Source organism: Sciurus carolinensis, chromosome 8, assembly GCF_902686445.1.
Source record: "Sciurus carolinensis chromosome 8, mSciCar1.2, whole genome shotgun sequence".
In the NCBI taxonomy this organism is placed as follows: Eukaryota; Metazoa; Chordata; class Mammalia; order Rodentia; family Sciuridae; genus Sciurus; species Sciurus carolinensis.
In genome coordinates this window covers 17182446-17320367 of record NC_062220.1, presented here as the reverse complement: position 1 = coordinate 17320367, position 137922 = coordinate 17182446, and the positions used below count along the sequence as shown (strand labels likewise).

General features: G+C 44.8%; 1 protein-coding gene across 2 annotated transcripts; it reads right to left on the bottom strand.

Moving 5' to 3' along the window:
* Window positions 1-24833: 24833 nt before the first annotated feature.
* On the bottom strand, window positions 24834-133578 carry Creb3l2 (cAMP responsive element binding protein 3 like 2). 2 transcript variants are annotated; one of them, XM_047561868.1, is made up of 12 exons: window positions 133102-133578; window positions 70380-70596; window positions 56176-56351; window positions 54711-54798; window positions 50935-51119; window positions 48973-49119; window positions 48125-48183; window positions 47015-47083; window positions 34055-34154; window positions 33654-33780; window positions 32105-32321; window positions 24834-30086 (listed from the first exon to the last, which is right to left on the bottom strand). In XM_047561868.1, the coding sequence occupies exons 1-12, from the start codon at window positions 133201-133203 to the stop codon at window positions 30011-30013; spliced, it is 1563 nt and encodes a 520-aa protein (XP_047417824.1). In that variant the 5' UTR covers window positions 133204-133578; the 3' UTR covers window positions 24834-30010. The 2 variants fall into 2 exon arrangements, with proteins under 2 accessions (XP_047417824.1, XP_047417825.1); XM_047561869.1 differs by lacking the exon at window positions 133102-133578 and adding an exon at window positions 101961-102036.
* Between the last annotated feature and the right edge of the window lie 4344 nt (window positions 133579-137922).

Below are 137922 nucleotides of genomic sequence, written 5' to 3'. Positions count from 1 at the left end.
CAAAAAGAGGCCACCAGACGGTGCCATGTCCCCAGCATCTGAGTCAGGACTCTTAGAGCTATTCCAGACCGTTCATGGAAAGACTTCGTGAGGTCAGGGAGTCCTAGTCCAGGTGCACTGGGAGGGCTGGTTAAATGTCCTCAAAGGGTTTTTGCTGTGCTGGCCCCCACATCCTGTTCTCCCCGCTTTGTGGCGTCATAGAGGGGTTTTGCTATAACTGAAAAGTTGGGGATCCATATATGGCAGAATCTGGCAGCCCCCAAGAACTCTCTAACCTGGCAGCAATTTAAAGGGACTGGAATTGAACAGATCACCTATTTTCTTTTGGGGCCCAGTTGCCACTGTCCCTGAGTCAGATAGAAACCAAGGTACAGGACTTTTTCTTGACAGATCTGGGCTTTCTTCTTTGCAACTTTGTAACCAGCCTCATACAGGAGAGTGAGAGCCGCTGGGTCCTTTCATGCAGTCCTCTCTGGTTGTTCCGGCCAACAATAGGTCATCTACATGTTGGAGCAGTGGGCACCCCACATTGTCTTGCAAGAAAGGCTTTTAAGTCAGAGGTCAGCACTGTCTCAAAGATGGTTGGTGAGTTCTTGAAACCTTGTGGTAGCCTAGTCCGGGTCAATTGGTCATTTTTCCCGTTGGAGTCTTCCCATTCGAAGGCAAAGAGGGGCTGACTCTGTGGTGCCAGGTGAATGCAGAAGAAGGCATCTTTAAGGTCCAGGCATGTGAAATAGGCTGCCTCCGCTGGGAGAAGACTTAGGAGAGTATATGGATTGGGGACCCTAGGATGTAAGGTGACTGGCTTGATTTATTGCACATAAATATTGGACCAACCAGTAATCCTCAGTTCCTGGTTTCTGAACAAGCGAAAGAGGTGTACTCCACAGTGATTGGCAAGGCCTTGGCAGACTATTGCAAAAGTCTGCACAAATGTTTTTGAATTCCAGGTTGTGCCTTATGAGGAATATTATATTGTCTCTGGTATACCAGTGTGGCTCCTGGTTTTAATTCCACCACTACTGGGGGAATGTTTTGGGCTAGTCCAGGTGGATTGTCCTCTGCCCATACTCCTGGTACTTGAAAAGGGAGCTCTGGTCCCTGCTGTGGTTTACTAGGCCAGAGAGGCGCCACTCTTCTTCCCAGGGACTTGTGAGGGTTAAAATCCTTGCTTCAGCTTTTCCCAATGAAAAGCCTGCCTGGCCTCTTGCATCAAAAGTTACCCAGGCCTGGAGCTTTTCCAGCAGGTCCCGACCCACCAGTGGGCAATCTGGCATGTGCAGGACTCATGGACCACTTCATGGCCTGCTAAATTACAATGCCAGGGCAACAGGAAAGGATGACCAGCTTTGTTGCTTGCGGCCTCCACGATTGTGGTCTGTTTCTTTGAAAGTGGGCCCATAGGTCGGGTCACCACTGAATAGTGAGCTCCAGTGTCCACCATAAAGTACAGTTTGGGCCCCTATAAGCATTCGGACCATAGGCTCCTGGGGGCCCAAAGGGATGGATCCCAGTCTGTCCGGGTCTTCACCCTAATTTCTCATGGCTGCCAGTTCCACAAAATCTCTCTCAGGGGCATCAGAGGGATGTCTGTGGTGTTGAGCATCATGGCGGACCCATTTGTAGGGCTGATATCACCTCTGAATGACTTGGCCTCTCTTACCCTGGTAAGGAGTAGCTGCAGCCCAGTTGTCTTCCTTCAACTGGGGCATTCCTTCTTCCAGGGGCCAGCTAGATGGCAGCAGGCACGTTGGTTTGATCTCAGCCTAGTCCACGGGTGAGGTGGTCCTTCCAGCCAGATCTTCCTCCAACCTTGTGTTTGGCCCCGATGTTGATGTTAGTTTTGTTTTGGTTTTTTCTGGTGGGACTCCCTTGGGGTGACTCCTGCAGTAAGGGCAACTGCAGGGAGACACATCTTCTTTATCTTTCAGTCTGTTCTCATTGACCTCTTGGTCTTGATTGATGGACACTGTGGTGTCAGTTCACTGGCATTCTTCCCAGCAAAACCCTCTAGTTTTTGTAGTTTTCGGTGAATGTCACCCTTGGCCTGTCCCACAAAGGCTGCCTTGACCATCGCTGGTTGTCTGATGCCTCAGGAGCAAAGGGAGTGAGGCGTCAGAGGACTCGCACAGTCGTTCACAGAACTGGCTGGGGCTCTCGTCCGGCTTTCGGAGCACTTCTGATATCCTGCTCATGTTCAGGGCTTTCCCTCCCCCCCTTTTGGCCTCCTATGAGGGCTTCTTGATCTCCCTTTATCTTTCGGAGGTCTTCTTCTTTGTCGGTGTCCCACCCAGGGTCTGTGTCAGGGAATTGGACCTGGGCATAGGCTTGGGTGTTGCCTTGTACATCTGAAGCATGTTCCTCTAGCCATTTTAGAGCTGCTCGGGTCACCCGTCTGCACTCCTCCATATTGAATAGAGTTAGAAGGAGCTGGCGGAAGTTCACCCAGGTAGGCTGGTAGGCCTGGATAATGGATTGCATCAAATCAATCATGGCCTGGGGCCTCTCCATGGAGGAGGGAGTATGATCTTTCTAACTTAAGAGATCAGTGGAGGTGAAAGGCTAACACACAAAAATGCATTGTGCCCCTCAGACATTTTCTTCCCAGTCAACATAGGCAGGTCCTCTAGTTTCTCATAGGGGCATCTGGAGAGCTCTCATCTGGGGTGTGGCTCTGGTCTTGAGACAGGTTCCCATCTTGATCTCTGGGAGTGGAGGAGGAGTGTTTTGTCCTGGGGAAGCCTCTGGTCCTGAGGACATCATGGAGGAGCTGGTGTTGACGGGCCATCATCTGTTGTCTCTGGGGACAAGGGAACTGAGGTGACAGCCTGTTGTCTCAGTGGTCTTGACAGAGTCCAGTAGATATCACGTAAGATGGTGGGTTTGCTTCTGGCTCACTGGGCAAAACTGGTTCCTTTTCTGTCTTTTCTTTCTCAGGTTTTCTCTGTAGCTGCCCTTTGTTGAACTTAGAGGCTGCAATGGTCCAAGCTAACATCGACTTGGACTGTCCCTCTAAACAGGCTTTCAACCAAGGAGGCTGTTTCTGTACTGTCTCTTACCAGCAAAAGATGTAAGGGAACTGATCTGGGTGTCCAACAACTATTAAAAAGACCTCAGCAATGATTCTCTCATCTAAAGACCCTTCTGGTGGTCAACCCACACCTCAGGTTGCCATTCTAAATCACAGAGAGTATGCAACCTTTGTGGAGTGAGTTTCACCCAATAGTCTGCCTTAAAACCTTTTTAAAAATTTCTCAACATACATTCCAAGGGGTTCAAGACTCGCTTGTCCATCTCTAGCCATTCCCCTTAGAGAGACTTAGGGTCCTCTTAGCCTTGTGGGTCAGTATCAATCCCTGACCTGGAGTGTCCACCTACATGTTGGTTGGTGGACTTCTGCACAAACTGTATGAGGCACCATGGAACGATGGATTGGGACTCCGCACTAGTCGGGGGCGGAACCCTTCCCTTGTCCGTCTCCTGAACACACTTTCACACAGACATGGTCAAAGCAAAATTTCTATGTCACCCAAATCCCAAAAATCCCACAAATTCCAAACCAAAAAAGGGAGTCATAGTTTTCCCTCTGCCCCCTGACCCCAAACAGAGAATACTTGGGTGACTCCTCAAGTTCTTTTCAGCTCCAACTCCTTTAGAGGTGACTCAGGACCCTCAGAGGTTGATCAAGTCTTTCTTCTACCTGCTTGGGCCTCTTTAAGGAAGTCAGGTGGGCTACCCACTAATGGATCTGGGTCCTACCTGTTCAGTTGGGTGGTGTTCCAAGTTCCCTAGTCCTGATTCATGCTCCTTGTGGGTTCTGTTGTGCTCTAGGGTGGTAGCTCCAGGTGCTGGGTGAGTCATTCCTCCTTCAGGCGAAGAATTGCCTGTGTTGGGTGGTAAGGGGAATCTTGTCTCCAACCCTCCAAGGAAAACCTGACCCCAGAAAAAAGCTCCTCAGTCCCATCTGGGTTGCCAAATGATGTAGGACAGATGAAGCTGAACACCAAGGAATTAGCAGGAAGCAGATTTATCGGCTGCAGCTGATCCAGAGTGGGACTTTTGCCTAAATCAATTCTTCCTTCTGAACACAAGTCCAGAAATTTTTAGAACTTTATATCCTGTATGCAAGGGGTGGGTGGTTCTTGGAGGCTCACAATTTTCAGAAGTCTATATTAAAGTAGGATTTTTTTTCTTTGAGTTCACAGAGAGTGCCTCTTGTCTAATTTTTTTGATTATTCAGATATTTTGACACACTTAACCACAAAAGCAGAAGTAACATTGTGAAGCCCATGGTCAAATTTAGTTATTACAAGACAGAGTAACAGGAAAATAGGGAGTCTAACTACATTTGAACTCTTTTGAAGAAATACTTGTTGATAATCTAAGAACAATTATGTTGAGGGTCTCTGGAGAAGATTTTTGGTGGAGGAGGGGGTACCACTACAGGATCATCAAGTTCCAACAGAATACACACTGTATCGAAGTACACTAATCTTCACCAAAGAACTTTCAGAGAAACTATATTATGGAATACATTTGGAAATATTTTCAACAATTTATAACAACCTGGTATTCTTGAATACTTTGTTAAAAGAAAACTGTGCCCTAAAAAAGCCTTTCACATAAAAATGGAAGAGAGCCCAATTCCAACAGACACAAGTTTCAACATAGGAATACAAGAAAAATGAAGAAACAAGGTAGCATGACATCACCTAAGGTTCATAATTCATAACTGACTCCAAAGATATTGAAGTAAATAAAGTACTAGATACAGAATACAAAAGAATGATTACAAAAAAGAAAAATCAATGAACTCCAAGAGAATAACAAGGAAAGAACTGAATCAAATAAGGCAGTGGGTTCAGAATATTAGCGATAAGGAGAGAGATATTGAAAAAAGAAAATTCTAGAAAGAAAAGGGACCATAAATCAAATTAAAAAAATCTGTTGAAGTGTCATCAATAAAGTAGACCAAATTAAACATTGGAAATAAAATGATGGGATTAATAGGCATCTGTACGTAATGACATCCACACTGATATAAATGATCTCAACTCTCCAATTAAAAGACATAAACTGGCAGATTGGATTAAAAATAAGACCCACCTATATATTGTTGGCAAGAGATTCATTTTACAGGCAAAGACAGTCATAGACTGAAAGTGAAAGAATGGAAAATGATGTTCCATGCAAATGGAACCCAAAAGGAAGCAGGAGTAGCTACTTTTGTATCCAACAAGGTCAATTGCAATTCAAAATTAATCACAAGAGATAAAGATCATTTGATATTGGAAAAAGGAAACAATTCAACAAGATGATAAAATGATAAATATTTATGCCCCAAATTTTGGTGCACCTAATTACATAAAACAAACATTACTTGGCATAAAAGCTTAGACCCCAATACAATAATACTGGGTGATTTCAACACACCTGTCTCACCAATGCATAGTTCATGCAGACATAAAATCAGTAAAAGAAATTCAGGGAGGAATTAAAAAATTCTTAAAATCAAATGAGAGAAGAGACACAACATATTACAATCTCTGAGACTCTGTGAAAGTATTTCCAAGAGGAAATTTTATAGCTATGAATGCCTACATATAAAGATCCCAAATAAGCAACATAATGATGCATTTGAAAGCCCTAGAAAAACAAGAACAAACCAATTCCAAAACCAGTAGAAGAAAGGAAATAATTAAAATCAGAGCCAAAATTAATTAGATAATTTAAAAATATGAGAGATCAATGAAACAAAGCATTGATTCTTTGAAAAGATAAATAAGATTGATAAAACCTTAGAAAACTAACCAAAAGAAAAAAGACCCAAATTAATAAAATTAGAGATGAAAAAGAAATTATCACACAGACATCACAAGAATCCAGAGAATCATTAGGGACTATTTTAAAAACTTGTACTCCAATAAATTGGAAAGTCTAGACAAAATTGATAAATTACTAAACATATATTTACTACCCATATTGAACCAAGAGGATATAGAAAAACTAAACTGATTAATAACCAAGAGGTTAAAGCAGTAATAAAAAGTCTTCCAACATAGAAAAGCCCAGGACCAGATAGAGTCTTACCTGAATTCTACCAGACCTTTAAAGAAGAACTAATGCAGCTGGACATTGTGGCACATGCCTGTAACACCAACAACTTGGGAAGCTGAGATAGGAGGATCACAAGTTGAAGGTCAACTTCAGCAACTTAGTGATATCATAAAGGGCTGGGGATATAGCTCAGTGGTATCTAGCACCACAATATCATACATGCATGTACACACACACACACACACACACACACACACAAACTACTGCAAATACTCTCAAATTACTCCATAGAATAAAAGGATGGGGGAGCACACTTCCAAATTCATTCTGTGAAGCTAGTATCACCCTGATAGCTACACCAGATAGGGACACATAAAAGAAAGAAAACTATAGACCAATATCCCAGATGATCCCTAATGTACACAAATGAAAAAAATCCTTAAAATATTAGCCAATCCTATTCAACAACACATTAAAAAAGCTGTACATCATGATCAAGAGTATTTCATTCCAGGGATGCAAGGATGTTTCAACATAGACAAATCAATAAATATAATTCACATTTATTAGAATCAAGGACAAAACCACATAATCATCTTAATGCAAGAAAATACTTAGAAAAATTCAACACACATTTATGATAAAAACATTGAAGAAATTAGGGATAGAAGAACTTACTTCAACAATTTAAAGGTTATATATGGCGAACCCAAAGCTAACATCATAGTGAATGCAGAAAATCAAAGTATTTCCTCTTGAATCAGGAATGAAAGAAGAGTGTCCACTATTACCACTCCTATTCAGCATAGTATTTTTGAAATTTTAACTACAGTAATTAGGCAAAAGAATAAAAAGGTATACAGACAGGGGGAAAAAAGTCAAATTATCACATTTTTCAGGTAATATGATCCCACACTTAGAATATCCACAAAGCTCTGCCAGAAGATTTCCAGAATTAATGAAAAAAAATTCAGCAAAGTTACAGAATACAAAATAAACACACAAAAAATCAATAGCTTTTCTATACTCCAATAGTGAATCCACTGGGGATAAAAATCAGGGAAACAATTCCATTCACAATAGCCTCCAAAAAAAAAAAAAAAAAGAGAGAGAGAGAGACAGAGAGAGAGAGAGAGAGAGAGAGAGAGAGAAAGAAAAGAAAGAAATCTAACCAAGGAGATGAAAGAGCTCTACAATGAAAATAAAAAAGCACTGAAGAAATAAAAAGAATTGAAGATCTAGAAAAGGGAAAGATCTCCCCTGTTCATGGATAGGCATTATTAATATTTTTTAAATGGCCATATTACCAAAACCAATCTACAGATTCAATGTAATCCCCATCATAATACATTCTTCACAGAATCTGAAAAAGTCCTAAAATTCAAGTGGGAGAATAGATCAAGTGGGAGAATAGAAGACCCAGAATATATAGAACAATTCTAGAACAAAAAGAAATCTTGTCTCCAAGATAATAATACCCATTTTAAATTTTACTAAAGAGCTATAACAATAAAAAATGGCAAGGTACTATCATAAAAACACAAAGGCCAATGGAATAGGATAAAAGGCAGAGACAAACTCACACAAATATTGTCATCTGATCTTTGACAAAGGTGCCAAAAACAAGTTAGAGAAAAGACAGACTTTTTAACAAATGGTGCTGGAAAAACTTGATACCCATAAGTGGAAGAGTAAAACTAGATCCCTATCTCTCATCCTGCACAAAAAGTCAACTCAAAATAGACCAAAGAAATATGAATTAGACCAGAAACTTTGCAAATGCTAGAAGAAATCCTAGGGTCAACACTCCAACACATAAGCACAGGCCATGATTTCCTCAATAGGACTCCTAAAGCTTAAGAAATAATATCAAGAATTAGTAGATGGAATAGTAAGTAATAAAAAAGCTTCTGCACAGCAAAGGAACAAGAGCATGAAGAGAGAACCTATAGAATGGGATAAAATCTCTGCCAGTTACTATTCATGGATTAATATCCAGAATATATATTCAAAAATCTCATTACCAAAAAACCAAATAACCCAGTTGATAAGCCAGCAAATGAACTAACCAAATACTTCTTTAAAAGATGATATGCAAATGAACAACAAATACATGAAAAAATGTTCAACATATATAGTAATCAGGGAAATGCAAATAAAGGCTACACTAAGATTTCATCTCACTCCTGTTAGAATGGCAATTATCAAGAATGCAAGTAATAATAAATGCCAGTGAGGATATGAGGGAAAAGGAACACTTAAACACTGTTGATGAGATTGTTAATTAGAACAACTACCATGGAAACCAGTAAAGAGTTTCCCCAGAAGACTGAATGGAAGTGCTATATAACCCAGCTATACCAGTTTGGTGTTTATCCAAAAGGATTAAAGTCAGAATACTAGAGTGGCACATGCATATACATGTTTATAGCAATGCAATTCACAATAGCCAAGTTATAGAACCAGCTTAATCATCAACAGATGAGTGGAAAAGGAAAAAGTGTTATATGGAGTTTTATTCAGCCATAAAGAATGAAATTGTGTCATTTGTAGAAAATGGATGGAACTCAAGAATTACGTTAAGTAATGTCAGACCTAGAAAGTCAATGGTCATGTGTTTTCTCTCATACACTGTAGCTAAGAGAAAAAAGTAGGGGATCTCATGAAAATGGTAGAGGTATCACCAGAATAGAGAAAGGGGACTGGGGGATAGGAGGTACTGGGGAATGAAATTGACCAAATTACATTATGGACATGTGTGAGTAAGTCACAATGAATCCTACTACAATGTATGACTACAACGCATCAGTAAAAAATTAAATTAAAAAAGAAGAGGATGGTACGGGGAATGAGATTAATCAAAATGTGCTAAGTGCCTTTATGGATATGGCATAATGAATCCCACTATTATGTACAATTGCAGTGAACCAATAAAATAAACAAGCAAATTAATAAAAATAAAGTTGAGGTGTCACATTTCCTAATTTCAAAACTTATTGCAAAGCTATGGTAATCAAAACAGTGAGGTACTTGCAAAGACTGTTATAGATCAGGAAAATATTTCTGAGAAATAAACCATCGAATACAGAGTCAAATAATTTTTGGCAAGAGTGCCAAGACCATTCAGCTGGGGAAAGGCTAGTCCCTTCAACAAATGATGTTAGGAAAAGGAATATCTATATGCAAATATTTTTACCCTTATCTTCCACCACATAAAAAAATGAAGTCAAAAATAGAACAAAGACCTAACTTAACATGTAAAACTGTAATACACTTAGAAGGAAACCTAGGGGGAAAGCATCATATCATTGGACTTTTCAAATATTTCCTGGATATGATACCAAAGCATAGGTAACAAAGGTAAAAGTAGATAAATATAAAACTTCTGTCCATTAGAGAACACAACCAACCCAGTGAAAAGGCAACCTGTGGAAGGGGAGGAAATATTTGCAAATCATATGTCTGATAAGGAGTTAATATCCTGAATATATAATTAATTCCTATAACTCAACAACAAACCAAAAAATATTGATTTTTTTTTTTTAAATTCAGCAGTTGAACCCAGGAATTCTTTACCACTGAGCAACATTTTCCCACTCCTTTTATTTTGAGACAGGGTCTCACTAAATTGCCCAGGCTGTTCTCCAACTTGTAATCCTCCTGCCTCTGCCTCCAGAGCTGCTGGAATTACAGGCGTGCTCTACCATGCTCGGCTTAACTAACCTGATTTTAAACATGGGCAAAGAATTTGAATGACTATTTCTCTGAAGATAACATATAAATGGCCAGCAAGCAAATGAGAAGATGCTCAGCATCACTACTCACTAGAGAAACACAAATCAAAGCCACAGTGAGGTATCATTCACATCCATTAAGAATAGATACTATCAAAAATAAAACAAAACTAGAAAATAGCAAGTGTTGACAAATGGGAGGGAAAGGGAAATGTTAGTGCATTGTTGGTGGGAATGTAAAATGCTATAGACACAGGCTAACAGTGTGGCAGCTACTCAAAAGTCTACACAGAATATATTATCCAGCATTTCTACTTGTGTGTGTGTATCAAGAGAATTAGAAGCAAGATCTCAAATAGATATTTACACACCCATCTTACAGCAGCAGTGTTCATAATAGTCAAGAGGTAGAAGCATTTCAGGTGGATGAATGGATAAGCAAAGTGTGCTTTTTTTTTTTTTCATACAAAGGAATATTACTCAACTTTCAAAAGGAAGGAAATTCTTCTACATATAATGACATGGATGAACCTTGGGGATATTATGCTAAGTTAAGTTAATCAGTCACCAGAGACAAATGCTGTATGATTCCACTTGTGTGAGGTATCTAAAGTTGTCAAATTCATACTAACACAAAGTGAAGTAGTGGTTGTCAGAGGCTGGGGGGAGGAAGAAACAGGAAGTTGTTGTTTAAGGGATACAGAGTTTCAGTTTTGCAAGAGGAAAATGTTCTGGAGATTGGTTGTAGAACAATGTGAATGCACTGGACACGACTGAACCATATAATTAGGTGTGATTAAGAAGGTATATTTTATGTTACACATTCTTAGCACAATAATTTTTTTAAAGAATACTTACAGTGTGAAACCTCAGAATCAGAGGTAAAAAAATAAAATACACGTTCTGGGAAATTATGAAAATGAATTATTTCTGAGATCACAAATTACTGAAATCCATATCTGACTTATCTAGGACCATGAGCAAAGAGAGTATATCCTCTGAGAAGATGAGTCCGAATGACCAGAAGCCAAGTAAGGCAATAGCAAGACCAGGGAAGAATAATTTCCTGATGGTCTTCTAAGCTGCGATGCCAATCCCGGCACCAGATTCCACTGGAGCTTGCTCGTCCTTCATTAATCAAAGATAATGCAGAATTACAGGGTAGCGTTACTTGCCAAAGAGTTTTCCATTTTCTGCCTCTCTGAGATGATGCTGATTGGAGAGACAGAATTCCCTGAGGACAAATGCCTATACTCTCAGGACCAGAGTTTGCTTGCCGTGAAAACTGAGTGCTTAGCAGTCTGCTCTTGTTATTATCATTCACAGTCCCTCTGGTGAGTCCAGTGCCTTCAGCAACACGCCTCCAGGCCAAGCCACCATTAGGGAGCCAGGCAGAACATCTGCATTTTCCCTTTGTTTTCCAGCAACTGGTCTCTAATTGGATTGTGGTAATTTAACTGCCTAGTCCACCGTAGCTTCTGCCGTCCAAGGGACTTGAAGCTAGAACCTATTGCATTTGTTCAAACCATTCCATTCATAGTTTATACCACAGTTTCTCAATCTTCACTCATACACTGAACTCTTCTAAAGGAGAAAGGGGACCAGCCTCTTGGGAGACTGAGGCAGGAGGATCACAAGAGCAAGTTTGGTCCCAGCAATTTAAAGAGGCCCTCAGCAACTTGGTGAGACCCCGTCTCAAAAAAAAAAAATTAAAAGGGCTGGGGATGTGGTTCAGTGGTGAAGTGCCCCTGGGTTTAATCCCCAGTACTGAAAGAAATACAAGGGGGAAAGAAAAAGGAGGAAGGGATTCTTAAAAACCCTAACAAATTTATTTAAATTCTTTCAATTATAATTTTAATTTAATATGTTTTTATAAAAACAAGTCATAAGTCCTTGTATCAGCTATACAACAATGAAACCTCAATAATTCTCAAATAGAAAAGTACATAACCTATATATTCAAAATCACAGCCTTAATGTTGTACAGCAGATAATGTCCCCACGTCGAATTAGTACTTTCCACAAGCATTTGGTCCTATTTGTTGTTGAGCAATTTCTTTGGTGCTGGGTGCTGTGATAACAGGCAGTTAGTTGTCTGGTTGCATTTCTAGACTACAATGAGAGTGAACCCTTCGCTCACAAGGCCTGCAGAGATCCATTTGGCCCATGCTTAGCACAAAGGCACAATTTACATAATAATTTTATCTTTATTCTTTGCTCATTAGCTCACCATCACAAAATAGTGCTTTTTGGAGATCAATGGGACTCTAGAAAACACAGAGCAGTTATTTTCAAAAGGATATGCCAACTGAGCAGACTACCCATAATACTAATACTAATTTTTAAATGACCACCACAGAAATGAAAACAAAAAAATTTAATATTGGAAAGAAATAACAGAAACTCCAGTTTCTTGGGATCAGTTGAGAAACACTACACCAAACCTCCCTTGGCAGTTACTTAATATTGAAGTAAAGTATTTCATTGTTACCTATTTATTTCTTCCAGTTGGTGTTAGTTTCCCAATAGCAGTAAGCCCATGAATCTATTGCTTCCCCTACAGCTCCTAATAAAGCCATGCCCATTATCACAAATTATCTGACCAACTGTTTGGCTTCAGAGTTTGCTAAACTGAATTATTGATTAAGCCTCCCTGAGTTTTTACTGCTTTGGAGTTCATTCCAGTCAGTTCCCTGGGTTAGAGAAGGTTTTATTACTAATTGCGGGAAAAAGGTTCATTCCACACCAGGGCCATTTTGTTTGGCCGACTCTCACCACTTACACGCAAGACTGGAACACCTGAACTCTCACACTGCCTGACTTTCATTCAGCTGGAGCCCTGAGCTGGAAAGGGGGAACTGTATTTAAAACAAAACAAGGACAGAACAGCTTATTCAAGATGGCCATAGGAAAGGGCCTGTCTCAGAAGGAGTCAGTAGTGGAAAGGATGCTGAATTGGAAAACCAGAGGCCGGGTTGCTCTACCTTTATCACTATGTGTTTGTGTGGCCTCAGGCAAGACTTCTAACATCCCTAATATGTAGTTCTCTTATTTATTAAGGTCAAGGGCTGAAAACAGAGATTCTCTAAGATTCTTTCATGCTCCAAGAATCTAATAAATATGAACAAGGTGGAAACTGGACATTGGAGGTAAACTATCTATTTAACATATACTCTGTTGTCCTGTAAGAGTCCTGAAAGATTTGTGACCTTATTACTTACTTGATCCATTTTTCTCTGTCCGTTCCACGCCTTTTCTCTGTCTCCCTGATCCTTCTCTCACTCTTCCCTCTCCCCTCCAGATGGGGACGACCATCAAGGAACAGGAAGGTAGGCGCAATGGCATAAGGAGTACTTCCAAAGGTTGTAAGCACAGAACTTCTGAAAGATACATACAAGGTGTTCCCGTTCTCTCAGGAATAGATATGGATCCCTTTGACAATTTTCCATCTCAGAAAGTAATTTCATGAGTGCATTTGCCAATCTGAATGTTGAACTATTTCCAAAAGATCTCTTCATCAAAGCTAATGGATAACTATTGTCTAGTAGTCAAGAGTTCACCGATGTGCTTCCTGCTCCATTACTTAATAAACATTAAATAACAACAACAGAAATTATACTATTAAAACCACTCTGAGTGAATTCTTTGAGGTAAAAGGAAGTAGTAGGAAGGAAGAGAAGACATTATGCAGAAAATATAACCCATCTGAAAACAGATGTTCTTGTTCCCCACGGCCATGATGTTGCCAAGTGGACTTCATATTTTGCTGTGGATCTGTGAATTCTGACTGTTTTTAGAGGGTTACTCTGACAGTTGCTGAGGTGGAAGCTTCTCTCTACTTGTAAGGACATTTAATCACATGGAACACAGTGGCTCTGCTGTGCTGGTTAAATTGCTTATTTTTTAAAAGAAGACATGGAGATATTTAGGAGAGTTCAGAAGCAAATAAAGATTACTAAAAAATTAAAATTGGGAAAATGAAAGGAATTAGATATGTTTGTTGAGTTTGTAAAGGAAAAAGCTAATGGTTGACTTAATTGCCATCTTATGGGAATGTCAGATTTGTCAGAGCATATTTTCTGCATTTCCCTAATACGTCTTTAAATTCAGAATTTTTGATTCCAGCAACTCTAATTTGTTCTTTAAGCAAATATCCTGGAAAGCCTTCATTATGTTTTTATTAACATTTTCTTCAGTTCCTCCATTAGCTGTGCTTCCAAAGAAAGCACCTAATCTGATTATTCAGCCTGAGTTCCCTTTTCCAAACATCCCTGTCTCCTCAAATGGCTAGTGATGTTTCGGCTGTTTGTCACAACCAGTGTGGTATCCTTAGCATTGGTGCCGTCAGACCTTGGGTCTCATCACATAGAAGTGTCCGGTCAAGAGGTGAAGGTAAGGTGGGTGTCCGTTCCCCCTCCATCAGGCCAGCAGCAAAAAGTCTCGTCAAGAGGCCAGAAGTCTACATTCCTCAGGTGCTGAGTTCCTGCTGGAGTAAGCACAAGCAGGCCTCTCTTCCGGGCGGGCACTTTTTCATCCCCTGCTCCAAAAATATTTACTGGCTCATCCAGACGGATGCTCAAGGAACCTAAGCAGATAATGGTGTTGGTCCTGTGGCACTGACCAGAGGCAGGCCTCTCTTGCAGCTTGCGTCCTTTCTGGAGTGAATATCTAGGCTGTTCACTGGGTTGCTGGTTTCGGGGATTGTCCCCTATGGATGCCCACCAAGTGCCAATATCTGGCCACCATTTCTTTAGTGTTTGAGTTGCCTGTGCAAAAGATTGATTTGTGAGTCTGAAACATGTGCACAGCTTAAACTACCCCAAGTCCCTCAGTGGCAGTAGTTTCACCAAAAGCTTAAGAAAATTTAGAATGAATATTATAACTGGTTTTGAGGGATTCTTGGAACCTGTAATTACTTCATTGGTTTCTCTCCCTCTGTTCCACCCACAGTCTCACTCATTTTTGTTTCCTGAGGTGTATCTTGTGCCATTTAACCTACCTATTCAACTAATCATTTTTCTATGCAAAAAATAGAAAACAAACAAAAATGAAATTTAAAAAATACCACAAATCCTCTCTCCCACTTTTACCTGTCTATTCTTTTGTATGTGTATAGCCTTTAGCTGCATTAGGAATGTTTATGTTTCAAAATGTAAGTGTCTCAATGGAAGCATGTAATAAGTACTGATGCCTGAAATTTACCAACCATTCAGACTGTCTTACAATGGGGCCTAAGCATTAGTGTTTTGGGAAACACTTCCTAAATAATCTGATTCATAGCCAGTTTTGAGAACCATTGATAGGGAAGCTTGCTGGTTTCTTCTGGGCATAGTGCTCTGGGCACTTGCCCCAGAGTGTTGGTACCTAATAAAGTAGGTGGCTTCCCAAGGCCTTTGCAGTATAAACAATGGGTAAAATAATAGTTTACAGAGAAAGATTTCTCCGGGACCAGTAGGGTCATTATTGAGTTTTGTGATACCTGTGTAAACTCATCAGAAGTTTTACATTACAGATGTAGTTCTACTCCATGAGAAATATACACTTAGAAATCTTGCAAACATGATACTAACATATATGTAGTGAATACTATATGTCAGTTATTTCTTTACTACATACATAAACTCACTCTAAACTCACAAGGTAGGTATCACTTTTATTCCCATTTTACATATAAAGGAACTGAAGTCGAGAGGTTAAGAGAAATTTCTGGAACAACAAAGATAGCATTGCAGAATCAGGATTTTGAACACTGTTTGGCTCCAATATCTGTAACCTAAATACTCAACCATACTAGTCTAGTTTTAGAGATTTCCACTGTAAAACCATTTAATTCATTTATGATTCTTATCAAAAACTAAATATGTTTTCTTTTCTTTCTCCATCTCTGGGTTCTAATCTTGATTTTTTAAGATGTAGTTGTCTCTCTTAATGAAGGAAATACCTAGGATTATAGGACACTAGGGATATAAAAGGTCTTATAAATTCACAAGTGTTGCCACTTCACTTATGGAAGCGTTTCCAATTTAAAAGTTCTCTTCTTGATTACGTCTAATCTGCTGTGTCACTGGTTACATTCTCTGGAAGCAGATGCTGAAACTGAGTCTTGGGTATAGGCTGATAATTAAGAATCCAAAATTAGAAAAGTAAAGATGAAGAAACAGGACTAGACAGAGAAATCAGATGAAATAGAGTCCTAAGAAAGCCTTCACCAATTCAGCAGGAAGCCCTGAAGTAAATATTTCCTATCAGAATTGTCCTGAACTGAGAAGGACCAATCAGGGTCTTTAAATCCCCTCAAAGCTTAGCTACTGGATGGTGACTGATGCAGTGATTTTGGGAAAGGCAACTGTGGCTTCTGAGCAGTGAACAGCTGAAGGTTGTTTGTTGACCATACTCCTTACACTTGGATAGATTTGAAGTGATTGCCAAAAAAATAAAGGCAAATAGGAGAGTTAAAATATGTTACAGAAAGCATGAGGTCTGGGATAAGAGTACTCAGAGCTCCCTGTGAGTTAGTTGAGGGAAAGGGCAACAGGCAATATTTGAAAAGATAAAAGGGGAATAATTTCCAAAATCAGCAAAATGAACCAATCCTTAAATAAAGGAAACCCAAAGAATATCAAGTGAGGTTAGTGAACATATCATTGAGCGTGTCATTAGCCAAAGAAAGTAGGCAGCAGAAAAAAGCCAGAATACCCTCAGATAATCAAGTAGTAGAAAAACGGATTTTTCAATGAGAAAATCAGGACCCTGAAGACAGTGATATCAAAACAAACTGTCAACCTAAAATTATATACCCAGCAAAACTACACCCTAAGAATTATAATAAAATGCAATCATAAATAAATTAAAGCTTCGTGGGTTTTATTTTGCTTGTTTGTTTTCCAGTGCTGAGAATCAACCCCTGGGTCTTGCACATGCCAGGCAAGCACTCCACCAGTAAGCTCCATCTGCAACCTGACAAATCAAAGCCTGGAACAAGATCTCCCAGTTAACCCTTTCCCTGTATAACACTCAGTGGGTATTTTAAAAATTGTTATGCAGCCTCCAGAGCTGCAATTCCTTCTTTTCCTGCAAGTTTGACATTTTTCACGCCTTACCACCTTTTGAAATGTGTGAGACAGTCAGTCAGCTGAGAAAGCTGTAACATTTTTCTGACCCTGGGTAATACCATAAATTTCCTTGCCTTTCAGTTCCACAACAATGCTGTTCCCTATGCATGTCACAGATCAGCTGTCGTCTCATAAATTCACAAACTTAGCTGCTTTTCTATCTTTTCTATCATTCACTATGGATGTTACTTTAACAATTTTCTGGAGTGGCCTCACATACAGACTGGCATTTCCTCTTCCTTTTTTTCTGCATGCACTGCATTCTTGATTCACTAGCAGTGAACTCAGGGCCAATAGTACTGTAATTCATGTTAAAATTGTTTTAAAATTTTTGTCAAAAGTTCTAACTCTTAATTGTTAATAATGTCTATTTGTTTGGACTTGCAGAGCTACTTACTTGACCCTTGCCTGTGCCAAAACTCAAGACCCTCTAGAGCAATGCAAAAGGCATCTCAGACCAAAGAAGGCTAAGCATCCAAGGGAAATGAAGTTTGAGCAGGAAAGAGACCTGCCCGCTCGCTGCCGGTCCTTGGTGTCAGCCCAAAATGGTAGCATAGGTTTACACTCCACCAGCCTTATGTGTGTCTGTTTCCCAGTATGTGCACCAGTACTTGTTTTTATTGGATGTTAATTTTTCTAGTTTGATGGGAATAAAATGACACCTTGTGGTTGTTACTGTTTGCAATACAAGGCACTCTTTTTATTCTTTTGAAACATATGACTTTTTAAAAACTCTTTAATGCATGTTTAACTTAAACACCTAAAATGAATATACTTACCCTCCTCCAGAACAACAGAAGGACTTCAGAATGCCCTAATTTTGAGCATCTTTTCTATTTTGTGCAATTTCATCCAATATTTTAGCTGTAGAGTTGATCCTCATTATTCAGAGATACCTGATTTACTATCTCACCTAGGCATTAACATTTATTTGCAACAATTGAAAACCCCAGAATGAGTCTACGATGAGATGAGAGAAAGTGTTGAGTCACCTTGGAGATTCTCTGAGCAGGTAACTAAAGCCCAGCTAAAGCTATCAGAGACAAAAGTAGGCAGGAGGGCGGCACAGGACCAGAGCAGAGGATGAGGTAACTACCTGCTAATGACCCTCCTGCCCACTGATTCCAGAACACCAGCACACAATTCATTCCCACTCTGGTATTTTTGCTTTTATTCTGTGAAATTCCATTCCACCCTTTCCCATTTCATTTTGCTTCTCTTTTTAAAACTGTTGGTCAAAACATATTACTTGATTTTTCCACCCTTTGATTCTGTGTGAAAAATACTAATGGTAAAAGAATATCCACTTACCCAGACACACAAATAGAAGACAACAAGTCACTGTACATCATTAATGCACTTTGATGCATGCGAATGGGAATGGATAGCACTTTCCACTCAGATCTTCAAGGAAAGCTGGTAGTATAAAAAAGAGGGGGTAAAACAACCAGGAAACAAAATTAGAATAAAGCAGGAACCAGAAAATTTTAAAATAGTATCATTAACAAAAGATATTACTTCTAAAAGCACAGAATGCAATGAGCAAGATAAAAAATTATAGAACTTTGACATTTAAAAAATGAGGTGCAAAATTTTAGTGGAAAAAGTGGAAATTAAAGTAGAAGAAATTTATGTATGATCTATCAAAATGTATAAATGCATTCTACTGTCATGTACAATTAGAACAAATAAAAAATAGGAGACAAAAAGATAGATGAAAAAAATCAATAAAAATCATTTAAAAATTAAGAGTTGAATTCAGCAATTACAAAAATTAAGGTGAGGAATTTTATCAAACAAGCTATTCAAAACTATTCTCAGTACTTAAGGACGTGATTGTTCAGAAGAAAAGATCTAATACATTAAACAAAAAGATCATCATTTGGGGACAATAGATACAGAAAAAGAAGGAATCGGTGAGGAGTGAGACGGGGTGTAACTCAGTGGTGGAGATTTGCCTAGAGTGCATGAGATCCGGGGTTCAATCCTCAGCACCACCGAAAAAAAATCCGAAATGAAAATAACATTGGATGTTTCAACAACAGCACTGGAAGCTAGAAAACAGTAGAAAAATTCCTTAAAAATCCTGAGGGAAAATTTTTCCCAGGTGATTTTCTCAGCTTGGTAAAAATGTAGAATCTGATATGATGTGACTTGCAAGAATCAAGTAACTTACCCCAATGAACTTTTTGTAGGCTCACTAGAGAGTGAGCGCCAAGTAAAGATGGGAATAAACCAAGGAAAAAGAAACTTGTGATCCAGAACATAGAACTTTCAAGAGAGTAAAATGGGAAAGGGTTTTCCTAGTACCACAGAGAAGAGCAGTCCTGAGATGAGCTGTAAACAGAAGAAAAGAGGAAAGGAATTGAAGCAGGTAAAAAAGGAGTGTATTAAAAAAAAGACAGGTTAGTCTGTTCATTTGAATATTGAGAACATAATATTCATAGGCATTAACACTGATAAAACAGCTGGCATATATTTAGGGTATTGTCTACAATAATATTAAAAATGTGTACATATAATATTTCTACATATAAAATATTATATGTATATACCCCCCACACAGAGATGAATCAAATAATAAAATGAGGTGATAACTAATCCCAGGAAGAAGGAACTTGTAAAAGGAAATAGTTGGAAATGGAGAATATCATGCTAAGTGAAATTCACCAAACTCAAAAGTCAAATGTTTTCTCTCACATGTGGAAGCTAGAGTAAAATAAAAGAAGGGGGGAGAAAAGATAAGATTATATAAGGAACCAGTCAAATATAAATTAATAGACCAGCGAGTAGAGGAAGGAGAAGGGGAGAGGGGAGGGAAAGGAGGAGGGGGAGGGAAAAGGCGGGTCATGAACTGAAATAGACTTCCATGCATGTATGAGTTTGTTGGAATGAACCCAACTACTAAGTATAACCACAAAGTTCTAATAAAAAAATTTTTATAAAAGTTAGGAACTCTAGCCGGGCATGGTGGTGCACAACTATAACCCCAGCCACTTGGGAGGTTGAGACAGGAAGATCTTGAGTTCAAAGCCAGCCTCAGCAACAGCGAGGCGCTAAGCAACTCAGTGAGACCCTGTCTCTAAATAAAATGCAAAATAGGGCTGGGGATGTGGCTCAGAGGGCAAGTGCCCCTGAGTTCAATCCCCAGTACCCCCAAAAAATTAAAAAAAAAAAAAGTTTTTTAAAAAAAGGAAGGAACTCTAATCCTGAAGTAATATATGACTCAGCAGAAAACAACATCTAATATAAACACTCTGATAGGAAAATGAGGAGACATATGTGTATTAGTCAGTTTTACTGTTGTGACTACAATTCCTGACAAGAACAATTTTAGAGGAGGAAAAGTTTATTTCGGGACTCACAGTTTCAGAGGTTTTAGTCCACGGACATCAGGCTCCATTCCTAGGGCTCAAGGTGAGGCTCAATGAACATCATGGTGGAATAATGTGGTGGAAGGAAGCAGCTTACATGGTGATCAGGAGGGAAAGAGGGAGAGGAGAGGCGGAGGTGGAGGTGGAGAGGGAGAGAGAGAGGTCTCCACTTGCCTGATACAAACATATACCCCAAAGTCACACCCCAATGCCCACCTCCTCCGGTCGCACCCCACCTGCCTTCAATTGCCTGTCAGTTAATCCCTATCAGGGGATTAATTCACTGATTGGGTCGAGGTTCTTGTAATCCAATCGTTTCTCCTCTGAACCTTCTGGCCTTGTCTCATGCAGGAGCTTTTGGGGGACACCTCACATCCAAACAGTAACTGTGCATTAGAGATTTTTAAATTCTTACACATCATGAGGAGCGAACGGTAGATTTCAAAATCGATTACCAAGTGTTAGCAGCATAAGCACATTATTCAGACTATAAACATGAGAAGAAATGGAAATTGTTTACTTCCAAGATGTAGAACCTGTTGATGGATGGAGCGAGAACAATGTGCCACCTCATTTCAATAAAAGCTTATTAGTACTCTAAGTCTTCAAAGCTATGCACAGTACCATTGCAATAATGTTTTTATTTTAATCGTATGGCAGGGAAATTTCACCAGTGGCTTGAGCAGCACTCTCCCGAGCTCCTCGCCCTCCCGGGCTGGCTGTGCTCTCCCCTCCCTGACTGACTTTGTGCTGCGCCCTCCTAGCTCACAGAGTCCCACCTCATGGGGTTATTTTTGTGATGTTGCAAATACCACCTCGACTGTATTTTCTTTCCTGCATCCATTTTGTTTAAACTACCAAGAACCATGACACAAAACTGTGAAACAAGAGCATATAAACTGCTCAGGTGACTGAGACAAGAAGGAAAACGCTGTGGGGACTGAGGGCACCTTTTCCGTCTCAGCCACCTCTCAGTGTAAGTGGCTCTACGCTTACAACGTGTCTTTTCAGGGAAGTTTTTGGTTGGGGTTTGGTGGTTTGTTTTCCCTTTGAACCAGCTGAGGCGTGTGGAAGGTGCCCGGCATGCATCAGGAAATGAACCCCCCATCTGGCTTTCAGGGGTTCTGGGGAGGGCATCGGTTATGAACACGCTGGCAGCCGGATGCCCAGATACTTTTGATTTAAGAAACATTCAACATTTTGAAACAGACTTCTCTTAACAGCACAACAGCCTCTCTGGCAGCTCTCGTGGTATTCCTCAGTGGATATTTTTGTCCCTCCATCTAAAAACAACAGCAGAGAGGGAGGAGGAGAACACATGCCCTCCTTGTGGGGCCAGAAGGCTGCTTTCAAACTGCCAGGAGATCTAGCCACAGTTGTGCCCACTGGGAGTCGACATCAACTCGTGCCCCCTGCCTGTGCCCATCCAGTGGTGAGGGACCAAGTGCAATCCCCCTCTCCAATGGTGACGTGCACTATTGCTGGAAACCACTTCCTTCTTTTCCCCTGTTTTTCAAGAGAGATGACTTTGGGAGTGTCCCCAGTCCTGGACTAAAACTAAGAATACTGAGAAAGAAGTGCCTGGCAGGGGCATCTGGCAAAGCACCTTCGCTTCGTGGATATATGCAATTCCACTGAAGGCTCACCAGACGAGGACAGCCAGTATCCCCTGCCCAGGTGAAATGGTACCAGGATGGACAGCAGGGCAGCTAGTTTGTGGTTCTTCCCTGCACTCACTCACCACGCCACCAAATGTAGAGATGGACATGTCTCTGTGGGCCCTATTTCCTGCACTGAGCATCAGGGACAATGATAATGGCTCCATCCTCCTTTTGATGACCAGCCAGTGCATCAAGGGACATGATAAAGGGCTCCGTGTAGAGCACCAAGTCTTATGCAAATGGAATCATTCAGATGTTTCTACTACATTCTTTTTTAGATTAATGAAGATTTATCTCTGAGAGCAGCAAGAACAGACTCTGGATGACACACATTTTTGGTATCGTGAAAAGAGTGTCAATTGATGTACAGATGTCTTCACAGCTCACAGTCTGACTGCCTCCCTGCTCCAGACTCTATTTCCTGTCCCTTGGTGAAACTAACCACCCTCTGCACCTCCTAGTCCACCACCAATACTATAGCGTTTCCTTTCTTGTAACCCCCAAAGAGTCAGCCACCAGTCCAATCTGGAAACTGTGAATCCAGGGGACAGAAGGCCCAGGGAAGTAACAGAATGAGTGAACCAGCCTAGGTGTGGGCAAATGTGGCCTCCCAGAGATGAGCTACATGTCAAAGGGACCAGTACTACTCAGTTCCTGAAGTTGCTGTCACTCAAGAGAAGATGGAAATTTGGAATCATATTTTTTTAAATATTTAAATGTTAAAATGTTAACCAATAATTTTTAAAATGTTTGAAACAGCCCAGGATCATATCAGAAACACCTGTGCATGAGCTGAGGCTTTGCAACCTCTGATGTAAGTTAACTCCTATATTTCTATGAATAAAAATCCTTAAGCTCCAGCTATCTCCTATATCCAGGCAGCATAGGATATAGTTAGGATTACAGACTTAGAGTCAGAGAAGACTGGGACTCACACCTTTTGTTTGCACCTAGTTTGCTATATAAACTTGGGTGGGCTTATTACTTGTTCTGAACCAGTTTTCTCAGTTGTGAAAGGGGGCAAGATATTATACAAAACCACCTGGTTTAGAACAGTGTCTCCTTTCCCCAAAGTCAGCAAGTTAATGGTACAACGAGCCATAGTGTCCATAAGAGGCCATAAGTGTCCACTCCTGAGTCCCACTTAGATCTCACACCCTCCATGCCAGTGTTTCCCTGCCTCTATTGCCTCAATTGCTGAGAAGTCAGGCATGATTTATGCTGGAACCTAAGCACAGGACTAGGAATTTAGACACCTGGTTTTTCCTCCCAGCAACAAGCTCACAACGCCCCATAGGTCTCACTTTTCTTCTCTGGAACAGAAGTGACAACCAGGGTGAAATGAGACAATAAATGTGTGTTATACAACCTAAGTCACAGTCGGTCCCTGTGGGAAGACCAGATGCCCAGCAGTCTGGGATCAGTCTCTAATTTGATATATTAATGCCCAAGGACTGTGTTTTAGAATGTAGGTTTTATTGTTGTTCAGGTTTGAGGAGGCCAACAGATTGGGAGACAACTTCCATTACAAAGAGAACTTGTTACTCATGGTTTCCAAGATGAGGGGCAGGTCACCTTACAGAGGGCCACATGCAGGTGTTCCAGGGTCAGCCAGCAAGCAGATGGAGAGAGGGCAAAATGTGGGCAAAACCTTTATTGTGGTTTATCCAGGAACAAGCAAGGCAAGGTAAGCAGGTTTAGGATTGGCTAATTTGAAGTTTCAGCAAGGTCTGGGATGTAGGGACAGTGTCCAGTTGTGTTGGTACCTGGCCCTGGGGTGATTAGAACAGAGTACAGTGGCCCAGAGTGTCAGAGCTGTGTAAGAGCCCATAAAGGAGGTGGTTGGGGCGTGGCCTCTGAGTGGTTGGTTTGTGGATGAAAGGCCTGCTCACAGGCCAGGAACCGGGAGCAAAGGGCAGACCCTCCAGGACCAGGAAGGCCCTAGATGTTACAGCATTAGAAATACAGTAGGTAGGAAGGCATGATTAACATAATGTTCCTAAATCCATGTTTATTCCCGTCACACAAAACCGGGTAGATAGCATGTCTGCAAGGGGGTTCCATAATAGGTCCTTCTGCAGGGAAATACCACATGTGTAGGAATAGAAAAGAAGGTCAAGTTGCTTAGAGGGAAAGGTCATGGGGGATTAATGCACCCCCAAGACCAAAGCAGGCTAGGAATGCTGCTAAGGGGAGGGGGATTCTTTTTTTTCCCCCAGGTGGACATGTTGCATAGCTATGGACTTTAGCATCCTGAGACTTTCTGAGACTAAATGAAGCCCCACCTTCTCTGAGTGGAGAAAATTACATTTGGATCCAGAGAGTGCCATGGAATGAAGATTATTCTGCTTGAATGTGTTGACCTTTATCAACTATTTCATCAGAGTTTCTGGAGCATAACATGTGTTAGGCCTCCTCCTCAACTGCTCACGTGAGGAAGGAGCATTCCTTTCTGGCTCTCAGGCATCCAGAGACCAGGAAAGCAAAGTTAAAGGCAGAGACCTTTGAAATCTAGTTAGGGAATAGTTGGAGGAGGCAACGCAAATAGCAGTCGGGCTATGTGAAATCTCTGGAGAAAACGGTTTCTCTTCCTGTCACTGACTGAAAAATCAATTAAGTTTCTGGCCTGGGATTTGGCACCACATCATATATGAATTGCTAGTTTGAGCTGCTTCTTTCACTTCAACTAGATAATCAGGAGAGAAGGGTTAGGTATACATACATAAGTCTGTGCTTTGGAAAAAGGCAAAATGCTTTTAAAACCATGTTACCAGGATTTTAAAAGACTGGACGACATTTTACTATTTAAGAAAAATATTTATTTGCAAGAAATGGAAATACAAATGCATTACAATTTCAATTTATTTTTTTCCAAACTAAATACAAGTACAAAGCTTTTTTTTTTTTTTTTTTTTTTTTTTGGTATTTACTTAGCTATGATAGAGAATAAAAGACCATAAAAACAAGGCAATAGGACAGATAATAGACTCACAATGTGCTCAGACTTAAACACTGCTGATCTATATAACCTGTTACAAAAGAGAGGCAAGCCCGCTGTCAGAAGACATTAAAGCTTACTGGTGATTACAGCCCAGGGTCTGCTCACCATTGTTTAAAAGGGTCACTCACAGTTTGCCAGAGAGTGCTGGTGTTTTCCATAGACTCATAAAGCACTTTATCTAAAAGAGGTTTTCTAAGCAGCGTAGACCACGGTGCAAAAAGTTCACGTTTCCACTCAGCTGGTGAGCGAGGGATGAGAGCAGAGAAAGAGAGCTGAGCCCCTGGGTTCCCTTTTCCCAGATGCAAAGGCTGCTAGCTGGAACTCACAGAAGATGGGATGAAAAGACAGCAGACAGACATCTGCAGCACACTCTGCAGGAGAGGAAGAGCTGAGCAGGCACCACAGGGCCACCACACTGGCAGAAACTCTTCCCTGCCAGGGAGCTTCAAACGTTGACACCATCCTCAGAAAGGAATCTGCTCAACCTGTTCTATCTCACTCAGTTCTCTCCCCACCACATGGTAACTAGTCGCCCTTGTTTTCTGTATCTATAAGACTTAAACTTTATTTAGCACAGCATCCAACACCTCAGCAAATACCCAAGAAATATTATTTCCCTTTCTTATGGAAACCACACAAAAACAAAACATTCGTGAATTCTATGTTGCCCAAAATAACAAAACACATAGGTTTTTTTGTTTTTTTCCCCTCTAAGTTCGGACCCTCTGGCCACAGAAGCATGGAACCTTAATCCTCAGGTGGACCAGGTTCCTCTCAGAAAATGCACTCAGAAAATGCTCTGCTGTGAGGATTTATAATACCTTTCATCTTGGCTGTCCATTTATTTTGATGTGATTGCACCTCTACAAAATGGATTTTCCTAATGGATATAACCCTCTTTCTTTTTCCTGATGTGCAAACCTAAAAATAGTGGCTTTCTTTTAGGAAACCATTTTTGAGCTTTTGGAATAAGTTCTTTTTCCCACATTCAATCTTAAAAGTCTGTATATAACATCTCCCAGGGACAAGGGATTCCTCAGTCATCCTGGATTCATACATAAGGCACATTTAAGGCACAAGTAAGTATCAAATATAAGGGTGGAATGTGTGTGCACGCACACGTTTGTGTGTCTCGGCGGGTGGGGTTGGGGGAGAAAGAGAGACACCTCACACTTGCGTCTTTTGAATAGCTACAAATTAAATGAAGTTTTCTCAGTCTCTCTTATACTTCAACATTCCCTGGGGCCTCAGGCAGCACTCTCCCTTAGTAAAACAGAAGTCTCAGGGGTAACTGAATGGATGAATGATCTGAAATCCGTCTCTGGCTCCTTCACAGCCCGGCCTCTCCCCTGTCCTCCCAGGCAGGCTCAGCCTATGACATGTGCTAATTGTCTCCGCTGAAAACCTTCAAATGGGAGGACCCTCACTCTGGGACTCTCCTATGGTGAATGGCTTCCCAGATCCTGCCAGTCCTGCAGACAGGGATACCAAGGTCTCTAATCCAGGTTTCTCAAAGATTAGGTTCAACGGAAGCAAACTAGTAATCTGTGGTCGACACAGCAGGTAGCCAAAAGCCTTCTCTCCCACTTCCATGTCCCCATTTTGTCAGGGATGAACATTCCTCATTTGGGGATGGGAGGTCTCCATTTCTGGGCCGCGCTCACACGTACACCTCAGATGACGTGTGTTCAGAGGAGTTGGCCCGCAGAGGCCTCTATTCTGATCTTCTGCTTTTGCTAGCTCTCTGAACAGGAGAGGGAGGGAACATGACATGCTGAAAAAGTATTTTAATAAAGTACATGTGACAAAAATACTGGACACTCAGTGCCAGAACAGAGAAGAGTCAATTCAACACTCCTACTCTACAGGTACATAAGGCTCAGACCATCTTCTGACATCCAACCTGAACCTAGAGATTAAGAGGAATAAAAAAAAAAAAATCTGGATTTCTAAATAAGTTGAACTGGAAGTTGCTCTCCCAGTCTACCAATTAGGTCTCCAAATCAGAACTATATTAACCAAAAGGTTATCTAATTTTGCCTGCACTGATGTCATATCCCACCCCCACCTCCTGCTGACATGGAGCAACTCGGTTGAGCTGTCAGACTTTACAGAAGGCTCTTTCTGAGAGTGAGACTCCAGAGTCCTAACACTTCCCAGAAATTCTTCTCGAAGCTGGCGCTGAGCTCCTCATTTGCAGCGTCCATTTCTAAGTGTAAAGTTGAGAGCTGTGGAAAGAAGCATATGGAGTGGCAGGAGCCCTGGATCACTCGCGTCTCATCCAGTGAGAAATCACCTGCTCTCTGAGTCTTTGCAGGATATCACCTTCACTAGTGTCATCAAAGGACGAGGGAAAACCTATTTACATGATGGAAAATCCAATAAGATTTATTGTTATGGTTTCTGGTTGCTCTATGGTCGCAGATTTGTCAAAACTTAAGTTCACGTGCCAATGTCTGCCACTGTGTGCAATCTTCGGAGCTAACCAGGAATCACCCACTGATTTACGGGCCTGCTTGCTTGCTGTGGAAAACAAATCCACTGATATTCTGGGCTCAATCCTTGAATAGGACACGTTAAGTATTTGGAACCACCATTTCATCCTCCCGAAGGGCCCACCTAGTTTAGTTCCCTTTATTCACTCAAGCCAACCGTGGAGGACAGGTTTTCTCAAATGAGCAGCAAAGCTGGTTCTTTGAAGCCTCATTAAGAGGCTATTTGGAGGGGCTGGGGAGCAGAAGGCCCTGGGTTCGATCCCCAGCACCAAAAAAAAAAGAGGCCATTTGAGCTCTCTGGTTGATGTTCCCTGTTCTGGAAGGATAGTTTTCCACAGAAAAAGTCCTGCTGTTTGAAGACAGCAATGTCCAGCAAAGATAGGTAGGGAGAAAATAAAATTCTCAAAGCACTAAAGACATGGGCTACAAGTTTCCTTCCTTTTCTAGCTTCTGTTGGGAAGAGTGGGGTTTTCCACCCTGGCTACACCCAGGCACCTTAAAACCCCATCTGGTTCAGCCTCAGCACATAGATGGGCTGGTCCATGATCCTACTTCTGCCTGTACGTTTGAGTACCTTCCTTTCTTAGCACCTATTAGAGTTAATTCTGTGATTTTGCTGTTAGGGCCCCATAAGTGGCCCCATGTGTGATAAGTACCTGGCATTTTAAAGAAAGGGATCGTATATGTTGTGGCTCATGGTTACCTAGCCAAGCCCAGAACGATCAAAAATAGCCTGAGAAAGCAGAAGCAGAAGTCACCAGCTCCCCTCCTCCTCACAGTCCAGATGCGTGAACCAATGGCCATGTAAGGGACAGCAAGCACCCTACAGACAGCAGGGCCACCATGCAGCTCTGACACACTGTGAAGTAAGCCTGGCCACCTCCCATCAGAAACCTCCCCTCACAGCAGGGAGAGGGTTCACTCCCCATGGTGACCCTAACTGGACCCAGGCAGACAAAGCAGGGAGCTGCTTAGGGACCAGGACAGCAAATGCTAATGCTAATGATGCCAAATCCTGCATCTGATATGTAATGGAAGGCCCAGTGGGCATAATCCCTCTTAGGTACAGGCTCCAGTGACCATGTCAATAATGAGAGAGAGAGAGAGAGAGAGAGAGAGAGAGAGAGAGAAAGAAAGCCAGAGCTAAAGGCCCTCAACTGCTACTAAAAATAAAGTACGAAATGTAAGCACATTTTCTGCACAAAATCACAAACTGGAGGTGCGGAGAACATCAAAACACTTAAAGGGAGTCTTCTACTTTGTATGATAGAAAGGCAATTTCCATTTCTTATTTGTATGAAAGAGGAAAGATTTTTTTTTTAAACTACAAAAGTTACTTTTAATCATTAAAAAAAAATAATAAAAGTGGGTTGGGGGTTAGGTTGTATCTCTTTGGGTGAGCTGCAAGTAGCCAAACCTGACCGTAAAAGGTAAGAATGTGCACACCAGACTCCGTCCACCCCACCCTCAGCTGAGGCGGCTAAGGGAGGGCCCAGTGGAAGTGAGGAGAGGGGGCAGCAGGTGTGGAGGACAGCGGCAGGGTCCTCAGAAACGCCTGCTGGGGGACAGGGCTTCCCTTCTCAGTTATGGGAACTGGAGACAGCATCTGGCCACAGGGCCACATTCCTTCTGAGTTCGTCCAACAGGGGGACACACATTTAAGGAGATTTCTCCATAGTAATTATTTTACAGACCTCCAATTTAAAAAAATGAGGGAGGAAATAAAACATCATATGGAAAATGTGGCTCCAGAGCCCTCCTAGGTCTGAAGGCCAACAGAAGACATTGCTAGCTTAGAGGGAGGCCCTGAATCTCTTCAGCATGGTCGCCCATGGGAAGCCTCGGCAAGCTAATAAATACTATTTACAAACGGGGAGGAGAAGCCGGGAAGGCAGAACTATGGGGGTGGGAGAGAGGCTGTGGGGGGTCCTACAAGCAACAGGGTGGGCAGGTTTGCCTGGAGGAGAAAAGCCTGATGTCTCAGGCATTGCACTTGCGGCCTGAGAATATGACGGGGAGCCCTAGTCTGCCTGCACCAGTGTGGGGGCAGTCCAGCAGGGCCCCAGAGGGCAGAGTGGAGACAGGGGTACTGGCAGGATGCCCTGGTGCTCCCAGGGTTGACGGGGCTTTCACACTGAAGCCCGGGTGTGAGCGAGGGAGCCCAAGAGTCAGTGCTTTCCAAATCCCAACAGGCCTCGTGCTAGAGTCTGGGGTCTCGACTGAATGAGTCACCTCTTCTTTAGAGAGGGGTCACGCCTCACAGGGGAGAGTCAGGCAGTATCTTTTTGGCACTATAGGTGGAAACAAGCCTGCTTGTCCCACCCCCACCCCACCCCTAAAGCAATTTCCTATGGCAGTAAGAGAAATGGAGGGAGAGATGCCAGCCCCCGCGGTGCTCGGGAGCAGCAGAGCATGCAGACGAAAACTCAGGCTGGTCTCCCGTCCCGAGCCATTAACGCCTGTCCACATCTCCACCAAGATCCAGCGGCCCAGAGGAGAACCTTATGCAAAGGTGGACTTGGGGTGTAGAAGCAGGGTTAGGGGAAGCGGGTGGGGTGAGGGTGGAGACGGCCTCATTAGAAGGTGGTGTTCACTCTTCTGTCGAGTTCTACGACTTTTAGTGTTTCGTTCCCCTCCAGTTTGGTGCTGACCCTGTGAAGGGAGAAAAAGGTAAAAATGTATTAGCCACCTCCTTAAGCTACAAATGTCATGCTTCAGAGTGTCACATGATCACTCTATGACGGTGACCCTATGGGCCCGCCCACCCATGCATCTTGTCGTTTTTCAATCCATAGTTACTTTTCTGCTCTCAAAGTCCCCTGCTACCAGCCTATCCACTTGTGCACATTCCTACCTTTATTCCCATCCAAGAGCAGGCAACCCAGCCCAGAGGATAAGCATGGTGGCTCCATACTGATTATTATAAATTGCTGTGTTTACTAAGGATGCTTAGCCCCATGCTATATTTTGGGAAGGAGAAAATATAAGGATAAAGGCTAATACCTGGTCTTGAAGAGCTAATAATCCAGATAAGGATTTTTTAAAGTTCATTAATTTGAAATAATACTAAAACAGAAAATAAATACATTATCAAACTGTGTAACAACCTACAAGTCTCCAGGCATTCTGGGAGATACGACATAGCACATGGAATTTGAATGGGGCTTTCAAAAGCTTTTAAAGAGGAGAGAAGGCTTGATGTCTTCTCTTTTGGTGTCATGAGCCAAAAAAGCCAGTAGCTACATCCAACAGAGCTTTAGGGTGGCTCTGGATTTTCTCTATAATGGGAATAAAAATAATGCATCACCTCTTGGGGTAAAGGGACTTATGTGACCTCACCCTTGTAAAGTGCTCAACCCATTAAGCATGAGTAAATGTTAAATGTACATGTTTAGTGATACATACAAAAGTATATGTAGGGGCTAGGGCTGGGGCTCAGTGGTAGAGCACTTGCCTCACATGTGTGAGGCACTGGGTTCAATTCTCAGCATTGCATATAATTGAATAAAAGGTCCATCAACAACCAAAAAAAAAAAAAAATATATATATATATATATATAAAAGTATATGATATGTAGCATGAACCTTCCTATACAGGGTCAAGGGAAGAAGGCTGAAGAATGTAAAATGGAATCTTTCTCCCTGACAGCCTCAGTCTTGGGAAGCCCAGGAGCAGAGCTCAGCTCCATCACCACCATGCTATCCAGGCGTGCTAATCGGCACACCCAGGTACCGACCTCCCCCAGGAACAATACCTGTGGTCCTATCAGCCTTTATGTTTCCAAAAGGATGTTTTCCCCATAACTATCTAAGAGAAACAACTCATGGAGAATTGAAGCCCATCACAGGGTATTTACAATATGGGAGCATATACATGTACAGGGCCTCTCAAACACTTATTTTTAATATAAATACACAATTATAAGTTTATATAAGTTGAACATCCCTAAACCAAAAATCCAAATTGTGAAATGCTCCAAGATCCAAAACTTCCAGTGCCAACATGATGCCACAAGAGGAAAATTCTGCTTCTGACCTCGTGTGAGGGTTGTAGTCAAAATGCAGGCAGCACCACGAATATTGTATAAAAGTGACTCTTGGGTACGTGTGTATGGTGTGCATGCAACACAGATGAACCCGTTTAGTCTCGGGTTCCATCCCCACGATATCTCATGAAGCACATGCAAATATATTCCAAAATTAAAAAATTCTCAATTCAAAGCACATCTGGCCCCAAGCACTTCAGGTAAAGCATACTCAATCCATAGTTATAGTTAATACATTTGAATTGACATCTAAACCGTAAATGTGTACTGATATACAACATAACATTTATTTTCCCTCTGGTTGGAAAGAAGCTAGAGAACCTGCCTGAGGGATCTGCATCACTGCTGTTATGTGGCTTTGAGGGGACGAGGAAGGGAGTGAGGGTGGGGATACAGACCCTCCCTGACTCTTTGGTGCCACCACTACCTGTTGCCAACTGTTGGTGGGGATTTTGGGGGGCTCCACTAGGCCTCTTCCCTGCTCAGGGAAGCCGCTGCCGAGAGGCAGACTCTCCTCAGTGCCAGGTCTGAGAGCTGAGGAATCAGATGAGTCTCTGGGGGAGTCCCTAGCCCTGAGCCAGCTTGCTCACCCAGACCCCATCCCCAGCACACCACAGGACTCACAGGTGCTGTTGTAGCTCCAACAGCACTGACTTCTCCAGGCTGGTCTCATTCGAGATAATGAAATGGGGAAGATCCACATCTGGCAGGGACTCCAGCCCTGACGCCCTGAGCAGGGAGGAGCCTCTGTCCCAGTTCCCAAGCTCCCCAGCTGAGGCTGGACTGGATGGTTCCTCCAGGGGAGAATGTTCCTCATAGATCAGTAGGTTCCTGGATCTCACTGAGGACAGAGGAAAACAATAAGGTGTTAGGGAAAAAAAAACCCACAGGAGTCCTACACATCTCCCTGCTCCCAATGCCCAGGGCCAGTGGCAGATGATAATTGATGTGTTCTTCTTGTCCAAGACTTGGGAGATGCCAACTGGATTTGGCTTTCTATAAAGGCTTCAGGGTTTCTGAGTTTGTGCAATGAAAAATTATACCAATTATACAGTGCTGGAAGAACAACAGAAAACATATACAAAGCCACTACCACCTCCACTGCTTTGAAAATAAAATTCCCCTCCTTACCCACCCATAACTATCCAGGGAAAACCTTCACGCAAGTGGGAGTCAAATACTTGGAGATGTCCAAGCTCAGTTAAAACGCACAGTGTCCCCAGTGAGTAGGTCTTGTAGGGAGGGAAGATACAAAGGCATTTTCATTGAAATATGGGGAGAAGATACAAAGCTAAAGCCATAAACCAGAGACTGCAGACAATATCCTTTGTTTTATAGGACAGCCACATAGCTAGATGGCTCTGTAGCAATTTTCCTCGACACAGAGACTATGCTCCCATTAGTTCCAAAATGTAAAGAAATATCCCTTAGGGAAAACAAACTTCCCAATAGGCCACCGTAACTGTCTGGCTGGAAGGCTCGCACTGGCAGAGATACGACTGTCTGGTGAAATATTTTAACATGACAAAATTGTCCCTATTCCAAACTCGGTACCTTCTAACTCCATGCTTGTTTTTACTAGCACAGGTGTGCACTCATGTATGTGTTTCTGACTGATTACCCCTTTATCTCCCACATACTGAAAAGAGGTCATTGGTTTACCCTCCTCTTATCTGACACCTGAGCTCCACATTCTCTAAATCTTGGGCATAATGCTCAGAAAAACAGACGGATTCTTGAACTTCACTTTAAAACTCTTACTATGGTAACATATAATTTCACTCAATGAAGGTAGAATCACAGGTGCTCTCTTAAAATGTCAGAGAAAGCTTAGTTTGCCCCCTCTCAAAATCCACATCCTACTCCCTCGTCAGAACTCAAAAAAGAGGACGCTAGAACACATCAAGGAACACAGTCTGGAGCAGCATTTTGCAAGCTGCACTTTGCCAAGCTCCAGAGAATTCCCAGTACTGCCTCGGCCCCATGGGTGAGGGGCACAAGGGAAGTCAGCACTCTGAGCCCCAGAGCCCCCCATGTGCTAATGGAGAAGTCCCGTTTTTAGCACCTCTTTTTAAAAGTTGGACTTTACGTAAGGTTCCTTTCAGCAAGCTGAGAAACCCAGTTCCACAGAAGCAAAACAAGATACTCCCCAAGAGGCTGAGTGCTGTCTTACCGATGGAGGCCGTGTATGGCTCTGGCATTGAATGCTGGCTGGGCAGCGCCATCTTGGTGGCAGAAGGATAGGGCCCATAACCCTGAAAGAGGCTGCCAAATGCAACAGCAAAGCACAACACAACGACCTGGAAGGGGAGGAGAGAACACAGGAGCTGTAGAGTCCAGACTGCAGAGTGAACCTGTCGACCTGCAACGCCCGGGGCAGAAGGAAGACGGACTCCCGTCCTTCAGAGGCTGTCTGCCACGTCACGCTGCTGTAATGACATGCAGAGAACATCCTTGGAGCAGGCTCCAAGGTCTCTTCAGCTGCACAGCACTTGGCCTTGACAAGGTGGAGACACTGGGGACAGGGCCCTGGGCCAGGGGGCAGTTCCTGCACTGTCCTTTTGGGAGACTCACCATGAGGCAGGTGCCAGTCTGCGTGCCGGCTAACTTGCAGGTCCGAGAAACCTTGCCCATCACCAGGGTCTGAAGCTTCTGGAGTTGCTGAAGGAGAGTTCTGTCAATGGCAACAAACAAAAGCCAGGAAGGGACGTGAGAGATGAGAGATGATTTCTGGTGACCCCTCTGCCGGGCTTCCAGGGAAGTTGTGCGGCCTTGGGTCTATATTTAAACAGAGTTCTAAGGGAGGGACGCCAGTACCTGCTGGCACCACTGCCCCAGAACTTGCTGGAGCTCAGAACCAGCCTGGACACCTTAACCACGGGTTCTGTTCTGAATAAGAGAAAGACCTCACATGATCCCTGCTAGGCTGTGACTTGCTTGCCAGACACTGAGAACAAAGGTAAGTGACACTCTGGTTGGGTGGTCACTATGGTCTCAATGTTTGTCGCCCCACCACCCCGATCCACTGCAAAATAATTCATGGCATGTTAAGAGTGGAGCCCTCGAATGGGATTACTGCCTTTATAAGGGATGAAAAGACCAGCCTTCTTCCCTTCCACCACATGTGGACACAACTAGAAGGCAGCTTCTAGGAACCAGGAAGCCCGTCCTCACCAGACACCAAGTCTGCCAGCACCCTGATCCTGGGTTTCCAGCCTCCAGAGCTGTGAGCAATAAATATCTGCTGTTTATAAGCCACTCAGCTTACAGGGTTTCTATGGCAGCCTCAACGGACTAGCCTGGTGGTAATCACGAGAACCCTCTTAACCGAGAGGAAAGAAACGCGATGAGAACGTAAGAAAGGGGCCGAGCAAAGAGAGGAAGAGGACCAGCAGAGGAAAGCAGAAGGGCTGGCCCGAGGCGGCGGCTGGGACTTGAAATGGCAACAGTGTCACTGAGCAGCAGGCGTTCGGAAGGCACCCTGAAGGAGAGAGGAGGAGGAAAACCAGGAAGGGCTCTGCTGAAGGTCAGGGAGGCAGACAGCCGTTGCACCTCAGGCCTGAAGTCAGTTCTCAAAGCTCCACACCAGGAAATGAAGCCAAAACACTGAAGAGCAGAGCAGCCTGCTCGGCCAGACCTCAGGCTCCGAGCCCGGGAGCGGGGAAACCAGCCTCCAATACACACTATCTCTTCTTCCCCGGAAAGACAGAAGAGGGAAGAGAAATTAAGGTGGACCACTGTGCATTCCCGCAACGAGGTCTGGGGATAAGAGAGCAGTCTGTGCTCCATACCGAGTGACATCAGGACACAGAAAGAGCAGATGCTGAAACCCTGCAAATCCTGAACGTGACAGGCACAGACAGGCATCTGACGGCACACCCTTCTGAATTGAGTATCTGCATGAATTCTGCATGAGCGTGTGAAGAGCGGAAGCCCCTCCTCGCCCCCATCTTTCCCCAAGTCGATGCACATGGCAAAGTGGAAAAGATTCTATATGCAGATGTGTTTTCTTGAGTCTGAAGATTTTCAGTAAATTCGGGCAGTGATGTAATGCTGGAGACACACAGGTTCACTGGAAACATCAGCAGGCCACTTGTTTGCAGAATTCTGGGATTTCATAGCCAACTTGCTTCTCACCTCGGTCTATCAACTGAAGAGCTTTCAAGTGGTGGAAATACAGGCAGTGTTGTCCACAGTCTGCCTTCTCCTCTGGCAGATAGCGATGAAGCAAATTCCCCCAAATTAAGCAAATCCAGGGCAGGATTGGCCATAAGAATGGTTTTGCTTCAGCAAGTTAAATGGATAAGAATGGGGGGAAGAATTTGAGCAGTATGTGTATCTGAAGCTTTCTGAACTCAAAAAGCCCCACGTGATCCCACATGCGCATTACAAAGCACAAGTAATGAGTGATTTTAATAAGCAAAGCAAAATCATTCATTCCATTAAGTGATATCGTTAATTTAAATTCTATTTAATGTGGAGGCCTTTTTTGAACTTAACTGTACATTTGTACATTTTTTGTTTCTGGTTATATAAAAGTATGATCACACATAGTCTAGACCTGATTTATGTTTACATATATTCTTTAAAAGCATTCTGTATGTTGAGAAATTCTGATGGCATAATTACTTTAAATTGCACTTAGAAGGGTTGGAGACATAGGCAGATGGTAGAGTGCTTCCCTATCACATGCAAGGCTCTGGGTTGATCCCCAAGAGTGCAAAAAATGAATAAAAAACAAACAAATTCCACTTGGAGAAAAAGTTTGCAACTAAGTGATCCTTCGATGCAGCATCTTTTTTCTCTCATCAAACCTTTTCTCTCTTCTCGCAGGCCTTCCCCAGAATACCTCCCTTGTGGCCATCGGCACAGCTGCCTTTCAAAGCCAAGAGCTGAGCAATCCACTGCCCAGCCACTTCCTCAGTGAGCACTCACTCTCACAGAGCTGAGACTCTGCTGGTGGCGGCATGTGCTGGATTGACTGCCACCTGTAAGGCCAGCCCCAAAGTCCCTGTTAGGTTCTCCTGGCTGGTGTTTCTGGAAATTTGCGGGCAGCATACAGGTGAGCCCTCAGACAAGACCGCAAGGCACAAACCCTTTTCTCTTGGATGATGGCCACCTTCCATGATACCGATTCATAAGGTCTTGGCTGCCTGCAAAGCATCCCCTGCCTCTGTGGTCTTGAGTGATGCCTGCCACTTTCGCTGGGCACCTCGACTGTGCCCTGGGCACTCCTGCTGCCCTCTGTGCTGGTGGCATGCTGAGGCTTAGTGGAGCTCTGTGCAGGAATGGGTGAGCTCTCTCCTGGTCTTCTGTGACTTGGACCTTTCCAGATGGCAACAGAGCCCCGATACTTTTACTCCAAAATCTTAAGGTGTTTTGAAAGTGAAACCACCGTTTCTATTTTTCGCCAACAGTACCTGTTGACTGGCAAGCACCCCATGCTTCCTCTCTGCCTGTCCCCTGCTCCTTGCCTGATCTTGAGAGTATGAACTACTAAAAAATGAATCCCACACAATGCTCTGAATCAGTCCTCCCTTCTGATTTTGGGTTGAGAAGAGTCTCCTAGGATACACCCTGGTCCTTTCTAAAGCAGGCAGAACCACCTAAAGCCACTGATAGATAGCTGAGGCTCAAGGTGGCCCCACCCAGTGACAGGTGCAAAATGCTACAAGTGTGAAAGAAGAGCCATCTAAGTCTGGCTGGAGGACGCGGAAAAGTGCCGTGCTTACCAACTGTAGGGCCCTTCACTTGGTATTCACAGTGCATCCGTTCCAAACTCAAAGATGATTATCTGCTGAATCCACTGCAGATGAAAATGGTTGTTCAATGATGCCTGATTTCTAACAGTTTATAACCCAGCTCTTCAAGATGAGCAAACATGCTGCTTAAAATGCATATTTTTATAGTCTGGAATTTTGGTGGAAGGCCACAGTGGTGGCTTCTGTGCCGTGTGCTGCTGCTTCTCCTGCTCGGCTGGGTGAAGGTGGGTAAAAATAAACTTCAAGGCTATCCTCAGAGAGTCTGACGGTGGAAATGACCGCGTGACGAAGTTTCCGTCAATCAGCAGCCCTGACGCTTTTCACCAGAGTAAAATGGATTAACTCATCCAACCCACACAGCTAAATAGGTTCCTAGGATCCAATAAACTTTGGGAAATTCATGTACATTCATACCAAATCAAAAAACCACATTGATTTTCATCATAAGAAAATAACAGTGATTGAGTTCTAGGTGTTGCTTATAGCTCATACTGAAATACCAAGTAGTTGTCTTAAAGTCATATAAGTGAGTGGAAGACTAAGGTGTTGAGAACTATCTGACTCCACTGCTTGTGTACTTTCTAGTAGGTACAGCACAGTGCCCTCATCAATCACCTAATTACAACATACTGCTTAGTTAAGTAGACTTTTCTTAAATTCAGTCACAGTAACATCATATTGTCAATAGTCCAAGGAAGAGATTCATACACCATTAGATATGAAAACGTTATTAAAAAGGACCAAGCCACACAGCAGGGAGAGCCATAGTAAAACCCAGGCCAACGGCAATGAGATGCACATTAGCAAAATTCCAGTGATAACAACACAAATAAAAAACATAAAGGTAAATAAACATTTTGAGGTAAATCATTAGATATAACCAGAGATAAAATGCAGGTGATAGATAAAAAAAAAAAAAAACAAAAAAAAAAACAACAAACTAAGGTATTCCTCACCTTGCTTGAAGTCCCAGGAAGTTAAGGCTTTATTTAGACAAATGGAAAAGATAAGACTTGTCCCTTTATCAGAAACCCGAAAAGTAGATGCCGTGGCTTTAGGATAGCTGAACAGTACGTCCAGAGCAGAAGAGGAAGACTGAAGGGACGCAGAGCAGAGCACGGACCTCAGGACTACGGGCAGAGCTACAGGGGGCGCCACTCAAGTCACACAGTCCTGGGATCGCACAGCCAATCAAAGGTAAGTTCCTTGACCACATCAGCTAATGGACAGCAGGAGAGTCGCCCCTCCTGGGGCGCTCTGGGGTTGCAGAACCCCTTTGAAAAGCACTTGCTGTCTCTATTCATGGGTGACAGATGAAGGAAGTCCTTTTCACGGGAAAGCCTGTGTGACCTTATAACCCATGCTGGCTGGTACTTTCTCTGGGGCCACCGAGACAGATGTCACTGCCTGCCACCCTGCTTACCAAACAGCTGGGTGGAGAAAAGGCAGCCTTCAGATGGAATGGAAAAATCATTTTAACAGTAAGGCTATAAAAAGTCACCCGTAGGACAGACCCGATGGTGCCTTCAAAGCTCAATATAAAGTTCCCCTTTCTTATTGTATTTTAAATCATCAGTGATCATGGCTAATTATGGCTTAATGAATTCTTGGGCTTCTGGGAGCAAGGTCTTAATTTAGAGAAAGGAATACTCTTAGCATACATTTATCTGGGCCAACAGATTTTTCATAACGTGTTACATTGGAGTGTCCAACACTTGATTGAAAATGTGGATTTTGTCCTACGGTGAGATGTAAAAATAAACTTAGTGGCTATCCTCATATAGTTCCTTCCAAAAGAGCAGTCAGAGGCAGCTGCCAGCCTTGCCCAAAATAAAGCATCACCCTGTATTTTGTGAGGCATATCAGAGGAAATTGGGCAAAACATTCAAAAGCACCCAAGAGTGCGAGACGCAATCTTATAACAACTAGGAAACATATCAACAGCTTCATATGTTACCTTTGTATTTAGTTTAATTTTGTTCCCTTCTATTTTCTTTATTTACAAGAGAGCAAAAGACAGTGAGAATAATCATACAGTTATTGCAGGTGGGACTTTGAACGCTCAGGTACCTAACTTTCCACGGGAGTCAGAAACCAGAACCCGGGAAGAAGAATAAACTGGTAGTTCCCAATAATTTGTTGTGTGGGAGCTTCAACCTGGCCCTCCCTGTAGACATACTTTCCATCAATCTTGTAACACATTTTACTTAGAAATGGAACTCAATGGGCAGTGGTGTGTGTGCACATATAAGTGTATCTAACCCACTCTCTGGGTTAATCAGCCTCCTTCAGAGATGAAAAAACTGTCACATCCTTATGGGAGTACCTAGAACAGTAATTTCCAAATTCCTAATTATGAACTATTATTGAGTTGCAAAATTAATTGGATTGTGGCTGGTGTGTCTTTTTAATGAAATGGAACTAAACAGAATACACAATATCAAAGGACATTATAGGGAATAAGTAAGTACTAATTGGTGAAAAATACACATTAGTTAACTGTGTGATATATGTTTATATTAGTTATATGTGTGTGTATATATATATATATACATATATATATATATAAAACATTAGTTGCCTAAATGATGAGTGTGTTTATTCATATGGTGTGACTGGTACATTATTTATATGAAATGAAATGTACAATGATTACATAATCAAAAAATTCTGTCACTTATCTAGTGTACGCACACATACACAAAACGTAATGGTGAATCTCAGGTGGCCTCATGATGGGATGAAGCATCTGTGTTCTTCTGATGCAAAATCCCACCAGAATCCCTTCCCACCCTGGCTCAGCCCCTCATGGAGAGTTAGTGTCCAGGAAGTTCAAGGGCTAGAAAGGACTGCCCAGAAGCTGAAACATCCCTACCACAGGTGAGGAGGAGGAAGGATGCGATGTTAGCAATTCTACATACTCCATGAAGACGTTTAAGGAGAATCATGAGCTAGCTCAAAAATCTCCGAACCCTAAGTGCCACATAAACAAAAGACAATTATATAAGCTAAAACTCCCAAACTTTGAGTTAATACCTATCTGTTTAACCATCTCTGGCTTAAATTTTGAGGGGTGTTCATGGGATTCTGGCCAAAATCAAAAAGGAAAAAGAAAAAAAAAGAATATGAAATGTCTCTTTTTTTCTTTCTGAGTGATTTCTACATTACAGGAAGTTTGTTTTTTTTGTAGGAATCAGACAGCATTTCTGAATTACTCTATTACCTACTGGCCCAGGAACACAGAAAAATGAACTCTAGAATATCTCCTGGTTGGTGGAATTTCTACCTTTAGCACTAAATTACAATAAGATGCCCCTCTAATCCCTCTGGAGAACTAGGTTTAGTCCCCATCAGCTCTGAAGTTTGAAATATTTCCAATCGAGAAGAAACATAATACTCTTCACACAACGAGAACTTGGAGACAATGGGGAAATGAAAAGTGAATTAGACCAAGATAAAAGTCCACAGAAAAATAACTAGGGTCATTCATCTGCCCTCGTGGCTTCTCTGTGAATGGCAGGGAGCTACATCAATCTAAACGAAGTACAGAGAACTCACAAACAGGAGGCCACAACAGCTTGGAGGGAGAAATATATGCGACTAGTGCAAAGGGATACAGCTGTGCAGACCAAACCAACCAGGAAGGCCAGAGAGCAGTCAGAGTCCACAGACTTGGACTCTGGAAGGACCTTTGCCAGGAACCACAGAGGTCTTGCAGAGTAAGAAGAGAAGTGCTGGAGAGAAGACCTCTAGCTAAGAGGAAGGTCAAAGAAAATTAAGAAATTCTTATTTCTGATCACAATAGAGGTGGCTGGCAAGACAGGCATGCTCCTGCCTTCTGAGGAGTCTGGGGAAAGAGAAGAGCAGAAGCCACAGGCCACACCTCCTGAGGTTTCTGCTCACCCAGCTCCAAGTCAGGTGGATGCTCCCGGAGGCCTCCTCAGCACCTGCTGCTTGCAGCTCCCTCCCGGGCTAAGGCTCGAGTTAGAAATCTTGGACTCCCCAAGGTTCCTCCCCGTAGGGTTGCTGGGATGCACAGGCCACCAGAGGTGGCAGCCCCGCTCCCCTTCTCTTCCCATCCCTGGTTCTACCCTCTACCACAGGGGACAGGCGGTCCTCTCTAGAGACGATGTGTGATGTCCAGAAGAGGCGTCGTGAGGAGCACGGAGCTGTTCTGCTGGGGATGACTAGACCAAGGGCCCTGTCTTTTATATGGGCCACTTCTGAAGAATGATTATCAAGCTGGTAACCTGGAGAGATGAAGTCATGTGTCCCCTGGGCAAAAATGCAGGCTTATTTAGTCCTCACTATAAAAGCAGTGGGTTCTCCAAGTTCAGGCCACAAACCCACTGAGAGCACAGCACCGACCTAGCTCTCTCCTGGAACTTGAGGGCAAGGAGAACTGAGGCAAATTCCCTGGTGCTCACATTGCCTCCTGTGCCGGGGGACACAGCTCTTTGTCTTGGACCCAGAAATCTCATGTCTTCTACAAGTAAGGTCAAATTGAATCCCGGACCTGACACGCTGGGAAGGATTTCATGCATGTACCTCCTCAAGTTCAAACTCCATGCACAGCCTTCACAAAGAACTGTTTACAACCACCCCATTGGCCTCAGGGTCTGCATGGACTTGTGCTCTAAGTCTGCTCTTTGAAGGACAAACAAGGTGATTTAGAGTACAAGTCCACACAGATTCGGAAATGAGCGAAGGCCTTTGGTCAGAGAATTCTAGGATCCAGGCACCAGGGCATGGTCTAAAAGGGGCAGGGCAGAGTTCTGGCAGACACAGCCCTTTGTCTAGCTAACTACTCATCCCATGGAGAAGGAGTGGGTGGAGGACAGCCAGAGGTGCCTTCTAACACACCGGATCCAACGCAAGGGCTCTCCTGTCCAGATCTGAAGTCCGTCCTATCCTGTGTCAAGAAAGAGGGGTGCAGCAGCAGGAGAAAACAGGGCAAGGGCCTGGTTAAAAGTTAAGAAGTTGAGTCCCGTACCCCATTCCACCTCCAAATGTTTAGATGACATTAACTCCAGCCTCTCCTCTTATAAAATGATGAGCAGTTAAATAAGATGATCTCTAAAGTGTATTTCTAAGCCCCTATGATTCCAAAAGTTACAGCCAGAGGAGAGGGACGGTAGCTCACAGCCCCATCGAAGGATAAGAATTAACCAAGTCCAGCTGGAGCAAACTGAGCCACACACCTAAGACTGACGTGCTGGGTGGGAAACGTGTGTTGCTTATGTGGAAGGAAGGGATGTAAGGAGAAGGGACAGTGTGTCTCAAGAATGAGAGAAGGTGGGGCTGTTCGGAGAGCTCGTAGAGAGAACAAGGGCAAGTCAGGAAAGCAGAGAGGATTCTCCAGCAGACACACATGGGCACCACCTGGACTCCGGCAAGTGAAAATGTATTTTCTGATGAGCTCAGGCAGAAGAGCCCTTGGGAAACTGTCTCACTTCCATCTCACATATTTCTTGATGGTGTGCAATTAGTGGATCGTCTCAGCAAAGGAAGTGAGGAGGTGCTTCCACACCCTGTTGGCTCTGCCCGAGAGGCTCCAAGAGAAGAGTGAAGAGGGTGTCCTCCTCTTTAGCTGGCCCTACCCCCTTTCAGTGTCCTGAGCTCAGATGAAAGGGAATGTCCCCTAGAAACCAACCGCATGCTAGGAGGTTGCTGCTTAGTCCGGTATAAACAAAAAGATTCACAAATGATCTATAATCCAAGCATGAACAGGCCCTGTAGCCTAAAACCAGGAAAATGTAACCAGGAATCCTTTCCCTTCACTTTGGTCAAGGATGGGATAAATGTGCACGTGCCTTTCCTGCCATGCCATGCCATGTGAAGTGATGGCACCAGGGCCTCCTGTTCCCTTCTGGTGACCTGGGACTCTGTCCACATAGTGCAGTTATTTCTACCTCTGTCCTGCAGCCTCCAGAAGATAATAATAAAGCCAGAAGCACAACAGGAGCACAAGCACAGCTGTGTTCACTCAGCCCAGCCGGGCTTAGGTCAAGCATGGGTCGCTCACACGGTGTGACCTGACTAAGTCTTCCCTTAGTGTATGCCTCCAAATGGCAGCTCCCTGCAGCAGGCTTGGGGCAAGGCATGGCCAGTAGTCATCCTGGCCAACGCGGCGTCCTCTGAGCAAGGGGAGGCCTCAGGCGGGAATTGAGAGCGGTGGGACCGTAGGCCCCTGGCCCTGCTTCAACACCAGCTCTGCTCTTGTTTATTTGCCTCTCAAGAAGAAATACATTAAAAACCACTGGCTTAGAAATCATGGCCCTAGGCGCTCCCTGATAAAAGTACCTGCGAGAGGATTCTGAGGAGGAACCAACTGTCAGCCACAACCACACAAAAGGGCTGCCCACCAGGAGCAGAGCTGAAGAGGGAGAAAAGCGAGGAGGACACACAGGGCCACTGGTGGAACTGCAGCCCCCAGCCGTCAAGGACACAGGGACGCATGTTCCCAGACACAGAAGGACAAATGCTGCAAGGTATCACTTCAGTGTGGGATGTTCTCTAGAAAGTCAAACGCAGAAAAAGGAGAATGGTGGGGTTATGGCAAGGGGCCGGGGGTTGGGGAGGGGGTGCTGGTCACAGTGCACACACTTCCATTTACAGGACGGGCAAGTTCTGGGGACCTGATGTCTAGCAGGCGCCTGCAGTGTGACCCTGCATGTGTTCACAGGGTAGACCTTCAGCATCTGCACAGAAGAAAGGCAGAGAGAGAGAGAGAAGAAAGAGAAAGGAAGAGAGAAAAGAGAACAAAAAGAAAAAAAGAATAGAAAAGTAGTAACTGAGGCAATGAGTGTGCTAATTCACTGGACTGGTCATTTCTCAACGCACACACACATCAACCCAGGACACCACACACTTTAAAAATAGAGAATTGTATCTGTCAATTGTACCTCAGGAAAGCTAAAAATGAACAAAACCACAAAGAAACTTTCCTTCTTTAATGAGTGGCCTATGCTGGCCGTGGTCACATTCACATATGAGAATCTCATGACAGAGGCTCAAATAAGGATTCTGTAGAAACATACTGATAGAAAACTATGTCCAGTGCATTTCTGTTCAATGAAAACAGTTTCCAATAAAGGGATGTACACAGTAAAAATACACACACATAAAATATCCCTGAATGTAATGATGTAAATTAAAGGGCTGGAATTTTTATAAAAATATATTTTCAAAATTCTTTTGCAATGAGCATATACTCTATGTATATCTTCTTCTAAGTTTAAAAAACAAGAGGGACTACATTTAAGTAAAAAGTGTCTACATAGCCAAAGAAACAATTGACAAGATGTAGCAGCCTATGGTTTGGTAGAAAACATTCACAAACCCTGTAAAACATTAGGGATAATGTCCAAAATATATATAAGGAACTCACAGAACTCAACAGAAAAGGGGTGACCCAAGTTAAAGGAGGTCAAAGGGTCTGAAAGACATTTTGAGGGGTACTGGGGAATACAGCCAGGGGTGATTAACAACTGAGACACATCCCCAGCCCTTTTTGGAAAAGAAAAATTTTCTTATTTTTTTGAGACATGTTCTCACCAAGTTGCTTAGGGCTTCACTAGGTTTCTGAGGCTGGCTTTGAACTTGTGATCCTTCTGCCTCAGCCTCCCATGCCACTGGGATTAAAGGTCTGACTCTCAAAGACATTTTTTAGGTAAGACATAAAAATAGCCAACAGGTCCTTGAAAAGGTGCTTGACATCACTAGGCATCAGAGAAATGTAAATTGATGCCACAAGATGTCACCTCACACCTCTCAGGATGACAAATGTCAAAAAGACAAGATAAAACACTGGTTGACAAGAGGTAAGAGAAAAGGGAACCCTGTGCACTGTTGATGAGAACAGAAACCGGTATAACCATTACTGAAAATGTGACTAATGTTACCCAAAGAGGAATATGACCAGGCAATGCCACCGCGGTACAAACCCGAAGGAAACAAAGTCAGCACCTCGTAGAGGTGTCTGCGCCCTGGTGGTCATTAGTGATGAAAAGCTGTACTTTAGACAAGTACTCTGCTAACAACTGAAGAAAGGATTGAATTTTACAGAACTATTTCCAAACCCCTAATAGAGACAATTACTAGAAATTATTAATAAGCAGAAAAGTGGCTATTATGTACCCCCTTATGGAAGAATGAGAAGAAACTATGAAGAATCTGCACCAAAACTAAAAACAAAACCAAGTACGGTCTATAGTGAACATAGGACACTGAGGCAGTGGAGACAACTGGATGACAGACTCAGGTCTTTACTATAAAACAGGCAAAGTAGGCAGAACCTTTAGATGAAAGATAAAACGGTATGTAATAGGCATATCAACCAGTTTGAATATATGGACCTTACCTGGATATCTGATTTAAACCAACAAGCAAAAATAAAAATGTTTGAGACAATCAAAGAATAAATAAATACTCAAGACACAGCATCCTCAGCCTGGAGAGAGAAAGAGAGACCCTTCCCCTGGCCAGGTGGCCTTTAGGTTGTTCTTCACAGGAACCCATGTGGGCTCAGCCCAGCCCTGCTACACCTCTGCTGCCTCCGTGTGGCCACAGAAAGGCATGGCACCAGAGCGCCTAAAGAAGATGAGCTTCCAAAGTCAACTTCGATAGATTTCTCTTCTCCTTCACTCAATGGCCAGAATCTGTCCCACTTGTGAACAAGCATGCATATGAACACACACTCTGGATGAAACTATCGCACAGCCAGTTTCTTCCCCCTATCCCTAAGCCCCCTGCATAGGACCCAGAGTTAAATCTCAATGTGCTCCTCCCACACTGAGGGGCCAGAGCCAGACTCTGGGTGCAAATGCAGGTCCAGCACCAGTGTTGCATGTCGCCTGACCTTCCTGACTATCAGTCACCTCCCCTGCTTAATGAAGACAGTAACAGCACCATCTCCTCAAAGGGCTGGGTGCTTACAAGAGTGCCTGACACAAGTGCTGAAAAGAATTTATTAACTCAGTCCCATAGTTAGCTTTTATAAATGGGTTTGAGATGTAATTCATGGATTGATTTTTTAAAACTAATTTTTTTCTTTTTCTTCTTCTTTTTATTTTTGGTACCAGGAATTGAACTCAGGGGCACTCAACCACTGAGTCACGTCCCCAGCCCTATTTTATATTGTATTTAGAGACAGGGTCTCACTGAGTTGCTTAGCGCCTCACTTTTGCTGAGGCTGGTTTTGAACTTGTGATCCTCCTGCCTCGGCCTCCTGAGCTGCTCGGTGAGTTTTAAAAATTAATTTTAAAAAACATAATTTTCTGTCTTTTAAAAAACTAATAAATACCACAAGTTACTAAAATCAGTGGCCAGTGCCTTCCTGCCTAACCCTCAAGTTTGGTGTCATTTTCTGGAGAATTAGACCTATGGACTTTATTTTCTCCAAGTCTCTAACTAATGGTTCTTGTCAGGACCAGCCTCCTACCCAGTGATTTTTAGGACAAGGAAAGAAGGTGTGTGTGTGTGTGTGTGTGTGTGTGTGTGTGTGTGTGTGTGTGTGTGTGTGTGTGTGTGTGTATGCACGCATGTGCCTGTGTGCACGTGTGCATGGGAGTACACATGCGTGTGCAGGTTTGTGTGCATGTCTGAGTGAGTACGTGTGTAGCAGGAATGGGCGGGTCGAGTGGGCTGTCCTGCGCGTCCTGGCCACGCCCCTGTTCGGTGGGCTCTCCTCCACTTCCCGTCCCGGATTCTGCTAGCTCCTCGCCACCTTCTGCCCAGCAGCTCCATCAGTCCTCACTCGGGTGACACTTACCTATTGGTGTTCTCCAGAACCTCCACCTTCTTCCGAAGCTCCAGGTTCTCAGTTGAACAAGACTCCACTCTACAGGGGAGAGAAAGAAGAAAATCAGTTGTTTTTTGCAAACACTCGGCCAGGAGCTTGGGTGAAGGTGAGTGGGATCAGAAAAAGAAGAGGGGGATCCGCTACTCCAGGGAGGTGAGGGAAAGAGCTGAGGCAGCTGGAGAGGGTGGAGACAAAGAGAAATGGAGGGAGCGGAGGAAGACGGGCCTCAGTCCCAGGAGGGGGACGACACCCTGCCTCCTCACCCGCCTCCCTCACCCTCACACCTCTCCTCTGTTCTATAGGGATCTGGGGCCACTGGCTCTTCTTCTGGCCAGAAGGACAGATGAAACCATGGGGCTTGGGTCAGGGAAAGGAAGGGAAGAACCGGGTCTAGGAATCTGGGCGCTGGAGCCTACCCCCCTAAAAGGGGCAGTGAAGAAATTCTCATGGGTATCTTGACCCTGAATACCCTTAGAAAACATGGAATGGAATGGAATGGGACCACTTAATGCTGAATGGCTAACACCTAATTCAGGTGATAGGTGATAACTTTCAGTAGAAACTTCTAGAACCCACCACTCATCTCCAGAGGCACAGGAAACTCATCTCCAGGTCTAGGGTCCCCTTCATATCTTAAAAGTGGCATTAGCTTGTCAGCTAGAGGACATTTTCTAGGGCTAATAAAAGTTGAATTTAATTCACACTTTTCTAAAGCCCTCCTGATATTCTAGACTTTTCAGAAGAAGAAAAGGTGGTTTCAAGTGACAAAAAACCAGTGAACTATGGCATGGATTACAGAGTCTCCTCTGGGGAGATCCAGGAAGAGCAGGAAGGAGGCGTCTGAGGAAGGACTCAGGGGTGCTCAGCTGGAAACCTTGGCGTGGATCCAATGCCTGTGCAGACTGAGCACTTTTCACTTCTTGCTGTCACTATAAACATCCCTCCAACAACCACTAGGTGGCAGGCCAGACACAGCCGACAGACCAGCGGCACCAAGGCAGCTGGCCTCCCAGAGACGAGGCGCTCACCCTTCACTGTGCCTATTGCTCAATAAACACATCCAGCTGTCCACAGGCTTACTTTTTCTCCAGGCTGTCCATATATTCTTTCTTCTTTCTCCTACTTTCCTGGGCAGAAATCTGAGAAAGAGAGGGGAGAGAGGATGAATTTCCAGCTCTAACTGAACCATTGGTGCATGAATGGAAGACAGGAGGTGTGAGCAGGGACATCAGCAAGGCCCTCTTTCCCTGGAGGCCACCTGCCATGCCTCACCTGCACTCACCTCCTGAGCAGCTCACCTGCTGGCCACCTCTGTCCCCCTGGATGAAGGCAATGCCCACCTCTCTCGCTCCTGCCTTCTTCCTTCCTCCCGCCTCCCTCCTGCTCTGCCTCTGCCTTGTCACCCTAGGCCTCCAGCGCTGGTCACCAGCCGTGCTCAGGCCCAGAGGGCCTAAGACTGGGTGCACGCTGAGCCCAGACAGAGACCAAACCACACAAAATTCTTTATCACAAACCTCTATGAAGAAAAAAGTAAGTATAAACCCCAGGGAATTTGTATTCATTTATTTATAAATGACATGTGATATAAATGATAACTGGTATGATTGTCTACTGGGGGAAAATACAGCATAAGCCATAAAAGTGAAATTTAGAAGGCTGAGATTTTTAAAAATAAAATTGCACGGAAGTTTTAATATCTTCTCCCGCTCCTGAATGAGCTGCCGAGTAGCAAGGGACGCGCGTATGGGGCTGGGAGTCCTCGGCCCAGAGCAGACAGAGAGGGATAGAGGAAGATGGGGCGGCGTGGATGCACTCCCGTCTCCGGGAAGGCTGACCTGGGTCCCCACAGTGGTGCAGGCCAGCACTGGCCCTGGGCAAGGGGAAGGGCCTGCGGTTTCTGGTCACTCTTTCTGCTCTGAAGGGCTCACCTTGTTCTTGATCTTCCTCCGGATCTTCTTCAGGGCCTTCTCCTCTGATTTGGTTAGGGGCAGTTTGGTGGGGATGGGGTAGCCCTCCGCCATCAGGGTCCTCTTCTCCTCCTCGGTCAGGACCAGGGGACCTGATCCCTGCAGCTTCTGTGCAGACAAGGAGCAGGAAAGGTCAAGAAGAAAGCCAGGCACGCTGAGGGGCGAGGAGGAAAGGACCCGTGAGCTCTGGGTGGGAGGCGGGTCTGCAGGGTGGAGACACGGGTGGAGAAGAGAGGCTGTGTGCGTGCTTTAGCCACGGGCAATACTGCAAGGCGAGGATGAAATGCCTCCACCTGCTGTTTCCCAGGAAGTGGGCCAGTAGTCAACACATGGGAAGTAAAAGCACAGAATTTATTTCCCTAGTCCCTGGGGACTTCCTGGCCTCAGGGTGAGGACAGATTCATTTTATGCGAGAGTTTTGTTGATCTCCTCTGAAAACATCATTTGTCACATGCTCTCTACACACCCGGCTGCTTCTGACCTCCACTTACAGCAAGGGACTGGAGGTCCCAGAGGCCTGCCTGCAGGCACTCTCCACGGTGCCTGGCCTCCACGGTGCCTGGCCTCCACAGTGTCTGGCCTCCACAGTCCTGACTCCATCAGCAAAGAGGGTGCAACTGCAGTGATCTCACTTAACCCAGAACAGAACGGCACATGGACATTAGTGACAGTCTCCCACAGAATGGCACGTGGACATTAGTGGCAGTCTCCCAGGCACAGTCGCTGCAGACGCAGCCTCTAAGCGGCTATGATCAAGGCTGTGAGACTGAGCTGACACCCAGGAAAGGAGGAAGCCATCACACGCTGAGCTATAATAGTAACTGCAGGTGTATTAACACTTGGGAGAAGGAGACACATGTCTAGGTGACAAGGGGAAGCTCAGGGTGAGAGAGGAGACTTGAGGTGAGCCTCCTGAAGGAAGGGGGATGGTCTCCATAAGAGAAAGAAGGGCACTCCAAGTAAGAGGTGCGTTCTGCAAAGTAAGCGAGGAGCCTCCTGCAGGCAAGGGTCAGGAGTTCAGGAAGCAGTGAAGGCCTGACACCTAACGTCCAGCAGCGGTGGCAGGGCCTCGTGCCTACAGGGGGTACCAGGGAAACTGCGTGGCTGCTGGGCGAGCACGTGGCCTGGGGGCTTCCTCCACAAACATGCAGAACGTACTGCTGTGGAGGACCCCCGACCGCTGTCTACGGGGAGCCTGTCCAGGTATCCAGGGTGGCACTCGATGCCGGAGGGGAGGGTCCGCTGCAGCGGTGACACATACAAACGTGACTGTGCATCAGAACCTTCAGGAGAACACGAACCCCCATTTTCAAAATTATGCTATTGGACAGGTGGTTCGCAAAGACATTTTAAATGTTTCACTCTGTCTAAATTTGCTAGTCAAGATATTATAAAGTTTAGAAAGTTGACTATGATTTTTAAAACTTCATAGAAATCAACTCACTCTCTAGAAAAATGAAATGTTAATTATTCTTCCTTTTTATATGGAAAACTGTCCTTATATATGTGAGACATGAATGATGATTCAGGATTTCTAACCTCAGTAAATATCTGTGGTATAAGTTTGAAGATAAAAGAATAAGATTTTTATTCCTCATGCTTACAGCTCTGTAACAAAAACGCATGAACTAAAAACTGGAACTGTGCCCTGTGCCCATAGAAAGAAAAAGAAGTGTCACAGCAAGGTGAGATGTCTGGGCAGTTTTTAAAAAATGTTCTTTAAGGTTATTATCACCTTGCTTTACAGCCAGTTATAAGCCAAAATAAACCTCTTTTCTTTGTAACTTTCCCAGTCTTGGGTATTTTGTTATAGCAACCCCAAACTGACTAAGACAATTAGCCACTGAACAGAAACTTTATTACAAGAGAAAAAATCAAACTGAAAGTTTCATGTCTACCCAGAAAGGCCCACCAAATACTTACATGTGGAGCTGTGAGAAGAGGGGAACTGGAAAGCGCAGAGGGGGCCCGGGGCATGGCCCTGGCAGGACTGTGGGTCTGAGGCAGGCCGAAGGGGTGCAGGCATGGGTTGGGGCTCAAGCTGCCCTCTGAGTCACTGCTGTGGCTGCTGGGAGGGGTCGGCGGTAAGTGAAGGTGGTCCACGGAGGCTGGAGGAAAGGAAGCGCATTTCATCTCCCAGAACAGCAGCAGAGCAGGCCCGGGGGTTTCGAGCACACTACATCCATGCACCTGCTGGAACTCGGGACGAGGACTCGCCCTGAGCCGACCTGGAGGCATCTCCCAGGTACGTTCAGATGAGCACAGTGTGTCCAGTGCCCGCCTTTTGTACGACCAAGGAGAGAAGACAGACGCATTTGCTTGCATTGGCACAAAGAAACAAACACTGGCAGGATCTACAAGGTGGCCGGGCGGCAGGAGAAATTAGGGTAGTTGGTGACAGGGCTGACAGGACCCTCCACTGTACCCTTTCTAGATGATTTACACAGTTCAATTTGTACACCGTGCTAAGGCGTCATGTGCTTTAAATGAAAGTATTTCCTAAGAACCAGCAATACCTGGGGACCCTCAGGGGTGCTTACAGAAGAACTCACTTGTTTCTGGAGAGCTGCGCGTGGTGGGGCCCACAGGAAGATGCGAGGCATTCAGAAAACACTAAATCCATTCTTAGAAAAATGAGCAGGCTCAGGAAAACAGTCGGGGGTGCAGGGGCACCGTCTCCCCCAAAGCCCTTCCTCAGGGGGTGCACCCACTCCCCAGGGTCACGGAGCCTTCATGGTGTCAGGTAACCCCTCCAAGCCGGCTGGCAAGCACCCCGGCCCGCCTCCCTCTTTTTCAGAATGGCAGATATTTCTGTTGTGCCAGCCACTGTTCCTGGGCCAAGCGAGATCACCCCCGCGAGCCCTTCACCCCAAGCCGCCCCTAGGCCCCAGACAATGCAGCCCTCAGTGCAGAAGCTCGGGACTGGGCATGGAGCCTGGTGCTTTGCACACACCTGGGCTTGCTCAGCGGGGCGGGGGTGCTGCTGAGGCCGGGCAAGGCCTTGGCCCTTCAGCTCCTCTTTCTGTCTTCAAATGCTGACTGCCAGGCACCGGGACAAGAGGGCCTTTCTGAGCCACAACTACTGACCTAAGGAAATCGGCCCCACCCAGAGCTGCCCTGGAGATGACAAGCAGCAACCAGATTGCTGGCTGTCCGACCCGAAGACCTGAATACCCGAGGTCACAGTAGGTGATGCTCCTCTCAGCCACCCCTCCTCCCCACAGGCCCAGCAGCTTCTCTCTCCCTCCCTCCCTCCCTCCCCCTCTCTCTCTCTCATTCTCTCTCTAACATCCTGCAGGGGTGCCTAAGTGCTTCTTTTATTCATTTTTCTCTTCCAAACTCTTACTCAAAGCTCTCTGGGCATTTTTTTTTTTTTTTTTTTTTTTTTTTGTGGTGCTGGGGATTGAACCCAGGGACTTGTGCATGCAAGGCAAGCACTCTACCAACTGAGCTATCTCCCCAGCCCTCTCTGGGCATTTTATTGTCTGTGGGTACTCTTAAAACTAAAGAATATTCTAAAATAATCCTACACACTCTATTCCCCACAAGCCTGCTAAAACCTTCTGGCTGCTGGGGGGACAGGTGTGTGCCTAAACATGCATGTGCCTACCTAGAAAGCAGGAGTCCTGGGCTGGAGAGATAGTTCAGTCGGTAGAGTGCTTGCCTCGTAAGCACAAGGCCCTGGGTTCGATCCCCAGCACCGCAAAAAAAAAAAAAAAAAGAAAGCAGGAGTCCTATGAATGCTCACCGAAGTTTTCCCAGTGACCACTGTGGCACTTTGTGCTTAAAAAAGAGAAAAAGAAAGACAGGAAACAGGCTAAGCTATCGGAGGCTCCACACTGTACTATTACATTCCCAAGAGCAACGCCTTCCCTCTCGCTTGGCATAGGACAAATTATTTGAATGGTTTTCTCCTTTCAAGCTAGGGTACCCCACAAAAGACAGAAACAGGATAACAGGAAGAGCCAGTGAAGGGAACTTGCATCTCATCTTTCCCACCCATGGAGAGCTGCTGATCTGGCTGCAGGTGCCTCCGTATCCAATTTCTAAATACCATTTGAAATGCCGCTCTTGGGTTACTGAAAGAGACGGGACAGCAAGCGACTTTGCCTAGAGACTGTGATGCATTCAAGGATATTGAATTTCCTTATCTCTCTACCCAGGATAATGAGGAAGGGCTGCTCTTTACTTGGGTCTTGAAATATCTCTCCTCCAGTGACCCTGCATTCTCAAGCCACTATGGGATCCATTGTTCCAGTTACGACGCTCTCTGAACCATACTACAACACAAATTAAAGGAGCACAGTAATAACCGGTGCCATAAAAACGGAAGGAATTACTTTAAAACTGCATATAAAGTGGAAAGGCATTGGTGTGTATCCCTCAGTGCCAAAGAGGAATGTCTCAATGTAGATTCTAGTCAATGCTCTTTAAATATTTTAACCCTTTCTTTCTGAGAGTGGAGGTAAAGAAAGGGTCAATGCTGATTTTCAGGGGTCACAATCCAAATCCTGAGCTGATCCCTGTTGGAATGAAGCAGATGATGTGTCCGCAAGAGCGACTCACAGGTAACGTCCGCGCATTTATATACTGCAGTGCAAACATAGTTGCTATGACCACTGCATCTACTGATCTCCTGTTTGTCACCCACAGGATGAACCGTATTTTTAAACACATATTGATCAAATTACATTATGTGCACTGTCAAATACATCACAAAGAACCCTGTTAGTATTTATCACTACTAGGCACTAATAAAATAAAATAAAATAAAAATATTAAAAAGGGAGGTGAGAGCATGAATAGCAGCATGGAACTGAGATGAGAGGGATCTGCACAAGATGACACAGTGTACCCAGGCTTCATGAGGCACAGAGGCTGGCATCCAGGATCCCAGCTACGGGCTTTGTAGGAGAACCAAGAGGACAGGGAAGAAAGGAAGGAGCAAGCCCAGCAACCTCAAGGATGACTTTGCTCGGCTCTACACAGACGGCCAGGAGGGGTGTGCTGCTGGAGGCCACAAACACCCTGAGGAGGACGTGGCGCCCTGCAATTGCCATCATCTGAAGTCAACATTTAAGACCAGCACGCTGTGCCGAGTGTGGTGCCACAGGCCTGCAGGATCACAGCTTCAAGGCAGCCTCAGCAACTGAGCAAGGCCCTAAGCAACTCAGTGAGACCCTGTCTCAAAATAAAATATAAAAAAGGGCTGGGGATGTGGCTCCGCGGTTAAGCGCACCTGGGTTCAATCCCAGGTACCAAATAACAAAACAAAACCTGCATTGTCCAGACTGCTAGGTTATGAATTCACTTTAAAGAGGGTGGAAATGAGTTGTTTTGGCTAAGCAATTCCCGTGTGGACTGCTGTGCCTTTGGGGGCCACAGAAAGTTCACACCAAGAGGGCACAGGACAGCGGGTCGGATCACCTGCACCCATGTCTATGCGGTATTTGAAAACTCATCCTGGCTTGGAGTCAAAGAGAAGCTAACACTTGGCTGGAAATTAGGCATGTGCCTTTAGGGGAAAGGAATATTTAGCTTTCAAAATATTTATGTGGAATCAAGACTCCAAAAAGGGAGCTATTCCACAAAGCAAGTGTTGACCCTGGTGCCAACTATCCAGAGCTCTTGCTTGGTCCCCACTCCTCTTCAGACTGTGCGAACACAGGGGACTGAAGGACGCAGGGCAAGGGACACACCTTCTTTAGGAGAGAAGTTCAGGAACTGATCCACTTCATGAGGCTCCAGCTTAATCTTGGGAATAACCGTCTGGCACGAGGAATCAACCTGGAGGAAGAATTTCAAACACGATTTTTAAGAACAAATGCCAGTCTTGAAGAACCAGAGGAGACTAGCGATCTGTCCTCTGTGTCCTCCTGGGCCCGGCTGCGTCTCTGGAGCACAGCAGGGCGTGGCTGCCTCTCTGACAGTCCTCATCTCAGCCTCCTCACCACCAAACCTGGCATTACAGCCCAAGGGACTCTTAGAACTCAAATAGGAAAAGTCCCAGGCTCAGGAGCAGGACATCTTTTTATTACGTTTTTGGGTAACCTAAAGGCATTTTATCATGAAATATTCTGGTAAATTTTTAAAGGGCCACAGACTTCCTGTTTGTCCCACAGCAGAGACTATGCGTCAAGCCCCGTCCTACCTCCCCGTGCTTCCCAATGCCCGATGACATCTAACTGCAAAATACCCAGCAGGGAAAAGAGAAGAGTTATTTGGCTCATCCTCAGTGAACAGGGCAATGATCCTGAGCAATGTTATACTTAAATCAACTGAACAAAAATCCTCATCAACGAGGAAACTCATGTGCATCTCAGGAGCCCAGCCTGGCAGAGGCTCAGGTAGCTACCAAGGAAAGGACCCTAGACAGCAGCTGCACAGGGCTCTGTCTGCAGGCCTCCTTGATTCTGCATTACCTTTCCAGGACAGGTAGACGCTAATCCCTGCTCACAGGATGTCTGGCTTAATGAATGCTAAGGGAGTCATTGCTTAATGTAGAACTTAGGAAAGTCAAGACTGGCTCCAATATCTGTAAGAAGATGCACGAACATGACGCTGTGCATCATGGGACACTGGAAACACCCAAGGAGAAGGCAGAGTAGAGTTGAACTCTGCTTGCTGCAGACCTGGACTCAAGCAAGGAAAATCCTCCTGATTTCTTACACTTGCCAGGCATAACACAACATGATCAGTAGGTAGATTTCTGAAGTGGGTAAGGGCAACTCAGCACTGTACTTGGGAAGCAAGCTATTGTGCAGGACCTGGCATTCCCAATAGCCAAGGCACTGTCAGGTGCAGGTTAGACCATCCTCTTAACCTCTTCCATTTCACTGACTTCAAAGTCAATGCCATGGGGACTTTCATTTACTTATTTACTTTCATGGCTCTTCATCTATTCTTTTATTTTATCATAGCAACCAAAGAAAACAATGAAATCTGCTTTAGTATTAATTTTTGTGGACAATGCCTTTAAAGGCTGTGATGTAATCAATGCTTGACACCAAATCAACATATTCTTGACACTTTGCTGCATACGTACATATATACACAGTGGTATACCCTTAAATCTATATAGCCAGTAGAATAAGTGCCTTATTAGAGAAGGAAGATCTGTATCTTTTGATCCAACTTATTTATATGTAAGAAAATTGAATATACCCCAGTATTCATTTCCAGAGGGGGTTCCTCCTTTTTGAAAGGGGTGGAAATGGCTGTGATGGTCAGAGTGACAGAGGGAACAAGTCCTGGGGGCGGCTCCTCCGTAATCGGCTCGGTCTTGATGGTTGTTGAAGGCAAGTCTGTGGACAAGTACCACTTCTCACTTTCCACCTCCTCTGTGGGAAAAGGACAAGCAACACGGACCATGTTAGAACATCAGGTATGAGCAAAACCACAACCCTCCTGGCAGCCGAAGCTCCAGTTGGGGATAAGAAGAGGGGATGAGAGCGGAAAACTGGGTGGAGGGATGAATGGCAAAGCAAGACTCTGGCCTTGTCCAAGCCCACCCTGTGAATCTGCCTGGAGAAACTCCGGAAGGATCACATAGAAAAGAAAGAAACCTGGCTCCTGGGCAGGGGCAGCAAGGAAGAGGGCAGGTCAGGGACCCGGTCAGGGGGAGGGATTTTCAGTGTTGAACGAGTTACATTTTCTTGTTTTCAAACCAAGAGAATGTGCTATCTATTAAAAAATGAATACAGAAGCACAGCTAAAAATAAGGAAAAAGGAGGCAAATGGTTGGCACCCGAGGTCTCAGGCCGCAGACCGAGTTCTCCCCGGGGGCAGTCACTTGTTGGTTTCCTTTCTTCCTTCCCACTCCCCAGTCTGTCTCCTTCTGCTCTCCCTGTGGTTCTGCACAGGCCTTCGATCTAACTCAACCCCCTGAAATTTTGCTTGGTTCTTAAAGGAACTTCAGAGTTTGCAACAAACACCTCCCCTTTGCTGAAATGGACCTAGTACTAGCAGGCCTGGGTCTTGTCTTGTTACAGAGGCCATCGGGGTTATGGTCAGGCGTGGGGACAAGACAGAGGACACAGAGCACCTCAGCCGCACGTTCTCCTGGAAGCCTAAGCACCATGGAATCATGGCAGGGGGGGACCTCAGCACAGAACTGGAAAAACGGGGAGGGGCCCGGAAAGGAAGGCCAGGGAGGCTGAGAACAGGCGCAGAACAAGAAAAAGGAAGCCAGGGCTTCCCAAAGGCCGCGTCCCTCAGGACACCACCCGTACGAAAAGAAGGCGTAAAGAAAGGGAAGCTAAGGGTCTGCTTCATGGAAGGGTTTAGACACACGACCCACGTGCTTAGTGACCCACTGCTGTTTGGGGGACAGAGTTGTTCACATTATGAAACTGGAGTCCTGGCTGCAGTTTTCCTGTGGAAAGGCGCCTGAAAGTCATTGCTAGGGCTGGAGGGACGGTGGAGGCAGCAGCCGAGAGCCGCAGCTCACAGTGATTAAAATCGTACTGCACAGCAATCCCTCCAATCCCAGAAGTCAGGTTCACATTCACACTGTGGCCTTTCGCCCCCAGAGCAAGGGCTCTATGCTGCCGAGTGCTGTGGTGCCTGGGGTGCTTCCGTCATCCGTAGGGTGTGGGCGACATCCTGGCGAAGGAGCGGGCAGGAGAGGACAAAGGGCCTTTTGATGGCCGCAGAGGAAGGAGACCACACTGTACTGCACACAGAACTCTGCTCGCCGGATAGGATCCCAGCTCGGCTTGGAGAAGCAGCTAGATCATGGGCCAAAGGAAGCCCAATCCTTTTCCCGAAAGAACCTGGGAACTAGAAGACTGTGCTGCAAGAAGACACACTTGGGTAGAGATGGGGAAGGACTGGAGGGGGAACAGGTCACACTTTCTGCACTCAGCAGTGAGACACTGAGGCCTCTGCCTCCTGAAATCAACACTCAAAGTCCATCCAAACTGAGCAATGCTGGTGTGTGGCAGAGGCCAGAAGAGAGACAGCAAATGAAAAACAGCCTTGGTGCAAACTGAAAAGAACAAGGAGGAAGCATCCCTGAGAAGCCATCCCATGCCATTACCAGGGAACCGTGAGAGAAGGCCAAGGAAGGTGACTGCGGCCAACTTAAGTCACCAGGTAAACAGAAGGCGAAAATAAATGCAAAAGAGTAAATGCAAAATTGTAAGACAAAGTGAAGACAGGTGAGGAAGTCAGTTATTCCAATCCAGGGAAGCCATTCTCAAAGTGTGCACGTGGCCATAAACTAAGCCGGGACAGTTTATGTCTTAATGCTCAGTGTCCTATAGCCCTATTTAAAAACATAAACATAATCGTTGCTCTTTCAGGAAGTAGAGACTGCAGAGTGAGCAGCACACCTGAACTGCAGAAGGAAACCTCTTCTCTCAAAGGGAACGGAGCTCCTCCAAGTGAGGAGACCGAGGAAGCCGCCTCCACTTTCCTGACCTTTTCTGAGGACAAACAATTGGTGTTTGCTTCATGGTTTCACTACAATCTTGATACTTTCAGAGTTAGAAGTTTAAGGCCACTAATAGAGTTCAAGGATATCATTTTATAGAAAAGGAAACTGACATTCAAGTCCTGATCACACTGCAAATTAGTGGCACAGCCCAGATTGCTGTGTTTGGCCAGTATTCTCTCCATTATTCAACATGTGGGTAAAGGTGCATGCATACATACGCTTGTAGAATCCTTGCTTATAATCACAAAGCACTGGAAATAACCAGAACACTACAGAACAAGGGAAAGGTTAAGTCAATTATGATGCATCTGTTCAATGGAATATTCATTCAGACATTAATATTGCATTTAAAAAGCCTTGTTAATATCCGAAGAAAGGTTTATAATGTAATATTACAGGGGGGAAATTCTGGGTATAATAATATACTATTAATGAAGAAACCAAAAGGAAATACCCCAAAATACTAAACACACATCTGGCTGATCATTCAGAACTCATGCTACTTTCTTCTTACAAGTTATGCATTTCTAAACTGCCTGTGACAGGAAACTGCGACCCCCAGTGATCACACGTGGGCATGGCCCCGCCTGCCTGCTCTGCTGCTTGGAGGAAGCCTGCGAAGCTCAAGGGGCCCTTGACAGACCCTTGACTTACACAAATTGATGGCCACCTTAATATATGTAAAGAAGTTGCATTATTGGCTCCAAGTCTTCATTTTCTCTCTCTCTTTTTTCCATGTCTTTGGCCATGTGACGTCACTTAGTCAATTGCACATTAATTCTAAACACAGTAGATCCCTGAAATATGCTGTTAAGACTGCACTTCTATTTTTGATGTTTTACCACCACTAGTAAAAGGATGTGCCAGGAAAATCTACTGATTCCAGGAGAAAGATAATAGACACATAGATGAGAGCTATCTCCACAGGAGCTTGGCCAAGAGCAGCCAACTCCTTGCTGGCCTCAGAGATGAGAATCTAGCTGAACCTAGCTGTCACTCAGTTGACCCCCACAAATATTAGCCAACCCCCTGCAAGGAACAGACATGTGAGCTACAATAATGAAATGGCTTTTCTTAAAGTACTAGGGTTTGTGATGGCTTGTTAGCTGAAGCAATATGGCTGAATGTTTGAACAAAAATTAAATCTATTACATCACAGTGTATTACAAAATAGCTGCACTGATATCCCAAACAGTTCCTCTAAATCATTAACTGTGAATCATATCAATAGATTCTTGTAGATTGGCTGATTAGACTTACCAGTTACATCATAAAAAAAGGGATTTCAGAGTCAGAAAGAGAGCAGAAAGTAGGTGGTAAGAACAGCATTCCAGTTTTGTTGAAATTAAAGAAGAGTTTTCATTCTGAACCACCCGGTGTAGGTTTATCCTCTGTCCCCAACAGAAATAAGTATCAAATCAGAGAAAACAAAATGACAAATATAACCTTGAGAGAGGGGGTTAACAAAGGACAGAGCGAAGGAGGCATAGGAACAATGACTTCCCCATATGACCTTATTTTTGTAGTTTAATTTTATTGGCAAAAACATCAGTAGGGCCGCCAAGGCTTAGAACTAGAATTATCCTTGGTTATTTGAGTAGTTGGCTAAATCATAAAAGCAAGAGTCAGTAGACACACTATATTCCATAATTTCCAAGTCCTGAAGTTCAGATACTAGTGGTAAAAAGGTTTTTTCTGAATTGTTTTGACACACATTTAAGCATCATTTCAGATGGAAAACGCCCCAGCATAGTAGCGCATCCTATGGAGTACGAGAAAACAGCGCTGTATCATCCGGTTTGTTCCAGCAGCTTCCTATCAAAGGTCAAACTCAAATGGCACATCTCTTCAGCATCGTCCTGGGCTTTCAGCAAGGAAGTGGAAACAAGCCACCGTCTACAGTGGGGAACGAGGCCTTAGCATCAGGGACGAGACAGCAGCCACCAGCAAGGGGGCTGGACGCCAAGACTCCCAAAGCAGCAAGTGGGAAGGAAGCTAAAAAAAGGCAGGAACTCAAAGGCAACACAACAGTAACAAAATGTGGATCCTCAATCATTTCCACATTCTCTGCCAAGAAAAGTGCTCCGAATGGGCTCTGATTCCTGCAAAACCAACCAAGAGAAGAAATCCTGAATTGAGAACTGGCAGTGTCTTTATAAACACACACACACACACACACAACATGTCAAAATAGAATGGTCAGTCATTCTTAAAATGAGAAATCATGGAAGGCAAATACCATTTATATGATGAAAATGCGAATATAATCCATTTATGATTTATATAACACCTGTAAAGCAAAGAGGAAATTTCATAAATTAAATTTGCATGTCCCATCGAAATCCTTCAACTGCTTTGTTTGCCCTTTGAATATTTCAAAGGAGCTGACAAATCCTGACCAATTTTTCACACAAAAATATCTTTAAAAAAAAATAGGTTCTAGAAGTTTAGGGAGGGAAGTTAGGACTTCAGTATAAAATATCAATTATATTAAAACTAGCGGCCATTCTGTGTAAGTTAGGGGCCCATAGGCCCAGGGTCCCCTTCTTGAGCACCTTGACCCTGAAATCACTTTGAGCTTGAATGTTGTGAAGAAGTATTGATACTAATAAAGCTACTGGACATTTACAGTAATTAGGTATTTACTATGTGCTGGAAATCATTCTAAGTGCTTCGCGGATACTAATTAATCTAGTCCTAAGAGTAATTATGTGGGGATAAGTACCACCATTACCCGCATCTTACAGACAAGAAAAGAGACTAAATCCAATGTTTCTGGAGGAATCCTAGTTTAAGATCACCCAATAATAGCTGAAATATGCTGAGTGCTTATTATATGGCAGGCACCCATCACAACCTGTGTGATCAGCACAGTTTCTCTCAGGCATCTTCCTCCTCCCATGTTCTTTCTGTGCTGTGGCTGCAGAAGCTCTTTCCCTGGCTCTTGTTATTCTGATTATGGCCTTTGGTAAATTATGTATTTAATTATGCAATGAGCCACACAAAGGCAATAACAATAATAGGTTATATTTATTCAGTGCTTACAAATTGCCAGGCACCGTTCTAAATGCTCAGGAAGTATTGACTCACTTAGTCCCTACAATAATGTTATGAGGTAAGTATTATTATTATTCCTATTTTAAAGATCAGGAAAAAAAGACATAAAAGTTAAGTAATTCATCCTACATAACAGTATTAGTTAAGTGGCAGAGCCCAGATTCAAATCAATTTGACTCTAGAGATCAAGACTGCACTTAGGGTTCTGCATTTAGCATCTCAGGTTCTCCTCTGGAAAATGTGTCTAGACTGAAAACAAAATAAGTACCTGTAGGACAAGTGATTGATTTCAAAAGATTTATTTAGCACACACATAAACACGAAATGCCCACGTTTTTATTTTTCTTCACTTAAGTTAGAGCTCTCATTCAGGAATAACCAAAGTATTTTCAATTGTTAGAGAACTGGGAAGCATTGCTTTCTTTTACTGCTGTAGCTTTTCAATGGCTAGGCAAAGAGTCATTTCCCTTTCTTTCTTTTTAATAAAGAAAGCACCATTATCTTTTTTGCCTGTGTTCCCACCCAAGCACAGCGTGGTTCTTCCTTCAGCCTATCCATAGATGACAAACATACTTCCCTTTCCCACCTGAGTGTACCCCTTCCAAGATGACTCAGACTGATGCTCCTGTCACAGCTGAATGTGATGAAGATACCGCTATTCACCTCATCTCTGTGACTTATGCTCAGGTCCCACTTCCTGGGAACACGTCAACATCCAGATCCCTCTAACACTGCAAAGCAGAACCTAAGTGTCCTATGACTCACTCCTACCCCCTTTTCCCAACATACTCAACCTCGGGCTAATCCTGCTGCCAGCTTGTCTAATCATCTCAAAATCCATGCTTTCTTTGCCACCAATGTGACAGACTTCTCATTGGACAAGATCTGCGTGCGCCCCCCCTGCTTCACGTCAGCAACCACAAGCCATTATACTCCTCTTCTTATCTCCAAACGCCACCAGCCTGCTCTGCTTAGGTCCTGCTTTCCCTCACGTAGTGAGCAATCCCAAGTCCCTGCCCTCCTCCAGCTGTCCCATTTACCCCATGTGACTTCACACCAGCGCCATCTGCTCACCTTTAGCTCACAGATGACTATTTTCATGCCCATCTGTGAAATCAGCTCCATCAATTTAGGGTATCCATACTAAGTTGGCCCACCCTGTCATTCCTGGTCCCTGCAAGCCCTAGACACCCAAACAGACTCACCTGAAGGGAGATGGTTACTATTTATGTTCCTGGCCCATTCTCTGTAAACCTGGGACAATTCTGAATCCAGTTTTTTTGATCCATCATGAAAGAAGCCACCTAGATTTAGGTGTGATGCAGCTATGGTATTAGATTATTTCTCTGTTAGCCTATTTGAATGCTAATATCTGTTGATAATTAACATGTATTTTAACTTGGTTCTAATATCATCTTGGAGGACAGGGAAATGCCTAATTCTCTCTGAATGGCCCTAGTCCAGCACTGTGTTTTTTTCTTTAGGAAGAACACTGAAATCAAAAAACAAAGAAAATGCATGTCTAGTGCTACAATCTGTATCTTAAATGGTCCCCAAAGGCCCAAGTGCTACAGGACTGGTCCCCAGCTTGACACGATCAGGAGGTAGTGGAAACATTAAGAGGTGGGGCCAGTGGGAGACTTTGGGTCCCTGGGGTGTGCCACTGAAGGGGACCTCAGGAGCTGTCTCCTCCTCTTTCTGGCCATCAGGTGAGCAGTTCTGTCCCATCACGTGCTTCTGCCTCACCACAGGCCCAAAGCAATGGAGCCAACTGATCATGACTAACAACTCCAAAACTGTGAACCAAAATAAAACTTTTCTTTGTATAAACTGACTATCTCAGGTATTTGGTCAGTCACAGGAAAGCTGAGCAAAATGTCTAGTATCTCAATTTAATTACAAAGGAACACCACTAAAATCCAGTACTAGAAACAATATCCTCCATGTTGTGAAATGCAAGACTTGGCCATTCAAATATAAGTTTTCATTTTTCAAAGCACACACTCAAAAAAAAATTCACAAACATTTTACTGGATTAGATACTGCTTATCTCTTGTGAACTTCTCACTTCTTTTTTCCTTTTGATTTTCATTTTTTTCATTAAAACACAAAGGCCTCTTGGCATCTGGTTAACAATCCCAGCTATAAGAAGTGGGTGGCTGGCGGGAGGCCATTTCTGTGGTGGATGTGAGGAAGGGTGAGCCTACATCCCTAGACTTGCTTTCTGTGATGGCTGAGCCCATGAAGTTCTTAGCTCTAGTGTTTCAGAGAAATCTACCATCCAAATCACCCCTGAAACAGATAAGTCCTAGGGAACCTTGGACCAGCGTTTCTTAATATTTTTGTTTTGCTTTGTTTTGGTTTTTTTTTGAGTCTCGGACTCTTCTGAGAATCTAAAAAAAAAAAAAAGTTAGAAAGGCTCTCATCAAAAAGTCAACAAATGTAGACAGCCCAAGCTTTTGTCTCATCTAAAGAATGCACAGTTCATCTGAGATCCACGCTATGGCTCAGGTCTGGAATGTCCCCCCAAAACCTCATGTGTTGGAAGCCTGGTCCCTGGTGCATCAAGGATCAGAGGTGTAGGGGGTTTTAAGTAACAACTGGATTGTGGGAGGTGCAACTTCATCAGTGGATTAATCCATCTGAATGATTAATAATGCAAATGGACAGCCGGGTGGTAACTGGGAAAGTGGGCATGGCTGGAGGAAGTGGGCCGTGGGAGCGTGCCCTTGAGGACTACACCTTGCTCTACTCTTCTCTCAGGCTCTCTGCTTCCCAGCGGCCACGAACCGAGAAGCTCTTCTGGGCCACACCACGATGTTACAGACTTGGAGCTGGCACATGATGGACCAAATTCTCTGAAACCATGAACTAAAACTTTTCCTTCTCTAAGTTGTTCTTGTCAGGCATATTTATCACACACTAAAGGGGACTGATGCAGTCCATGACAGAATGGTAGGAGAAAAGTGTCTACATTTTCCCTATATGATTGCCTTGGGGCTCAGGCAAGGAAGGGGGAAGAGAAAGTAAAGATAGGAGGAAGAGGGCAGAGAAGGAAGAGGGGGAAAGGAAGCATTGTGGTGGAAGGCAGCGAGGAGAGAGGAATGGAAGGAAGAGGAAGGAAAAAGGAAAACTAACAAACTAAGCCTTTGCTACCTGTGTACCATATCAGAAGCAAATACAGAATTGTATTTAAGTAAAATCAGACAGAGATCTAAATCACAGGCTTTCCCATTTACAACGAAAAACTTGCTCACTGTATCACTAGAGGCAAGCACTCCTAGTTTTTTGCTCAGGCTATTATCAAGAAATCAAGAATATTAGACCCAATGCAAACAGCTAGCCCTCAACACTGCATATTTATATGTTACTTAGATAGCAACTGCACTACTCCGTCAGGGTGATCACCTGCTTTGACAGAGAAGGACCCTCATACCCCACACCCTCTGGCTTAAGTTATAGTTGTATGAATCATGTAATTCTGCTCCCAAACATTTGCCCATCCTCAAAACCCACAAAAGTCATTGAAGCTTAAACCTGGACAAGGCTAAGCTGGGGAGTTCCCCCTGCAACCAGTCAATTGCCTAATTTTGAATTCATACTTATCAACCACTTACTAGTCATATTTCTTATCTTTTACTTAAAAATGCCTTTTCTAGTATCAGAAATAGCAACTGCTTAGAGAAAACATTGGTACTTCAACAAAAATCAACTGTAGACAAGAAATTCTGAAAAATCTATCTAACGTCCCCTGCCTGCGCTCAACAAATGACCAACACAGTCTGTTGCAGCACAGAATCTATAAACAGAAGGTGCAAATGGTGTATGCTTGGATTTCATGATAAGAAGGCTTCCTGGAAAACGTCCACTGACTATTCATCCCCATTCTAAGCCATTAGCATAGGTGGAACCCATGATTCCTTTATGTTGCATTTAAATTGATTAGAAGAAAAATGAAAAACCAATTAGCGACATCATGAAAGAGAAAGGAACCCTGAACTTGTGGAATTCTGCTTCTTTTCAGTCATTTCACTAGGGATCTTACTGCAAAAGAACAGTGTCCTAGCCCTCTGCTCTCCATCTGCTTCCCTCCAACCACTGCCATGGGACTAAGTCTGGGCAGTGTTCCAAGGTCCAAGTGAAATTTTGCCCCTTGCAACTTTTCCTGTAATCTTCAATGAGTGTGCTCTCCCTGCGGGAACTCACACAGATTAATTTCCTCTTGGGACATTGCTCCATTCTGTCTGATAAGGTGGTTGGATAACACGGCACTTTCACAAGACTCTGAGCTTCTCATAGGCAGACCTAGGTTTCACTGTTGTGTCCCACAAGTATCTAGAACAGTGCTGGACACAGTAGGCATTCAACCAACAAGTGTGGAACTGAAGGGCAGAGTTAGTCTGCCATGTTTGTGGAGACCGCTTCCAACCCTCATTGGCAAGGCTGCTGGATGGCTGACTCCCCCTCAGTTACTGTCCTAACACAATATGGGTACCAACATATTCTCATCACATTCTGACACAGGACCTTTGCACTTGTTGCTTCCTCTGTCTAAAGCTCTGTGTGAGACATGCACCTTGTTCCTTCCCTCTTCTGCAGATCTCTGCTCAAAAGTCCCCTTCAATGTAAGGTCTTCCCTGCCTATCCTAATTCAAATTGCAACTCTTTCCTCCCCAACTTCCTATCCCTTTTTCTGATTTAGCTTTCTGTGTATCAGTAACTATAGTGCACAAGGTAGGTACTTAAAAATAGCTATGGAGTTGATCTAAAAATGAACATAAAGCATTTATAAAATACTTCTATCTGGCACGATGCAAGGTGCCAGAGACATGAAATTGTCCTTGACCTCAGTCAGCTCAAAATATGGAAGAGAACTGATAACTACATGGACAACTAAAATTAAAGAACAAATGTAATCATCTCTATTCAAAGAAAGCTTTATGGAAATATGGTGAGAAGGGGCCACTTCTAGGTGGGAGAGTGACTGAGTCTTGAGAGGAGGGAGACTGACCAGTGGGGTTGAGCAGAAGGTGGAAGAAGGCCACAGAGTGCAAGAGTGTAATAAAGGTATGCAGTGGAAAAGTTAAGGCTAGGGTCATGTGGACAGGGAGCAGGACACCAGGTGGGAAAGGGTGATGGATCAGACCACAGAGGCTCTCGAAAGCCACATGACGAGGTCAGCTTCATCCTAGAGAACAATGGGGAGCTGTTTCAAGATTTGAGGGAAAAATAGAAACAAAAATGAATATCTAACAAACTTTGTGAAATATTTTACATCTTCATTCCACAGAACATCCTGGACTATTGACTAATGACTCTTTAAGGAAACATTTCTATTTATATTGGTCCTAAGGAATCAGCTCCAGCTGGTCTGCAGTTAGTCACTGTCCTCTAGAAGAGTATACTCTAAGGTAAATTCACTGTCTCTAACTGACAAAAAGAATGATCCAATGAAAACAGAGTAATCCACTAGTAAGTTGAACAGCTCAGTAACCACTAGAGTTCTCTGTAGAACACAGGCTGGTAAAGTCTGAAATGCTCTACAAAGCCTTCCTGAACACCCAAGGTCCCCTTGTCCTCTTGCAGCTTGTTTTAGTCATCTTTTGCAGTCACTATGACCAAAATACCTAACAAGAACAACTTAGAGAATGAAAAGTTAATTTGGCTCATGATTATCAGAGGTCTCAGTCCACAGATGGCCGACTCCACTGCCGTGGGCCTGAGGTAAGGCAGTGTCATGGGGGACAGGCATGGCAGAGGGAAGCTGCTCTCCTCATGGAGCCAGGAAGTGGGAGTGGGGTGCAGGGAAGATGAACCACCCCACCCAGCGATCCACCTTCTCCAGTCACAACCTATCGGCCCACAGTTAGCACCCAGTCAGTCCATTCGAACAAGGATGATAAGTAACAGCTCTTGCTATCATTTCACCTCTGAACATTCCTGCACTAACAGAGGAGATTTGGGGGGACACCTCACATCTAAACCATAACGTGGCTCTTGGTTTTAAATAATCACAATGGCAACATCAGGTGAGAACACAATCCTTCCTATCAGTCGGGTCCTGGGCTAGGCATTGAAGTATGTCACACAATCCTCACAAGAAGACAGAAAGGAGTCATTATTGTTCTGGTCTTATACATAAAGAAACGGTGGCTTGGAAAGATAAGTAATCTGCCCACCACTAGTTAGTTGAGAAGTTGATTAGAAACCAGGCGTGACTACAGAGCACATAACATTGAACACCACTGCTGGCACATGCTTAACATCTGTACACACTGTTTATACCTTGCTACTCTCCCCACTTGATAAACTGTGTGAGAGCAAAGAATAATTTTTTTTCTGTGTATGTCCTCCAGGGTCTTATATCTGAACTTAAGAACTTCTTGGTGAATGAATGGCAACAATGTAAGGCACTGATAACAAGGGGTCAGAGTTCAGGCAGGAAAGAAAGTCACTTCCCAGACTTCATTGTGAGGAGAGGTGTGGTAGTCACCTGCCAAGATGGCACCAGGGATTCTCACCTCCTGGTAGCCACATACTTGTACACAATGAATCAGCCCTGCCCTTTGTGACCAACGGAACAACTTCTCTAGCGAAGTTAGAAAAGGCACTGCAATGGATACCTCACTCTTGGGGAAGTCAGCCACCATGTGGTGGCATCTAAACAGCCTTATGAAGAGACCCACACAAAGAGCAACCAATTCACTACCACTGACTCGCCAGTTGTGTGAATGAGCAAACCATCCTGGAAGCAGACCTCTACCTGGGGAAAGTTTTTTAGTTGACTGTAGCCTTAGTCTGCCTTTGATTTAAGCCTCATTAAAGATCCTGAACCAAAAACACAGGCAAGCCACTCCTGAGTACTTACCCACAGAAACCATGAGAAGTAATAAATGATTGTTATTGTCCTAAGCCATTAATTTTGGGGATATTTGTTACACGGCAATAGGTAACCAAGATAAGAGAGTGGGAATGAATTCCCCAAAGAAGCAGAACTGGAAATGGAGGCATCAAAGGAAGTGTAGAATAATGTAGGCAAAGCAGTGAAGAAAACATGGGGGAAACTTAAGCAAAGGCAGGTACAACTGTTATAAAAAGCCATCTCCACAGAGAACCTAAGGATTGGAAGAAATTGTAATGGTCATATAGTCCACTCATCAAAAGCTAACATCCACTTGTAAAATAACAAAACTAAGGTAGCAGATTGTTTGAATCTATCTAAGCTGAAACCCAGAAGGGCTGACTTTCACAGCTCTCCCATATGAAGTGACAAAGGGGGAACAGGGAAGCCCCCCTTATCTGTGGTTTTGTTTTCCACATTTCAGTTACCAAGGTCAATCATGTTCTGAAAACATTAAGTGGAAAATTCTAGAAATGAGCAAATCATAAGTTTTAAATAACGTGCTATGGTATATTGTCATAGTAATAAAGACAATGCTATGGAGATGAGGAGGATGACTGGATATAGTCATAACAGATGACAGGAACCAAAGTCATTCCTGAAAGCAATCTGAATAAGAAAGCAAGGGAGCAGCAGAAGAGAAGAAGGGGAGAGGAAAGAGGAAAAGGAGGAGGCTTCCCCTTACCCTGTTCTGCTCTTAAGCTGAAAAAAAGATAAACTATAGAGAAAAAAGATGAAGGGATCATGCATCTAGACTCTTACCAGGGGGCAGAAATCTGAGCTTATACTTAGGGCTCCATCAGGGTCCAGCAAGAAAGAAACCACTAACAGATCCCGCGTTCCTTTCACTGAGAACACGAGGCCACACTTCCTGGCCTGCTGGTCAGTGTAGCTGTCTTCAAAGGAAGAATGCAACTGAGATGGAAAGTTTTACCACCCACAGCAGTCTCTGCTCCAAGATAAGATGTTTTATTGGTCCCAGAATTGGTTCTCAGCAGATCCGTGAACTCCACTGGAGAAGGAATTCCACCTCCTTACGCCTTATTCAAATGGCCACAGCAGCTGCCGTTAACTAAAGGGGGGCACGAGGAAACTAGATCTGGAGGTAGCCACCTGTAAAAGGTGCTGCCATGCACACAGTGGCACAAGAAGTGGGAGGACAATGCTCAGGCAAAAACCGGAGGTGGTCAATTTGGTGACCTTTCCCCCATGTCATCCTCGTCTGAGGAAGACATCATATGCTGAGCTGAGAACAGAAAACAGACCTTCAGAAACACTCCAAATACTAAAATAGCTGGTGATCCCCCTAGGAAAACAAAACACAGTTCAGTAAGAAAGGCATGTATGCCCTGGAGAGTTTGAAATTTATAATATACATCAATGAAAGGCCTATAGAGTAGAGATCAGAATCTCATAGCTTCTCTAAACCCAGAACCATTTTTATGGCATTGCTGATGTGCATGATAGATTGGTCTAGTATTCCCAGACCAATGGGAAAGTCTAGGAACACTCACCAAGATCCCAGACACAGGGGGTCGATGGAACCTGCTGGAAATGGGTTAAGAGGATGCCTAAGAAGCTTCTAAGGAGAAGAGTAGTGACAAAAATTCTTTCTTAGAAAATACAACACAATTTATTGACACCACGGACTTGCTGGACGGGAGGGAATTATCAACCAGAGAGGCCAATCTGATTTGCATATGGCTGCTCAGCTACCCAAGCCACAGGCAGCCACATTCATAATAACTTGCTATTATTCAGTCATAGCAAGTTCCCAGGGACGCGCTCTAGCATAGAGGAACATGCCCCTTGCCTCTTGGCATTCTCCCAAGCCCAAGCACCAGGCCCTGCACACGGCAGCCATCTGGCTAACGTGGTGCTGATGGTGACACTACTCACACCCACCCCGTCGAGGAGCTCAGAGTCAAAGGTGCCAGCGTCCCAGGTGCTTCCCCTGCGCTGGGCTCTTACCGTCGTTGAAGCTGTCGCTGGTGGCCACGTGGGTGAACGGTGACTGGGCCCGGGGCTCCTCACACAGGGAGTAGCTGTGCTCGGCCTGGATGAGGGGCGCGGGGGACGTGGGGGACGGCTCCACCTCCATCGATGCGCTCTTCTCTGTGAGGAAAGGGTCATTCAGGAGCTGACCCAAGACGTTCTGGGAAAACTCATCCAGAAGTTCTGAGAAGTGCTGCAAGAAACAAAGAACTCGGTTTTCCTAACCATGATCTGATATTTACACACACTTGGAGGCAAATACATGGACCATGGCTCCATGTGAAGCCACCTACAATGTCCAGCTGTCTATTTCTATCAAGCAAACCACCCCAACACTTAGTGACTTAAAATAACCATGATTTATTGTTTCTCACTCCTGGGCGGTTGTCTGGGGTGGGGGTGAGCTGATTTCACTGTGTTTCCTGATAACACTCTCACTGAGCAGGAGCGTTAGTGGAGGCTCTGCTGGGTTGAGACCCCTGGACCCCTGGATCCTTTTCAAAGGAGGTTGAAATCAGGTCAAGCTACTTCACATGGCAGCAGACATGTTCCATGAGGGAGAAAATGAGTGACCTTGGAAGTCACACAGCATCCCTCTTCCCACATGGTTCTGGTTAAGGCAAGTGACAAAGCCAGCCCAGACTCATGGGACGGGAAAGTAGACTCTACCTCTTGAGGAGAGGAATGACACCATCCCATTCCAGACAGGTGGGATGGGAGAGGACTTGATTCACTGGGCACCACTGCTATGACCATGTGCCTTATTCTGCATTGGTAATATCTTTAAATAAGCTACCCTACATTTCTATATAATTACCATAAAGTGCCAAGTTCAAAAGCATAGAGGCAGTGCTATATTTTGGATCTGGAATGTCCCTCAAAGGCCCATGCATTCCAGGCCTGTCCACCAGCCCGGGTGCTACCAGGAGGTGATGAGACCTTTAAGAAGTAGGGGATAGTGGGACGTCCTCAGGTGACCAGAGGCATTCCTTTAAAAGGGACTGTGGGACCCTGGTCTCTTCTTTCTCTCCTTTGCTTCTCAGCTACAATGTGAGCAACTATATTCTGCCATGTGCTCCCTGCCATGATGTGCTACCTTGCCCAAAGCAATGGGATCAACAAATCATGGAGACAAAATAAACCTTTTCTCTTCACAGCTTGATTATCTCAGGCATTTGTTATAGTTACAGAAAACTGACCAACATAGGCACCTTTTTTCTATTCTCCTCACTATCTAGACTATGTTCCTCCCCAGTTTTCCCCTAACTCTTTAATCACTTCCCATTTCCCACCTCCAATACCATGAACTTTCTGGCCTCCACCATGCCATGGACATGACATAGGAAGAGTCTATATATAATCCATGGGACTCCCATATCCCTTGTCCTACTGTCCCACTTTAAAGGAGATGAAGCAACTCCACCTTCCCTCATCAATAGGAGTTTGTTCTTGATACTGGGATCTGTGGAGCAGGGCATCTCAACCTTGGCATTACTGACACATTTGACGAGATGATTCTTTGCAGGGAAGGAGGGGGGAAGGTTGTTCTGTGTATTGTAGGATTCTCAGCAGCATCCCTGGCCTTCACCCACGAGATACCAGCAACACTCCCCCAAGGGTGAAACCAAAAAGGTCTTCAGACACTGCCAAAAGTCCCCAAGGGACAGAAAAATCATCCCTGTGTAGAATCACCTCTATAAAGTATATTAAAAATAACGACTTTAACATCCACTTGGGCACCAGCAGCTATTGCCACTTCTGCCTCCTTAGCATTCTTCATGACTAAACATCAGGGACATCTCTGGTGTAGAAAGGAAGTCAAGGAAGCAGACGCGGCAACACGAGAACTGACTGCTAACCGTGACACGGGGGTAAGCAATGACAATTCTTGGGATTCACAAGGACAACTAAGTCCCACCAAGGAACTGAACCAGCGAAGGTGGGAAAATGAATGCAGGAAAGGAGGTGGGAGGTGACCTTGGAGCACCAGCTCTAAGCTCAGGACAGCTGCAGGACAGAGCCTCTTTCTAAAGGAGAGAGGCGGACAGCAGACAGGAGACTCTTACTAAAGGAGAAAGATGGACAGCAGACAGGAGGCCCTTGCAGCGGGGGTCCTACAGGGTCTGAAGGGTGTGCTTCCCTGACATCAAGGGCAAGGCTGCAGCTCATCAGGACAGAGTGCAGGGGAGCTGCAGGCCCTGGGTGGGGGTGTCTGTGAGGGCGAGAGGAGCTGGGGGCCTCCTCTGGGCACACACAGAAATGGAAGGTCACTGGGAGTATCTCAGGCAGCCATTCCAACTGCCTGCTGCACAGTTCCCAGGGGAGTTGAGGGCTATCGTTTTATAATGAGACACTTCAGGCATTCAGAAAAATTACAGAGAGTAGTATCACCAACACATATTCATTCCTTTCAAAGAATCTTACTTTCCATGTTTGCTACTGCAGACTTCTTTGTTCTCTCCTCCTTTCTTCCTTTCTCCCTCCCCCACATCTTAGTTTTTAAGAGACAAAATACATGAAGGGACTGCCGAAGCTCCCATCCCTACCACGTCCTCGCTCTTCAAGGGAACTACTAACCTGACCTTGGTGTGTATCATTCCTGTCCTGGTCTAGACACTTTCATTACATAAGTATGTTCCCACTACATACATGTGACCTTTACACTTTAAATGAATAGGACCATACTTCAGACATCTTCCTGAAACTTTTTTCTTTCAAAAACAGTGTTTAGATTTAGCCACACTTATACATAAAGCTCTTTTTCAATTATTAAACTTCCAGATTATATTCCATTGTTTCTACTCGTTTCCTCTTGAACATTTAAAGGAATTTTATTATGAGCAATATTGTAATAAATATGCTTGAACATCAAGGGAGTTTTTAAAAGATGCCCACATTCCGTGAGCGACCCTCAGAGATTTTAAATTAGATGTCAAAGGCATCTGCATGTTGAAACCAGCACGACACCTGTGATTCTGCGGTCACTTCTTTTCTGACCACTGAAGGTTGACTTTGCTTCCACTCACCAACCCTCTTCCAAAACCAGCAGGAGTTTCCCAGAAGTTTAGATGTGCCCAAGGTCAAAGGAGAATTAATAGACCTTACAGCTGCCAAATGCTATCCCCGAGTTCATCATTCAGGCAGGGCATATGAATTTCCTGGGCATCTTAAGACAGATTCTGACACAGGGCTAGGCAGGGCCCAAGTCCTTCACTTTAACTAACTCCAGGTAAAGCTGCCGATCTAGATCACTCTCTGAGCAGGAAGAAGCAGAACCGCAGCAAGGCTAAGATTAGAACCAGATTTCTTGATTATACAATAATCTGAAGCCAGCATCTGATTCCCTAAGTAGCTCCCCAAAGACACATCTACTGCTTGACTGATGGTGACTATTCTTCCAGTATTTGATGGAGTTTCTTTTAAGACCCAAGTTAAGGTAACAAAAAGAGAAATAAATAACACAGAACAGAAAATGCAAAAGCAAAAGATGAACTCACAGGGCCTCCACATCTGAGCCACAATTCTGTCCCCTGAAATAAAGCGTCAAGCCTAGCCAACTATGCTGACTCTGCTAAACCTCTGGAATCCTATTCTACTCAGAGGCAAGGCAAAGCTGCCCAGGTTGGGTTACTCTGCTGACATTCTGTTTTCTTTGTCCTGAGCAGCACTAATGAATGTTTTCATGAACATCTCCTGGATAACCAATAATAAACCTTCTCTAGTTCTGCTAACCTTCCCAGAGTCTCCCCTACTTTGGAAGATATAGTAATTATCATGTCATGAAACAATTTAGTTCTAATGATAGACAGTCCTGAAACATTCACAGTTGTTATCAAGTGTGTTATCATACTCTCCTCTCTGGAGAAAAGAACCTCCCCAGAAGCAAGGACCAACTGAACCTACCCAGTCACCCACTCTGAGGAACTCAGCAGAGGTGAGCAATCAATTCAGAGAAAAGACTTATGAATTAAAAGATAGACCCAACAAGTGCCAACCAGATACTGTGACTCAGGCCAGCCAAATGGCACCACTTAGGTCTTCTTGGCAGCTGTGGGCTCCAGGGCTCAGCAGACATGTCGACACTGCACTGTGGGTGCAGGCTCAGGCCAGAATCAGCTCATCATTAATGCCAACCTGTGGCATTAATAGAGAGAGGTATACTTGTCAAAAAACAGAGAAAGGGACAAAGCAAGCCTCAAAGAGGATCCCTTCTGAATCCTGCAAACACTTTCACAAAGTATTCAAAGGTTATAAAAAATTAAATTCCTGCAAAGACAATGACATGAAAATATTTTGCTATCCTGCCTAAATATTTAAATCAAGTTTTATGGGTTCACAAAGGACTTTCAGAGCCTTTTCCTCACTCTGCGATTATGACTACTCTATGGGGTTGGCTTTCAACCCACAGTCCAAGATCTTAGTCACATAACAAGTGGCCTTGGATGAGGCTCCTCTTCTTTCAGGCCGACTAAACTTTTCCCATATCACTTTTCCCAGGAAAGAGATATGTGAGCCTCACAATGCAGTTGCATGTAGAGGTCTGAATAAGTGGAAGAATAGGATGTTGATTTTCGTTGATGATGACGTTGACAGAGTTAGGTGCTAGGTTTTGTCTGATGAATGGAGGGTTTGACATCAGATTTTCAGGAACCTGGGCACACGATTTTCCACAAGGGAGAACACTCTCTTGGATGGATGAGAAAACGGGCTCAGGATAGCTAGCTACTTTACCTGGGGCTGCACTGTTGGTGAAAGGTGGAAGTGAGATTCCAGGCCATAGCAGGGGGTTCCAGATCCCAGGTGCTTTCTGCTACATGCTTCCTCCATGGAGTCAGTCCCCAACGCCAGACAAAGGCAAACTCACAGTCCACCCACTACGCATGCGATTTGCCAGCTACAAATGCTACAAAAGCATCCACGTGGCCCAGCCACTATGAACAGGCGAGCTTCCACGCTCGCGGTGTGGAAACATGCCAGGGGGTGTGAGGTGCAGAGGTTCCTGGCATCACGTTCTGTGGTCCATCGGCAGGGAGGACGGAGATACTTATTTGCTCGTAAAGCAAGTTTCTGCCAAAGGGTTCAAAGTGACATCACAGAAGCTCTGGGTTGGAAGAAATCTGTGGATAGGATTGAACCCCCACCTCTCAACAAGAATGCTCTTCAGCCAACTCTGAAGACATTGGGCAAACTCCTTTAAGAATTTAAGAATGGGTTCAGGATCTTATCTCCCCATTACCTAAAGACCCTGCATTCGATATCCTCCAACCTGGCCCCAAACAAACTATAAAGTCTAGTCTCCTTTTATTCTTATGGATGATACTTTGATTCCAACTCAAATGGTCTCGGTAGGACCCTGTAGCAATACAGCTATGGAGCCAGACAGTTCCTGGTTCCGTGCTGTGCAAACATGAGCAGGACACCTTCACGTTCTAAGCTGAGTGTCTTCCCCTGTAACGTGAGGTTGGCAATCACACCAGGCCACTGTGCTGAGGGTTCAACTAAATGATGCACATAAGGCACCTAACTCTTCATTGGCTAGCAATCCTGGAAGTCTTTTTTAAAAGATAACATAATTAAAACAATACATTCTGCTTGCATACGGACTTCTCACATTATTCTTAGGGTGTTCTTTCATTTTCCTGCAACGATCTATTTCTTTTTTAAAGTGATCCTAGATAGACATAGCTTGAAGTGGTCTTTTCCTGGACAGCCACCATCCTTAGAATAAGTATCTCTTAATGGGACACACTGTTACCTTTCTTTGATGTTCCTTTCATCCCCTTCCTTAAATACCTTCCCTAAATACCTTATGAAACCTAAGATGGAAAACTTTCCACCCTCTCCTGAGCAGTCAACAACTGTCTCACCTGGATCCGTTGGTCCTTCTGCAAAACCTCAGTGAACAGAGAACAGATCTGAATTAAAGCGTAGGCCTCCCAACAATGAAAGGTTGATGCTGTTCAATGTTTCAAATGTATATTCGAGTTTAAAAATCAGATAAACTAGTAGAAATCACTAACCCTATAAGAATTACTTATTTTATTATAAAAATTACCAAAGCCCTGAAGCATTTGCATTTGTGTCACTAACAAACTGTCAAGGCAGCCTTTGAGGGGGCGTGGCTTATGATCTGCTGCTACTGACTGACCCAGACTGCAGGTCATTGTGTGAAGAAAGGGGAACAAGGTAAGAAGAAAATGAAGGACTCGTGACTCTTGAGTTTAATAACTGGCACACAGAGCTACTTGGCTGCTTCCTTATAGCACACACCCCGGAGGGTCACTCAGCAGGGAGAGGCCTGTGCCAGGTGAGGGGTGGCAAAAAATGGAAAAGGGCCAGTCAAGTAAAGAGAGTTGCCAACTGAGTTATCTGGGCCACATTCCCGTGCCCCCTAGGAAGCACTCATCAAGCACATCCCAACATCCCAGGGCTGGGTCACTTTCCTGTGGTCAGTCTGAAAGGCCTCTCTGGTGGAAGAAGGCAGGCAGGACTGGACCAAGCAAGGACACAAATGCTAATCCTAGCTCTGCACTCCACTGGCTGTCAGTGGCCTCTGCTGGACTCTGTTTCCTTCTCTGTAAAATTCTGTGTGTGTGTGTGTGAACTGCTGAAGGGGCGATGGAGTGGAGTGGAGAGTGATCACCATTCTTTGACCCCTGGCCCCTCTGGAGAACCTCCCTAATGCTCTGGACTGGCCACAGCCACATACGCACCCACAGCCACACACACGAGCCCTGCCCCCAGGCCTCCCACCCCTCAGGTCTGCTGCCGACGGGAGGGGGTTCCATGGATCAGAGGTTCAGCACTGCCAGCAGAGATAGTAGTAATCACGCAGGAATATTTATAGGTCATTGCTAACAACTATTCAGCTACACCCTATAATTTTCCAAAACGTTTCAGGCAACATAAAACGGAGCTACAAAGCTTTCCCGCTTGGGAGAAGGAGGAGGGAGAATGCCCTCTTTCTCCTCCATGGGTTGTTTCCATTTGCTCCTGTGGCCCCTGCCCTGGGACAGTGAAGGAGGCGCTGCAGATGACGGGGTTCCAGGTGGGAACTCAGCAGCCGGCAGCAGGACTCCACTCTGCCTCCCCAAATGTCCTGTTTTCCCATCCTGCCATCTGGAAAACAGGAATGGAAGGCCTGTGCTGTGGGCCTGTGGCTGAAGAGATGGCTCGGGTCAGCCAGGGGAAGAACCCTTAATACTAAAACATCAGAACTCGGCAGTTAGGAGCCTCCCAGGGAGCACAGCAGCCCCGAGACTGGAGCCAAGAAGCAGGGAATGCGGCGGGGCAAGCTGACAAGAAGCAATTCAGAGGACACGCCTGGACTTCACCTTGGAAACCAAGGCCTCCCTCCAGGGAAACAAGGTGGGGGGAGCTGCCACCAAGGACAGAGGTGGCGCCCCCAAGACGTGGGGCCACAGAGGCCCTCACTCGGGTCCCTGCAACACCCGCAACAGCCAGTGGCAAGCAGCAGGAATAAGGCGACTTTGTCAAAGTCACAAGGAAAAACACCAGCCCACAAGTCAAACCCCATTACCAGGAAACTGCAAGCATGCCTGATTCATTTCTTGTACAAAAATTGAAGTACACTATGTATTTCCCTAAATGAAAATTATTGAAAGCTGGGTCTTGGGCTCTTTTTATTATGAAAGGGACAGGTTTTTTTTTTTTTTTTTTTTTTTTTTCCGAGGGAAGGGGTTGTTTCAGTTTTGGTAAAGTAATACTTATTTTACTGAAATTTCACAAGCAGCAATAAAAATTGCCTTTTAAAGAGCACATTCCCAAAACGCACACACCTTGGTTGGTAGTAAACAGATACACCTTTCTTTGGGTTTAAAAAAAAAATTAAAATTAATCAAATTATAAAGGCATTGGGGGATACTATTTAAAGGTATATTCTATGATTTGTAAAAGGAATCACCCTGGGGCCAGGGGAAGGGGAGGTGCAAATCAGTGTAGCACATGGGGGTTTTTTGTTTGTTTGTTTGTTTGTTTTAGTACTGAGGATTAAACCCAGGGGTGCCCTACCACTGAGCTACACCCCAAGCCCTTTTTTTTATTTTTTATTTTGAGACAGTGTCTCCTTAATTGCGGATGATGGGGATATGGTTATGTGTATGTAGAGTCAAGAGGATGGTGTGGGAGATCTTTGTGCTTTTCTGCTCAATTTTGCTGTGGACCTCAAACTGCTCTAAAAAAATTATTTAAAGTCAACCTCGATTTATTTATCACATAAATGTGAATTTTTACATATGATACTTGCTTCAAGAATATGCACCAATATGAAATCTTGTCATCATTAAAGCAAGCAATGATGCACTTTCTCCAAATGCAATCCCATCCTGAATGGCTTGTAATGGTTCTTCTTAGAATTTGAAGTGACAAGAGAAAAAAAAAATGTCTACTTAAAATACAAACAACTCGGTTAATGAGATTAAGGGAAAGATTCCCCATAGGTGGCTCCTGCTGGCAAAGGTGCAGAGAGATTCATTTAGCTAGCACAAACACATCCATCTGCCTGCTTCTTGGCTCATTTATATCCATAACTGCAAATATCTCCAAAATGTGCTTCTTAGTCCTTTTCTGAACCAAGCTGGGCAGAGGGCCTCTACTTCCATGGCCCAAGGGTGTCCAACCAGCCTCCTCAGAAATAAAAATAATGATAAGAAAATAGAGTAATAGACCACCTCCCAACACACAGTGCTTCACACAGGACAAAACACTTCCACACCATTGCCGCCACTGGTCTTCACAGATTGAGAATTACCCAGAGGATGGGGATTGTGGGATAGAGAGGAACAGGATAGGATTCCCGGTCTCTGGTTCTCCTTTTCATGCACTTCCAACACATACCCTGCCTGCTAATCATCATGGAGAACTCAGTGCTCAGATTCCTAATGGTTAAAAAGAAATGCTTTGCAGATTTTACTTTGGGCCAAAGAGCAAGGCAAGCTCCTCGTACAGATGGAAGAAATCCCTAGGATCCTTTTAGAGTAGGTAGAGCTGTCCAGAAACCTGGAGTCTTCTTTGATCTGTTCTGAGAAACTCAAACCATCCCTTGAGTCCTTCTCTTGCTTCTTCCTTGTGCCATAACTGGTAGTTGAATTCACAAACAAATGGAAAGCCCTTCAAAACTCAGGGCTAGGCCAGCTGCTCAACAGAATCTGCATTTCTCTTCTTTCCATCCCTGGGGAGGGAGCAAGGGAGACCTGGAATGCTGGGAGTGGCAGCCACCTTCATACCAACGTCTAGTCCCCTTTCGTGGCTCTCAGACGGGAGTGCGGGCAACACAGCAGGGCTCTTCAGTCTCTCCTCCACCCCACTGTCCTACACACTCAACAAAATGGCTGCTTTTAGCCCTCCCACACTTTAGAGCCTCCAGCTTGATTCAATTTCAACCCAAACACCCCACAGTTGGAGTTAACATGGATTTAAGTTTCTTATTTACTCTCTTCCCGTTAAATTCCCTAAAGCAGATCTTTCAGGTTGGTGTTTTTTCCCGTGTTGATATCCCTTCTGTTGTTTACCCTTCAATTTGGAGTTTTCCCTTTTACGTTCTCACTATATAAGTAAATGTGGAGGCTGTTTGGTCAGTCTCTCCTAATGATCTCCTGCCCGCTCTGCAGCTACAAGCCTCCCCTTTCCCGTTCACTCCACCCTCTTCAACAGAAAGCATCCCCATTCCCTCTCCCGCAGCACACACCTGGCATTATCAGCATTTGGTCTTTATCCCAACAGGCCAGGGCCCTCCCTCATGTCCTTCAGGGAAGACACAAAGTTAGACATTCACCACTTGCAGCTCTGGGGTCCTAACCTTGAATAACTAAAATCTAGTGTTTTCCATTCCAGAAACTCTCTGGGTTATGGCAACAGTCATTAACTAACTAACTAACTAACTAGTGAAGCCTGACAAAACTTTAGAAATCATCTGGGCCATTCTGGTTATTCTAACTTAAAAAAAACAGATCCAAAGTGGTACATGAAATCCAAAAGTTGAAGGCTGAACTCTCTACCTCACAGATTCTGCAACAGAGAAACAGGGACAAATATCAGGCTCCCCAAACGGGTGACTAACAGAGCCTCCCCAGACAACCCCATGGACTTCTCAGAATAAGTACATACATTTTACAACAGAAATTCTGCTTTTAAGGACCCAGTGCCAAAGATGCCGGGTACTAAAAAACTAAAGGAGATGTGAAGTTTTTAAGGGAAAAATCATGGCATGCATGCGTCCTAGAAACCTATGCTTTAATCATGAGCCAAATATGTGAGAAGCGTTACTGAGATAGTCTTACCCTGGGGCAGGGGTTGGTGGGGGGTGGGGGGAACTTCCAAAGTACAAAGTATCATGCACGGGAGTGACTCACAGCCAGGAGTGCCCTTCACCCCAGATGAGAGCACCAGGAATCCCACGGGTCACTAGACCAGGAGACCCAGACAGGTTCTGGTTACAGCACTTGCTGTGGGAACTCACGTGTGTGCCCCACCCCCTGAAATGATAGCATGCTGCAACACAGCAGGGACCTTGGCCGTGTGTTGCAGTTTTACTCACTGGATTCGTGAATCAGACAATACATTTGGTTGTGAGGTTCTGTATCTGAGGACTAAACCAACCACAGATTGAAAATGTCCGAAACAAGGGCACCTGTATTGAACACGTATGGACTTCTTTCCTTGTCATCATTCCCACACAATGGAGTAGAACAACTATTCACATGGCATTTATATTGTAAATTATCTAGAGATGGTTTAGAGTATATGGGAAGATTGTGGGGTTTACATGCAAATATTAAACCATTTCATATAAGGGATTTAAGCATCTGCAGATTTTGGTGATCATGGGGGATCCTGGTACCAGTCTCCCGTGGATGCTATGAGACAACTGTATTCTAAGTCAGGTCTACTTATTAGCAATCACCTTGGTCAGATCATTCAGACTTTCTACCCCATGTGAAAATCAGAAAAACAATATGTCTTTCAAAATTATAGTGATGATAAAACAAATCCTTCACTACTCCAGATATGACTATGGTAAATGAAAACTGGTTGAGAAACCCACATGGGCTAAGAACATTAAAGCTACTTTGTGGTCATCCATATGTTGTTACCTCCATTTTGGCTAGCCAGTTAGTGATGGGCACTATCTGTCCATTCCTCCATGTTCCTTCTTAGGAAACTCAACCAGTTTCCTGAGAAGTTCTCAAGGTCAAGAACTCTCTTCAACCAGTTTCCTAAGAAGTTTTCAAGGTCAGGAACTCTCTTCAACCTCCAACTCAGAAGCTGACTAGCCTGTTCAGGACAGAATATCTTGGAGCATTGCGTGTGAAGAGCCACCTATTAGCCCTACTTCCCTATGCTGCTAGTCTCAAGCTAAGCCATTAACTCCAGTCCAGAAATGAGAGAGATGGGAAAGGCAAGCTCCACCATCTTAAATGAAGAACCCAAAGTTAGGTACACTGATGCACTCCCAACTCCCTCCAAAGGAAGCAGAATTTGGTTTATTCACTTAGAAGAGTTCCTTTCACATAGTAAATGTTTAATAAATGTTAGCTATTTTGTTTTTTACATGCTAAAATTGGGACAAGATATCAGCATTTCTCCGATCTCTCAGCCTATCAACACTATAAAAAATGACAAAGTTCATCAATTACCATGTTTTCTTAGAAAGCTCATACCACCTTCTAGTTTGCCCATTTGTTTCCCAAGGGCCTCAATGTTCAGTCCATCAATTTGTAACTTATAAATCTTCTTTTCCCCTTTTGTAAACCAGGCTCTTATCTCCAGTCTCAAAGCACCTCTCTCATGATTCCTCCATAAATCATTGACTTTAATTATGTCCATATGATTCTTGAGTACTTTTGTTTTAACCAGCAATTATAATTTTTATGCAAACCTCTCACCCAAACTTTATGAGGGAACGGTTTGGAGCTAAACTGTATTACTAAGTTCCTCCTTTGGTGGAACTGCTGACAAAACTGGCCCAGAAGACCCAAAGTAACCAGTATGAAGAATGAGATCACCAGCCTCTGGTACTGAGAGTCACGACAGAGACAAGCACAAGCGAGTCCAACAGAGAAACTCAGCTGAGAGAAGATCCTGAACAAGTTCAGAGGTTCTTTATCCTGAGTCTGAGCAGCAGTAGCCAAATCCTTCCCAAAGGATGGATATTTTCTGGTTCTTAATTTTTCTCTGGAATTGTAGCCCAGGTACTCTGAAAGTTATCCTTTTGAGTGCTTTTTTCTGTTAGGTGGAAATTCCCTACCATCTAACTACAGTCCCACCATTCCTCTTGGTGCGACCTTGGTAGAGTGGGAGAATGTCTAGGGAAGGTGAAAAAAGAGGCCATGATATTCTCTTTCTAAGAAAGAGAATCTAGTGATCTGAGTAGGTTGTTCTGAGAAGGTGGTAGAAGATGATGATGGACAGAGTCTTTCTAGAAAATGCAACCACCACATGTTAAAACGTGATCAAACAGCTTCTTCAAGTATTTTTCTCCCAAAAGACAATTTAGAGTAATCTGAATTTTTTTTTCATGATTGAATAATAGTGAATAACTACTTACTGCAGGATGAATCAGGAACATTTGCTTTCTGGTCACAAAAATTCTTTTTCCTCATCCCAGAGGCCAATAATCTTAGAAAGTACCTAAGATTCAAATGTAAAAAGGGTGCGGTGCCTTGGTGAGAATGGGAGAATATTTTGGAAAGAAAGCCAGTAAAGTTGCACTAACGAACAACATGACAAGTCTGCCAGTGTTGTGGAAGCGTCCTTCATTTGGAATCAAAAGGTTTGGCTTTCACACCTAGTTCTATTGCTACCTGGTTCGGTGACCTCAGCCAAGACCTGGATCTCTTTGGGCCTCTTTTCTTAGAATACAATATGGAAGGGTGAGACTGGTTGGTCTCCCAGCCCCTTGCAGCTCCGACATTTGGAGAACAGTTATGATGCAGGTGGCCTCTGCTGCCACTCACATCCATTGGAGAAAAGGGACTAAAAGCAAATCTTGAGCCTGAGTCAGTGTTTCCCCGCAACGCCCTCTCTGGCCTTTTCCAAGACATTTTTGGCAAAGAATCGGTTCCCCTGAGCATGGCTGAGCTAACAGCTGGATAGGACTGAACAATTTCCACTCTTTCCACAGCTGGTCCAAGAGACGAACCAACCCGACAGCCTTTATCAGAAAAAAATGACTCAATTTGGGCAGGCCAAGTATATCCTGTTCTGCTGTCCCCTTACCCATATGCCCAAATGTGGACCAGGATCCTCCTAGCCTCAGCTATGCAGAACCTCTATGGGAAATGGGGAGATAGAACTAGACAATTTCTAGGAGGCCCCAGAAAACTTCAGGGCCATGTATTCATGCTCTCTGCTCCATTCCTCAGAAGAAACCAATCATTCTGAAATGGCTAGAGATGTTCAACCAGACAAGGTGGATGTTTTTGGTAAGATGATTCTTCACTAATCAGGACTGACCTATACATTACTATGCCCCTGAGCAAGAAATGCCAACAGCATTTCCTTCCATATCATGATGACAACCCAAAATGCCATCATACACTTCCAAAGCCAAAAAACGAAACTTTCAAAATGCAGACTAGGCAGGATCGCAAGGGATGGATACGTTAATCTGAGTTCTTTCTGCCGAGGGAATATTGGGGGTGGTCTGCTGTATTATTTCTATGAGATACAGCATGGTGCCAAACAGATTCCCAGATGACTGTCTCAGTCACCAAACTGTACATTCTTCACTGCCGGGTGCCCCTCCAAAATCCAAGAGCCCTTCTCCTGTGGATCCTGATACCGGACTCTTCACATTTGCAGAGTCAGTTTCTAATAGGTCAAACCTCAAACTAACTTCCAAAGTTTAGGCTTTAAACTGATTCTGTGCTCACCTTTGTTTAAACAGATTTTTGTCACCAGCAGCCCATTTAGAAGGGAACGGGAAAGAAAAACAGCAATTCACAAAGCTTCACACAGAGTCTGTGTAGAGCTAAGGTGCAGCTGGCCACCTCGCAGCCTTGTGATGTCTGCACTCGCAGTAAAACTGGAAACCATGCCAGTGCTAATACTCCCAGTCTCAACAAAGTGGTTTGTTTATTAGGGCTGCTAGCTCACAAAAGAGGTATTTAAAAACTCCACAAGTAACCTTGGGAACCGACCAGGGAAAAAGTAAACATAAAGCACAAGTTTGGCCCTTGCAAGCAGCAAGCGCTGGATCCATGAGCATTGGATGAAGGCACAGCATCGCAATCAAGAAGACCAGAGTACCGATCAAAGCTGGAGGGATAACCCTGAACTGCTACCCACCACCTACATGAAATCTGAAATGGCCTATAGAAGACTATTGAAATAAACTGAGGGGTAGCTAAGCAGCTATTAAAAAGGATACTATAGAAAGTCATCTGTTAACACGTAAAAATGTCCACAGTATATACCTAAGTTGCAAAATCTAAATTCACTACAGTTTCAATGATAAAATAGAAAGTGTCTATAAAGTGTTGGAGTGTGAAGAGGTATAGACGGATATATGGTAAAAATGTGGACAGTATTTCTTTCTTTTTTTTTTTTTTTTGCGGTGCCGGGGATCGAACCCAGGGTCTTGTGCTTGCAAGGCAGGCACTCTACCGACTGAGCTATCTCCCCAGCCCTTGGACAGTACTTCTTAAGAGCATAACAGGTTATGTATACTCACTCTTCTTATTTATGTTTTCTACAATGAAAACCTTCAAACTTATAATAGGATGAAGAAAGTATTGGTTCTTTAAAACAGACTCCATTTAATCAAATGAAGTGAGACCTGGTTTAAATAGTCCTCAGGGAACAAAGGACAGTGAGAGCAACTTACTAGAGGCAACATTTTCTGCTTAGAAGAGAGATATTCGATATTCCTTTCCTGTTATATAAATAAATACTCATTGAAGACACAGGCTGAAAACACAGACCAGTCTGCAGGACAATAATACCCCACGTCACTGATCTTTTTTTCTCTCTGGCGTTTTAAATATTATGTGGACAGAAATCTCTCTAATTGTGTCCTGCATGTTAAAGGCAATTGGGATTTTTAACAACTGGGCCTTTTCCACCAAGTATGGCTCCTACAGTCAAGGTGTGGAATTTGTTCTCCAAAACTCTGTATGCAATAGGACCTCCAGTCCTGGAAACAAGCTCCTCTCTCTTCACCCCCTGTTCACCCTCCACCCTAGGGCAGGCTCTGGCATTGCCCTATGGGTGACCCTTTTTCTTATATACATCTAAATTTCCACGTTGAGCTGCTGCATTTGAACTTTTCTCTTTGGATTGTATTGCGTGGTAGTTTCTGTTGTCACATGACTGTGGCCACCAGCCATGAATTCTTAAGATAATATTTTTGATCCTGCTATCTAAACACCCTCTCCCTGTGACTGCTAAATCCATCTGCTCATAGGCAGAGAAGAGACAGGCAATGGCCTCTCACTTTCTCCTACTGCTATAGCGGGCTGGATTTTAGGATAACCTGAGATGCCTGTCCCCTGTGAGGCACGACCTGGGCAGTCCCCTGCCCTTGACGTGGCCTGTGTAGCACATGAGTATGGTAGATGGTGCTCCTGTGAGGGCCAGGTTACATTATGGCAAAGACAACCTGGAGATGTAAGTGAGGTCCCAATCCAATTGACCTTGAGTTCATCAGAAGGGAGACTATCCTGAGTGGGACTGGCCTAAGCAGAAGACCCCTTTAAAAGCAGGTCCAGAGGTCAGAGAGATTTTCCTCCCACTGGCCTGGAAAAGGCAAGCCACCAACAGGTCTACCTGTGCCAAGAACTCAGTTCTGCTGATGACCCTGTGAGCCTGAAAGAGGACCTTGAGTGCGGAACGAGACTGTAGCCCCAGCGGACGCCTGACTGCAGGGAGGTGAGACCCGTGGCCTGAACAGAGTCTAGTAAGCCGTGTCCAGGCTTCTGACCCATGGGAAACTCAATAGGAAATGGTGTTTGAAGCCACTACGCTTGTGCTGCTTTGTTATGTCGTGCCATCGACTGAACTGTGTCACCCCCAAAATGCATTATGTTGAAACCCTCGCTCCCACTGTGATGGATGGCACCTTAGACAAGAGGCCTTCGGGAGGTAACCAGGTTCAGACGAGGTCACCGGGTAGGGACCTCATGATGGGCTTAGTTCCCTCAGGAGGAGAAACACCTCTCTCCCTGTCCCTCTCCCTGTCCCTCTGTCTCTGAAGACACATGAGAAGGCAGTCATCTAAAAGCCAGGACGAGGCCCTCTCAGGGCTCTCCCTCTCTCTCCTGAATGGCTTCTCAAACCTGATGTCTGCCTCCTCTCCCACTGACCACCTTCTGGGAAGTCAGGCTACGATGTGAGCTGGCAGCTGTGACTTCATCCCTGGCCTCCAAGACTGCAGGTCTGTTGTTCCGCCCCCACTGGCCTAGGTTTGGGCAAATCTTTTTTCCTAATGGTCTAGGCCAAGAACAAGTTTGCTTTTTTTTTTTTTTTTTTTTTTTAAGAAAATTTTACAAGAAAACTGAGGAAGGAAAGAGGAGACATTTTTGAAATAGTAGAAGTAGATCCATTTACATATGATATATTTTGTGCTGTAGCTTAAGACAACTCACAGCCTGGTTTGGCTGGAAGATGCTTCTAGAATATTTATCTCCCCATTCACTTCCTCTCAATGCTCTGTCTTTGCAGGAGGTTTCCACGTGTGCCAGTTCCCCTCTGGCCAGTTTGCGTTGGCTCCCTTACTAGCCCTAAGACCTCCTTCCTGGCCTTTCCTCCTGACAGCCACCCTACCAGATTCTTCCGCTGTGGTTTCTGGCTCCATGGCAGACCAAGGTGCTTCCCTGCCTGACCTCAACACGGCCTCTTGCACACCTAACCCTGAACATGGCCTCTTGCACACCTAACCCTGGACACACCCTCTTGCACAACTAACCCTGAACACGGCCTCTTGTACACCTAACCCCAGGACCTGACAAGACCACACTCTGCTCTACTCAGTCATTAGGCCTCCCTGTGGCGTGTCTTGCCCTTGTTCTCTACCTACTCTGGCCTCAGCTGGGCTACAATGTACTGAAAATGCACTAGACGTTAGGCAACAGTGGTTAAGTTCTTGATGTCCGCGATGCGGTCTTACAGCTCAAGGTCTACTAGGACTACCCAAAACATGCTTGTCCACCGTGGAGGCTGGGGCTCCCTTCTGCCAAAACTGGATTCATGATCCAACTATCTTTCTTACCTCGTGCCTAAGTTTTAACATGCTAACAGCCAGAGAGACATCAAGGCAGGGACCACACACTTACCTGTAGCTCCTCTATCTCCTCTAACTCTCCAACTCTAAAGATGGAATAAGACTAATTCATTAGAATTTCAGTATCTAAGTTTAATCACCCACTAGACTTTTTACTATGAGAGTGTTCATTTATAGATGGTCATTGAAAGTAAGAGAAGGAAACCGGGTATCAAATCACCTTAACCTTTCATAAGAGGTCCCTCCTGGCGTTCCAAAGTGTGCTGGGCTCAACACGAGAATTCCCTAGTTTGACTCTTCTGACTGAATTGACAATATGAATACTAGTACCCTACAGAAAACACCTCAGGAAAGTGAACTGGCCACCCCTCACCATGAACTGTCTTAAAAAGCTCCCAGAAGGTATATCAGATGTACTTTGTCATCTTTGTTCTGTGGTCTGCACAAACGAATGAGCAACTGGTCATTCAAGGGAGTTTTAGAGATGACGATTAAAACCAGCAGTGTCATTGGGCATGGCTGGCATCGCTGAGTGGCTCTGTCCCATGCTCAGGGATGGCTGTGTGTTGCTGAGTCACAGCCTACGCGTGTGAAATATAATGGGACACACGATAAAACGGTAACTATAAAGAGACATTCACACAAGAATGGAAGAAAGCCCCAAACACACTATATGTGAAGGTGACCCTCTCCCTAGTTGAGAAATGAGTCTATAGCTCATATCAGGGTCCAGAGATCACCGACTCAGGGTAATCTCGAGGATCAAGCCAGCACAAACAAATGTTCTTTTGTCTCACTGAGATACCAGCTATCAAAGTTCAGAGAGAAATAGCCACTTGGACCTGGAGTTTAGCATCGAGATTGCTGACCCCAGCATCCTTGCCACTGTGAGGTTTATAGTGAGCCTGTGAGAGCAGTCCAGTAGCTGGGTTTCACCAATTAACTTCACACAGGAGTTTTTAATAAACATTTTGGAGTCCATATCGTTGTTAAGTGTAAGCTGGATCTCAAAATGGACATTTCACAAAGGACCATATATTCTATTTAAGTGCACAATTATCAAGAGAAAGAAAACTCGTTCGTGCCTCTCCTTTAGCACCTGGGAAGGCGTTTTCGAGTTTCAGGATCCTTTTGTGCGAGTCCCTTTGGTCCCCTCCAGTTTCCCCACTGGTGAGATGGGCACCTGTGTTACGCCAGCTCTTCCGCGGTGCTCACGGACCTGGGTCTGCTGCACCCAGCAAACCTCTTCCCCACCTCATTCAACAGCTAACACAGACACACACATTCCTCTCAAGGTCAGAGAACAAACCTAAAGGAATTTCCATTAAGGTCTACTTTAGAACATTTGTGTTTCTCACACTGAGGACAAAGAATGTGATTTAGAAGGAAGAATGACAGTAACCAGTGATGTTAGCTTAGATACTCAAGCAAATGCCAAAGCACACTGGTTACTCAATAATGTGCTACTGGGAGTTAACTGCTGGGAAACAAAGGGTACTGCCAAGATTGCTTGCTGATTTTCTCTAAAAATCCATCAATGAACTCCATGTCAACATAGGTCTTATCATCAGAGGTACTATAATGAGCACAATGGCTACATCTATGATTTCATTAAATCCTTACAACAGACATATGAGTTAGGTAATTATGATACTCATTTTACCAATGAGAAAATGCAAGCCCAGAGAGGTTCTTCAACTTACCCAAAATTGCATAGCTAAGGAAGACGTGGAGCCAGGAAATCACTATCAGTTCCCCTGATTGGAAGAGCTACCCTCTTCCCACGACATTAACCTCCATGGTGAAAATGTGGGTGGACACTGTCATGTGTGTGAGCCACATGAGACAGACTGTCTTTTCCAGTGGGAGATCAATTCTGGCCAAGCAGACACTGGTCAAAGAAACAGTCAGACTCACTCTCTGGGCTTCTTGGGAGAGGGAAACACCTGACAGTCACTTCAGGTGGAGTCGGATATAGTTACCATAAATTCACTTTTGTGACTTTTTCTGGGAAAACTAAACTACCTCAAAGAAGTTTACAAATGCTAACGTCCCCCCATAAAAGCGATGAGCATTATCCTCTTCTGAGACACAGAGGGGTTCTCACCCAGCCCTGCTTAGAGCTCCTCCCTGGGCACTGCTTTTTTCAAGATGCAGTTTATCCGTGGGAACTGAGAGGGAACGGTGACAGATGCACAAACAGCAGAGCTCACCTGTGATCTGCGTATGCTTCCAAAGTGAGCGACCGAGGACTCAGTCGTCCATAGCCAGTATATTCAGCCTTCGTGTTTACAGATTCCATATTTGTTAATTCGTCGACTTGCTAAAATCTATTTGTAACCACCTTTGAATCAATACTTGTGGCAGTTTCACAGACATTTGCGAATCTGCAGAAAGCAGTGAGAAATTTCCGGCATGTGGCGTGCACACTCCCAGGGAGGGCCCAGGAGGCTCTCAACCCTCTGCCTTGTTCTCATGCCGTAAACAAGTGTTCTTTTCATGGTCTATTTACTGCCACATTTTTCACATCTTTGTGCTTTTCGATGGTGATTTTACCATTTAGGATGGCCCCCAGCACAACACTGAAGTGCTGTTTAGTGTCCATGAACTTATATAAGAAGACTGTGATGTGCTTAGAGAAAACATCCAAGTGTTAGATAAGCTCTGTCCAGGCAGGAGCTACAGTGCTCCTGGCCATAGTTCAATGTCAATAAATCAACAATACATATTAAATAACCATGCTTAATATATATTTGAACAGAATCACTCATAAACGAAGGCTATATATTGACTGGTGGATAAACATGCTGTGATCACAGGCTCAGAGGAATCTAACTCTGTATTTTCCCTCATTCATTATTTGCTAATTCAGTGTTTGCCATGACATTCTAGAGCATGACCACTGAGAATAACAAGAATTGCCTGTACTTAGTTATTAAGTTTGCAAGCATGGAGTATAACTTTGAGAAAGTATGGGGAAAGGCCTGTCATTCACTTAAAGGGCTACATATTAACTATCTAAAATCACGCAATGAAAAGGACTGAAAAAGACACACATACAACACTGCTGTCAGGATAATGGGAACACAGGAGCTTTTTCTTTATTCATTCCTCTCAGTTTGGTAATACGTTATTTTCATAGTTTAAAAATAAAGTTCCAAATATAAAATAGCTCCCATCCACTAATATCTGTGAGAAAAACCTAAATGTCCTTCATTGTCATTTCTATGACTAATACCATGTTAGGCATCCCCCCAAAAGGCAATTAAAACCATCTGAGAAACTTGGAAAGGATCTTCCTAATATGGAGCTAATTTACCATCTCAGAATACCAGCACCTCTTGGTGTACTGATCTCTACTAACCATCCTGACCACCAACTCAGCCTGCTTCCCAACCTCCTGGCTGCTGATCTGACATCCCTCCCAGGCCCTCAGACTCCCAGCCTCCCAACTAAAATGCCACTCAGAAAGGCAGAGTCCACGCCTCCCAAGTCCTCAAGGACCTATTCTACCATCTTCTTTGCTTTGGCCATTATCTGAAACTAGCTTGTTTATTATCTGTTCTGTCTTTTATTACCCGATCCCTGCCCTACCCCCACTGGGCTACCCAGGGGCTATCTGTGTTGCTGTTCGACAGCCCCCTCTCTGCCCACCACATCTGGAAGGGCAGCAGTGCACATAGGAGGTGCTCAGCAAATATTTGCTGAGTTCCCAACTCTCAGGTTTTCCTTTCTCATTTGACCCCAGGTCCAGCCATAATCATTTATTCATCTACCTTATTCCAAGTGTTCAAGAATACTTCATTTAATAAGACCTTTGAGTGTGTACTTCTTGGGGTCTTTTGACTCCATCCTGATTTTCTGCGTGAGAAACAGAAGGGCTCGGGTCAGAGAGTCTGTTCCCTCTGAGTGGCGGCGGTTGATTTAGAGTGGGCGTGGCCGCGGTGGCATTCCGCTGATCACCTGCTTATCGCTTCGCTGATGAACAGTCACTCCACATCACACATTCCTTCTTCATGACCAAACCACTGCCTCTCGCTGCTCTGCACACCCTCCAGTCTGGCTAAGGTCCGAGGAACTGATGGATGAATAACAGTGCCTGAGATTTGCCACTGGTTTATGTTAATGTTCTTAGAAAGGGCCAAGGATCCCAAAACCAGACGCTCCAGAAAGGGAGGGCCACTCGAGGGTAGGGAGAGGAGGGCTTTGGATCAGTGATGACCATCTCAGAATGCAACTATGGGGAAATCACTTCCCCTCTGTCACTTCCTGAGGGTCTTTAAAGACTGAGGGATCTGCCCGAGCTATTTCTAGTGACGAGCCTTAATCAGAAAGCAACTGTAATATAGAAAAAAATGCTCTTCCTAATCCTGTTTTCATGCCAGTTTCTAGGTAATGGTTGATGCAAACCAGTTCATAAACAGCTGGCAGTTAGATTAGATAACCAAGCGAAGGAGGACTCCAAAACAGGTAGCCAAACAAAGAGGCCCTTCTACAGGGACAAATATCATGGCAGGGTTTTCACACCAACCAGTAATATCACACAGGTGTGCAAAGAACAGTGGGTTGGTGAACTGCAGACCCAGAAAAGTAAACAACCCTCCTGATGAATCACAGGGAGAGAGAAACCCTGTCCCTGTTCCTATAGAGATCAGAATCTTGAAAGGACCCTGCATGGGCTTCTGTCTGGTTATTTTGAAAGTCCACAGCTTATCTGGAACTCTACCACTTGACCTTGGGAAACAGGTTGTATCTATTCTCCATGTGCATGAAGGAAAACCAAAATAACAACTGAAATTTTGAAATGACCCCAGCTGTTAGTGACCACAGGGGAAAATAAGTGTAGAATTTGGGTGCTTACTTATATTTTGCTCTAATTGAATATTACTGATCCCAATAAGATTTGTTAGGTATCTAAGGGACATAATCTACAGTTTAGAAATGCCCCTTTCCTTTCCAGATGGGCACAGTGAAGAGTTACCCAGAAATAGGCGTGGAACCAGGAAGATACTGCGGGCTTGTGGTCACCTCCCTCATGCCTGTTTGCTCCCTGGCTCTTAACTACAACGGCCTCAGTTTTCTATTGCCAGAAAACTTTCAGTCAAACAACAAGTGGGGACACATTTCTGTAATCCCAGCAACTTGGGAGACTGAAGCAGGAGGATCAAAAATTTGAGGCCAGCCTGGGCAACTTAGCAAGACCCCATCTCAAAAATTAAAAAAAAAAAAAGTTTTTAAGTCTGACAATGCAGCTTGGTAGAGCATTCCTCGGTTAAATCTCCAGTACAACAACAAAATTTAAAAAGATAAAATAAAAGTGCTGCAAAGGAAGAGCCTGCAGCTCCGCAGGGGATGCGCAGCCTCTCCAAAGACAGGTCACACTCTGTCCGGACCCAAGAAGCAGCCCCCCACCTTTGTTTTTAAGCATCATTTTGCTCTGCCAAACCCTCCAGTTCCATCACCCTGGGTAAAGTCTATCTGTAATGTGGACAAAGGAGCTTGGGACGCTTCCTGTCTTGCTTGACCAGGAGAGAAAGGAGAGAGGCAGGAAAGCTAGATAGCAGGGCAACCAACTGCCCCAGTCTGCCCCAGCCTTGCTTGGTTCCAAGCACTGAAAGTCCCAGATCTGGGGACACCCTGCAGTCCTAGACAAATGGCACAACGGCCACAAGGGAGGAGAGAGAAGACTGCAGACACTGACTCAGCGCAGGAATATTAGTCACTGGGCACTCCAAGTCCAGGAGTGCCCAGGCTCAGGACACCCTGCCGCAGTGGGTCCCTGCCCTCCAGCTGCCGCCAACCAGCCTTGCAGTGGCTCCGCCTGGTCCCCACTGGGAGTCTGAGTTCTTATTTAGCATTGAATAAAATTCCAAAGGGCAGCAGTCCTCCAACCTTCCAAATTTATACTGAAAGGTAAATATCAACGGGCAGGACAAACCAATGCTCTCCTGACCTCTCATTCCCACCAACCTGTTGCAAGTGGGGACTCTCACACAGTGGCTCCGTCATCAGACCCTCTAGAAATTCCAGTCCATTTTCCATCTTCACAGAGCAAAGCAAGCGGCCACCAAACAGGCACAGAAAAAGCACGCGTTCGTCTTTACTTCAAGCGGCACCGGCTGGGCGGATGAAGACAGCGGCATTCTGACTGGCTGCGTGCGGAGGGTAGCGAGTGGTTCCTCGCACTGCACCTCCTTCATGTCCCCCAGAGCCCCACCATTAAACGACCCCAGGTTCAAAGGCACTCATGGGCCCCGGGAAATAAGAGGGGCACCTGGCACTGTCACTTCTGCTTTGTGATTAAAATTTTGTTCTAATTGGGAAATAATGTGGGGAAACAAAGAGTCATTGGGGGGAGGGATGAACAGATAGCCCTGAAACCCACCACTTAGATTTATAAAATATAACCTGCTATCTTGGCATCACATTTTTAAAAAAGAACTTAAGTGTAAGTGATAAAACTAGAACCGCCTCAGAGAGGCAGGTGAGAAAGACCAAATGGCTTCCTCCAGGACCCTGGGGACCTCCACTGGACACATTCAAATCCTTATCTTTGTTGCTACAGGTAGAATTTCTCTTCTCTTACTGAGTGCTTTTAATTCATTTGAAATAACTCCTCATTTGATGCTTAAAATGCTAAGCAAAGCACTAGATTTCAGGACTCAGATTTTGCTGCCACTCTATGCCAAGTATTTGGTGGCAGGACAGAGTCTGAATCAGAGACGATCCAAAAGGCATTATAATTATTTTTAAACAGCTGTTTCCCACTAATACATAGAAATGAAGTTAAAATGCAGTAAGTATGTGAAATGAGTAAGACCTGACTGGTGGAGTACGATTTCTTTCTTTCTTTTTTAATATTGATTCATTGTACACAAATGGGGTACAACTGTTGTTTCTCTCGTTGTACAAGAAGTAGTCACACCATTTGCGTAATCAAACATGTACACAGGGTAATGATGTTTGTCTCATTCTATTATTTTTCCTTCCCCCCACCCCTCATTTTCCTCTATACAATCTATCCTTCCTCCATTCCTGCCTCCCTCCTACCTGCCCGGTTATGTATCATCATCCACTTATCAGAAAAATCATTCAGCCTTTGGTTTTGGGGGATTGGCTTATCTCACTTAGCATGATATTCTACGACTCCATCCATTTACCTGCAAATGCCATAATTTCATTCTTCTTCATGGCTGAATGATATTCCATTGTGTATATATACCACAGCTTCTTTATCCATTCATCCATTGAAGGGCAACTAGTTCCATAATCTTGTTATTGTGAACTGGGCTGCTATAAACATTGATGTAGCTACATTACTGTAGTGTGCTGATTTTAAGTCCTTTGGGCATAGGCTCAGGAGTGAGATAGCTGGGTCAAATAGTGGTTCCATTCCAAGTTTTCTAAGGAATCTCCACACCGCTCTCCAGAGTGGCTGCACCAATTTGCAACCCCACCAGCAATGTATGAGTGTGCCTTTCCCCCCACATCCTCGCCAACACCTGTTGTTGCTTGTAGTCTTGATAACAGATATTCTAATTGGGGTGAGATAAAATCTTAGGGTAGTTTTGATTTGCATTTCTCTTATTACTAGAGATGTTGAACATTTTTTCATATGTCTGTTGATTGCTTGTACATCTTCTTCTATGAAGGGTCTGCTCATTTCCTTAGGCCCTTTATTGATTGGGTTATTCGTATTCTTGGTGTAGAGTTTTTTGAGTTCTTTATAGATTCTGGAGATTCTTGCTCTCGCTGAAGTGTGTGTGGCAAAGCTTTTCTCCCACTCTCTGGCTGTCTTCAGGAGCACAATTTCAATACAAACGAATGTTTGTTTTCATTCAAATGATCATCATTCCACCACTTCTGTGTCCTGCTGAGACCCCTCCCCGCTGCAGGCCTCCTGTAATGGAACTAGCTTCAAAGAAGATGTCCTCTAAATCAGAACCTGGCTCTCTCTTTAGTTCTCCTCTCCACCTCGGCCACTTCTGCCTTCCCCTCTCCCCTCCCCACCTCTGTTCTCCAAGCTTCTGGCCCTGGCAATCCATACACAGAAACCATGGCCCAGCTACGCCACATTCAAACAGCACAAAGTAAGTTTTGTTTCCATTCAGGACCCAGGTCCTGAATCCTTTGAGCTGGGCGAAGATCTGCGACCACTAACATACAGCAGAATGCCTCACGCCTGAGGTTAGACCGTGCAGGCGGGTGGGACGCTTCCCACGGGGCTAGATGAATTGGTTCACTTTTTCTAGAAAAAAAGACATGCCACCTTCGGGAAAGCCAGTGTGGAAGGGCTGCATTTCACTTTGTCCAACACAGGCCGTTCCAGAAGCAGTGCGTGGCTCTTCCCCGCCTTCCCTCCTGATGTACGTCGCAGTCCCCCAAATGCTTCCTGTGTGTTTCTTCCTGCCGCACCACCTACTCTGGTCCAGCCAGATGTAAAGGGGGCGCTCCCGGAACAGACGGTGCTAACCACATCCCCCGGCCGTGGACACAAGATTCCCACAGCCTGGAACGAACTCCCCCTCCTACTTCACCCCCCACGCCCTGTCCACTCACTCAGGAAATCACGTCACTGTGCACCCAGAGTCCACCTACAGACTCCTCCCTTCAGTTCTCTTACTATGCTGTCCCTTAATTTGTACATTTTTACCTATTTCCCCTTCCTAAAGATGTGGCCACAGGAGCTCTAACCCAGTGCTTAGACAGGGCAGAAACCAAATAAATAAGTTCACAAGTGACGACTCTAATGCTCTCCCTGCCCTTCAGGAGAACATTAATGCTGCATCCTGACCATCCACAGAGCTGCTGAGCTATGCCACCTTGGGGTCACCTGTCACACCTGTCACCTGTCTCCATTTGGCCCTGACGGCTTACCACCTGAAAATATATAGAACTGTAACCCAAACAACCAGACCAGTCCCTCAACTAGTAAAGAACCCTTAAGCTCAAGAGAAGATGGATGACGTTTCTTCATCTTAAGAACATGGAGACTATTTTGATTACCCAAATTATTTCTACTCCCTCCATTTGATTTATGTGCTTTACAAGTAGTTTCAAAGGACACACCTGTAAGAAAGATGACTGGGTATCTGACAGGCGGTAAATGCAGAGTCATTGATCTCATTCTTCTACCAAGACATTAACTGATCAATGAGCAAGAACACCTCAGATGAGTTCCTCCTACTTGCTGCAACACAGGGTAGAAGACTGTTTGGGCCTAAGGGAATGGGGCCCACACAACAGAACCCCCTCCCAAAAGGTGGGAACATCATGTCTGGCATAGCTGACCCACAGAAGTCCTGAAAAGTCCTAAACTGAATCAGCCATGTCAGAGGTCTCTCCTAAGTCTAGCTCATCACTATACCCAACTCCATGATCTCCTCTCCCTCCTTTGTTCATGCACTAACCTGGGGTCGTGCCTCAATGGGAACAGAGTAAAGCTTACCGGCCAGAAGATAATCAGAAAGTGTTGTGTTACGAGAGGTATAGAAGACCAAGGCTATGAGTAGCAGACTTAATGGTCTAACACAGGTTAGTACTCTGAGATAAAATCCATGCTAAAAATAAACCCTGTTAAGTTTAAGACTTAAAAACAAATCACTGAGATCCTAAATCCAGTGTCTGGGGAAAATGATAGAATTTCTATTCCCTCAAAATGATCAGAAAATAAACCCTTAGCTACTTTCAAATGCCCAGCAGCTTGAGATCATCTGATGGATAAAAAGAGTTTAAAATAGCAATATTTGAGGGACTCAGAATTTGCTGCAAAGCAAGGGTTAAACATCCCAAGAGCCCAAGTGAGGGAGGGAGGACCCCGTTGCTCATGTCACCCCTTCTGAATCAGAAGCAATGAATAAGCTGCCCCTGGGTCAGAGCCACTTGAGTGGCCTTCAGCAGGGTCACCAAGCTGACACTTGCCCACACTGCCTGGCCGCTGCCCAGAGAAGGGTGAGTGAATTTGTAAGGGATGGAACCCAAGGGAGGCCAGTGGGCTCAGGGGCCATTCTCCAGCATCAGCACGTTACAAACTTGAGATCTGGCTGCAACAGAAGGGATGCGAGAACCTACGCATCTTTTTTGGTCTTCAGAATGCCATGTGCATTAGTCAGTCTTCCCTTGCTGTGAAAAGAAGATTTAATTCGGCTTATGGTTTCAGAGGTGTCAGTCCATGGCTACTTGGCCCTGTTGCTTTGGGGCCTGTGGCAAGGCAGGACATCACGGCAGAAGCACGTGGCAGAGGAAAACGCTCACCTCACAGCAGCCAGGAAGCAAAAGGAAGGAAACGAAGAGCCCAAGGTCCCAACAGAGCCAGCTAGGGCATGTCCCCAGTGACCTAACTTCCTTCCACTAGCCCCCACCTTCTAAAGGTCCCGCCACTTCCCAGCTGCTCCACAGGCTGGTGACTACGTCTCTTGGCATGTGGTCCTTTGGGGGTCATTTCATAACACCAAGTCTTGAAAAAAAAATTAAACTACTGTGGGCTTCAGGAGAAAAAGAAAATTCTGGACACCAAAGGGCCAGAAGTGACTTATCATTTCAGGCTGTAGAATTCCCATATGGGAAGGGTTGCAAAACTGTCCTTAATGCTTTGCAGTTCCTCCCATTGAGAGGTCACTCTGCTCTTTGACTCTGGGACAGCCTTGAGTTGCTCTGGTCAGAAGAACGGTAGAAGTGACACCATCCCAGTTCTGAAACTGGGCCGCAGGAAGTCCCCAGGATTTCCAGTCCTTCTCTCAGAAGCCTGAGCTGCCATCTGAACTAGCCAGGGCTAGTCTTTCGGATGGTGAGAACCCAAGGAGCGACCTCCCCACCTTCCTTCCTCTGTCACCCCAGCTGATCACCAGCCACCCCTCGGAAGCCGAGCAGACTGCACCCTAGCAGCTCACCACAGAGGCATGTGTAAGCCTAAGTGAGACCAGCGGACGCTGTCCACATGAGCCCATTCCAAATCAGGATTGTGGGCTGAATTCACTGCTGTCATTTTAAGTCACTAAGCTCTATCATGATGTGTTACACAGCAAAAAAGTCACATGTCACCCTCAAAAATTTTTCCAAAAGAAAAGAGATATACATGTGGCATTCAACTCTTTGAAGACAGGGAACTGGATCAATGCTTTCAAATATTCCACAAACCAGGGTGAAGGAAATGAGGATGAAAATCAAGTGATAGACACTAATGAAACGATCCAAGGTAAACTTCATCCTCTGCCATCCAGTGAGGAAAGTGTCATAAAATTTAAAGTGCTTGTACTATCAGTTTACTAGTAAAATAGAAAACTGAGTGATTAAATACTCGCCTGGATAACTTATCATGTTCACTCTCCTCCCTTTATTTCTTAGAGGCCTTCTCTCCCATGTTCCCCTTCCCTAGATTTTACAGTTCTCATTACTTCCTGTTCCCATTGCAATTCTCTAACAAAAACAACAGTATCCACAGTAACTTCCACTTGTGGGAACATTTTACTAGATGCTTTTAACATCTAGTAAAACATACAGTTCAAATTACATTGTGAATTCTCACAACTCCCCCATTAGATAAATATGATTGGACCCATTTTATAGGGCAGTAAACTGAGAATCACCGAGGTTAAGTATCTTGCCAAGGTCATGTGGTTTGAATGTGCTGGAGCCAGAATTTAAGCTACCATCTGTCTGCGTACACAGTTCATGAATTTTCCATTATGTAACACCACCTCTAAGGAACAATAAGTGCTGAGCTCATAACAGACTTTTCATGAGAACGCAGGCTGAAAATACAGTGACTACAAATAAATGCAAAAATAGACACACATATACATGTGTACACACACACACACACACACACACACACACACACGTGGGTGGGAAGAGAATAAAAAAGAAGGAAAAAACTGCAAACTGAGGTTCTGCCAAGTGTTCGAATTTTATTGACTCTGGCTACAGTCTTTCCAAGACTTAGCAACAGAGACAAAGACAAGCAGGAATCAGTCAGGATTCGAGATATATTGGCCTGGAAGTAGTCAATAAGAGACATCATTGCATCAATTACCCCTGGACCTAAAGTTCACACCTGTGAGAGAGGAAGCAGCTGAATTCAGGCTAAGTGTGCATATTTCACCACAGTACAACCAGTGCTAGGAAGGCATCTGGCTTATTTTATTTAAATTAACAGATAAATATAATCTTTTTAAGTACTTCTCAATTTTTTAAACTTAAAAGGAGATTGTTCCTTTTACTCAAAAAGAAGGATGGGCTTCAAAAATGAATCTATTGTTTGGTAAGAAACATATTGTTAATTAAATGTTTGTATACTGCATTAAATTCATTTCCTTCCTCTAAATTATAAATTGGAGAAGATAGATGAGAATTTTAAATGTTTCCATTTGGCCTTCATCTTCCTCATTTAAATTAAATTAGTTCAGTTCCTTGAGATCAGGCCAGCACATAATTATGCAGTAGTTTGGGGGAAAGTACGTAAGTACTTTGAATTAGAACAGGGAAGAAACGCGGTGGGGACCCACGCCCGCCAAAGCCCAGGCTGAGTCAGGCCCTCTGTGCATCCGGGGGACCTGGAAGGACCTCGGCCTTTCCCCACCCGCCTCCTGAGGGAGGTCTTCTTCCCACCTTCACAGGACACACTCGGGATGCTCCAGTCTCAAGGCCTGGGTTCCTGCTGCACGTCTGGGGCTCTGGTTCCCAAGGCATTGCTGCCCTTCCCTGTCCACCTCCACCCTGGTGGGTCTCTCCCTTCCTCTCAGGAGCCTGTTGTCTCTGGAGAAATGAAGCCTCATTTTTGTTTTCTGGGTTTTTAGTTTGGAGATGAAGTCTTGCTATACTGCCCAGCCTGGCCTGGAATTCCTGGTCTCAAGAGACACCTCTGGCCTCAGCCCCCCAGTAGCTAAAAGACTAGAGGACTCCCCTGTGCCCACTTTGAATCTTTTGGGGATTTTCTGTTTGTGTTTTGGGGGTACTGGGGGTGGTACCCAGGGCCCTGCACAGGCTAGGTTGTGCAACACCCCCAGCCTGTGAAGCTTCTTCTTCTCTCTCCGACGGCCACACCTCAGCCTCTGGTCCACACCGTGGCCACTCCTGTCTATGCTCTCTCCTTGGAAATTCTCAGGCTCATTCTCTGTTGCTTCCTGAAAGACCCTCGAGTCTCCTGCTCACTGGCAGGTGTCTCTCTCCTCATCTTGTGAGCCAGCCCTCCTCACAGCCCACGGCTCAGTGTCCCTGTGGCTGACTTTTACCTTTTAGGAACCACGGGGCTCCCCTCCTCCTAGGAACCACTGCTCCCCTGTGACTCTATAAACCTGAAGACCCGTGAACTCTGGCATCCCGTTCCCCTGCGTGCCCATTCTCCAACCCACCCGAAGTCAGGCCCAGAGTCAGAGGATCAGCGAATGTCCACCTGAAGAGGGGCCCTGAGGTTTTAAAACAAAAACCAGGAACAGAAACGGGGAGGCTCACTCCTATAATCCCTGCAACTCTGGAGGCCAAGGCAGGAGGACGGTGAATTCCAAGCCAGACTCAGCAACCTAACAAGTCTCTCTCTTAAAATAAAACCAAAAACCAGGAAGGCTAAACTCACTAAATCACTTAGAACAGTACTGAGCAGCTTGAATCATACAGCCACGTCCCCTAGAGATCAAGCTGTCTCAGTACTTGCTGGAAGGTCATGTGGCTCTGACCTGGGGACTATTTCCTTTATATATTTAAAGAGTCCCGCAGAAGGACTCTGAATGCTTCTTCTCAGATCCTGTGCCCCTTGACTTCCGATCCGGACTTGCTGTGGGATGAACAGCTGGTCGCTGGCCCGCGTGCCTCTGCTGTTGGCCCCTGGGTCTTCTCCCAGCCCCAGCCTCTGCCCCACCCCGTCACCCTGCCCTGGGGCTCCGTGCCACCCTGCCTCAGCACACCCTGGCACGCGCCCTCCCTCGGGAACACTCTGCCAGCCTCCAGTGTGACTGCATCTTCCCCAGCCTCAGTGCCAGAGGCCTTGGCACATCCTCCACCTATGTGCTGCACCACCCCAAGACGCCAGCCTGCTCCCGCCCGTCCTGATTCACTGTCCTCCATGCTGTGAACACCTCCTCGGTAATTATAGACTTTGGGGTCTGTTTCCTGGGTTTCCCCACTAAAAGCTCCGTGGGGTGGAAGCTTTGTCTGTTTGATTCACGGCCTTAACCCCAGCACTCAGCATGGAGAATCTGGCACAAAGCAGGTACTGCGTAAATATTTACCCAAGAGACGAATTCCTACCTCCTCCGCCCTCGCGCCCCATCATTCACACACACACACGTGCCTCCCCGCTCTGCCCAGCACACGGGGTTTCCTACCAGCAAGGCGATTCTGAACACGGCCTCTGGCCTGTGGCGGTGCCTCTCAGCGTGGGGTCCTCTGCTCTCCACGAAGATGTGTCCTTCCGCTCTGTCCCGCTCACACCAGCTCGCAGCCTCATTTCCCTTCTGAGCCCAACCTACCACCCGGGAAAGACTGCTTCCAACAATGCATGCTACTTTCCTGCTTGCCCAAAGATGGACATCAATCCTCCTGCCCTCTGGATACACTATTTTGAATCCTGATCTTATCAGAAATCCCGCTACTTAATTCCTGGTGTCATTACCACCAACAACCTGCTGCCTTGGTTTTATTGTTCATGTGGTTTTTTTAACAGATTGAATTTAAATTTTCTTCTAACTTCATCCTTCATGAAACATGTTTATACTATGGAGTTTGTCCAATTTCTTCCCCAGCCTCTTGAAATCCTCCTCCTTTTATTGCTGGTACAGGGGTAATTATGTCCAGGCATTACTTGATTTGTTTTTATAAACTTAAAACAGAAATGGTCATTAACCCTTTGTTTTGGTGTTTTTTAAAAAAACAGAAAACAAAAAACACACAAACAAAAAAAAAATTTCCTTTCCATTCACTGTTTAGGACAACATTTGGCCAATCTGTTCAAGAAAGAAAAAATAAGAATCACCAAGTAATGACTACATCAAAGCAAAAATGCAGGGTAATCTATTTTCAGCAGAAATAAATCCATAGAAGGTCTAAACAGAACCTCCTATTCCAAAAATTTCCATATTAAGGAAACCCTCACTTACTCTACCAGCAACCTCCGGCTCCCAGAACACCCTCGCTACCAAATCACGTGCTTCAACAGGGGACTGTCTATCCTTCTGCACACTCATCACAGACACTGAAGCATCTGAGGCCACCAGCTCACCGAATGCAAGAGTTCTAAGCCATCCAGAAAAGCCAGGGCATTCAGGTAAAAGCAAGCTGTCTTTGCACCACCTGCACCCCCACAAGGAGGTGTGCTTGAGCCAGGAGAGAGAAGCAGGTGCCACATGCAAGGAAGTCAGACACTGAATCATCTGGACACACTGACTGCTTCCAAATTCGTAGAATTCTACTTTTTTCCAGATTACAGCAGTGACTACAATAATCTAGCTTTATACAGAGATGATTCCACTCGGGAAATGAGACAGAGGAGGCAAGTGCCCACGCAGTGAGGCAGCTAACTGACAATTTTCCAATAAACAGAAATCCAGTCGGCCCTCTGTCTTTCAAACACACAGGATACATAGCAAGAGTGGGGGAAAGTCAAAAAATGAAATATATGGAATTTTGCTAATTTAGGCATTTGATTCTTTTACCCTTCAATGATTAAACCAAGTCAATGGCAAAAACTCCTTGATTTAGAGGCTTTGGAACTATATCTATAATTTTAGAATACTAATATTAAAATGTTAAGAGAACCCACAGGTGATTAGGACAATGCTATTGGTTCTCCTGGAGTACTTCCTCATACCACCTTACCTGCAGAAAGTAGTGATTAAGCTGACTTACAGAAGTGACGTGACTAGGACAAGGAAGCCCTGGATTCCCAGCTGAATATCTCAACTATCCACAAAGCTTTGACACACATCCTAAGCTCTAATCTATTGTTAAGTGAATTGACCAGGGTGATTTCCACTTAAAACTATCACTCCACTTAAAATGGTTTCAGTCTGTATCTAAGGGAGGAGCAAAATAAAAATTCTGTTATTTATGACAAAATAGGCAATAGGGAGATAAATGCATGGAATGTGGCCTCCTAATCTGATGCAGAAATTCTTAAACTTCGGGGAGGGTCAGAATCACTGGGAGAGTTTACTAAACCACGGAAGCTGTATCTCACTCCTAGAGTTCCTAATTCAGTGGTCGGTCTCAGGGCCCAGGAAAAGGTCTTCCTAACAAGTTCTCAGACCCCACTGCTGGTTCATGAAGCACCTGTGAAGACCCACTGGTCGCCAAGGAAGAAGGGTGATGTTCATTGACAGGATTGGGAGGATTGGGGGGCTTGGGGGAGCAGGTTTAGGGGGTTACCAAGAGAGAGGAGCCCAAGAGAGAGACTAGGAAAAGGAAGTACAAATGTGAATAACCATGAAGTTCTTCTAGAAAGTGAAAAAGTAAGGCTGGTTGCATCTTCTTATATCCTAGTGCATATTACTGTATAATCTGATTATACAGCTTGCTTAAATACCTTAAAAACTTTGCTCTCATAAGGTGGATGGTAACATGATGCTCTTTCAGAAAGCAGGTAAAAGCAAAAGCAATTTCAGTCACCAAAGAAAACTGGAAACACCAGGCACACTAGTGCTCAGGACAAAGGTGGGACTCCACCCTTGATGTTGAATGTGAATATTTAAGAAGCATATGCTGACTGCAGTCAGGGGTCGGAGAGAAGAGAGCACCTTGGAATCTTTTAGAGAGAAGGAGGTGGCGGCCTCACTTTGGGTTATAGAAAGTTTAATTTGCAGACAATAAACAATAACATATTTTGCCTTCGTTTCATACCTCTAGAATAAAAATTAACAAATAATAAGGAAATGATAAAAAGAGAAACTAAGGTGAGCACAGTGGACATGCCTGTAATCCCAGCAGTTTGGGAGGCTGATGGAAGAGGATCCCAAGTCAAGGCCAAACTAAGCAACTTAGTGAGACCCATTCTCAAAATAAAAAATAAAAACGGTTGGGGGTGTAGCTCAGTAATGGAACACTTGGGGGTTCAATCCCCAGCACCACAAAATCACAACAGTAGGACAGAGAGAGGAAAGGTGTATGTCATAGGGGGGTTGGGAGCTCATGAGAGTCCCCTGCTAAGTCTTTCGACAAGCTGCCAGGATGGGGTCTCCGAATCAGTCTCTGCCTCCACCCAACATGTGTACGCAGGACACAGCTCAAGGTAACACCTGCGTCACATGGATTCCAGCTTCTGAGGATGGGGTCCAGAAGGAGGAGGCTATGGACTGAGTGTCTGTGTCATATACTGCGGCCCAGTCACCAGTGTATCTTTGAGTGGCCAGAACCCTGCCAAGCTGGCATCTGGGCTCAGACCTTCAGCCTCCAGCTGCTGTTCCAGCCACCCGGTTTACGGCAGCCTGAGCACACGGAGACAGAAGCGGGTGAGTGAGATCAGCGCTGCAGCCTGGGCTCTGAGTTCCCGGTCAAGGTATCATCATCTAGCTAGTGACCACCACCCTAACTCCAGGCAGGAAAAGCACCTCTGGTGTATAATCGTGGTCATCACACCACAGTCCTAAGATGGGATTGAAGGCCAGGCTTATTTTGAGCCCCAGCTCTCCTCCCACAACTGCTCCCTCACCCTGGGTCCTCCCTAATGTGAACTCAAAACAAGACATGCCCCTGGTGGCTCAGCAGCAAGCCACCCATGCTGTTCACTTGAACCTGAAGGGATAGTTGGTTCTGGCTCTTGGGTTCTGTTCCAGGTGCTGAACCCCATGTCTTCGAAGAGTTATGCCTCAGCCTCTCCTGCTGAAACTGCCTTACAAGAGTCTACCCTGAGCTCCAACCCCCAAATCAGCGTCCAGTGGGCTGCCTGCATGAACTTCCAACCTTCGCCTACCTGGGATGCCCCTACCTGTGATATTCCACCCATTCGATGGGACACTGGGTAAGTGCCAATTAAATGTCAGCGTCTTTGTTTTAATACGCATTCTGCCTAATCCTCAACTCAAGGCTGCACAGTTGATAATACTCTTTCATCTGTGGGTGGAGAACACACAGTTAGAGAGCCCAGTCACTTTCCCGGGATCACACAGCACAGCCAGTTGGTAAACCACCCACCTGAACTGTCTGACCTGAGAGCCCACAGTCTTTATTTCTCCTCCATGCTGCTGCATCCCATGTCCCTTCCCATCCCACTCTGCTAACATTTCCCAGGAATGGAATTGGCTCTTTTCACATTCTCTCAGTCTGGTGTTGGGCCAAGCTCCTGAGTCTCCTCCAGCAACTAGATCAGTCCCCCATTCCCCTTACCCCGGGTTTCTGTCCCAACCTGCGTATGAATCCAGGCTGGTGAGTTCCACCTGCTTCTCCACCTGTTTCTAATTTGTACCATCAAGCAATGGCAACAAGTTATGATGGATCAGAGAAAAGGAGTAAGAAAGGGGAGAAAAGGAAAAAAAATGGTCAATAAAAAAAGTAAAGTAGAAGAGAGAGAAGCAAAGAAGACGCGGTAGCCAGTAAAACAACAGGTGTCGAGTAAGGACACAGCGGGAATGCTCGGTGGGGAGGGACAAGATCTGTCATCTAAGTTAAGCCAAAGCAAACTGGTCCTGGTCTGAAAAGAAAGGGAATGATATCTAGATTGCACAGCATGAAAGCAACGTTTGATCTTTGGATATGTGATAAAAAAAAAGTGGTAGCTATAAAGGACATTTTGGGGACAACTAGAGAAATCTGAACACAGATATATTAGATAATAGTATATCAATATAAATTTTGTAAGCATTATAACTTTCATGAGGTTCCTTGGGAAGATTTCTTTGTTCCTCAGAGATTCCTGCTGAAGTATTTAGACATGGACTGTCAGGATGTGTCAGCTTTCAAAGGGTCATCAAGAAAAAAAGAACCCTACCTGCTTTCAGAAAGACAGAAAGACAAGCGCATATAACAAAAGATAGCAGCGAGTGGATTTAAAGGATGTATGTCTTCAATGCACTGTTTTTATGACTTTTCTCAGATTTGAAATCTTTCAAAATAAAAAGCTAAAAGAAAAAATTACACATTAGCCCCAAAGAAGCCAGTACTTCCACAAAGTTCAAGATATTTTCATTTGCTCAATCATTTCCTCCTCCTGACCTTGAAGGCACTGTTATGGGTACATTAGGATACCACCCAAGGGACAAGCTACTTACCGGCTTCAAGTCTCAGTCCCCTCATCTATAAAATGGTACTTAACTCAAAGGGCTGATGGTATATAAATTAATTCACAAAAGTTACTATTTACTGAACAAGAACAGAATATATAATAGGATTCCCACTTAAATTGCCCAGATATAATCCTAAAGAAGAAATTGACTTTTGTTTTAGAAAATTCTTTTTCTATCATCTCCTAAATAAAAAATAGAGAAGCAATTTCATAGAGAATACGTGCGTAAAACCACAGAAATTGGAGTTGACCCATACACCTTGTCTGTTAAGGGGAGAGCAGTTTCTTATAAACTGTTTCTTAACTTGACATTCAGGGTGAGGCACTTTCAATGAAGAAAAGGCAACTCTAAGAAAGAAAAATGAGCTTCCCTCTCTAAGAGGACAGTTGTGCAATGAGGGGCAGGGCCCAGGTAGGAAACCCAGAGTCTTCAAAACAGATTCCTTCTTTCGGCAGGAGACACTGAGCCAAGGGTCTGGGGAGGGCAGAGGCCCTCCCCGCAGCCAGTCTGGAGGCCTGGGGAGCAGCCCAGACGAGCACATTCCACAGGGCTGGAGGGTGGGCCAGGGGCCAGCAGCCGTTAAACACCACTTCTGTGTCCTCCAGAAAGAAAGAATGTCTGCAGCCAACAGCATGTGCCTTGTTCTAAGAACAGCTTTCTCTCGCAGCTCCTCCTCCGCCGCCCTGCCCACCGATCGCAGGCAGCCTTGCCCGTGGGCCTCCGTGGGAGAGCGGAGGATGCCCGCACTTGCTCCAAGCCTGCAGGACGGTGGGCTCCCAACCTCAGGGGCGCCCAGCCCTAGGTTAGCCCGTGCGAGTTCTGAGGGCTAGACTCGACTTCAACGGAAAATAATGAAAAATAATGAAACCTACAGAGAGCTTAAAGCTGCCCACTCAGATCTGGAGTGACCCCCTCCCCCCAAAATTGTGGAAGGCAGGTTAAGTGGCTATGTAGGACATAAGGGGAGCTGCGGGCACCGCAGGACTTGCTGTGTGCCAGCGCTGTGATAGGTCAACGCCCACAGGGTCAAGTCCTCCCCGTCCTGACCCGCGATGGCTTTCCACGCTGCGCACACGTTCTCACCTTCATCCTGGACCTCCCTGGGTGGTCACACACAGCCACAGAATGTTCCTGATGGATAATCCGACTCTCTTCACCTTATTATTATCACAATAATAACAAAATTATTAACTGAATTACTAATTACAAAGTAAGACAACCTATTTGAAAGAGGAGAAAAAATGGAAAAGCTAAATTTTGGAAAACCTAAAATTATAACAATTGACTGTAAGTTAAGAAACTATGAAATGTACTCACAATCCCTGATACACAGCTGTGAAAAAGTGAGGGTACTGAAATAGGAAGAAGGTCTATCGCTGAATATATAGGAGTATGACATAATAGTTACATGAAGATTATCAATCACAGCTATGTCCAAGGAAGACTCGTGGAAAAATGTCTGCCTACTAATGCAACAGAAATTAATAGCTGCTCAGAGAAGCGAATAATGAGTTTTTGAGAGATGTATTTTCTTTTCAATTTTGTAATGAGGTAATACTCTTTGTGATGAGCAAAAATAACACTATTATTTATTGATAAGAAAAAGGAAACGACGAACCTAGAAAAGTAATAGATTTTTTATAAAAAGAAAACAGATTTTTTTATATGAATTCTATACATGTCTAAGGGAACTAACCACCAAGGAGTGTGTAAAACTCATAAGTAAATACATTATGGATCAACAGTGGGAGTTCCTTCCAGTAGGTACCCAGATAGACACCCTGGTCATGGAATCCTCCTATCTGTTTGAGGGAAATCACAAAATGGAGACAAAGCTTCCGGGACTCTTTGAAAATATTTATACATGACAAAGAACTTTCTCTTTCTACAAAATTCACACCAGAAAAATTAAAGAACTAGGCTAATATGAAAAACTAAAAGGATTTGAAATCCCCAGCTAATAGTCCTGGAGATCCTATTCCAACTCATTTGCCTCGTATAGAAAACTTGGGTCCTAAGGGAAATCCAGATGCTCACAGAGAGCTGATGAACTTTCAAGAAACAGGTTCAGGTCTGGAGCAAGGTGTGCAGTTTCCTAGAGGATGACTCTCTGGACCTACTCTGTCTGAACACAGTGGAAGACCACAGACCTCCGGAACTACAAGAAAGTGTGCCTAAAGAAAGTTAGTCAGCTGTGGGCCTCAGAGGGCGCAGGCAGCAAAAGATAACCAAGATGGCTAGAATTCAAGAGAGTAGCAGTACAGGACCCATCTGCACCGGTAAGTAAGTATGTCCAGAGGCTGACTCTGATGGATCTGAGACCCCAGAGCCTGCCAAGGAAAGCGAAGAGGGATCTTAGCCAAACCGGTACGACTAGAGCTTAAAACTCTTCTCTTAAAAAGCTGCTCATGTTGTTTAATTATCCATACAGAGCTTATAATTAATGACTTCTCCATCCATTTTCATAATTAAATTCTCTAAAAGATCACTATGGAACTTTTCATCAGACTATAACAATCTGAAAACATTTTATGAGCTGGCGTTTTGTGTTCTGACACGACATATTGATTGCTCCGGCATATTGATTGCCTTCACTGACTTGCACTGAGATTGAGATGAAGCAGGAACCGAGTGGGAATGAGAAATAATGGAAAGAATCTGTTAGAGGCAGAACTATCTATATTATAAAGTTAGAAATAAAAGAAACAATGTCAGACATCTGCTTTAAAAAAAATCTTGTGAAAAAAAAAAACACAAATAAAAATATTTGTCCTGCCCACCTTTCAATTATTCAACAAAATTTCTGAGAACTGGGCTACAATGGTCTTGAAAAGCAAATGGATTCTTGCTCTGTTGGAACTAAACTAATGTGAGAGATGATGTCAGTCAGATCATCAAAGTACTGAGCCAGAAATACAGCATATTATCATCCCTCTGAAATAAAGGAACCCTGATCTATAAGAGCTGGATTATCAGTTAACTGAGCAAAGGGAAGAGGAAAGGAAGACAGTTCCAGACAAAGGAATGGTGTGTGCAAAGGTCCTGTGGCAGGAAGAAATATATTTAAAGAACTTTTAATAAGGAAGGGGGCTCTTATGGCTGGCGTACAGATTGCCAGGAAGAGCTATAGAGAGATCAAACCATAGAGGGAGCTGCAGTCCTTGTTAGGAACTGCATTTTTACTATAACAATATAAGGCATTGAAGGGTTTGAGAAAAGACAATGACATAATCAGACCTACATTTTTCAAAGATTTCTTCTAAATATGAGGAACAGGAAGGAGAGAGAGGGCAGAATACATGTGAGCAGAGCTGCTCACAGGCTATTCCAGTCCTGGTAAAAGATGGGGACAGCTTGGCTTTAATAAGGTGGACCAAGAAGATGAAAAGAAATGGATGGAATAGAGGCACTTAGGAAGGACAATCCCCAGGACTGAGCAGCAGACCGGATATGAGATGTTATGGAGAGGCTGGCGTCAAGGATGTGTGCCAGGTTCACGGCTTGTCCCAGTGGACAGACAGCGGTACTACTCGCCAACATGGAACAGGTCTGGGACACAGCCCGGGAGCCAGAAATTCAAATCCAGACTCAGGCAGACGTGGCTGAGGAGCCTTAGAGATGGCTCCGTGGAGAGACCGCTGGCACTGGATAATCAGGTCTTAGAGATCCAGGTTAAAGATACAAACTAGGTGCTCGTCATAATACAGGTGGCGACTGAAGCGACAGAAGTTGCCCAAGGAAAGTTACAGAGAGGAGGGGTGACAGACAGTACAGCACGGAGCCTGAGGTACTCAGACCTTTTAGAAGGTTGTATGAATCCAAGGAGAAAATGTCCACAAACGTGCTTTATAAACTGCAACACATTAAAACGATCAGCAACACTAAAAGCTGAAAGGCTTAGAGACTAATATTTTTCAGTATTTTACAGGTGTAGACACTGAAAAAGAAAGTAAGGATCAAGCTCCACAAGGCCCTCAGTTGTTGAGAACTCAGCAAGAGTTTAATCTGTATCTAAGCTCCAAAAAGTCCAGAACAGACTGAGTTCTCTGTGAGCTCCCTAGAGGCTCCTGGAAGGGGGCTTAGAATTACTCATAATCAGCAGGCTATTTCTTTTCCAGAACCCACAAATGAGCCCCATACTTAGCCTCTGCAGCGAGCTGGCTGCAGCTCCTGGGCTGGGCTGACACACTGTAACCTCACATCTGCAGGACTCTGGCCCCCTCTCCCTCCCTTAAAGGGCCTTTGTCACTTGTTCCCCAGCCTGGCAGGCGGGACAGAGGGGCCTTTGCTTGTGTACTCTGTAAAAGCAGAACCACGTCTGGAGAGCCAGAAAGCTGGAAGGAGACCTCACTGGGCACATTTCAGGAGGGCCAGGACCCTGGCAGTGAGGAGCCACAGGAAGTAGCCCCCACACACTTCTGCTTGAGACGATGTTCCTCTCCCAGAGCCTCAACACACGATTTTAAAAAGCAGGAAAGAGGGAGGCAATCAAGCTTGGTGTAAGACAGCTTGCATTTTTCTCTTAGGAAAACCATTTTAAACAGTATTCATTTGCTAGAGTTAAAAGTGGCTTCTCAAAACGGTGACCTTAGAATCATCCCACCCAGCTGCATGAATCAAGAGCAATTCAGCTCAGGCCCCTGGGAGGGACACTGTGTGGGAGGCTGAGCCAGATGACCCTCAGTGGTTTTCCTGCTCCGTGATTCTACTCCCACGTGAAGGAACCAGATGTTGTGCGGCCACGTTCTCCAACGAAGGATTCAGCATCTTTCAAAAACATCCACTTTCTGCACACCAGTAAGTGAACTAATGGCACTACGGAACTCTCATTGACCAAGTCTGGGGTTCAATGTGGATATTTTATTAGCCGAGAGTTTCTTCTTACCCACTTTCTCTTGGGTAAGAAGCCTTCTTGGGCTTCTTTCCTAAGTATATGGTCACCCAGCCACTGGACATGTGCTGAGACCTGCTGACCTTTCCCCAAAGGACAGATACAGTCTCTTCCCACTCATCTCAACCTTAGTGCCATCAGCCCCACCTTTCCTGTCCTCGGCAAGGGTCACTCAGTATTTTACCCTTGAGGCCAGTGATCTCAAGCCTGGCTGCATACTACAGTCCCTTGGAGAGGTGCTGCGCCCTTTCCCCAGGCTTCTCCAGGAGAACATGCCAATCACAGCAAAAGTGTTTTAACCAGGTGCTGTAGGCCTGCTGCCCAAGTGCCACGACAGCACCTCACCACACCTGATCATAAACCTACCCACTGGTGTACTCTCCACGCCACTTCATCTATATATACTGCAGACCTTGGTATACACATGTATCCAGTCTGGAGATGGTGAAGAAGCTCTTCTCCCTAGCTTCAGAAATTTGGAGTTAGTCTTAGGTGGGATTCAGACCCTGTAATTTTTAAAACCTTCTGAAGTAATTCAGATGTGCAGCAAAGAGGTAAGAAGGGCTCTGCTTCCCATGAGGCCTCACGCATGAGGTGGGAGAGGGTGGGCACCGGGGGCTGCCAGAGATGCACAGCTGCACAGCCTGCAGGGCCAAGGCGTCTCAGTTGTACCACCAACACAGGCAGCTGGTCACCTACAAAGAGACAGGGATGTGGGGCTGGGGCTTCAGAGGGAGACGTCCCTTAACTCTGGAAGGTCAAGTCTGCCGACACTTCCTGAGCTTCCGGCCTTGAACATGGTCCCTGCCCGGCCACCTTCTTCCCTCCCCATCACTTTTCTTCAACCACTGTACTGCCTCCCCGCCTCAGAGGAAGGCTGCATGGTATGGGGACGCAGGGCTCAAAATGAGTCCAAAGGGAGAAGCTGGACTTGCAATGGCGATCCAAACCAAAAGCTCAGGCAGCAGAATTACTGAAGCAGTCACTCCTCTGATTCTCCCTCTTGGAGACCAGAGACCCGGAGCACACACCTGAAATGTGATGGAACCACATAAGGATTATGAATAACACTGTAGGGACAGGTAATGCCAGTGGGTGCTCAGAAAAAGGGTAAAAAATAGTGACTCTAAAAGAATCTTCCAGAACCCACTGGACATCCACACAAATAGTAAGCAGCAGTTTCAGAAAGCCTGGAAAATTAATTTCATGTTGAAGACAATAAAGGATAGAAGAGATAGATGGGTAGATAGGATAGAATGAAAGGTAGTTGCATAGATAGTAGATAGGGAATCATCAGATAAACAATAACAAAACTTGGTTTTTGTTTTTGTTTTTTATACTTAGAAGATTTGAACTTAACACTGGGGGCACACCTGTAACCTTTTCTGAAGTGACTCCACATAAGTGACCTCGGTTAGTCCTCACACCAACTTCATCAAACCAAATTCAGTATTATCATTTCATGTTGAAAATGAAGAGAATAAAGCCAAGATAAATAAAATCAAACCAGAGACATTTCAACAATCCCCAAAATGAAAATGCCTGATTTCTGGTCACCTTCTTCTAACCTCAAAGCACTTTTCAGGAAAACTGAAGTCAAGGTCAGGAACAGCAGCCTCTCTAAAAAGACCTGACAACAGACAAAAATGAGCTTGAAGAGTAGCCATCACAAAGCAAATAAAAATATCCTGACTTCATTTCTGGTTCTAATTACAGAAGTATTTCAGATAATTGTACAAATCTGTCTTTTTATGAACACAGGTAAACAATAGTCCAGGCCTAGCCTAGGGGACCTCAGCATAGTTCACACACTTGAAAGCATTCATTACATTTTGGTGAATTTCCAGAAAGTCCACCATTTGTCTTAAATGCCGATGTCTACTTTATGGGTTCTTCTTCTTCTTCTTCTTTAGTTTGTGGCAGAGCATTAGGAGGGCAGTTTTTAAAAGAAAGAGGTTTTACAACCCGAAAAACTATACTTCTAATTTCTTCTGTTGTTGGTGGACCTTCATTTACTTATTTCTATGTGGTGCTGAGAATTGAAACCGGTGCCTCACACACGCTTTGCAGGTGCTTTGCCACTGAGTTACAACCCCAGGTTTCTTTTGAACCCAGATCATCTGGCGACATTGGGTCCAAAAACCTGGATGGCCATGGTCTTTGGGCTGCTGCTTCCTCTGAACAGGTTCTGAGCTCTCCATCCCTCTGAGCTCCTGGCCAGCTTCACTTTTTCACTGCCTGGTTCTTGAACTTGATCAACGAAGCAAACAACGTCCAGGAAGGTCAACTCTACTGCAGTATAACCGAAAGTCAAATCAACTTTGTTTTCAAATAATGGTGCATAGAAAATGAATGGCCAGGGGGTGTCACGGGGGGCCAAGAAGCTGCATCCTGTTAGTCCCACTGAGCGGTGAGGAATGGAGGGACTGAGGCCCAGTGGAGCTGGGCAGCCGGCGATGCAGCTGAGGCAGGTGGTGGGTCCCCGCCAGCTTGGTATTCCCGTGGCAGCACTGGGCACCGCGCGCTAGGATATTTGTGGAAGAGTCAGGAAAGAAAAACTCCAAGGAGGAAGCAACTGCCCGGAGGGTCTAGAGATACGGGATGAATGAATGAATGAGTGAGGCCAAGGTCAGAAGGCAGCTCGCTCGAGGTAACTGAGAACTCAAAGATGCGTCACAAAACCCGAGCATCACAATGCGAGCTACAAATGACGCTCCTCCGAGAAAACACAAACTCAAAATAGTTGTATCTTAAGTGCCACATCTGAGCAGCTGGCCATGTTGTCCTGCAGAGCCCTACTGAGCAAGGAACGAGAGTTCTGAGAGTCAAGACCGAGCTCAGCGGCAGGAGCTGCGTTCACACGGGGGCATCTGCAGGACGGAAGCAGAAACGCCAGCGTCACACACCTGTCACCTCTGGCTGCGTCCCTCCCAGCTCTGGCACACCTCGCTCCTTTCTCTCCTGCCGCTTCCTTCTGGTCTGAGTTTCCTGCTTCCACCTGCCAGGTCAGGGCAGGGCAAGCTAACCATGGCGACCCAGCGAAGCACAGCCAGGTCAGGCCTCAGGTCAAAATATCAAAAAGCACAGCCTGTAAACAGTCAACCACGCCCTAGTCTCAAAATAGGTGCATGGACCAGATCCTTGTCTTGAAACGAGCTGAGACTTCTGAGGGACAGGAATCCATCAGAAATGGAGACAGCAGGGAGCCCAAGTCAGATGTGACCCCACAATGGGTTCCTGGGGCCGAGTCGGTTCCTTTGGCACCATCCAGTGTGAGGGGGCCCCAGTACTTAGCATTCTGCAGAGGATCAGGGATCCAACTGGCCTCATGCAAGGGGTAGCAGGACACTCTAGACAGCATTTCTCCAACTTGACAGGCACAGGGATCATCTGGGGACCTGTTGATACTCAGAGGTTGACTTGAATGTCGGGCACAGGGCCTGAGATCCTGCATCGGTGACAAACTCCCAATAATGAGGATGCTACATGTCCATGGACCAACCCTTGAACAGCAATGTTTCAAGCCGAAGGTTCTCTATCTTGGTTTCACTTTAGAAGTACCAAGAACACTTTTAAATTCCCCATGCCTGGGCCTCATCCCTGAAACAATCAAATCAGGCTCTCTGGCTGGGACTCCAGCATCAAGACTTTTTATTCCAGGGTAAATATGACATGTAGCCAGGACCGAGAACCACTGCTCTAGACAGTGGGGATGGCCAGAGGTTCCAGGGGGCTCATTTGGCTGGAGCGACTCAGAGATAGAGCCACCTAGGGCGGGACTGGAGGCCCCAGCTGAGAAGGTCCCTCAGCAGTAGGAAGCACCCCCTGCCTGGACCAACACAACTAGGGACCAGGGAGGGAAGAGCTGCTGTGCCCAGGGCTTGCCCAAGAGTCACGGGCACTTACAAACAGCAAAGTAAGGTTCACGTTCCCCAAACTGCAAGCCAGGCTGCTAATAGCCAGGGCCTGGGTTTCTCACTGTAGGTTACAAAACAGGTAGAGCTAGGGGCTCAGGAAGCGGGGACTAGGAAAGGCAAAGTAAGAAACAAACTTTCCACTGCCACCAGAAGAAGTCCTCGCTGACCGCTGGAGTGACGGGTCCTGTCTTCACTGCTCCTGCTCTTTATTTAAATGTCGGCCCCTGGTATTCCAGGACAGGACCCCTCCTTTGTCCCCAGGTATTGAATACATTTGGAAAGTCGATTCCACAGTTTCCAAATGCTCGAGAGAAATCCCCACCCTCCACAAAGACCCTCCATGATGCACCCCATCTAGGTGACACCCTTCAGGATGCCATCAGCTGCCAAGGACCCCGTGTCCTTGCAATAAGGCAGGACAACCTAAGAGCAGGTTCTGAACCTGAGTTCAGGGCAGGCAGAATAAAAGCAAAGTCAGAGCCCTGAGAAGAAGGGAAAGGCCTTAGTGGAAGAGAGAGGAAAGCAAAGGATACAAAGATGCAAAACGGGCAGAAAGAGGAGGCAACCAGGAAGGCCAGGCGGGGAAAGGGGGGCCTCCTTCAATACAAGGCCAGCGTTAGGATCACAGCCCTCAGCTAAACCCAAACTCTGTGGGATTGTGCTCTTTAAGTTTATTCACCTTTGCCAGGTTTTTTTTTTTTTTTTTTTTTTTTTTTTTTTTTTTTTTTTTTTTTTTTGCGGTACTGGGGATCGAACTCAGGGCCTTGTGCTTGTGAGGCAAGCTCTCTACCAGCTGAGCTATCTCCCCAGCCCTTTGCCAGGTTTTAAAAAGGAAAAATGTAAGTGACTCAAAGGAAACATAATACAAGGTCAAATAAATTCAAGATGAATTCAGAAGGATTAGCCATGTGGGAGGACCAGGAAGTGGAGAAGGAGGGAAAAAAAAGAAGAAAGTATGGGACTGGAAAATACTCCAGCCTCCCTGGAAATCAATCAGGAAGACAAACATCATAGACCAAAAACATGTACCTGGAAGCCCCCTCCTTGCCCTCCCAATCGGTTAGCCTGGAAGAGTCACTTGGCCAGGGTGTCCAGGCCAGCACAAGTGAGCTCAGGAAGGTATGAATGGACGTGTGCTTAGAGCCCCCATTTACGGTTAGATTTCAATCTCTGTCTTCTTTGGGTCAGAATCCTGAGAATAACTGAAATGTATAATAAGCAAGTTGATTTTTCTGGCTTATGATATAAGATGGCCACTCATTTCATATATTCTCCAAACAAAAATGTTTTCTCCAAAAGTGCCAAGGGCTAAGGTTAGGTTTCAGGTACAATTACAGACTCATAGTGCAGCTTGCTGGTGAAGGACTCTCTTTAGTTCTTGGGTGGTAAGCTCACCTGCCCGTTAGGGTCCAGTAGCAAGAGGGAACAGGGTTTCTCTGGAATGCTCTGCAGGAGCATTCCATATCCTGCACATTCAACATCCTGCAGAGCGATTCCAGAGCGTCCCAGCCACATGAGTCCATGGATTTAGTTTGAGAACCCCTGGCAACACCTTTCAACCTTCACAGGTTTCTTCTAGTAACAAGCATACTGCCCTGGTCACCAGCATCCATCACTTGGGAGCCTCATGAAACTCCAGTGAGTCCCCAGAGGCATGCACTGAACTGTGTCTCTGTAAATTCACATATTGAACTCTCGCCCCCAATGTGAGGGTATTTGGAGATGGCACTTGAGGGAAGTGATTAGGGTCAGATGAGGTCATGAGGGTCCCACCCTCCTGATGGTTCTAATAGCTTTATAAGAGGAGGACACAGCAAGAAGGAAGAGAAATCATCTTCTATCATGAGAGGACATAGAAGGCAGCCACCTGCAAGCCGGGAAGAGCCTTCCTTAGGAGCAAACTTGGCTGGCAACTTGATCCTATAGACTTCGTGTCTCTGGAACTCTGCGTACACGTCTGTTGTTTAAGCTGCCCATTCTGTGGCATTTTGTTACAGCAGTGTGAACAGATGAACACATCTGGATAACAAAATACAGTCCACTGATCCACTGTGGGGCACAGGAGCCTCTGTGACACTGGGCAAGGTCCCCAGAGCACTGTGCAGCACATGGATCCAGGACCCAGCAAAGGCAAGTGCAAAGAGGAGAAGCCGGGCAGAAACGAAATGCCGGAACAACCGTTCCCACCACAAGAGAGGAAGGGAGAAGAAGACTGAAAGTGAAAATTCACAGGGAATGCTGGTGCTGACCCAGTGCTCCTTGCAACCTGTCCCACCCACATCTGGCCCTTAATACCCCTCTGCACAGAGTGAGGAATTCCTCAGCACGGTCAATTCTCAGGGCTCTTCTAAAAACACACCAGGCTGCAGGCCTGTTATTGAGCTGCTCCAACCTGGCAAAGATGCTCACTCCCCAAATCAGTATTTTCACACCCCAAATATCAGACCACAAATCCCTGGCCAAGCCAGCTCTGGCCAGCCACCCTCCTGGCCTGGCACTCAGATGCCCTCCACTGCTGGCTTTTACCTCTGCTTTGTCTCTCCTGTGCCACTATCAGCCCTCCAGGGCAGGCCGAGTCTACCACGGCCTCTGATCATTCCAGGGGGCCGGATTCCAGGTTCTGCACTTGGAGACAGCCCAGTAATTATTGTTGGCCAGCTGCTTTTCCTGAGAAAGCATAATCGGGCCTTTTGATTCTCATACACACACTGCCTGTTCCCTGCCACTCTCCTCTCCAGTGAAAGGGACCTCAGCCCACTCACATTCCGGCACAGTTTCCAGATCCGGGCATGAGCAGCCTGGCTCAGGAGTGCTAAGAAGTGCAAGCAAGGTTTTGGGCCCATGGTACAGAAGCCAAAAGAAAGAAAGGAGTTCCCTTACCTGTGAGATGAAGGGGCTATGCTCAACCAGGTCACCTGTCCCCACCAGCTCAATGACCATTTAAGTCTGGGGACATGTCTTTCCATGGTGTGGCAGACACCGCTGCCTGGTTACTCAATAGCCACCCTGTCCTTCCTTCTCACTATCAGACAGACCAATTTTGTTAAGGGTAGGAAGATAACCAACTAAAACATGCATTTTTCTGGCCTTTCTACCGCACAGGTAGGTGCAGCCAGTGAAATTTAAGAGTAATTCTGCTGGAGATCTCAGGAGGAAGCCATGACTTCTCAGATACAGGTAGAACCCCTTCCTGCTTCATCCTCCCACTTCCTTACACGGTGGAGGCTAGATGGGAAGCAGCCATCCTGTAGACATGAGGACAAAAGTCTACCTGCTAAAGAAAGGGTGGGGAAATTCTGGGCCCCACTGGCATTGGCCAGTTACTACAGCAGCTGTGGAAGGCCGACCCCAGGACCTCTTGGTTCATGACATGATTAGGTCCCTCCATGTTTAAATTACTAAATTTTCCAGTCAAGTAACACATACACTTGTGATTTTTGTACTTTTGTTCTTGTTTTTGATGCTATTGTTGCTTATGGTTTGTTTTTCTAAAAGCAAATTTGGCTCTGATGGTAGTTTCTAAAAACAGCAATGAAGGGGAAAAAAAAAAAGGAAAATTTTTTTAAAAGTACCTACCAGGATATTTTTCTTTCAGCTGGCAAATCCAAAGAACAAACTTTTCCATGAAAGGCGTCTGCATTTCACAGAAGACCAAAGACATCTAAAAGTCTCCCAAATTGCAAACTTTTGAAGTAATGAAGCTCAGTAGAAAAGAACCATCAGGTAATTTGTTAAAACTTGTCAGCCTCTGAGGCCAAGCATTTGCTTCCTTTCATATTCAACCCCATTATCAGCAATGATATTTTTGCTTAAATGAAGTTTAAGGCACAGACCCTTCCTCCCAGATAATTACTGAAATTGCCAAAGTAACAAGACATTACGGAAAGAGATCCATTCATGTGCTAGAATCTCCATGGGACTTCTGTTAGGTAAAAGGCTGATTGGTCTAGATAAAAGAAAGGCACAGAGGACCAGATTAGAATCCTGCTTCCCAAGAAAGCAGCACCCTGGTTCTGCCTCTATGGACTTCTTTGGAAAGCCCAAGGCTGGAAGCAGTCAGGCCACAGGCCAGCGAGAGCATGTGGCTCAAGTGTCTTCTCTGAACTTCTAGACAGCACTCCAGAATTGCTCTGCTGGGAAGCTGCAGGGGTCAGCAGTGTCACTCAGCAGCCAACAGCTTCTCCCTGACAGCATGGGCAGCAGCCCTGCCTGAGCTGGTCAAGGCCACACTTCCAGTTCCTTCCTCCATCACCTCGTGTTCACAGATTTCTAAATATATCACAATCAGCCCCTGAAAAGTTATTTCTATTAGAAAAAAAGCAGTGCAGATGATCTCAATGTCCAGTAACAGATGGTTGTTTCGGGAGACAGAGACTTATCTTCCCCTTAGAGCAAAGATTATGAACACCTGCTGGCAACCCCTCTGCCCCCTGCCCAAAACCTACAGAGAATTTCAGTTCTTCAGAAGCAGATGATGAAATACCATCAAAGTGTGGATTCAGTCATGCAAATCAATACCAGGCCTTGCGCCTAAGCCGATTCAGGTAGGAGCTAAAAGAACATGTAGATTCTTTTTCCCTAAATGTCTTTTCACAAGTAGGTCACAATACAGAGGCCTTATTCTATTTATTAATTTTTCCCATAAGTTCAGATTTCAGCTGAGGTTTTCTTCCTGTATTTCTCTGAAATTATTGAAGTAGAAAAGTGGGGAAAAAAATAAATTACTGCTCCTACATGCCAGGGTCACTGGGTACCTATAGGTAGAACATTATGCCCTCACACCAAAGTGGGGCATGTCTGTCTTCATCTACGTTTAGTCTTGGCGTCAGCCCATAGTCCCAGGCCTTCTGGAAGTTCCCAAATGTAGGCCACGGGCTACAGGGAAGACCTGGAAAGAAAACTTGCAAACCCAGAGCAGAACCAGAAAAACCAACCCTGGCAACACCTCAGAAATGAGTGCCATCCCAGGGCAGGGAGTTAAAAGTCACACCTACAAAGACCAGCCTCAGGGTCTTTGGTTACAAAAAACACAGCAATTCCCCACCGGCTCCCAGTCCCTTTGCAAAGTACGGTGTCTAGTGACCAAGTCATGTGTAAACAGAAAGAGGGAGGAAAACAGTTTTTTGATTGTATTCTACTGAAACTGAAATCTATAGCTCTGCACCTGGGTGTCTGACTATGTTTCTGTTAACACAAAATAAAAACAGGGCACACACACATTTATGATTGAGGCTCTCAATGGGCCAGTTTGTCTTCTGGCTGGTTACAAAGGGAAGCTTATCTGCAGCTAATGTTAAAAAATAAAGTTAAAATCAAAAGCTGCCACAGGTAACCCCAGCCTAGGAATCCACATTCCACAGGTCTGTCACAGCAGGATGTTGATGGTGGGCCAGACTGCAGGTGCTGGGGGGCAGGGTCTCTTGGAACTCTTTGTTTTGGTTCAGTTTTGCTATGTACCTAAAACTGCTCTAAAAACCAAGTCTAAAAAAACAAATCCGTTTCTTAGAAAAGGTTTAGCCTAAGTGCTTCAAACTCACAAGGCATTTTCTCATTGAAAGAAGGCGACAGTCATCTCCCTACCCCACCCCACCACCCCCATGCTACTGGACCCAGGGAGTGAATCCTAAACTCCTTGAAGAAGCCCATTCTCGTCCCAGTGGTAGAACTTTCCTTACTGCCCAGCTCTGGTGTGCCTGACCTCAGGCCCAAAGGAAGAGCTTTTGCTCCCATCGCTGTCCATCATGTCCCTGGGAGGCCTGAGAGCCAGGAAAAGAATGTGGTTGGAAACTGTAACATTGAGAGCAAGGGCAGAACCCTGCAGCAGTGCCAAGGGGTTTGAGAGGGGAGTGGGGACGTGTCCACCACAGTCCCCGGAGGTCCTGGGACCAGAGCTTACTTGTAGCTCCACATGTTATTTGAAGCCACAATTGTTTATTTTAATGTCCCTCTTCAGGCTCCTAGTCTTTATTACAAAGTACTTTGTCCTCACCTGCTCCTGTTATTATTTCATACAAAAATGGCACCAGTTAGTTTGGTGGCGGGGGTGGGGGAGGTAATCTGCTCTTCTACCACCTGAATACTGCTGATGCCTCTGTACCAGACCCATTGTTGGCATTTAGTGGATCCACCCCATAGTTTCTCAGAAGAAAACCCCGAAAAAATACAGAAAGGAAAATTCTCCCATTTAGTAATCTTCGGGGGACTCCCAGTGCGCTTCTATAGGAGTAAGGAGACAGAGGCCACCTTTTTGCATACCCTGAAGGCCGACAAGACAGCGGACACACACACATGCACAAATGCCTCCTTGCCAACTGGAAGGATATTTAGAAATAGATGGACTCAATCAGGAGAGAAGAATGAAGAAAAGATCAAAATAAAGTCACACAGGCACCAGTGACATCCACAGGGTCAGTTCTGAGAATAAAATCGATTTTGGTGTGAAAGCAAAGCAGCGGCTGTGTGTTGTGCAGTCTTTCTGCAATCTCTATTGTCGCCTCTATTGTCCTCCCAGGCAGACGCTGCAGGCCATGCACACAGGTCTGACCCCAGCAAAGACCTGTGGCTGCTGACACACAGGTACTGCCCTGGGCGCCTCGCAAATCGGTCCTCAGAGTTCTTCCAGTCAACTGAAGAGCGCAGGCAGCTGTCTTCATCTGACCTATCTCTAGCAACTCCCTCTCCTTTGGATGCTGTGACAGAATTTTCCTGGCTTTCTCTTCGTCTCCTGATTCTTTCTGCCTTTCACCTGCAGACCTGCTTCCCCTGCCAAGGAGTCAGGTGCCCCCCACCCAGTTCCATCCTCTGCCTTTCCCTCGGCTCCTCCCTCTCACTCTGGTCTTTGTGGATTATTTGCTATGGACTCTTGGCTTCGCTACTACCCCACCAGGAGGCTCATAACACCCAAATCTATATCTCCAGCCCAGACCTCTCTCCAAAAGTCCACTAGTTTCCAAACACCTCCTAGGCTCTTGGGTATTCTGCAACCCATTAGTCACCATGTCTGAAACCAAACTGGTCATCCTCCCCACCAAAGTCATTGGCTCTCCAAACACTGCCATTCTCTGCCAAGCCAGAAAACACCCACTCTCAGTCCTTCCCCCACCATCAAATCTCCTCGTCTAGCTTCTATTCCCCACATTCATTTGCTCCTCCCTGGAGGATACTCTGTGGGTGGAAGAGCCAGCCAGCAGATCATCTTGGCACCATCCATTCTTCCTTCCAGCGCATCCCTTAAAAACCACTAGGGTTTCCTTCTGTTCCTCCCTCCTGCCTACAAAAGAATGCCCAAGGGCCACCAAAGCATGCAAACCTTCTGTGATCTTGACACACCTCCCAACACTCGCCACAGAGCACTCTATCCTCAAACTACAAAACAAACAAGCAAACAAGCAAACTACTTGGGATTCCCACGATCAACCAGGACTATGTATACATTTCTACCTGTTGTTCCCAAAGCCTGGAGAACTCCTATTTGTACTTCAGCACCCTCTGCAAACATCACCTGTTCTGTGAAGTGTTCCCCTTCTCTTCAGCCCCTTCAGACTTATCACTCCATCCTCTCTGTTACAGAAATACTCTGACCACAGCTCTAATGCAAAACCTTTATCAGGTATTTTAATGACTTGTCATCCCAAGACTTGTTTACTGATCTTCCTTCCTATGCTCCTGGGAGAGCCCCTTGCCTACAACATGTGCAACTTAGAAAAGCAGTTCATTAAGTTCCTCAAAAATCAGCGGAAGAACCAGCTGTGAGAGATGTTTCCCCAGGATGTGCAGACAGGAAACAAGGGGAAGGAAGGAGTTAATGGCTGAACCTTTAAAAACACTACCGCTAGTAACCTTAGATTACATTTCTGTTTAACACAATTGGCCAGTGAAAAAGAATTTTCATCACAAATCCTATTTCCTCCAAGTTTTCTAAAAGCATCACCCTATCAGTCTGAATCTTGCAAGCTCTTTCTCAGCCAAAAGGAATTTCCCTTTACACAAACACTATTCAGACATTTCCAAGATATGAAATATTAAAAACCAGGACTTTCCACTCAGACAACTGGGAAACTATTTGTGGATTTTTTTTCCCCCCAGACTCCTCTTGTATTTGCCAAGAAGTCTAAGGAAGACCTTTTTTTTTTTTTTTAATGTTAAAAAAGTGTTTCCTACCTCTGTGCTTACTTTTCCATTCTTTATTTTGTCTGGGTTTTACTGAGGCAAGGGTTTAAGTCAGAAAGCAGAGACTATAAAACATAAAACTACACTTGCCAATTAAGTTGTCCAAGTGAAATATGCTATCAACTGAACGTAGCTATTGTTTTAATGGCCTGTTTTTTTAAAGAGACTTTCAATGGTAGAAGTGCAATACATGAAATACAAATGGGACTTTGGGACCATGTAACACAAATGCAGAATTTAACAGCCAGGGTGTGAAGCAAAAGGCACGACAATGCATTCACAAGTCAAAATGCTTTATTTCCTGAGGAAAAACTTTCTTCTAAGAGCTAACATTGATGCCTCTAACGAAAAGCAGACACGGATATTTGGGTGGTTCAGTATAACCTATCTCCACTGGTTAAAAAAAAAAAAAAAAAAATCAAAGTTCTTCAGTAATGTCAACAAAGGTCAGATACACAAATGACGCCAGTAGAGAACAACTTAAAACTCTAACATGAGGCTTTTAACACGAGTGGGTTGTAACTGAGCCTAACTCCTGCTACAGAGGAATATAGTGTACATGATCTAAGAGGTTCTGTCTCTCTTTTGCATTGACCTTCTAAACAGTAGGAAAAAATTATATGTCCACCAAAATCCACACAGCGTTTCCCAAGCCAGAGTGTAAGCAAAAGTCTAGTCAAAACAGACTGCATCCAATGGGTGACATGGGTTCTAGAAGCAGCTGTGTCCCAGGAATCACTCCTGAGCTTACACTGCAGGAGAGCTGAGTCACTAAACCTTCCCTGAGATAAACAGAGTGCCTTGATAAGGGAGATCAAAGTGTCCCCAGCTCTTCTTAGTCAGAGTCACGAAGATTCAAGGGTTACCCAGCCAGAGTTGTTCTGCAGCCAAGGTGGACCCAAAAGATTCTTGGGTCATACTCCAAAGATCCCCTGCTTTCCATCAACAAACAACACACACAAAGATCTAAGAACCATCTGCACTGGAGTTGATAGAGAGGACAGACAGGGGAGCATAGAGAGAGAGGAGAAGGCTGAACACTAAATGCTCACATCTCAGACAGTGAGAACAGGAAGAAGGGAGGAAAGACCCAGCCTCCCAGAATGCCATGGAGACCCAAGCAAAAATGAGTTACAAGATGACCCTGTGGTCAGCAGTGACAAATACTTCTATGAGGTCCAGCAAGTAAGGACAGAGAAGAAATTATTGGATTTAGCAGTTACAGGAAGGTTGAAGGACCTGTGTTCCTCATCAGAACACGAGCCAAGGTCCACACAGGAGTAGAAAGTGAGGAAACAGGGGCCATAGCTGTTGACTGCTTGCTTGAGAAAACCTGGCTATAAACAAGACAGGAAAAATGAGTAAGAAGAGGCATCTGGCAAGCATGTGTTCCAGGCAGAGACCTGTGTTTACAGCAGAAGGCAGGAGCTGGGGAGAGAGAATATACAGATGCACGAAAAAGAATAATTACAGACCCCTCTACTTCTGAATGATGTCAGACTCCTAACATTGAGACATCTCGTCCTCAAAGAAGACATCTGACTTAGGTAAGAGGGTGGAAAAAATGCATCTACTGTAAGCCAGGAAATGGCATGCAAAGAAACCCAGATCCAAATAATAGGCCTAAAGTCACCAGAGAACCAATGGCCATCGACACCAAATCTTCCTGGATGTGAGTCCTACCCTTTGCATGCACTGCCTTCACCCCGGCTCCCAGGGGCAACCGGGACTGTTATTCAGTCACTCCACCCTTATCACCTTCTCTAAACAAAACAAAAATAGATACTGACACTGAATTGCCCAAGGCACTGTCATAATAAATGTCCACATTTGCAGAAATATTTAGAAGAATCCAGAGTTTTAAAAAAATACACTAACAAAAGAGGCCCAGGCCACTCAGCTTAACCATTTTCCAGGACTGCTCTGCTCCACTTATGTCAGCAGTAAGCAATTATTATGTAACTTTGAGCACACTGCTCTTGACTTTATGGGGACAGAGAAAAGACAAAGCTATGTCTCCCATCCTCGAGGAGCATGTGTTCCATCCGGGCAAATTTCTAGGTTTCAAATTATCCATAGAAGAAATGAGCTGTAACCTTCTATGCATTTTATCAATATCCTCAATTCAATTCGGGGAAAAAAATATCAAGGCCACTTAGAAATGTATTTTGTAGAGCCAGAGAGCAACTGACGAGCAGGACGAAAGAATAAGTTCAAAGAAGGGGGGTATCAAAACTTCCTTTCGATTCTGATTTTGCAGGGACAGGGAACATAAATGCTACTCCTTCATTCATAGGATCAAACGTGGATAATACAGATGCACTGCAGCCACAGGCCTCAACCATATTAAATGCCCAGCAAAGGATTAGGGCCATTGGCCCCAAGAGTCAGCAGACAGGTTACAGCCATGCTAGACTGCGGCAGGCTCTTCAGACTGCAAACACTAGCATGTAGCATTATCAGTATTTGAATAGGCATATGCAACTGGACAAATGCTCCTTTGAAAAATGGCATTCAGCTTTCTAACCTCTGAGGACCTTGAACAGAGCAAGTCATTCTTGTCTGACATGGTAAGCAAGATTACAGGCTCAGCTAGATACCTCCAGCCCTGGCATGACCCTGATGCTGGGAGTCCAGATAATATACTTAAGTCTATGTGTCCTAGTTAGTGAGTCAGGAGATAGCATCCCCCCCAAACACACCCCATGCATGCACTGCAGAGAGGCCAATTCTGTCTCTTAGTTTTCCTTCACTGGGCAACAGTGGCACAGCCAAATCATGTTCTCAGAACTTTGCAAGTATCATAGTATTTGGTTTTGCTCTTTTGCTCTCATGGCTATTGTGAATTTTAAAGCATTTTGTAGTTGTGAGCCCACCTTTGTAAGCAAACAAGCGCACCTTTGTTAAACAAATACACCTTTTGACTAAGGAAAGAACTGTCAACTCAGATTATTGTACTAATGGTCGTGCTGATTGAGTCTCCAATATCTCTTTCATCTCCAAATGATTAACCTAAACCAATCTCATAAATCCCACGCCTGTTTCTGGCCACTGGTTTAGAAATGGTCTTGTGGCCCAATCCTTACCAATAAAGCTCTAAGAAAAGTCAGGTGGTAGGCTACTAAGAAAAATTTCTACCTTTCTAAAAAAGGGAAACAAGGAAGTCACGACATTTCTCCTCTCCATACTGTCTGAATGCAACACCTGCAACTCCTATGTCCATCGTGTCTCCAATGTAGATTGAGGGAAGCAAGGTCCATGGGAACACGGAGGAGCTACTGAATCATTCAAAAAGGGAGCTACGTTCCCAGGCCTCCTGCACTATGAGATAATAATTTGCTTGTATAAGCCAAACAAATGGTTTTTGGATACTTGCAACAGTAAGCATTGTAATTAACTCAATTGTTTATCAAGATGCAATGCCTCCTCTCTCCTGCAAGATCAGCAGCACATCAGCACTCCTATTTCCACAGAATATTATAACTCAGAGATCTGAGAAGGAGGGCAAATTCAAAACTATACTTCCCACTCATCTTTCAGCCTCATGCCCATGTCTACCTTCCCTCAATCCACCTTAACACCACTAGAACAATTTCAGAGATGCTAAAATAGTGAGTCAAAGATTTTTTGCTGAGCCAATGGAGATCCTTTAAAACACAGGTAAATTAGCAACACATAAACCAAACGATGCCTTACAAGTGCTTGGATGGAACAATGGGGGATCGAGAAGGTGACCGTCCACTCCCCAGGTATTCCTCCCCTACCACCTGGCTATGCCCTAAGTTCTCCACTTAGAGATTCACCCTCTTGATGTAAAGTAATTATAGCCAAATGTAAATGTCCATTTACAGATTTACATATTACATAAATATTTACATATTTAGCCTTACTAACATGTAAAATTTTACCTTAAGTTTATCAAATTGTTCTTGTGCATAAAATTTGAAAAGGGGGGACTCAAAAAAGAACCCCTGCCAATGAGCCCTTACAACCTGAGAGGGAAAGATAAGAGGGAAAGGTATAGAAAGGTTCAAAGAGGGCCTTGAAGAAGATTATTCTCACTTCACAATTTTCTGTCTTGCTAGAATTCCATGCCCATTCTGCTGATAGAGGACAGGTGACCAGAACCAAGGAGTACCCAGGTCTCCTTAACATCCTGGGTTCCCTTCAGAATTTGGCCAGGAGTCAATAATAGGAGAGGAGCTCAAACTGGAACAGAAACCCAAAACTTCAATATCCCATTGGAACAATATCAGCCTCTGGGCCCACTGGCAGGAAGAGGAAACCACCCAACCTGTGAGATCAGCCAATTTCTTCTCAGCAACACCAGTGCCCGATGTGAGCCAGATGCTTTCCACATGGACACCAGCAGCAGGTTGAACATTCACTACCTACCACTGTGTGGGATCAGCCATTTCACTTTGCAAACTGACCAGATGTAAAATGTGAGAAGCATAACCACCAAATAATTTTACAAGTAACTGGTTTTACATGCACTTTGCATTTAAAACAAGCAGAAATTCTGTTATCTTTGCAAAGACTCAGTATTTTTTAATACATACTTTTCAAAAAGGGCATAACCATTGCAAAAACAATTGATAAAATCTTTATTTTCCTGATGCCTAAACAGGAATATAAAAAAGAAAGTTACCACGTGTTATGGTTTAGATAGGAGGTATCCCCCAAAAGCTCATGTGTGAAACAATGCAAGAAGGTTTAGAGAAATGAGTGGGTTATGAGAGCCTTAACACAATCACTGAATTAATCCCCTGATAGGATTAACTGAGTGGTTAACTGTAGGCAGGTAAGGTGTGGCTGGAGGAGATGGGTCATTGGGGATGTGCCTTTGGGATATATATATTTTGTATCTGCTAAGTAGAGCCTGTCTCTCTCTCTCCCTCTTCTTGGTGTCCCATGTCCTGACCTGCTTTCCTCTACCACACCCTTCCACCAGGATATTCTGCCTTACCTTGAACCCCAAGCAATGGAGCCAGCCTTCTACGGACTAAGAACTCTGAAACCGTGAGCCTCAGAATAAATTTTCCTCCTCTAATTGTTCTTGTCAGTTCTTTTGGTCACAGCGGCAAAAAGCTGACTAAAACACCAAGTTAATGAGGTTTATCCAACACAGGTCCACTGTCAACCACCACCCACAGGGTCCTTTCTACCAAGCATTCCCCCTTCCCCTACCCTCCTTCCAAGGCCTCCAGAAACGTGAGTGGCATTGAGTTTTAATACAGCACTAGAACCCCCCTTTCCCCAAGGATATTCAGATAAAATTTTTCTCCAGTCCAGTTTCAGTCTGTAACTTGAACAGTATCAAAGGGCATAGTGTATAGCTGAGTCTCCCTCCCTCCCTCTCCTGACCTCCTGGTCCCCAAATCACCTTCCCAGGAACAATCAGTTATCCATCCATTTCTTGAGCATCCTTCCAGACACAGTCTGTGCATATACAATATACACAGAAAAAATGAACAGACTATTTTTCTTTTTAAACTGCAAAGGTCCACAGAGAATTTTCATAAATGAAATTTGCACAGATCTTACAAGAATACAACATGAATGTTAGAAATACCCAACATCCTTGGAAAAAGAGGGAGGGTTTCTCACAATGTTATCAAACCCTGAGAGATATGCTCCTCATTTTCAGATCTGTTATCTTTTCTGAACCTGCTAGTGTGTGTGTATGTGTTTGTGTGTGTGTGTGTGTTGCTGGAAACTGAACCCAGGGTCCCCAGGTTGCTAAGCACATGCCCTACCACCAAGTTACTCCAGCCCTGGGAACTCCTTTAAGCTTCAAGAAGAAGCCCATAGCTTTAGAAATTCAGGGTCTGGTGAGCACGTCCATTTTTGCCCCATCCATGTGCTTCATTATTTTGTAGACTTTCAATCTGTCTCCTCTAAGCCTTTGTCCTTGTGAACCAAAAGGCTTCATAGCCAACCAAATGAGGAAAACATTGCTCTTGATGGCTCACAGAAAGCACCTGAGAGACATTATAATCCCAGCCTTAGGCGATTTGAACATTTTTGAAATCAGCTTTGTGACAGGTTTGCTAAAACACAGCATTAGCAATTATGCATGTGGTAACTAAATCCCTATTTAGGACAGTGAGAGGGATCATGCTAAGAAGGTTCGGAGGGAGGCTGCCATTGTTAGCCCGGGCTAAACATTAGCTGCTTTGGAGCTCAGCAGTTTCTGTATTCCAATCATTCTCTCCCAATCTCTTACTCAGATACTTATCTTTAAGTGAGGATTCCTCATTCCTATGGCATGATGGGCAAGAACTTGGGCTTTGGAGGCAGGGAGACCTGGTTTTGAATCCTGGTTGTGTCAGTGATTAGTTGTGGGGCTTGAGCCAAGTTGCTTAAACTCATTCGACCTTGGTTTTCTTATATGTAAAATGAGAATAAAGTTGGCTCTCTCACTGAGTCATGAAGAGAGATAAATGACATAAAGACACAATGTCTTTCAGCAGAACCAGCAACGGAATTTGTGGGAACCAGTACCAAATGAAAATGTGGATCCCCTGTTCAGCACTTAGTCAGAATTTCAAGATGGCAACATTAGAGCATCCAACCAAGAGTGGAGCCCAGAGGGGCTGGAGAGGGGGCCTGCGTCATGCAAGCATGGCTCCCTCCAGGGAGAGCAGCACTCCACAGCTACCATCACCTCCGGCCACTTTCCCAATTTACATATGTCTGCTCACTGCAGGCTCCCTTCTCCCAGGAACCAAGCCCAAGCCACTCAATTTGGAAAGTTGCACTGGGTCATTGCCAAAACAGGCACTGGTGTCTTAGAAGTAACCTGTAGCAACTGTATTTTCAAGGAAAAGAACTCACCAAAACGGGGAAATCTACCTTCAGGCCTTTGCCTGGTTTTTCATTCTGCCAAGCTAACAGTCTTACCTGTTTCAAATCTTTGTACAAAAGGCTCATTATGGTAACTCACTTCAATACATTTTGTCATTCCTCTGTCTTGAATTCTTTAACTCCACTGCCCTATTCTACTTCTACTTTTTCCACAGCACTTATACTATTTAACATACTTTACTGCTTCTCTGTTTACCATTTATTATTCTTTCCTACGTATGCACACATGACCACACATACGCGTGTGCACACCTGCACATCCACACACTAGAATGTAAGCTTCTCAAGGTCAAGAATTTTTGTCCGCTCTTGTTCACTGATGTATTTCAAGTGCTTAAAATAGTGTCTGGCACATAGAATATATTCAATAAACATGAACTAAAGAAATAAATACATCTGTGAATAAAGGCATAATCACATCAGGCCTTCTTTTTTCCAAATGAAGATTCAGCAGGAAGTCAGGTAACCAACATTATGGATAAATGGCAATAATAACTAGCTCCACACCTGGATCCGAAACAGAGTTCAAGAAACAAATGTGAAAGTTATCTATTTTCAAATCTCTACCAAACCTCTCTTAGTCCAAAGGACTGTAATCCAATAGTCCAATACCTCTTTCAACACTAACTCATGTATACACAGCTAGTTGCAATCACTTGCAGCAATGATGAGCAGCATTTCTGTGTGAGCTGTTTGGAAGGGAGACATTTATCTTAATAGCATAAAGAGTCATTTAAAAAAGAATTAGAAGAAAAATAATCCCACATTACTGCTTTACCACCACAACAGAGAAAACCTGAGCTATTCATATCAAAAGGAATGTAAAGTGTCTACCCCTGAAACTGTGCAGAAAGCTGTTACAGTCAGTCCAAGCTGTTTGTCCTCTCCTGAAGTTAATGCCACAGTCACAGGCAGCATCTCAAACCCTGACCTGTGATCTCACAACGCAAGCCACCGGTTCCACCAGCTGAATGGCAACCCCGAAACTGTGGCATTACAGCAGCTAGATGGGACATTTTCCTGGTAATGGAACAGTATGTTTAAGAACAAAAGAGAAGAGCTCCCACTCCATACATGGTTAAAATGTAGCTCATGTCAGAATAAACATCTGGAGCACCCAAGACTCAGAAGATACTTGAGGGCCAAAATCCAAGTTCTTTATGGAGGGCAGGAAAACGACTGAGCTCCATTCCAAATGCAGCCCACATGGTCTCCATGAGACAGGCTCAGTGAGCAAAGCCCAGATCACACTGAACATCTGGCTTTTGCCCCAGCATGAACTACCACTCCCTCTCAGTCCTGCATTCTGGGTTTTTTAAACAAGCCCTTCTCAGCTACCTCAAGCACTTTGGTGGGAATCAGCAGGGAGGCCCTCAAACCTATTCCCAAAATAAAGTCAGTCAGAGGCAAAGGCCAAAGAGGTGGAGCCTGCAGGCCATTTTACAAAAGTTTCAAATATCGTGGCACTGACCCCATTAAAAGAACCCTAAAGGGAAAGCAGCCAAGTCTCTCCTCTCATTAGTGTTTGCTTTCCCTCTCTCATTACAAACTTCTACATGTATACAAAAGAAACGAAGAGATAAAGAGATCTTCAACAAAGGCATATGATCAGTGCTGGCTATTGGAAACAAAATTTCATTTTACAAATTTAATATGAAAAAAATCGAAATTGAAAACATTAAGAAACGTGCTTGCTCTGTGACAGTTTTATCTCCAAAGAGGTCTCTGAGGCATAGAGGGAAGGCGAGCTATCCTACCTTCCCCACAGTTCTTCTGAAATATCTAACTGCCTCAGATTTTCCATACTGATCTTTCCTCTAAAAAGGGAGGAAGCAGCTTTCTCGGCAATACAGTTTAAGAAGCCAAATAAAGCAGCCTTCCTCCTAATGTAGAGGAGGTTTTCCAACACACACATGCGCACACGTGTACTCTTTAAAATACAAATAGTGGGTGAGAGGGAGGAAGAGAGGGGGAATATGAGACGGATGGAAGGAAAATGCTATTTTAGCTTGCCTCGTTTAAAAAAAAGAAGAAAAAAAAAAACTTCCCACAAAAATCAGTAGCAAACTAGGTGGTGGCATATTAGTCTCAAAACACATCCCCCTCTCCCCACGTATCGTTACAATAGTTAGCAATAGGAAATGGTATTACAGATATGAAAAGGCCACGGGGGAAAGTACAAATAGCTAAAGGAATACAAGTGTCACTATTCTTAAGAAAGTTCAAAGGGGCCGGGTGTGCACCTTCATCTGCTCGAACAGAAAAACTGCTCCTCTCTCCAGACTTCTAGACTCTGGCCATGCCCTTTCCCAGACATTGTTTTCCCAGTTCCCAGGTCTCCAGCTGTTCCTCTGATGACAACACCTCCCCCATTAAAAGCCACCCAGCCCCCGCCGCGAGTCCTCACCGTGTGGTACATGAGGGCCTCGGTCTCCCCGGGTTCTGACAGCTCGCTCAGCTTGCGGTCCCACTGCAGGACGCTCTGCTCCCCGCTCTCCAGCACCTCCATGGCGGTGGGAGTCGCGCTGGGTCGAGGATGCTGAGGGCAGGAGGGGACCGGGCGGAGCCGCCTCGAACCGGAGAGATTCCTTTCTCCGGGTGTGCGTGCGTGTGTGCGTGTACCAGCGGCTTATGTTCTCAGACAAGAAAACGTCTGCTTCCCTGCCTGCGAGAGAACCGCCAAGGGCTCTCGTCCAGTGTTCTCGGAGATCCGAGAACCCCCAGAGGACACAAACCGTCCACGGCTCGGACCGGAGGCTGCAGGGGTTAAAGTGGGATGTGCATTCAAAATGAAGTCAGCTCGCTTCCCAAGAAAATCCCTGCGCAGTAAGCCCCACTTTCCACTACCGCTCCAGACACAAACTTTGAGAGTCCCCTGGGATTCTCAGCTCCGCTCCAGGATGCAGCTGCGACCCCACCTCCTTCCAGGCCAGTGACCAATAGGATGCTCGACTCACCGCTGGACCCAATCAGAAGTCTTTCTCTCCGCTCTGACCCGCCCACAAAGGCAGAGCCACGGGAAGTCTCCGCCCATGCTTTGGAATGTGGGAGGGGCGCGCCTTTGACGTCACCGGGGAACTCCTCCTGCCCGAGCCCGGCCAGCTGCAGTCTGTCTGCAACAGCGGACCAATAGAGTGCGTGGATCCGGAAGTGATGGACTTGGAGACGGACCAATAACAGCAAGGAATCTGGGAGGGACAGCCAGTCAAATAGCGACAAGAATACATTTTTATAAAAGAGGGAGGCCGAACACAGTCCCCTCCCTGAGGATCCCCAGAAATTAACTCGCTCACTGAGAAGGGGAGCGAGAGTTGCTGCGCGACAGAATTAGAAAAATGGGGCAGACTTAAGTGCTGTCCAGAATGCTGCGAGTACGTTAGCTCATTTGAGTCTCATGGGATTTTTAAAAAATTCATTACGTACGCACACATGTAAATATTCCACTTGAGCATAAATTTATACTGGCACATTTCTAGCAAACTGTTATTGTTCTTCACATTTTCTGTTACTATTTTTCTTATATTTTTTATGGGCTTCACTTTTTCTGTTTTTACTTTCACTCAACAGACATTATTGAAAAGAGTCAATGAGCTAAAGTTCTTAAATTCTTTGAGCTTTACTCCCAGTGGAGTCAGATAATGGAAAGATAAAAAAAAAAAAAAATGACGGCATAATATAATTTTGGAATATGATAATTGCTATAAAAGAAAAATTAAACAGGATAAGAGGGTGGGGTAAGTCGATGCTATTCCAGATATTGGTCAAGGAAGTCTTTCTGGTTGGGTGACATTTGAGTACCATCTGAATGAAATGAAATTTAGGGAGGAGTAGGTATTTTGATGACTGACAAGAAGGTGGCGCCTAACAGTCAGTGGTGGGAAAGAGATCTGACAGATGGACAGGAGCCAGATCATCTGGCCTGTCTAGATTAGAGAAGAGATGGCTTATCCTAAAGAAATTACCCCAAATATTGTGATTTTTCTTCCTCCTTTTGATTCTTTCTTTTAAAGAAACGGTTCTTGAAATATAATCTGCCTATCTTAAATAAAAAGGAAACTTTGCCAGTTGGCTGTATGTGTTTCTTACAACAGTGTGTTCAGGTATCAGGTATTGCTTTGCCCCCTGACAAATATTTTTTGGTGGGTGAAGACAGTAAAATGTCTTAGAATTTTATGTTGTCTTTAAGCAATAATTTATCATGTACCCTACTCTATTTTTCTGGTATTATCTCTTAGAGACCTTGGAAATTATTTAAATGCTTAAATAGAAGGCGTAGTTTTTCTCTTAGGCCCTTGGTTTTTCTTCTCCAACTTATTAGCCTCCTTCACCATGTCCTTTTCATAGATCACCTTTTCAACTTTTAAAGATCTGCATTTTTAACGTAGTGTTCAACATGAGCAAGAGAGATTAGAAACATATACATTCTCTTTAATACAGAAATGCAAATGTTTTATCCGCCAGACATTTCTGTTTTTGACCAAGTCTCATCCTGGTTATGCCCCTTGTGGTAGGCAGCTTCTCAGATGGCTTCCAGAGGTCCCACCTCCTGGATTCAGCAGCCATGGGTAAGTCCCCTGACTTAAGTGTGGGCTAGACCTAGGGACTTCCTTCTGACAGAATATGGCAAAATCAAGGAGGCTGGGCAAAGATTCTGACTCCTGGTGTGCTGTTCTCTCTTCCTCTCTTGCTTGCTTGCTCTGAAGAAAGCCCTGTGACCTATACAGAGGCCATTGTGGCAAAGAACTGAGGAAGGGTTCCACCATGAGTCAGCAAGGAACTGAAACCCTCAGTCCAGCAAACCCTGAGCAACTGAACTCAGCTAATAACCACAGGAGTGGACATGGGAGTGGATGGAGCCCAAGTGAGTCTTGAGATGACTGCAGCCTTGTGAAAGACCCTGAGCCAGAGAACCCAGCTAAGACACGCTCAGATTCCTCCCCTGCAGACACTGAGGCAATCAATGTATGGTGGCTTATGCCACTAAGGTCTTCCTTTGTATAAGAGATGATATGATCTCTGGCACCCTAAATGGCTTGGTTAAGTTTATCTGTTCTCTAACAATAACATCATGATCCCTAACAGTGAGTTTCTTCAGCCTTCTTTGTTTTGTGTATCCTTCACCTGTTAAATGTATGCAGGACTTCTAGCCATCCCATCTTCTTGTTTTACATTTGATTACTAACGATTTTCCCTTCCCCACTTTTTTTTAGGACTTAGCGATTTAGTTGACTCTTTTTCCAGTCTCTCTGGCAACTTTTAAGAGATAGTGAAAACTGAGCCCCATGGCTTGGGAGGAAGAGGCAAGAGAATGGCAAGTTCAAGGCCACCTGGGTAACTTAGCAAGACCTTGTTTCAAAAAGTAAAAAGGGCTAGGGGCTAGGGATATAGCTCAGTGGTGAAGCACCTCTGGGTTCAAGTCCCAATGCCATCAAAAAAAAAAAAAAAAAGAGAGAGAGAGAGAGAGAGAGACAAAGAAGAAACAAAGAAAGAATTAGGTGCATTTATTCCCTTCTCTATTATTAATGATGAATGGCATCTGCATAATTAGAAGTCATACTTTCCCAAAATCAAAATCAGATTTATGAACTGACAAGTTATATTTCTTATTTTTTTTCCTAACATCATTTTCTTTGTTTTCATGTTGCTGACCTATTTATGAATTTCTTCTGCTTGCTTTCTATACCTTCTTCTCAATTATTAAGATAAATTGGGTTCAGAATTGGGCACTTGACAGATCCCTGCATCATGAAAATAGAATCCACATTCCAAACTGACACAGCCCCATTCATCAACAGGCTTTGCATTTGACTGGTCAACAACTATCAAACCACTGAAATTTCCCTTTTAATAGCCTAGTTTTCATTTTATCCACAAAGATATATTAAGTACCTGGGAAATTCCAGACATCATTTTATCCACATTTTTCTAGGTACAAGATTCTTTAAAAAAAGTAATGGGGTTCTGTCATTCACCTTTGTCTAGACTGGTGCTTTGGGGAGAAAAAAGATCATGTTCAGTTCAAGTGTGAAGATATGGAACCCAATTGCATGAAGATGGATGTATTGTAGTCAGGAATTCCTCAGGCATTCCTGGAATTGGAGCTGACCTCCGACCTCAAGACCTAGCCAAATGCGTATGACAGCAGCCAGGGAAACTGAAGTTGGTGATGGGCACAGAGCTGCTGGTTCTTCTTCCTCAACTGGACTCTGCAGGAGATTCAGCACAGCTAGCCCGTTCGTTGGAGAGAGTTCAGTGGCAAGCCTGCTGTCTTTGTTGGTGAGAGGAATAGTTGTCCTGAGGGGACAGGAAAAAACTGCAAAACAAAGAGCAGCAAACACGTCCCCGGAGCCATATCTGGACACTGAGTCATGCCACAAGTATTGAAGACTTGCTCTTCCCAAGTGAATTGTGAGGAATGTGTGCGAAACTGTTTCTGTTCTCTCTCTGAATGACTGTGGGTAGGGACAAGCAAGAGAGGGTGTCATTGTGTTAGCAGGTATCTGTTCTGTTGCTTTCCTAGGGCTGCTGCTTGCAAATGCCACAAGCCGGGTGGCTTAAAACTGCAGAAACTTACTTGTCTTCTGGGTCTGGCGGCTAGAGGTTCAAGTGGAGGTGTCAGCAAGGCCACACTCCTTCTGAGAGTCTGGGTGGAGTCCCTCCTTGCCTCCTCCTGGCGTCTGGTGGAGGCCGTCAATCCTTGGCATATAGCCTTACAACTCCATGGCTCTAATTTCTATCTACATCCCCGTATGCTGTCCTCTGTGGGGCTACACTCTTTACTGTGTCTTTCCCCCTATCAAGTATGGCCTGATATTAACTAATTTCATCAGACGACTTTATGTAAAAATAAAGTTCATTCTGGGAAGTCGAGGATTAGAACTTCAGCCTCCATTTTGGGGTACATAATTCAACCAAGTCACCATCAGCATTACCTCATGAGTTCCTAGTGCAAGCTCACTCCTTCTCGATCATTTTACTACCCTCAGACACCTCTCTTGGAGCCTTTGCTACAACTCCGTAGCCAAAAGGAAGAAAGCAGCCCCCAGGATGCTTGGGATTCGGCATTCTGCGGTAACTCTTCAAGGCCATTCTTCCCTTTTTTCGCATGTGTCCATTCAAGAGCTCATTTCAGCACGCCCCCTGCAAACACCACGTTCTCCAAGGACAGCCACTTGTCGTCCTTATTTAAACCATTTGTGATCACACACTCACCTTTGCGTTTTTGAGA

What these genes read in the sequence shown, in the direction of transcription:
- Creb3l2 (XM_047561868.1), bottom strand. Translation starts at nt 133,203, where the DNA reads ATGGAGGTGCTGGAGAGCGGGGAGCAGAGCGTCCTGCAGTGGGACCGC. An exon ending in CTCTGGAAATGAATACTGGG is followed by an intron (nt 54,799 to 56,175) that starts GTATATTCAATT and finishes TTCTTCCTCCAG; the next exon opens with GTTGATTCCTCGTGCCAGAC. An exon ending in GTTCTGGAGAACACCAATAG is followed by an intron (nt 34,155 to 47,014) that starts GTAAGTGTCACC and finishes TGCCATTGACAG; the next exon opens with AACTCTCCTTCAGCAACTCC.